This window comes from Chionomys nivalis, chromosome 15 (assembly GCF_950005125.1).
Source record: "Chionomys nivalis chromosome 15, mChiNiv1.1, whole genome shotgun sequence".
Classification (NCBI taxonomy): domain Eukaryota; kingdom Metazoa; phylum Chordata; class Mammalia; order Rodentia; family Cricetidae; genus Chionomys; species Chionomys nivalis.
The window spans coordinates 43,917,869-44,062,047 of record NC_080100.1 but is presented as its reverse complement, the minus strand read 5'-3'; the positions used below and the strand labels follow the sequence as shown (position 1 = coordinate 44,062,047).

Below are 144,179 nucleotides of genomic sequence, written 5' to 3'. Positions count from 1 at the left end.
TGCCGTCTTTGGTCTGCTGGTGTTCAGACGCCAGGACTTGCCATATTTTGATGGATGTGTGTTATTCTTTAGTTCGTCTATCTTCCTAGTGTTCATGCTTTACCAAAAGATGAATTATATCGTAGGCTTTGGGCTGGAGAGAACAGCCTCCAACTTTAGGAGTTAATGACTATGGTACAGCACAAGCAAGTATTCCCATAGCTGCAATCTTTGGTGCAAATCCTGTGAGGACATTTTAATCCCAAGTAATTATTTAATTAGCGACTATAAGCTAGACTCCTTTCCTTTCCTGTCTGACCCTTTCTATTCCTGGATGTGCTTATACTGTAGTTTATACGCTACAGATGTGGTCGCTGCTGAGCCTTAGCGCAACTTTCATCTGAAAGCCTGCAGCTGCTGGTTGGATCCCAGAAAGGATCCTGGGAACGCGTCAGCGATGAAGGCCTACAGATAGATGCTAGGAAGGATACCCGGAAAAGATAGCAGCATCTTTTGATTTTTTTTTCTATTTTCCTCCGTTGTGAATTCTTCCCATCACACGTCACTACCTCAGCTTTGTTTTCTGCGGCGCGCAACTCTGCCAGCAGAGAAGACGACCACAACAGGATTCTTCTTGGAACGTACTTTATTGGAGCGCAGAAGACTGAAGTTAAGATGGAGGCGAAAAGACCCCGAGCCCGACCGCGCGGGGAATATATACAGTGCCTGGTCCGCCTATGATGTGTCATTGCTTGATTGGCTCGGCCCACACTGATGCAATTGCGTGAGCAAGACGTGTGAGCAATTGATAGGTGGATTCAAACCACTCTTGGGCCGGTAGCGAGCGTGCGCAGAAGTTGTTTACTACTAGGGACACTAGCAAATGGCGGTAACGGGCTTAGTGCCAGACCCTGTGAACATGACAGCTGACAGCTCCGAGGTGCGCAAAGCGCCTGGCGCACAGAGCGCCGTGGCGCGCTACAGTTTTCGAACAGGAATGTTTTGTTTAACGGCTCTGAAAGTGTCCTTGTCAGCTGAACCTTTGGGTTGAAGGGGAGTTTAATACATGGCATCATCATTCTATCCAACCCTACTGGGTTCTCTGTTTTAGGATTCCACTTCTCGGGGTTTGGGTTGTACTTTCAGCTGGATTCTGCGTTATTTGTTTTTAACGATTTTATTATCTACCCCCTGATAACAGGTCAGCAAGCTGCCCTGCTTTTCGGCTTTCCCCCTAAATAGAGTTCAGATACATCCCCGGGCCCCCAAACTTCAAACTGGAACTCATAGTGCTCTTCAGAAAGATCAATTGTTGTATGCAGGGCAGTTTCCCCTGAGAGCTTCATTTGAATGAGGTCTGAATATTTATTTTCTCAGGGTGAAATAGTGGCAGCCTCAATAGCCTTAGCACGTTGCCTTGGCAGGAGTCTGTACCCAACACTTTTGACCTGTTACTCCTGGGAGACTTCTCCATAATAGAAGCTGTCACTATGAGGCCAGGGGAGCGTCTGTAACCAGTTCCTGTTTGGAGAGGCCGCATATCACTTAGCATCAAATTCACTTTCTAATTTTTCAGTATAATTTTTAGACTTCATGTTGCCTCTGTGCAGATTTTCTAACTTGATGCTAAGAATACTTTCAACATGCCACTGATGAAGAATCAAGAAATATGTTATATATGATTGCTAAACAGTGATCCTCCGCTAACAGGTAACCATCCGCTCGCTATACAATCAACACTGGGCTGGGAACTGGGGCCAGAACCAGCTGCAGCACCTTCAGGGCAGAGCACCAAGTGGAGAATTCTGGCCTCTTTAATAAACAGATTAAGAAATTCAAGTCAGGAACAGTAGAACATTAACAGAAGCGTTAGGCCATTCCGAGTACAGGGCTTCCCTGGTTCCACGCCACTCTGGAGTTTCGTTTGTAAAGTCCCTGGCCATGAGAGACGGAGCGTGAACTATAGCCATCTGTTTGCGAGGCTTAGAGACCCTTCTAGCACCCGTGTATGCGGAGTCATTGCAGCCACCATGGCTGGAGTTATGATAAAGTAAATCTAAGTGCTGGCAAATATGTTCCGAGTTCTGTGATCTTTCTATCTTTTTAAGTTGTCCAAAGGCTACAGATGTAAAAATGCCTGTCTCCTACAAATCAAACTAGAGAGTTTCCCTTTCAGGCAATTCTCTACACAGAATGGATGCTATCAGAAAACTCTTCCTTGCAAGCCTCCAGGGCATCTTTATCTCTTTTCCTCAATCACCTGACCTAGGAAAGCTATCTTGTCTCCAGAAGCCCAGATCAGGCCTGAGCTGCCATTCTTAAAGTTTAAGCAGGCCAGCTGCTTGAGCCCTGTGTTGGGTTATTGAGGGGGTTATTACTATGGGCCAAGACATATTAAATGAAAGGGCCTCTCCCGTGCCCACTCAAGCCCTTGTTCTCTGATGGGGACTGGACCATGGGCTTCCTGGTCCTGCAGTTCCCAGGTTTGTCCAGAACTGATCTGTTGTATTCTCTGACTCTGCCACTTGTGGCTACCTATCATCGAGCTTCCGGGCCTCCATGATCCTGCAAACCTACTTCTTTAGTGGATTCCCCATCATATGGCACATTGGTCTGTTTCTTCGGGCTACCTTGACTAACAGGATTGGTGATAATGAATAATAATAGAAAAGTAGACAAGTGACATGTACGGCCCAGTCTGTGGTAGTGAGGGTTCAACCCAGAATTTTCTATAGGGAAAGCAGAGATGTTGGCAGGAGAAAGGCATGAGTATCTCTGAAGGTCCCAGGAACGGGCTTCCTTATAAACCTGAGCTCCCACCTGTCACACGCTTGCTTTGAAGCCCTGTTGTGCCCTCTCACACCCACAATACCCGTTTTCATGAGGTTCGCTGAGAGTCTGGCAGGCGAAGCAGTCAGGATGGAAACCCATATTCGGGCCTCTAATTCCTGGACTCCACACCTCCACGCGGTTCTCAGCTTCTGCTGGAGGAGGATCAAGGCTGGCAGGGTCAATACCTTCCTACTGTGCCTGAGGCCTCATTTCATAACCCAACAGAACCCATTCTGTTTTGTTTCTCCAGTGCAGAACATATTCTGGTTTCTCTGTCTCGGCAGAAGTCTAACAGCTCTCAGTATAAGAAGAGATGAGGCCCAGTGGCAGAGTCTGCTGAGGGGTTGCTGAAGGACTTCTCCCAGAGCTGGAGAGATGCCATGGCAGAGGGTGCTAGGTGGCATTCCTTAGATGCCCTCTAGGCAGCGGAGGCCATGTTGGAGACACTGACATGCCAGACTAAAGGTAGCTGAGGAACTCATGCCAAAGTCAGGAGACCCAAAATGGATTCACTTCAGTTAAGCATAGCTAGTGTTGGTTTTCGTTTGCTTGTTCTTTAATGGGTTTTATTACTTTTTTTGTTTCAGAAAAGACCCACACTGGTCTTGAACTTACAGTGCTACTTCTTCCAACTTCCACGTGCTAGGATTGTAGGTGCATACCACCATACTTGATAACTGCTTGTTTCCTTGTCTTATACATAGCTTATTCTGAATGATACAGTATGGGGAATATCAAAATCTTTTTAGTCCTTGAAATCCCTGACAGTCTCAGTCTGACCAGAACGCCCAGTGGTTCTCTGAGCTGTTTCACCATCCAGCTCACACAGCACCCTACTGTGGAGAGTCGTTCTGCCAAATACTCGAGATGCCTTTTAGGAAAGGCGAGAGTTTTGTTGATTCTTCTGTGGTGATGGGTGATCATACCTCTCAGGTATGGAGATCAGCGATCAGGGGCTGAGATCCACAGGAGCTTAGACTGACACAGCAAGGCCCTAAGCTGTGGCAGGAAATAGCACAAACCGCCCCCATGCTACAGCTGGTGTCTGGGTATTCCCAGTCCATTCAATCCTCTAGTTTTTCTTAATTCCTAGACTTCACCTGAGCTTTCTTCCTTTGTTGCGGGCCTACAAGGAAAGTGGATCAGATTCTACATTGGCCTACATTTCTTCCCACACGCTGCAGCCCTTCCATATGGGCCACGGCACATGCTGATAGTTTCTTTATGGAGGACACAGAGAACTCCCCTACGTGACAAAGGCATGCTGAACCGACGACAGCATACTCTGTACTAATGTGTTCATTAAGAACTAGATACTCGAGCCGGGCGGTGGTGGCTCACGCCTTTAATCCCAGCACTTGGGAGGCAGAGGCAGGCGGATCTCTGTGAGTTCGAGACCAGCCTGGTCTACAAGAGCTAGTTCCAGGACAGGCTCCAAAACCACAGAGAAACCCTGTCTCGAAAAACCAAAAAAAAAAAAAAAAAAAAAAAAGAACTAGATACTCTTCTACCTACATTTACCAACAGGGAAGTCTATGACCATAAAGGTTTATAAGACCTGCCAGAATCATGCTGCAATTGGTAATGCTAGAGTCCCATGTAGCTCACTCTGTCCCTGCCTTGAAGACTCTGTTACCTTAAAACATGTTTTCATCTTTGTTATTGTATCAATTATTTTTATAACCCCATGGTGGATGAATTATTAATCCCATTCTACAGATAAGGACACTGAGATTCACAGGTTGAAGGCTTGGGCTTTTTTTTTTCTTTTTTTGCAAGGTACATTTTAATGAGTGCTCCTCTGTAGAACATCTTGCAGAGACACGGAGGTTGGCTCATGAATATGGAGGAAGACAACGTGAGAAACCAGTTCAGAGGGATAGTTCCTCCTTCCTCACCTCCACCCCAGCAGCAAGGGGGAATAAAACCTACTCATCTGTTGGGAAGTGCTGTTTTAAGTCAAGTGAGACAGGCTAGACCCCTGGGAGCAGAGAATTCTCTGGTGGATTTCACGGAATTAATGAAGAGGTATTTAAATGGGGGAAGTGGGAGGGAGAGAGAGAAAGTAGCCCTCATTCCTGTGACCTTCAGCCCTATACCTTGCCTCCCTGAAAACCCACATACACATTCTTTTAATTGAATTGAATCCAGTTCTTTGGAACGTACTTTCCTCTTGAGCGAACTAATGCTAATTCGCAAGTGAAACCGGCTGCTTTCTAACACATCTAGGCTTCTGCAAGACATAAAGTCCTTCCGACTCCTATAATTACCCTCCTATTATTGCTACACACCAATTTAGTGTCCAAATTGAAAAATGTAACAAATGCTTACCAGAAACCCATTCACTTGTCAACTTCAAGAGCAAGTCTTGGATGAGAAGCAATATTCTCTGGGTTGAAGGATGTCATTTTACCGCCTAGAGTTGATGGTACTTCATCAATTGAAAATCAATAAACTTCAATCAGTGCTCGAGAACCCATGGCCTTAACCTTTGGATGGCAAAAGGGACCCTTTCTCTCCCTGACAGCTTTAAGTCTAGTACAGTTTTGCCTTTTCCATACAATCAGCCAAGCTCAAACTGTTTCCTGATGGAGGAAAATTGCTCTGCAGCTCCCGGCAAATGATTGGAAATTGTTTTCCAGTTTCTAACAATGGCCACGGGAAGCGAACTCAACTGGGAGGGGTTGGGGGCTCAGGCTCTCAGCATCTCTGCAGACTTTGCTGCTCTTTTCTTCTTGCTTCATGACTTTTCTTTTCCCTGTGTTTACTGTGGTAACAAGATTATGGAGGCTACCATCTCCTCCTCCCAGGGGTAGGATAACCCACCTAGGAATCAGCTTCAACAAAGACTGCCTTGTAGACACCAAAGACTCCACTGCCCTACCCCCTGGTGTGCTAGACTTCATGATCTTATTCAATCTACTCAAGCTTAAGTAGGGTTCTCCTTGTACTAGCTAACTCTAGTCTACTAATCTTAGAATAGTCAGTGCTTCCCTGTGTCCGTTTCTATCACAGATGACCACAGTGGGTTCTCATGTTAGTGAGTGGAAGCCAAAGAAGTAGAACCAAGAGATAAGGGAGATAAGGGAGTGAAGAAAGATTCATTGCTACAGCAGGTAAGGCAGGCAAGCACTGGTATCATTATTATTATTATTAGCAGTACAGTGCCTACACAGAACAAAGGAAGCATGAGGAATATTTTTTTTTCATAAGGGAGCCTCTATGTGTTCATTGGAAAGCACTTTAGGATGGACACATTCCTGAGCATGCTTAGTTTAACTAATACATTCCCAAGCACGCTTAGTTTGAATGGAATAAAAAATGGTGGACACAATTCTGGATGTGCGTACCATAAAAGTTATGGAGCACGTGTTCAAAATGTTAAAACGATAAATCCAAATGCTTCTGGGAATGCTCAGCCACGCCCCCAAAGAAGTTTTAGCTGAAATCTCAAAGGAAAGCCACTTTGAGGTGGGTTAATATAGAAGTGTGCCCCTAAAGATGCATGCTTCACTATGCAGCTAGGAATGTTTGTTTTTGCTAAGTTCCCCCAGGTACACTCTCATGAGAAGAATTCTTTGCTATTTCTCAGAATAACTTTTCATCATATTCACATGTTCTGTGCCATTTCAATAGGAACTTTGTCAGGGGGGGGGAGGGGAACAGCTAATGTGCAGGCTTAAATCTCCATTTTAGAGCGGAAGTCTTGACGTCCTTTTCAAAAACAATTGCTAACACAATTTATAGTCCTGTTTATGGTGTAAGAGTTAAAAAGCCCGTGAAAGTGTTCAGCGCTGTAGGATATGAATAGTTTATTAAACTGGGGACTGCGCGCTAATCCTGGCTTCAGAATGATTAACTAATGAATCCATCATCTAGAGGGAAGCTGGCCTGGCAGAGATTAACTCTTAAACTATTCTTATTGGGGGGCATTGTTTACCTTGAATTGGCGAGAACTTCCAGAATTGTTAAAGGGCATTGTGTGTGTGTGCCTGTTTTTAAATTAAAATAGAAATAAATGGCCTTTTATGCATGGCTGTAGTCACAGCCCTTGCTTTTTAACCCGTGTTGGTTGTTTTAATAGTTAAAAGCATAGCAGTCCCAATGAGTGTTTCTCAAAGTATTTCATTTGGCTGACAGTTAGGGTTTGACTGGTAGTGGGTACCAGGAACCCACATGATAACATAAGGTCAAAGAGGTAATTTATTATAAGGCTCTGTGTGTGTGTGTGTGTGTGTGTGTGTGTGTGCAGAATTTGCAAATACAAGTGCCAGTATTGGAGGAGATAATGTATTCATCTGCCAACTGCGGAAAGCTACATCTAAAGAACCTCCACTTGACTCAATTAAATTAGAGTCCAGAGGGAAGAAGGCCTTCCATGTCAGTTTGATGTCCTTTAGTGTCTTCTAGTATCTGCTTAATTTTCACAAAATCGCCTCGTCTTTGCGCTGCTTCCATGGCCGTAAGAGATGAACTAATGATTCATGAGATCGTCCCCGCCTGTCTATCTTTGCCCTCGTTCTCAGAATCTAAAGCAAAGCCTCATATAAAACTTTATCAGAGCCCAGAATATGACTTGGAATACAAAAGGAAACAGGACAGCGAGGGGCTGAGTCCATATGTGAGTTGGTCTAGTGCTGTCCCACGAGTTTGAGGGCCTGGATTCAAATCCCAGAACCCATGGAAACATATGTGGTGGCATGTATCTGTATTATCAGGACTGGAGAGGTGGGTCCCTGGAGCATGCTAGTCAATCTGATCGTGTCTGTGAGCCATGGGACCCACACAGAACAAAGTGGACCATGGCTATGTACCATACCTATGTACACATGTTCAGAGGGGGGAAGGGGTAGGAAGGGAGAAGGAGAGGAAGAAGTAAGGACAGGAGAGAGAACATAGAACCAGGAGGCTTCAGAATGTTGCATGAGCTGCTGTGTTGGGACTGTCTAGGAGGGTGTAGCAATAGAGAAGAGTTTATTTATCAGAACTTCCTGTCCCTAGAGTTCCAAATCATCAGTCATTCCCATGAGATCTAAACTCTCTCAGTGTCTGATTATATCCCAGAGCTCTCTAGCTAGCTGCTAGAAGCCAGATACTGTAGCAATAGGGCCAGCCCATAGGTGTTGTCTTAGTTAGGGTTGCTATTGCTATAATGAAACCATGACCAAAGATATTTGGTGAGGAAAGGGTTTATTTGGTTCACACTTCCACAATGTAGCCCACCATTGAAAGAAGCCAGGGCAGGAACTAAAACAGGACAGGAACTTAGAGGCAAGAGCTGATGCGGAGGCCATGGAGGGGTAACTGCTTATTAGCTTGCTCCTGATTTGCTCAGCCTGCTTTCTTATAGAACCCAGGACCTCTAGCCCAGGGCCCAGGGATGCACCACCCACAATGTACTTGGCCCTCCCCCCTCAATCTAATTAAGAAAATGCCTATAGGCCTGTTTACAGCCCCATTTTATTGGGGTGATTTCTTAATTGAGATTCCTTCCTTTCAGATGACTTTGGTGTGTGTCAAGATGACATAAAACTGTCCATCACAGGTACAATGATATCTTTGCTATGTTCTTTGACTTTGGCAACAGTAATGGCAGCAACAAAATGGATCTCTCATTTTGGAAACCATGTAGCTATTGCTGGAATCTTGTTGGTCCATAAACGGAGAATATCATAGATTTGTGTTAGCTCATAAACTGAGTCCATTTCTTCATCCTTATCTGGGATTTTGCTTCTTCCAGAAGCTTCTCCTGAGAAGCAAGGAAGCCTTTTTTCCTTGACTCATGTGTTCATTGTCCTGGACTCTGAAAAATCCGGAGAGTAATGGTGTGTGAAATTTACACTCTGATCATCTGTCTAACTCCAAGGACTTCTGGGATAACTATGGCTATCAGAGTGAAGGCCACAACAGCTTTGAAAAAAAGTAAGAAAATGTGATAGTCGTAGATAATTGTGATAGGGTTTTGGTTTTGGTTCTGGTTTTTGAGACAGGATCTTAGGCTATAGCCTTGGTTGTCCTGGAACTCACTGTGTAGACAAGGCTGTCCTCAAACTCAGAGATCCCCTGCCTCTGCCTCCCAAGGGCGTGAGGCATCATGCAGGGCTGATGTGGTAATTTAATCCTAGCACGTGGGAGACTGGGGGAGGAGAAATCCTATGAATTTGAGGCCAGGCTAGGTTACATTTGGAAATGGATTCAGAAAAGATGAAACTCTGTTTCCCCGCACATTTCTCCCACTGTAAAGATAAATGTTCTTTCATAGTCAGGGTACAAACTGTCTGTGGTCTGGAATAACATAGAAGTTTAATTGCTACAGATCAAGGAGACCAAATCTTTTCTTTGAACCTTACTCACTCAGCTCAATCCATGTCTCCTCCTAGACCAATCCAATTGCAGGTATAGTGTGCGCTCACTTAGAATGCCTGGTAGAAGCTCACTCCCACAAAAGAACCATGGGTTGGGTAAAGTGTAATTATAAACAAGAATAATACAACATACTTTGAGAGGGCCCTTTTTTATAAGTTTTAAAGATCAATGCATTCAACCACGCATGGCCTGCAACACAGCCTGAACATGTCTGACTCTGTTTAATATTCGCTGGTGCTGACCCCATGTGATCAAGACCATTAGCTTGCAGCTTAGAATTGCCCCCTAGGGTGTTATTGCATCTTCTGTTTCCATTTTCTGGATCATGGCAAACGCCCACCTATACATACCTGAAGGTATTTAACTTCAAATTCAGACTGTGCATGTCTCACCATTTCTTGAAACACAAGAAAAACCACTCTTTACTCTGAGTGGTCGATACATTGTGAAAATCTAGGCACGGTATCATAGAAATGCAGACAACCGGTTTTGGAGGCCAGGGCAGCAGGTGCGTTCATTAGCGCAGCAGATACACAGCCAGTGCTGCCCAAACACATTCTGGACTCTGTCCTTTTCATGATGGAAAAGCAGTTGCTTATGCTACCATAAAAAGGACTACTGTTATGGCTGTCCTTTAAAGACACTAGGTGGAAGTCAAAAATAGTTCTGAGGGGCTGGAGAGATGGCTCAGTGGTTAAGAGCATTGCCTGCTCTTCCAAAGGTCCTGAGTTCAATTCCCAGCAACCACATGGTGGCTCACAACCATCTGTAATGAGGTCTGGCGCCCTCGTCTGGCCTTCAGGCATACAAGCAGACAGAATATTGTATAATAAATAAATAAAATATAAAATATATATATATATTAAAAAAAATAGTTCTGAGGACAAATCTAGGAGCAGAACGTCCTTCGGTGTGCTAGCGGATAGTACTGCAGTCTGTTTTGTCCCACTGGAACAGAAGACCACAGACTGGGAAATTTATGAAGGATTTTGTTTCTCTGGGAGATAGGAAATCAGAAGATCAAGGGCTTTCTTCTTACTGTGTCGTCTTATGATGCAAAGTGGGTAGTCAAGACAGCCTGAGGCCGGGGCACGGAGGGGGCGTGTCACACTCATCTGTTTATAAGTCACCCCCTTCCATAGGAACAGCGTCATCCATCCATGAGGACAGAGCTTCCAGGATTTAATCACAGTTCAGAGTTTCTAACCCCAGAGCTGCTGTCAAGGCGATCCAGTGTCCAACACATGAACTTTGGAGGATTCACTCCAACAAGTACAGGTTGTGTAGATAAACTATATCTACACAACATAATATTTGGCAATAAAAAGAAGTGAGCTATAAAGATATAAAAACAGAAAAAAAAATTAATTGCATTCTGCCTAATGAGAAGGCTATCTGAAAATCACACATGCTATCTGCTTCCATCTTTGCCGCTCTAGAAAAGTTTGTAGTTTCTAGGGATTTGAGGGAAGAGAGAAATGAGTGAGCAGAATACAAAATTTTAAGATGACTAAGTTATTCCGTATCATGTGACAATGGAGATGTGACAATATGTATTTGCCAAGACCTATAGGTCTGTCCATCACAAAGGGCGGACCCTAATATAACCTATGAACGTCAATGACTAGGTTTTCTATATTGGCTCATCAATTATGACGAGCATATCATGCGCTAATGTAAGATGTAAATAACAAGGAAATTTTAGACTAAATGTCATACAGGAACTTTCTACTTTCTGCTCCAAATTTTTCGTAAGCATTAAACTTATAAAAACTATAAGCAAGTGAGGAAGGAGGGAGAAGGAAAGGAAGAGGACTGGAGCAGCCATTCTCTGCCAGGCATCACTGTCCGTCACAGTTGCCTTTGTCTCAGGCCCAAAGCATTGGGGTCACTGAGACCATGCACCTCCCCCGAAACCACGGTTCAAAGGAAGTATATAAGTCTTTCCTCTTTTAATTTGTTTTTTCCTCAGGCATTTTGTCACAGCAAAGAAAAAATTGACTAACAACTGTATTCCCAGTCATCCTTTCCGCGTCTCCAGGCTTTGTGTGAGCTGGCCAGCAACAATGCCTCTGTAGAGGCCTCCATCCCCTCGGCTGCTGTTTGGTTGGTGGAGGTGATGGGTGGCGCAAAACTAATTAGACTCCGGAATTTCATCTCTTGATTATAGGTGGACTTGAAATGAAAACGGGCCCTCTGCAAGAATTGGGCTGTCGGGAAGTCGATTGTGCTACCCTTTAAAGACCATACCGTGTTTCCCTTTGGTGGTTTGCCAACCTGGTTTAATAGTAAAGGGAACCCAGTTCTCCAAAATATAAGCTCCTAGGTAATGATAATTCCACCCGCAGAGTCGATCCTCAAAAAAATGTCCATGATAGCCACGCAGTCTATGGTGATGATATAGGGGAAAGCTATTCAGCCACTTTAATTTTTAACAATCCAGTCACTTATAGAAGACCATTTTCAACCTTCATCTTCTCATAGATGTCAAAGGGATGAAGCTGGGATTTCTCTCCATCCCTTCCTACTGCTACTCAAATTTAAGCTGGAGTTAGAGGTCAAAAGTCAAAGTTCACTTTTGTTTGGCATGGCATTGCCCCCAATCTCAGGTCACTGCAGCCAGCAACAGGCACATCCTTAGGAAGGAGAACACACAAACCTGCTTCCTTACAATATCACCATTGGGCTGAGTATGTCACTTACTTTCAAATGGCTGAGAATGCTGCTCAGCATATAGTGTCTCTTCCAGGTCTTCCTGCAAGATAGGAAGAGAGCTAACATTTGGAAGCCTTGCTCATCTGAACAAGAGCAAGGCCTTCTTTCTGCTGTTACCTGCAGAGAACGTGAAAGCATCAGTGGCCAGCTCAATGCCCACCACCCCTAGCCCCACCCTCGCCCCCAGCGATGCTTGCTGAGCTCTGGGAACGAACAAGAAAGCATCTCATAAACCGAATGAGGGTAGGAAGACAATCGAGAAAATGAGAATAACGCCCTACAAATGGAAATGCAACTGAAATGGGAAAAGCAATGAAATCCTCATTGTTTAGAAAGGAGAGGCAGCCTTCCATGGCGACGTCCCCGCCCCTTCCAATTCGGGCTCCCATGCTTACATCCTTTTACTTTTTCTTGCACCCTCCTTCACCTTTTCTGAACAAGAGTTGGTACCACTTTAAGCACCCATCCGTAGGCGTGCCATTTAAATAAGGATGTGACTTCTAAGATCTGTGATGACTCAGTAAGTCCAAATTGTGTTCTCGCCCAGAGCCTGCTGGAAGTCCAGGGCACCTGGTAGGAAGTCAGGCATACAATGGAATGTCAGGCAAGCATCTCAGACCAAATTGTTTGAATGAGTGGCAGGACAGGGGGAGGAGCTGATGTAAGAGAGCCTTTCTTTTCTCTGGCCCAGGAGAGTGGGGGCATAGTGTCAGCGTTCAGCCACTTCGGCTCATGGGACTTCAACTGCTCCTTCTAAAGCTGTGTGGTTGGTGGTAGCTTAGCTTGGTGATTACTAAATTTCATCTCTCATGCACATCACCTTGGGTCCTGTTAAAATTTAAGCTCAGCAGGTCGGGTGAAGCTAAGGATCCTGCATCTCCAGCAGATGCTACTGTTTGATGTTTGTTCCATCCTTTGAATCACATGAGCCCACTGATATGGGAATGTCTTTATCTATCTGTTGCTTTCATTGGTTAATTAATAAAGAAACTGTTTGGCCTTTGATAGGACAGAAAATTAGGTAGGTGGAGTAAACAGAACAGAATGCTGGGAGGAAGAAGGCAGTGAGCCAGACGCTATGCCTCTCCTCTCCAGGCAGTCACCATAGCTCTCCTTGCCAAGATGGATGCAGGTTAGGATCCTTCCTGGTGGGCCACCACCTCGTGGTGCTACACAGATTGTTGGAGGTGGGTTAATCAAGATGTGAGAGTTGGCCAGTGAGAGGCTAGAGCTAATGGGCCAAGCAGTGTTTAAAAGAATACAGTTTCCGTGTAATTATTTCAGGTGAAAACTAGCCGGGAGGCCGGGTGCTGGAAACGCAGTCCTCAGCTCCTACTACAGCCCACCACTTTGCACCTGCCATTAGAAGGAAGGGAACATAAAAGCATGATCCTGTCCCCCGCAAGAGCAGAGAAAGCGAAACTACCATGGATGAAGCCTCTGTGGTGTTCAGGATGAAGCCTTGCTACCAGCATTTCATCCAAGTATCTGCTGCAGAGGGTTTTAGCAACTCAACTAAGAAAGGGATCAAGTAAAACCTGAGAAGTTCTAACCGCATTTCTAACACCATTGGTTGTTGGTGTTGTTGAGGTATTTTTGACAGGCCCAAGATATACCAACGCTGAGAAGAGTACATGTCAAGAAGGACTAAGAGCTCAAGGCACACGAGAGGAAACCCTGACACCAAACATGATCTGCCAAAAATAGAGGTGTGCTGATGCCACCGCTACTGTTCCCCAAGTTGAAGAACCCACTGGAAACCACGCTGGTGACTCACCCATCACTGCAGTTGCCAAAAGCTCTCTGCAGTCAGTGCCTGGTGGTGAAATATACCCTGTAAGCTTTTCTGCAAAGAACTTCTGAATTCAAGGAAGGCTCCAGCTAAAACGCATTAACCATGGCTAGGTAACACAAAGATTTATGCTTTGCTCCTCGAGCAAGAAACCCAACCCTGGTGGTCAGAGGTCCTGACTCCTCCCAACTCCATTCCAGAATTAAAGGTTTTCCATAGCCCTACTCTATGATTCCCCATTTATCCAAGCAAGTGAGGACTGATATTCCGAAATCTATACACTCTGAGGACAACAATGTCAGCCCTGTGTGCTGGAGGAGGGAAAGTGTTCTTTGTTAGAAGCAAATATTTGAAAATGCTTCTCAGCTGAGGGCCTCTCTCCTCTCCCTGGCACACCTGAGCTCCTCTCTTTCTCTGTCTCTCCTACTTATTTCTCCTGCTCCTCTTTCTTGCCCTCTCCTCTTGACCATTCATCCTACCTCATATAGCTGTATCTTCCAAGGCATAACTCCTGATGATTGCAGAAAGTGAGAGCAGATGAATAGGGATGGTTATTCATGCTGTCATGTCTTGTGAAATATTTGCTATATGGGAAAGTATTCCCAATTACAAAGATCTGGGCTGAAACTTACAATAGCAGAAAGAGTTCTTTGGGAAGATAAAGGGTGTCATACATGAGAAAATGAGCAGTGTTGGCTAGCACCAGTCTCGGAACCTTTCCTATGGGTGTGACATTGCATTACTGGTAAATTAGAAATAGCAAAAACTATGCCTCAAAGTCTTTATCATCTGTTGTGGAATAGGATCTGTGCATTAGGCTTATTAGATAGTGGACTTTTCCATATTAGGAACTGTGTCACATTGTGGCAAGGAATCAGGAAAAGTGTTTCTAGGTGACACTGGGACCATTCTACGTAGAGTCTAATAAGGCTTTAAGTCCGTTCAGAGCCATGGTGCTTGACCTGGGACACTGCAGGATTGCTCCAGTTAAAGGTGAAAATGTGTACATCTCCTTTTCCACCCGACCTCTCCATCTACCATCTTCTAATGGCAAAAATTAGTACACACTCGATAGGTCAGTCAGTGTGTTGAGCCTTTCACCTGGGCCAGATAATATTACTAATAACCCTTTGAGATTATCCTCTGTTAGAGATGATGAGTGAAGTCAGGAAAGTTAAGTAATTCATTTAGATATAAAGTGAATATGGCAGAGTCGGGGTACACGCCCACCTGCTCTGTTCTGGCATCCGCCCTCTTCCCAACCTGCTATGTTCTTTCTCATCCAAACCCCACAGGTCTGGTGTAGAGAAGCAGGGTGACTCAACAAGATTCTTACCTGGAGACAGGCTGTCCCTCCCCAACACAGTTTCCATCCTGTATCCAGCTGGCATCTTTGCCTTGTTGGACATTTGTTCAAAGGACTTAAATAAAGATTAAGCAGGAAGTCTGGTAGGAGGGTGGCAGGCAGAGGGTTTAGTAACAGGGCCAAATGTGTCCCTTTCTGCCACGAAGTCTGCCCTTTGCTCTGCACTCTGTCCTAACCTCAGTGGAGGACGGGTAGCCCCTTGTCAAAGGTGAGTGGGACAAGGGTCAGTGGAAACACAAGCTCAGACCATCTCATGGATATGTTGATTTTGGCAGGATCTGATAATGTCATTCTGTATGTGACATTTATCTCTTTATTTGTGTCTTTTTCCCCCCTTAAGGGGCAAAGTAGAAATGTAGACTCAACGCTTAATACAAGCGTAATTAAGGTGCAAAATTTGGGGTTAGACTTATAGGCTAGTTTTTTTTTCTCTCTCTCTCTAAAAATTAATGAGTTTTCAAGCAGATCAACATAATTCTTAGTATTTTTATTTAGCATGTTGTTCCTACCAAATTCAAGCCTCTGGACAGACTTCAAATTTGCTATCCTGGTTTGTCATCTTTCTGTCGCCTACTTAAGCAAGATACTCAACACCTCGGCCTCAGTCTCTCAAGATTTATGTGTGCACAATGATATGTGCTTTGAAGAGAGAGCTATGAGGATTAGAAATAATGCGTGTGGTGGAGGCTCTCAACAAATGGGTGGCTGATATTAAAATCCTGGGACTCATTCCCAAGACTGATGACTCTCTGAAGACGAACTAAGATTCTACGAAAGGCCTAGACTTCTGGCCTTTATAACTTCAAAACTGATACAGAATGCATATAGGCCTCTGCTTATTTCTGTGAGCACACAAATTACTAGGGCATAACAATTTTGCACCTGTTAGTCCATTTGATCCTGATAACATTTTCAAGGCATGAGACAGGCATTATTTTCTCCACTTAAAAGTGATGGTTTTAAGAATTTTGAATTTAGGTGGTTTTCTTTTATAATTTTATAAAGAAGAACAAATTCTACCCTTCTGAAGCTAAACTCAGAGCTTGTATTACCCAACAACATTAGAATTTTCCATTCATGTCTATATTACCCTATGAAAACGCATATCGAGGGATTAGCGATATAGGATGGACATCACAGCTTCTAACCTGCCTAACTTGCATGCAAGGCCTTAGGTTCAATTCCCAGCAGAAGAGGAAAGAAAGTATATATCAATTATTAGAATTGAATTAATCTTTCATTGTATTTAGAAGTATAGAAACTACATGCCGGAGAAGGAAAGATTATTTATTTGGATGATAAAATCGGCAGGTTGGGTGGGACCTTTTGAAAAGGATGCTTTGAAATACCACATATAAGATGTGCAAAGACATCATGAGAATACCCAGTCTCTGCTAGGAAATAGCAGCTCAAGTGGACGAGCTAACCTTCCCAGGATGGTTAGAGTTTAGGTCTTTGAGTTTAGAACTAAGAATAACAGTCTAAGCCCCATAGCGTTACCATGGTGACGAAGCTAGATAACAGATGTGCACCAGGCATGTGTTTTTCAATGCTCCATAGGTGGTAGGCCTCCTTTACTTCATGCATTAACTTAACGAACCGTTTGCAAGTCTGGTAACCAATGCCTGGGTGTCATGAAGCCTTCTCATACCCACAAACCAGAAGCTGTGGGTACTTGGCATTGGGGGGCAGAGTGTGTCAGTAGTTCCTGCCTCAGCTGTCCTACAGCAGAGCTGTTCCTAGAAGGGGTACTGAGACTCTTTTGGCCTCCGTGAGGAGGTTGAGTCCCTCTGTAAGGAGCTGCCAGCAAGCGGTGCTAATGTGATCCAAATGTTGGAGTGGTTTGTCTGCTCCAGATGACACGGATGACGATTACTAGTAGATGTGCTGCCACTAAGGTTCAAGCTTAATGTGAACACATGCTCGCCTAAGAACAAGCCTGGGACCATTAGCTCCCAGCAGGAAACCTCTGAGTCTCTGCAAAATGGTCACAGTGCTTCGCTTCTGATGCCGGTAGGAGCTGCGATGAATTCAGAGGCCCATTACCAACCGTGGAAGCCTCGTTCCTCGGGACCAATTAGTATTCCACCTGCACGCTGGGACCAACCAACTCCTCCGAGTGGGAAGGGGGCATCCATTTGAGTCCAAGAAGTAAGGCTTTTCCCTGTAGTGTTTCTTCTTGGCAGGCAAGGTGATTGAAGAGGTTAAAAAAAACTCAGCTTACACTGTGTGCAAGCTTCTGAGTTACCCATGAGGGAACACTGTTTCATAACCATCTCCTGTGTGACTACGCTATAGGGCACACCCAGGGTCAACTCATTAGCAAAATTACCTTTCTCAAGTCCGGGCTGTATCTATGCTGCCCCTTAACTAGGTCTGTGGGTTTGGCCTTGACTTCTTGGCTTGCAGAGTTCCAGTTCTTTTAGTGCCCCACCCAACTTGTGCCCTGCTGAGAAAATACCTGGTTGTTTGTTTTTGTTTGGCTTGCATGTATTATGTTCTAATTCAATGTCTATATTTAAATTCATAAGGGTAGTTAGATAAGGGACCACCTTGATCCCAAGAAGAGCACAGTAGGCCAAAGAAACACTGAGTTTTCTAGAACCTCTTTGTTCTCGGCCAACTTAGCCATCATCGGAATCACAGCATCTGATGCCCTTTTCTGTCTAGTGGCCCTTCCATCTCCAGAGGACAGCCTAGAACTTCTACAGCCTAAAGGATTTGCTCTTCCTAAAGGACTTTGTCCTGTCTAAATCCCCTTTTCCTAGGATGTGTGAATTTCAAAAGTTAGTTCCTTATTGTTGCTACGATAAAGTGAATAGATGAAAACACAATTTTACCATATTACAGTTTTAGGGGTGAGAAGTATCCCTGGGCTAATATCAAGGAGCCACTTTGGTTTGGAACCTTCTAGAAACTCTAAGGGAAAAAATACTCCCTTATCCTCTCTGGCTTCATACTTTCTCTCTCAGCCTCTACTCCCCATCTTCAAAGCCAGCAAGGTCAGAATCCATTTCTCACTGTTGTGTCTCTGACTCTTCTTTTTGTGGGGTGGGGGTTTGAGATGGGGTTTCTCTGTAGCTTTGGAGCCTGTCCTGGAATTAGCTCTTGTAGACCAGGCTGGCCTTGAACTCACAAAAATCGGCCTACCTCTGCCTCCCAAGTGCTGGGATTAAAGGCATGTGCCACGGCCACCCAGTTTTTCTAACTCTTCTTTATCACTTCCAAAGAACCATAAGATTATATGGAAGCCTTCCTAACTTCAGTTCAAACTCTGCCCTTGGAGCCTTCATGTCACCCGTCATAGAAATTCTTCTTTATTGTGCATGTAACTTGGAATGGTCACAGGTTCTGGTATTAGATTGTTGATACCGTCAGGGAGTCCTTACTTTGCCTCTTGTCCACATTACCACTTTTCCATGAGAAAGACTTTGCATAGGACCCTTGCTGAAGCAGGCCTGGTCACATGCTATACAGCGGTAGACTTACCCATTGAACTGTCTCCCGGTTGTTGATGGATGCTCGTGTTCATCCTCCCTTGGCAACCTTCCCAGGCATGTGGTGTGAGCTGAATTTCAGGAATGCCAATGTCCTTTCCCTTTCAGATGACATATACTGTGTGTCTACCTTGGATATACATTTCACTCTGAGAAAAGCTTGGCTGAACAGTTGGTTCTGAGGCTTTAAATTTCGGATTGCTTAACATGATCCAGGAAAAAATATCAACTGTAGGCTTGGTTTTGGGGATGTTAGTATCTCTGGAGTGTGTAAGTAGAGCTCTGTCGACAGGGATGGTATAGAACCTAGAACCAAAACCTAAAATATCTATCTTTCTTTGGCCACAGTGTTGACTTAAAGATAGATATATGACCTCAGCCAGGTTGGCAAAGACAGTGATGCTCATCAAACATTCTAGTACTTGTCTACATTCCTAACCACATTACAGTTAGGAAGGATCATGTGGCCAGCCCTGGCCAGTACAACATGAAGCAGGTGGAGTGGGGTGGCAGAGAATGCCTGTGGAAGTGCGAGTGTATTGTTGGTCACTTCTAACGCCAGCTGAATTCCTGTGCTGGAGCAGTAAAGACAGTGTTCTGTCCTAAATGTCATGACTAAAGAATGGTAGCATGCCCACCATTCTAAGTCACAGATACCCAATGGCATCCACTGGTCATTTTCTCTGTGCAAGAATTTCACCGGAGCCGGGCGGTGGTGGCACATGCCTTTAATCCCAGCACTCAGGAGGCAGAGACAGGCGGATCTCTGTGAGTTCGAGGCCAGCCTGGACTACAAGAGCTAGTGCCAGGACAGGAACAAAAAGCTACGGAGAAACCCTGTCTCAAAAATCAAAAAAAAAAAAAAAAAAAAAAAAAAGAATTTCACCGGAGTGTGGAGTCTTGGGTCTGAGCTTAGTGGTTAAGAGCACTAACCAACTGATACCAACATGTTCTCCCCAAGGGAGTCCTGCTGGAACTTCACAGGGATCTCTGGAAAGTTCTTTTTTGGCACTGCATATGATAAAGTCATTTCAAGGTTGGAAATTCAACTGTCACCTTCCCACATACATGACAAGGACCAGGCAGACATGAAGCTTTCCAGAAATATTGCCAAGAAATAAAGATGAAGAATCCTGCTGGCCACCTTGAAGTCCTTGGATACATCAAGGCACAGAGACTGCTTGACCCTTCTGTTCTCTTGATGTTGGGAGGACATCTCTGCCTTTGCTAAGCTTATTTGAAGGGTGTCCTCTGGAATAGTGAAGGTCTTCACACTCATGGCTCTTCCTTCTAACTGACTCATGTCACAGTCTAGAAATATCCCTTTTATTCTCATAAACTCTTTCCCAAGCTCCTCTATGTCAGAGCTCTCGATCCAGTTCGTTGCCCTGAGAGACGCTAAGTCCTCCATATCCTATACGCCAGTTCCCTGTTGAAGTGTAATGTCACTCCTCTTTGTCATTTCCCTGCAGGCAAGGGTTTACTAATGGCCAAAGACTCTGAAATGCCCCTCTTTGATTGTGACCACCAAGTTACCAAAAGGCAAAAATTAGCCAGTGACCACAAATTAAACAAAGACAGTGAATATTGATGGCTATCACAACTGGCAGTAATAAATAATACAGAGAAGTGGTACTGCCTCCATCTTACTATGAAACTCTTTCTAGACATTTATTTGCTTTCTTGTATTCCCCCTAAAAATAAGTTTTGACCTCTTGGAAGAAAAAGATTTTGTGGGTTTCCCCATACAGACATGATGACTGTGTATAAATTCATCTACAGCCTCTCATTTGTTCCCTGTGGTAGCCAGAGAGGTGGCCCATAGGAGGCCACCTTTTGGAAAGAGGTCAGTGTCTGTGGCCATGGAATTATACCAGCACAGAGGTCCACCGACAGTAAACCGTGAACACTGACCTCAGTTCCATGCTTCAACCAATGGTGCCAGATTCTGGCCAGCACCCATGGATAGTTGAATCGCATTTAGATCTGACCAGAGTTGACCCATTGACCCCTACAAATGCTCACACATGATTACCTAGAGATCCCTGAACTGACCAGATTTAACCTCCAAATTTAGAAACGGTCACTGGTCTGCAAGGGCACACCTCAGAGGGTTTTTTTTTTTTTTCAACTTAGATCATAACTGTGAGTTGGTGGGTTTAATTGAATCTCTCCCCCAAGTGTCCTTCTGGGTACTAGCTTGGGAATTCAATAAGCTCTATAGGAAAGACTTCCGAGAATGAAGAATGTCTTAGCTGATATGAACTTCCCTGTGTAAATGTGAAGTAGTGGCTGGAGCTCTTTTGCTAATTTCCTTACTCAACAGGGCCAAACTGAGATATGTTCCAAAGGATTAGTTAACCCAATTAAGTGTTACTAACTAGGGGTTGCGTTTACATAATACCTGATAAGGCACTATTGAAAGAGAATTTTTCTCCCTCTGCCTCTCCTGTCCTTTCTCTTTTGTGGGGGAGGGGAAGAGGAGGGTGGGTCCCTCTATGTAGATTGTGATGGTCTAGAATTTAACATTCTCCACCCAGTCTCCTGAGTGCTGGGACTATAGTGTGCACCATCATACTGGCTTTCAATCTTTGTCGTTATTCTTGATGAACACAATAACACAATGTTAACATAACACACTTATTAGTTAGCAAATTATGATAGCCTCTGTGAACATCTATATAGAGAATTACAGAATTTCATGTGAAGGAACTGTTCAGCCTATATATTCAATTATTTTCCTGCAATGCTTGCCACTCAGAGTCTTCACCCAAGCTAAGAAACAATCTACTCACCTGGGCAATGATGACAGATGCCTTTAATCCCAGCACACAGGGAGGCAGAGGTTGGAGGATCTCTGTGAGTTCAAGGCCAGCCTGGTCTACAGCCTGGGTTCCAGGATAGCCAGAGATACACAGAGAAAACCTGTTTCAAAAAACGAGAGAGAGAGAGAGAGAGAGAGAGAGAGAGAGAGAGAGAGAGAGAGGGAGGGAGGGAGGGAGGGAGGGAGGGAGGGAGGGAGAGAGAGAGAGAGAGAGAGAGAGAGAGAGAGAGAGAGAGAGAGAGAGAGAGCCCCTTAACTACATGGGTATCAGCCCCGCAGGCCAGGCCAGCATCATTTAGAACCAATGCTGTCTCATAGCAGCTGCTGGATACCTTGCATTCCTCTGCTCAATCCTGGGAATGGCCCACATAAACTGCTTCTTTTCCCTTTCTAACTTCCCTCTCTGTCCCCTCAGTGACCTGCAACCCCCTCTCAAACAATTGCTTGTATATTCAAGCTCCAGCATCTAGCTTTGGGAGAATTCGAACTGAACTAGCTTTTTGTTTGTTTGGTTGGTTGGTTGATTGATTTTTTTTATTTTTTTATTTTATTTTTTTGTAGTGAAAAAGATGTGGCCTTGAAATACATTGTATGACACGAATTCTGTGATCTTGGGCACACCGCTCTTAACCATCTTTGTCCCATAGCTTTTTCATGTGTAAAGCAGAGAGAATGGAATCAGCTACATTCTGGGAGTATAGCAGTTGTAGTGATGAGGTGGAACCTGTCCCACTATGTTTTATCTTTGGGAGGAAAAATGACCAAGAGCTTCAGCCCACAGCATGGTTAGGTTAGGGATGAGACAGAAGAGAAATCCAGTCAGTGTTTCCTGGGGGGGGGGGGGGTCATGAGTCAGCTGTGAAGTTCCTTCTCTGGGCCTGCTCTGTTTTAGGTTTTGAGGCCATTCAAAATCAACAGTTCTCCTCTTAGTGCTTCATGGCAAAGAACAGGAGTTATCAAAGAAAGACATATTATTTTAATAATTCCTATAACGAAGAGCATTTAATTGTTACATAAATGTTAATAAAAATGGTATCTAATACAATATGTTTTATCTTTTCCATTCTTTTCTGACAGCCTGGGTTTACTATTCTGAATGCATTGCTGATGGCAGCTGTCTCCCTGGGTAGAGTCCAGCCCCACGTTTCTATTCATTTGTGAGTATATAATGTAAGTTTCAAGGAAGTGATTAAAAAACAGAGGTCGAGAGTCACCGTGGGTATTTACTGGGGCTGGTGGGTGGCTGACTAAGGGTGATGAGGGGTTCACGCAACTCCAGGCTTCCCCTAGCCTCTCCCTTTACACTGCTACCCGGCTGTACACCTAGCCAGCATTCCTTCTGGACGATATCTAGGCAAGGTATGGATGGTGCACCACGGTGCCAGCAATATTAGGAAGCTCAATAGACCAAGAGAATACCAGGTTCTTCCCCAGGCCTCTCAAGTCTACTTTTACCCGTATTTCCTTGTATTTCTAACATGCACTGCAATCTGAAAAACTCTAAGGAATAAAGATCTCTTCCTTGCTGGTCCCTACTCCACTCCAGAGGGGCTGAAGGTGGAAACTGAGAGCAGCCCCTCCTCCACTGCTTTCCCATTAGGCAAATGAAGAAAGAAAACAATTGAGGGACAATGAGATAGGGAAGAAGGGAGAGAAGAGACAAGCAGCGATAGGCATTAGCAGGTGAGAGATGAACAATACGTTAAGTCATTGATAATCGAATTGTAATCCACAGGATCATAGAGGTATAGAGGAAGGGACTAGCAGGAGACAGACAGGTCTTGTTAGGAAAGGGAAATAGAATGGATAGTTATGGTGGAATTTGGGGGGCATGGCTCGAATGGGAGGATCAAATGAGGAGAAGGAGGAGAGGCATGAGGCAGGGAATACTGGGAAAGACAGACAGCTAAAATTAAGGGCCACCTGAGAGGTAGTATGGTAACCTAACACAGTAGAAGCTTCCTAAAATATATACATAAATGAACACATTATAAATGAAATTGCTAAATAATGGAGTAACAGAATCTAACTGGTCATCTCTTATCACCAAATGAAGCTCCCAGTGCCACGACTCGGTTCCATCTCATTGAAATGCTGGTCAAAGGGGTCCCATGGGAATCCCCAAAATACCCAGGCCATTACCAAAACTCTAGGTCATTCTCCACAAACTGACAGCAAAGCCCCATTGCTAAAGACGGCACCTACACATTACTCACTGAACATGGAGAAGTCGATCGGGTTCCCACATAGAGCCTGAACCCCTTTTCTGTTTTTTTTTTCTGCCAGCCTCAGGCTATTGGCATGTCTTGGTCCCCACCTCCATTGTCAAAGCCAACAGCTCGGTGCCATGCCGGCTCTGCTTCCATTCCATCCCTTCTCTAGCTCTCGCATTTTGCTCCCCTTGTTTGCTTTTGGCAGCTCTGTGATTTTACTGGGCATTCTCAGATGGTCTTCCTATGCTGGAGTCACCTGACAGGAACCTCTATTCCATCTGTAGGTATATTTCTCTTTTGCTATATGGTAACTTACTCAAAGTCTAGGATCAGGATGTGGGCATCTTCAGAGGAGCCCTTATTTTCCCAGTTGATTACTCAAACAATCCTACAACCGAAGCGCACCTTTCTCTTCCTGCTCACGTTTCTGCATTCTCTGGGCAGTACCTCTGCCCTGGAACTTCCTGTCCCTCCTTTGCTTTTGACGGACTTTTTAGAGTCAGATCTGTCTTTATTTTGGGAACAATGACTATTGAGATGGAGCCCAGAGAGCCCAGCTTTATTCCTATTGCGAATGGATGGAGGGGGTGACTCGGGCCATCGGGTCAGGCTCTGTGTGTTCACTCCCTTCCATGTTTATACTTGGGAAGTTTTATGGCCCTGATAGCTAAGAGGGAGGTTAGATGGTTCCGCAGCAGTCCAGGGAGGAATTTAAAGTCCTGTGCTAAAAGAAGAACTGACTCTGACCCAAGGAAAATCTGCAACCTCTGCTCACGGAGGAAGTCTGGCTAGGGGTGAAGAGATGGTCTTGTAGTTAAGGGGGTGTCACGTGTACCAGATGTTCTGCCAGACACAGCCCCCTATAAAACTGACTCTTGTAATTTCCTTAAGACCCAAAATGCATTCTTCGACAATTGTGAGAGCGTAGAAATATCCATCTTTTGGAAAAAAAAATGTTTATTTTGACATCACAAAAGGTGAGCACAGTCAAGTCATACAAAAAGTGGAAATATTAGCTTAATAATATTTGCGACAGTGAAAAAAAAATAAATTCTTTGACTGATTTGTTTGTATATCCTTGGGACAAAGTGACCAACTGTTTTAGTTGACTGTGATGATTGGGCTTTGCCTGGTTATAGAAATTTAATTGCTTGTAGTCATGAGGGTTAAAAATGAAGAATATTAAATAAATATTCCTCACAGGTTCCACAGCTATGGTGAGACAAATTTCAGGTGAAATTCAGATGAAAATCCTTTAGAGGCACAGCCAGCCGCTTACTCAGGGGAAACTTGGGTAGGAAATAGAACACTCCTCAGAACAAAGGAAATTCTTTACTCTTATAGACTTTAGTGGGAGAGGTCTCTAGTTTACAAGGTCTCTGAGTGTTGGTGGAGACTGTTCATTTGTTACCCGACTGCCCAGACCGGTAAGGGTCTGTCCAGTGTCCAGCGTCTGTCTCCTACTATGCTATATGGCTTCTTCTCTGACTCTGCCTACTCTCTCCTCCTCTGTCTGCTTGGAATTCCCACCTTGCCCTATCTGTGCTGCAATAGGCCCAAAACAGCTTCTTTATTAACCAATAGTATTCACAGCATACAGAGGGGAAGCCCATATCATCTGAATTTAATGAAAAAATTAGGTCAAGATATCAGATGGTCACTCTGCAAGTCAATCCTTTGCCCCACTCTGTCTTGGGTTTTAACAGCTTAAGGGTGGTACTAGATAGGCTATAAGATGTGATTGATCCCCTTCCAGGGACAGTACCTGTCATCTAACAAGGGTCTCTCTCAAAGGGCCTCAGTTGCTTTGTTTGACTTCTTCCATAATCATAGTATCCTGTTCCAAAGTGCAGTTCCAAAAGGAAGTAAAATCATACACAAGCAATGTCAGGATGGAGCACCAGCTTTCAAATGTCCTTACTTTTAAGAGCCCATTATTGTAAATGTATTAGTTTTAATGCGTTTTCTTCTTTTAAAAGTGCTCAAACATAGATCAGAAAGATGGCTCAGTGGGTTAAGGCACTTGCCACCGAACCTGAGAACCTGGTTTTGATCCTCAGGACCTATATGGTAGAAGAAGAGAACCCACTCCACAAGTTATTCTTTGACCTCCGCATGAAATGGCCCACACCCACCCATACCACCCACACACATTCGTACGTAAAACAAATTAAGTGTAACAAAAAAAATTAATGGTCAAGCAAATGATTCATACTCTTTATACTTTTCTTGGCTTCATGGTAATTCACAAACATAGGATAGTGGGTGTTGGAGCTGGGGGATGACAGTGACTGGGGCTGAAAGACCTTCTCGTTTCTCACTGCCAAGATGAATTTTTGTGACTTATTCCTGCTGCAGATTGTCCTTGGTATTATTTACGGAGTGACCAGGCTTTATCACAATAATAGCTTTGGGGGAGGGATAAAGGACAGAGTGTAATGTAGTGTGCCCTGGGTCCTGCAGGCCCGCAGGAATGGCCTTGACCAGGGACATGGTTTTCTTCTGGGGGCCAGGATAAAAGCAGAAAGGGTGTGCTGAATTATGATATTGTAATGAGAGTGTTTTGAGAACATAGTGTGAGAACGATTGCTTTTAGGAGGGCAGGTCATCCCAGGGTGTCAATGCCAACCTCATTCCATACACATCTCCTTTTTCCTGTTGGTGGACGATATCACTTCATAAATGCGACCTTAGTCATTACCATAATATATTTTCCCAAAGTCTGGAAAGGGCCAAAATACTTCAAAGGGACTTGTGGCTATTGATGTAACATCATTAAATTCTACTAGAAACATGAAGACATAATACTGACACTTCAGACTATTTTGGGCTAAAGAATGTAAATAGACAATGTTTCAAACAGAAACATCCCCAACCCTGTGATATCAAAAATAACAAGTTTGCAACAGTCGGGATATCTGGGTGTTCTGGCCACAAAGAAGATCTCCAGTGGAATCGCAAACCATAGTGATAAAACACAGGCTTAAAATAACAGTTTCAACTATTTTTAGAATCCTTTTTCTCCGAAGGAGGTCAAAGTAATGGAGACGTTTGATCATTTTTCCCCCTGTCTTGCTTCTCCTAGAGGGGGAAGTATAGGCAGGACTGGGCCAGAGCAAGGCGGAGAAATTAGCCACTGTGTGAGTAGTGTGTCTCGCCCGACTGCTGTGTGCAGGGGCTGTAACAGTGGGTTAAGCACACAGACACTGCATCAACAGCCCCACCACTCTCAGGCTCAGGTGACTAACCTTTCTCTGTGATACCTCCCCAATATCATGCCAGACTTATTACAGGGACTGCCTCGTAGGTTTGCTGTGAGGATTGTCTATCTAAAGCATTTCATAGTACCTGTGTCCCTCAATATCCAACGGGGGTTGATTGGTTCCAGGACCCCCTTGGATAATACAAGTCACAGATGCCCAAGCCCCTTATATAAAATAGCACAGAGTTGTGGATAACATTTTCATTCTTTCTGTTATCTCTGAACCCTCTCCAAATCACTAATAAGCTCAAATATGTTATATGAGTCAGAAGTTGTAATGCTCTATTATTTCGACAAAAATCAGTGTCCTTTTTTCAGTATAGATGCATTTTTCCTAAATACTTTCAATCTTTGAGTGTCTGAATCTTCATTCAGGTACCCACAAATGTGGTGGGCCCAGGAAGAGAGGCACAGAAGAAGCACACAAATGTCACAGTTACAAAACAAGTGTTTAGGTAAAAGTACAACTGCCAACATGAGCGGCACACCATCAAGAGGAAGCGATTGCTCTAGCAAATGAAGGAAGGGAAGATTTCAGACTTCAAGAGGAGGAATCCCTCTAGGAAGTGGCAGGGTATGACCAAAACTTTGCTATGACACAGGGGGACAATTGCAGGGACCCACTTAGCAGAGCACGAATTTCAGCCAAAAATCAGCCAATCCCCTTTCCTTTCTTTCTTTCTTCCTTTCTTTTCTTTTCTTCTCTTTTTTTCTCTCTCTTTTCCTCTCTCTCCCCTCTCTCTTTCTTTTCTTCCTTTCTTTTCTTCACAAGCTCACTTTTTGTACAAGTGGGCCAGCTGGAAAGTTCATTGGATAGGTACTAGGGGATGCCTGAAAAAAAAAAAAAAAAGACTTGTACTATAAGCATCAGTTTTTTTCCCCCCTTAGCAGGAGTCAAATGTCTGGAGTATGATAAGGGGAAGGGAGCTGAAAAGAAACTCTGCTGTGGAGTCAGCTGAATGTAAGAGGGCTCCTTAAATGATGCTAGATGACCCAAGGAGTTTCTGGTGCTCAATGTAAGACAAAGACCCAAGACTTAACCTAGAATGCTAGAAAGGTCTCAATAAAAACATCTTAGGGGCTAGGGAGAAGGCTCAGTTCATGTAGTACTTGTAATAAAAGCATGAAAGCATGAGTTTCGATGCCCATCACCCATATAAAAAGTTTGAGATGGCCCTGTAATCCCAGTGTTGAGACAGAGACAGGAGGATTCCCTGAGGCCTGCTGGCCAGCCAGTCTAATGGAATTGGTAAGCATCAAGTGCAACAAGAGAGCCTGTCATGAAAAATGAGGTGGAGAGGACTAGGGGATAAGATCTTGAATGTAATTAGGGCTTCCACATGGATAGGCATATATGTATACATGCACCCACACACATGTGCCCATACACATACAAATAGAAATACATGAACACCCCTTCACACACACTGGCATATTGTTAATAAAGAATCGTCTCGCAGAGACACTACTCTGGAAGAATAGTGAGTATGTGGCCTCTGATTGCTCAGGAAATATTAAGTGAGCGGTGTAGATACAGTGAACTGCTGAAGGTCAGGAGGGTCCCTTGGACCACAGAGGTGATATTACAGTAGGCTGACTTGATTCTTTGTTTTATTATAAATCAGGTAGTTTTATTTTTGGAGAATAAGAAGCAACCAGCAGTTGGTTAAAACAAAGAACAAACAAAAAATAAAATTTGAGACTTGAGACTGTTGTCCGTATTTTTGCTTGCATACAAAAATCTCATGACCCCAAAACGTAAATTCTAGGAAAGATAGTTCTAATAATGACAACTAGCATTTGCTAAATACTTAGAGACAGGTACTATTACATATCAGCCCACTTCATTCTTAATTAAGTAGGTATATCATTATTATCTGCAAACCATTATTGGCTTGCAGGTGGGCAAGAAGAGGAATAAAAAGATTATTTTATAGCCTCAGAAGCATAGTCTTCCTGTTAGCAATATCATAATTAGCATTGCTCTATTAGCTTAGATTCCATGAGTAGATTCTGAGCTGCTATGATGCCGATGTCATCACTATTTCTACTAACGTCTAGGGACTCACAGCCTTGTGCCTGAGAGGCTCCCCTCATTAGTCTCCTCCGACTGGAGTTAACATGGATCTCAGAGGTATTGGTATTGGGAGTGTTGCGCCGTACCCAGCCCAGTTTCATATGCTGCTCCGGCATTCAAAACAGTCGCTGCAGCTAACACCTGTGGAACTGGTTCAAGTGCTGGCCCTTACCTCACCCAGGAGGGCCTCCCCGGTGGTCAGTAAGCCAAGCAGGGGAAAGAGTGAAAAATGTGAGTCTCACTGGGTCTGTGCTTTTCAGGCATTTGGTCACCATCAAAAGGGCCACCGAGAAACCCTGTCTCGAAAAACAATAAAACAAACAACAACAACAAAAAAGGACTGTCGGCCCTTCATAACAGAATCACATCCAGATCTACAATTACTAGAGCTGAGTAAGTTTTCTACCAATGAGTTCCCCTATCTATAAATTAGTATTACCATAGCATCCGCCTTTTGCATTCAGTATCTGTTAGTCATTGTTTCTGGGAATTCTCAAGCCTTCATAGGGATATTAGGGACTAGAGTCCAACCACATCTTAGAAATGATAATAATGATATCTAAGAACCAGTTATGACATGAGTACAGAACAAGACCAACACATAGTGTTTCGCAAGTATACTGCAATGCTCCTGAATTGTAACGTGAGCTTCTCCATCAATTAGGAGGCAGAGCAAAAGGAAAAAATGGCAGAATCGAAAGGGAAGGACCCTAGCAGCCTTGATTTGAGGAAATAGAATTGTCAAGTTTGCTGATCAGTTATGTCTGAGGAACACTTTCCTGAGCACTTTTAAAGCTATGAACTTTGAGATACTCTTAATCTAGAAGCCCTGGGAGTCTTCATCTCTTCCTAGTTTCCCTGCTATCCCTATTCTTCTTCCTCTTTTCCTCCTCCTGCCCTTCCTATTCTTCCTCCTACTTTTCCTCTTCTTCCTGCTCTTCCCCTTCTTCCTCCTGCTCTTCCTCTTCTCCTTCCTCTCTTCCTCCTCCTGCTCTTCCTCTTCTTTCTCCTCCTGTTCTTCCCCTTTTCCTTCTCCTGCTCTTCCTCTTCTTCCTCCTTCTCCTCTTCCAACTTCTTTCCAAGATCTTCTTTTAAAATAAAAGTTCCCTAGATAATTGCTGGGTGCTTGGAAGCTTGGTCACCATCCACCCAAGGACTGACAAAAGCATCCCACCAGGATCCAAATGGACTTGCAGCCGTACAACAGCTGCACACTGAGGTTTCAGGAAATGGCGTCAATGCCAGGCTTCTCAGTTATTAATCAGCCAGAAAAATAAGAATGAACTAGTTTTGTGGAATATTAACCTTGAGTCAAGAATATGTAACTTCTAGAGATCTAAACTAGTCTAATTCCAAAACTGGATACCTAGTAAAAAGATGCACAGGACTTAGTTGCTGCAGGGTAATAACAGTGAAATCTATCCCATCCCAAAAATCCATCCTTTAATAACAACAATCGCTAAAAGCATCGACAATGTCTTCCATGAAACTAGAGGCCAAGGAAAACCCTGACATACCACACACGCAGAAAAGCAATGAGAAGAGACTAGAAAAGATGAGAGAAGGTATGATTGACAGCCACACAAAACTTACTGAGTTTCTCTGGATCCACTCCCATCCTTCATGGTGGGAGATGGTACCTTTCCATCTTTTTTTCTTTTTCAGGAAACTACTGGAGGATGTACTGACCAAAATAGGAGATAAACCAGGGAAGAGGAAGGCAGATTTTTAGGAAACCAGAGCCCACACAGGAAGGAGGTGAAGGGAAATCCCAGGATGATGACGCAGGGAAGTCCCCAACAACAGCTGTGCAGCAAGCATGAACAAGCGGCCCAGAGCGGAGTCATACAGAGGATTCCAGGGGAAAAATATATATGAATATATATTGAAATATATATTCAATTGAATTCAATATATATATTGAAATTCAAAGAATGAGTTTGAAGGTATGAAAGGTTTAATGTTGATTCTATACAGCCATAGGAAGGCTTGGTATAGTTTTTTTAAAAACTTGATCAAACAAAACATCAGGTAATAATTAAAAAAAAAAAACAAAAAGTTTATACAAAATAAGAAAACCACATATCACTTGCCTTTGAAATGAGTTGTCATCAGGGAAACACTAGGCAGGGATTCAACCAAAATTAGGGTACATGTAGTGAGCTAAAATGAGAGTCAAAGTGCTCATACACCATAATAAACAGTATTATATAAACAGGGGTCAAGAGATGTAAGTATTGGAAATGCGTTAGAATTCTATAGTAACTACACAACGACACAGGTGCACAAAGACACACACTCAAGAACTAAAAGTCAGTGCCTCTAGAGAATGGGACAGTGAAGGTGTGTGTGTGTGTGTGTGTGTGTGTGTGTGTGTGTGTGTGTGTGTGAGCACGAGCACATGGGCATGCCAGAGTTTGCTTTCTTGGAACATGTTAGTTTTATTTTTCCAGAGTCTAAACTCTAATGTTTTATTATAAACTTTCTTGAGGCAGAGTGCTGTGATGTTAAGTGTGTTGATTCTAAATAAAACGAAACCAGAGTTCAATGTGAATGCCACAGTGGAGAAGTTCTGTGAGGTGGGAGGAGTTTCTTCTGCTCTGCATTAACTCAACTCAGAAGAGCGACAGAAACAGGGCTCGGCTCACGGGTGTGCACAGTTAAAGGGTCATGCTCTTGTAAACTCTTTGTTATAAGTCTGGCACATAGCAAACACCCAGTAAATCTTATTTCACTTTTATAATTAAGTTTATATAGTCTTGGTAAGAAAACAACCATTTAAAAGAAAGCAGGTAGGACGAGCAGAGATGCGTGGCAAGGGCATATTAGAGAGGGGTCCTCTCACCTTGCCCAATCTGATGCTGCATCCTGGATTACTGTGGTCAATAAAGGGCACCAAGTGAGGAGTGATGCTTGTGAGCCGACAGAAAATGAGGAATGTTAGGTGTCTGTGCCTTTAAGAGAGGGGGCTGAAGCTTCCACTTAGGTCCTTTTTAAAAACAGATTTGTTGCACCATTGTTTTTTTTAAAAAGTGTTCTTCCCAGTGGGTCTCTGACAAAATGAATCCACCTTCTTGCCCTGTGTCTGTGCAGAAGGAAGGGCAGTGGGATTTTGCTCCTGATATCTCAGGCCTCAATGTGGGCCTCTTCCTGTCTTTGAGTGAGGGGCCCTGTGGTTGGGGATGGTAGAGTTTCCTGCAGCTCTCTCCCTGCCTCAGCCAGATGAGGAACATGACTAGTCCAGACTGAAGACAGGCTGCAGCCATGCAGTTGTTCACCTGACTGCGGCTCAATCAAACCAGTTTTATTGGTACTGTTTCCAGCTCATGGTTGATACAATTGGCTAAAAATCGGCCTGGCTGATACAGCTGGAACTTGGTTCCCTTTCTCCGGGAGAGCAATGCCTGCAGGGCTCCTATTAGGAGACATTGGCATCTGCTGACTCACCCTGCCTGGAAGCTCTCCAGGCCTGCACCCCACCACCCTCCTGGAATCCACTGAGCACCAGCTATCTGGAGCCCAGGTTCTCACACTCACTGCCTTTTGGGAAAAGTTCACTGATGTCACTGAAATGCCACCATCTTCAGGAAACTACATCGTAAACTGAACGCGGGAGTGTAGCTCTGCTGTCTCCTTCATCCTGCCTGGACTCAGAGCCTTCATATCTGTCCCCCTTCCTAACCAGATATTCACTTAGCCTGGATCACCATTTTTTTTGTGTGTTCACTTAGCCTGGCTCACCACTTTCTGAATACTTACCTCTGACCTAAGTGGATATAGCCTAAACATTTAGACTCTAAACGCAAACTGAATTGTATCCTCACTGTGGCGTATCACAAGGTGAGGTCTATTAAAAAGCAATTAGGTCCTGAGAGGCCACACTTGTGAGTGGGGTGGGATTTATAAAAGAAGTTTGCGGAAGCGTGCGTTCCAGTTCTAGCTCATGAGGACTGATAGCAGGCATCGTGCAGGAGGGAGAGAAGGTTTCTCAGACACCAGACCTTCCGGTGCTTTGATCTTGGCCTTGGAGCTCCCAGAATTGTGAGTAAACCTTTTGCTTTCCGGGGGGCTCATTCTGCGGTGTTTTGTCACAACGGTCCAAACGGACCAACGCCAGGGAGTTGGTGACGCCATAGCCCTTCTGTAAGTGAGGACGGTGACGGGATTCTTTAAGCTTAACAAATGTTTGGAAAAGTTAGAGGAATATTTGGATTCGGACAGGAGAACCAAGTGGCAGGCTCAGAGATGAAGCAACTTTTGGCTGCATGAGGTGTGTGGAGAGCGCATGGCATCCAGGGCAGCTGAAGTCCTTGGACGAACCACTAAGGCTTGACTCCCTCGGTGGCCTCAGTGAGTCACTTGTGTTTGGTCTTTTGGTTTCCTTGTTTTTAAGTGATGATAATGATGCTTCAGCAGTTTGAGGTGAGTTTTCAGATTGCTTCCGAGACCCTCCAAGAAATGAGGGCTTACCACTGTGATGTCGTTTTGGGTGTTTAGGTAAAGGAGAGAGAGAGAGGCGGGGGTGGGGGGGGGGTGATGGGCTCTGAGGTGAAGAGGCATTAAGTGGTTCAGCCTGGAATCTAGAACCCAAGGCAGGAAGAAGGTGAGAAGCTATATTGTTGGTCAAAGCTTGTCAGTCATGAAGAGCCAGAGCCAGGGGCAGGACTGTGAACATCATTACGCGTCAAAGGCTACACCCTGCTTACTCACTTTATGGGCACAGGAAGCAGCCTGCTGCTCACCACCGTATGAGCTTCCTGTTTCTGCTGCAGCAAATGAAAACAATACAAATCTGTCATCTGGTGCTACGGGCTAAAATCTGGTTGTTGGGAGAGCTGCACTCACTGCCTCAGGAGGCTGTGGGGGGAAATCTGCTTTGCTTTTCCCGTCGCCTAGGGACGGTGCATCCTTGGTTTGTGGAACACTTTGCATAACTCCAGCCTCTGCTTTTGTGACTGAATCCTTGCCTTGACTCCCCATGGACTGGCTCTTGTCATTGCGTGGTCAGCCTTCCCAAATCAGCACGTACACCATGATGCACAGGCCTTCTCAAGCATGTGACTCACGGGTCTGTGAACAAAACTGAATTGTTATTAGCAGAACTCTACAGATGGTAGTGCTCGGGAATTCACTGAAAAACAGATAATACAGACACCAGTATCCCCACCATTTTATCTTTGATGTGTTTGTCCATTTCACTATTCAAAATGTTCTTGACACTTCCTCCAAGTGAAAATTTTCCTGTAGTCCTCAACCAACCTCCTATTTTTCAGTCCTTTTCCACTTCCACATAATTTGTCCACCTTTGCTAAATGAATGCCTCAAGCTCTTCCTCAGATTCCTATCACCTGGTCACCAAATCCACTGATAGTCATGATTGGAAAGAGAAGGCACAAAAAAGAATATATTCCTAGATGGGTGTAAATTCTCACAGGAAAACAACAACAAAAACAATGAACAAGCAAACAAAAGATGTAGTTGGAAGCTGAAAGGGCAGGTAGCAATCGTTTTCTGTAAAAATCCTAATGCTGAGGGGGGACCCTAGTTCTCAAAATTGCTCCAAAGAAATCTCCATGAACTGGTGCCACTTGGAATGATCTCAAGCACAGAACATGAGAAAGGTGTGGGGGCTTGAGAGTTAGGCCAAGCTCAGCCCCCCTGCACTTCCTGAATCAAATCACTAACACTACCAAGGCCTTGGGTACTTCACATGCATGTGCCAGTTTGACAAGCGTGAGCCCGGCAGGTGCAACAGTATTAGAACCTCCTGGCCAACTCACGTCACAGACTGCCAGGTCCCAGCTCAGAGGTCTTCAAGAGAGTCCAGGACTCTCATCTAGCATGTTACCTGGGGACCATGTTTTGAGAATCACTGGTATAGAGCCGTAGGGGATGGGAAAGATTTGGAGGAAGTCCTGGGGTCTCTCAGGGCAAGTCAGCCACCATCTTGGTTTCTCCACCAAAGTGAGCTGAGTAGTTATCTGGCTTACCTACACAGGACAGTTTAAGAACCCTAAAATAATTACTTCTAGTCAAGCAAGGAGACTGTCTTTAGAACGTCTGAGACACCATTAGTTGAACACCCATCTACAGTCTGTCAGGGTCCCTCATTCTGTGGAAACCTTTCTTGGGAACAAAAGCCCAAGTTTCTCTCGAGAGTGGGGATGAGACCAACCTTGTAGAGTTGTCACAGTTTCTAGGTAACTTTCTTTCTCCTTCCTCCTTCATTTCTCCCCCTTGACAGAGTCCTGAATTAAATCACAATGACTTCCACTTAACTAGTCTGTAATCTCCAGGCAAGTTATTTTATAATCTATATACCCACAATACTTCCCTAGGACAACATCAAAGAAGGTTTTATTAGTTTCATTTTGTGGATGGCTAACTTACCTGCCCCAAATTACTTGGCATGAAGACCTGGTCACTACCCACAGATGTGTGTGGTCATTCAGGTTTGTTGGCTTCAGCAGTTCTCCTGAGAGGAAGGTCACTGCGATAAGTGAACAGGAGCTATGGTATGGCTCACTATGGACAAAAAAAAAAAAAAAAAAAAGATGGGAAAAGTCAGATTCTTCCCTTCAGAGCCCTTTGCTTTGCTTTCTTTCTCCTCCAACTTCTTTCTCAGATCTTGTTTTTTGTTTGTTTGCTTTGCTTTGTTTTTGATGTTCTCTAGATGATCAGTGGGTATGTAAGAGCATGGCTACCATCCGTCCAAACACTGAGAAAGAGCATCCTACCAACATCCAAGTGGACTTGTAGCCACACAACAGCCAGTCCAAGTATTGAGATTTCAGTCAAGAATAAGCCTAGTGGCCCTGCAAAGAGTGTAGTTAATGCAATGGCTTAGGGACAGTAAGTGGGAAAATCTGAGGGCCATGGGCGTCTAAGGACCTGAAGGATTGCCCCAACCCTGTGTGTGCTTGGGAAGGAGCCCTCATAATAGGTGAGCAAATGAGTAGACAAAGATCTCATTGAACTAGCAATGAGTGTGCACGTCTTTCATCCCTTGGCTCTCACTGAGCAGATCTGTAGTAACTTTGCCAGGACGGAGGTAAGGTTAAAGCCTTTGCCTACTGCATAAGAGAATTAAATGCATCATGTCAGTCTGGTTTGAGGGTTTTTTTTTTCTGTCTTTTTTATTTTGTCTACCTGCTATCTCTTTACTCTTGTCATCCTCTGGTATGTCTCATTTTCTCTCCTTAGCCTAATCTCTCACTTATATATGGCCAATGCATATATGATCCTGCTGAACACTCTGTTGCCAAAGGGATGGGAAGCCATGGGAATCTTCTCACTTGCATATGGCCAATGCACATACAATACTGCTGAACACTCCACTTCCGAGGGATGGGAAGCCATGGGCATGTTCCTTCCTGCGAGTGCTACCTACTCTCTAGATGTGGTTTTTTTGTGTGTGTGATTAGTTTTTTTTTACAACAAAAAAAATATGTCTCACATTTATTAGGCATTTTCTGTGCGTCTGTTTCTGTGCTGATATCTAAAATATAGACACCCTCCTTTATTCTTATATAGCAAGTAATATTACCATTTTATAGAAGAAACAAACACAGAGAAGTTAAGTAAGAATTTGCTGTAAAATGCATTGCCTCCCAGATTTCTAAAGCTGATTCTCTTTAAGAGGATCTCAAGGAGAAGGTTTCTCCAATCCCTGACACAGAAAACTGTGAGATTTTAGTGCATACATGGGGAAGTCTGGAGAGAGTGCTTTCTGAGTTATCTTTTAGCAAGATGCTGGGCTTCAGGTGAGGCTGTGTGATGAGTAATAAGAGGACCCTAGGCAGAGCACCATCTTCCCTTCGCTTCAGAATCTTTGCTTCTTGTTGAAGAGCATGAACATTTACAAAGGGAGGAAGAAAACAATACCTAGAGAAAACAAGTATCTTCTCTCCCTCGTGCCAGGAAGTATGCCTCCTGCCCTTGGCATACCCCTGGCAATGAGACAGCTGGCATTAATATGGCTGTAAATCAACCTAGCATTTAGGCAGTGATCCATTAATCCGGTCAGGGAATAAAGTGAGTAAGGACTCTGGTCCATGTCCTTATGCCCCACTACTGCAGTAGATAATCACAGTAGAACACATCCCAAACTCGAAATCAGATGGCCAGGGAACTTGCTTGGTCCTGACTAGTGTTAGCAATGTGATTGTGACTGTGTGACTTTGTCTCTAGGCTTGTTTGTTAGTTCTCATCTGTGGATGGAGGTTTGTGTTTGTTCTCACTTAGGGAGGACAGATCCCAGAATCAACTGAGATTATATGGAATGGAGACTTAAAAAATCAGCAGCTTTATAATTTCCTAGTGGTATCATTATGTCCCATAGTCTCAGAAGGCCTGGGATTAGGGGATGTTGGGAAGTTCAAGTTCTAGGTCAGTTGGGAAGCAGCACTCATCAGGGGGCTCAGGATCTGCTTTTAAGGCAGTGGGCAGGTTGATGCTGGCTTTTGGCTGGAGGCCCTGGTCCATCACCACATGGATCTCTAGAGGACTGTTTTAGTGATTTTACACCTTCCAGCTGACTGCCATCCCAGCAGGCCTTCCCTTAGAAACACAGATCAGCTCCACACTGTATGGAGCATGAATAGCAGAAGTCAAGGATCATTAGGGACCGCTGAGAGGCCATTCTGTAGGTGGTTACTGCGGATGTCGTCAGATTTATTGTTCTAGCTGACAGTGTTGCTCTAAGCTGGAACTACCGCTAGCTTCCATGATGACTTTGGCTAAAATTCAGGCTGTCCCTCAGCTCGATAAGTCTTTCTGTATTCTGAACTTATGACTCTAGAATGTGTGTTCCAAAGGCTATTTGGACGAGGAGGGTGGGTAGGAGAGAGTGCAGATAACAGCCAAGGTCAGGGCAGGAAGTGCTGTGGATATTTTAAAGAGCATGGGGAAGCGCTGCTGAAAGACTCGGGATAGCTTCCGGACCTGAAGCCAGCAGTGCCCTTGCTCAGACCTCATTGTTCCCGCAGCTATAAGAGGCAGAGGGAGAATCTGACTAAGGCGGTGGTTTCACAAGTCTGCTCTAACCGATCTTCTGTCCATCTTGCTCGCAAAATATGAAGCGTAAGCTTCACTTCCTGTGCCTTTTCCTGTTCGTTTTGTGTGTGTGTGTGTGTGTGTGTGTGTGTGTGTGTGTGTGTTGGGGTCAGCCATCCCCCACGGAAACGGTTAGAAAAGCTGTTCAAGAGCCAAGTAGAAGGCTCAGTCAACTCCCTCTGGCTTGCAGTGTTGCTTTTCACCGGAATGAAATATGATCAAATCTGAATGTAGTTCTGTTTCAATCAAGATTTTATCAACTGGTGTCAGAGAAGAGCCCTGCTTGTAGGTCGGCAGTGGGGATTTCATACTTAATGCGTGGGATACTACAGGGGTTTGTATAGTGCCAGCAAGGCACTGAGAACATGTGATCACCATGGTCCCCTCTGTTCTTACTACTGTGCTTCTATTTGGGGATGCCAAGGAGCCTACAAGATGCTCCAATGATGGAATGGCATGGATTCAACAGCCATCCTAAGGGTAACTTCTTCCTGACTACCTCTAACTATAGTTTGTTTGTTTTTCCTTAAAGGGAAAGAGTTGTCTTTCCTGGCAACTCCTGGCCACACTGTCTATCTTACGTGATCCCGGACACTGCATGCTATAAGTCATTGGCGGGAGGAGGTGACATGAGAAATTCCCCTTTTCCACAGAAAAGGGGTGTGTGCAGGGAAGGCTCATTGCCATCGCTGCTCTTCCCTCTTCCTTCCTTTGATGTGAACGTGCTGGCTTCGGTGGAGCAGGCTCATCTTGTGGGCATGAGCCAACCAAAAATGTAGCTAAAAGTCCCACATGGGAAGCAAAGGAGAAAAAGAGCCTGAGTCTTGGATGACATTGTGTTTCCATCAAGATATTGAGTATGGAAGTCCCTTGCAGGCAGGCTTTCTCTTACCAACTGATATTGAAGCTACATTATAGACTGAAAGCAGAATTTTACAAAGGCAATGCAGTCAGAGGATCAATTGAACCGACTTTGAGAGCTGGAGAGGCAAGGATAGAAACAGAATGGAAAGGAACGGGGTCAGAGGACTGCTTAAGAGAGAGGGTGTACCAGCACAGTACACAGCTTGTCCTGAGTTCATGTCTTTAGAGGCAAGGTTTTTGCAGGTCCCCACTCCCTAACAGGTGGCAATAGCTGGGGCAACTTGTACAGTGAGGGACAGCTCAGGGTCTAGAAGTTGAGCTATGACTTTAGTATTAAACAGCCTGAGTCCTTGGCCCATCATAGACTAACTCTGTGTCCTTGAGCCCTTCCTTGCCCAATCTCCTTGGTGCTCAGATTCCTTATTTGCAAGTTGGCAATAAAATTCAACAATATAACAATACAAACACCGTGTTTGATCTATAGTAAGTGTTTGACAATGTGAACAAGGGGTGACTACCACTATTTTTATTGCCATCTTTACCTGTCATAGAAATGTCTGCTTAACCTGAGAATCAGTTGCTCCGTCTCTCAAATGGAACCATCCTTTCTCAAAGTATATCACAACAGGATCCTTCAGAAATTTTTCCTTTGAAGCAAAATTGTTTCATGTGTAAATAACATAGTTTGATTTTTTTTAAAATCCCTTTACATGGATTTTTGAATAAAAAATCATTATGGGATTTTTTTTTCTCTCCGAGCAGAAATGAAAGAATCCCATGAGACAAGAAGGTCAAAACTTTATAAACCATGACTTTTAGCTAGAGAGGCGATTTCAACATTGCCCCCGTCTGAACCAAACCTCTTAAACTGTGGCAAGTTCCAAAGTACTTGTGTTTTGTTAAAGACCTCTGAGAATTGCACTCTCACAGAGGAATGAGGAGAAGCTGAGGCAGGACAGAGTTGCAGAGTCAGGAAGTAACCTGGTGGCTAAATGTGTTATGCACTCTTGAAAACTTACCCTCCAGTTGCCCAGAGGGCTGTGGAAGCAGCTGCCCCACACGTGAGCGTGAAGAAAAGCACACATGTCATGCTTCAGTCTTTGCATAATGCTATTAAACAGGGAGCCTTGTAAAAGTTTTTGCATAGAAAGCTGCATTTCATGAATATGTTTTTGTAGGAAAATAGATGTGTGCCTACTTGTTTAGCAAAATGGAATCAGGTAGTTTCTGTGTAAAGCAAATCAGGGCTGAGCAACGGCTCAGGTAGAATAGTGCTTGTCATACAAGCAGGAGGACCCAACTTCCATCCTCAGAACCCATATAAAAAAGCCAAAGAGCACAACTACAGCCTTGGGGAGGTAAAACAAATTGATCCTTGGGCCTCCCTAGTCTTGCCAGACTAACCTAACCAGAGATTCCAGGCCATGTAAGAGACCTTATCTCACAAAACAAGGTAGATGACTCCTCAAGAATTCAGACACACATTCACACATATACGTATCCCCTCATATGCACCCAATGTATGCATACCCTATGTATCTGTTTCCATACAAACAGAAAATCAAATTATGAAAATATGAATATTATGATCATATTTATATATCAATAAACAGGTATTTGTGCAGATCTCTGTATGTATTTTATTGTTAATATTCTGTAATATGTATGTATTTCCATGTGGAGGCATGTATGTATGTATAAATGAATAGCTGCCAGCAGAGTTCAGAAGAGGGCATAGGAACCCATGGAGCTGGAGTTACAGGCAGTTGTCAGCCCCCTCCCCCGACATGGGTGCTGGGTATGTAACTTGGTTCACCTGGAAGAGAAGTACATGTTTTTTAAATAGTGAGCCATCTCTCCAGCCGCAAAGGGTAAAAATAGCTTTCTAATTTTTATTGATATTTTCTGATTTACTTTAGAGGATTATTCATGAAATTTAAGAAATGGTCCAATATTACTAAAGGCACGTTCTGTAAGCACACTTGCTCATACTTATTAACACAGACTCACAGCTATTCATTATCCTCCCTAACCTTCAGAATTAGGAGAATGATTAGGACCTTTAAATTTACCTGGCTATTACATATACTCTCAAGCAATCAACTGTCACTTTTCATTATCAGAAATGTAAACAATTATTCGGATATTAACTCCACTGCCTTTTAGCCACTAGTTTTTAATTAAAATTTCTTTCAGAAGTTGGTGAGTTCTATATTTGTATCATTTACAGCCCTTCCCTCCCCCTCCCCAACTACTTTCTTGTCTACCCACTATCAAGTTTATAACCTCTTTCTAAATTATGGCTGCATGTACATAAATAGAGTCTGTTGGGTTCACTTAGTGTTGCTCATGCGTGCTCAAGGCTGACTGCTTGGTTCTGGGTATCCCATCAGAATTTCCTCACACTCTTGATTTTCCCTTGATTTGGCTGGAGGATTATTTATCTTGAGTAAGTTTTTTTCAGAGAGGGTAAAGAGTTATCATTTGTAGGCAGTATATGTCTTGAGTGATTTGTGAGCATCATATATCTTACATTTTTCTTGCCTTCAGATGTGACTTAGCTTTTGGTGTGTCATATAGTTGTTGTCACAGTCCCTAACCTATGCTATGATGGAAACCTAAGCTATAATGGAAAGTTTTTACCAGATTCATTTTTAAAATATTTTCAATACTTAAAATATTAAATCACATTAAGCGCCTAAGTACTCAGTAGTGTTAACATTTTATTCAAAACATTTTGTTTCACTATTGTTATTTTCTGGTTACATATGAAATGCATGCTTATTTGAACCCTAGAAAAGGAATCAAACATATTAAAGCTCTTCTGCTGTCTCCCTTGTCTTCCTTCTACTGGACCCACAGCCTTGTAAAAGCTAAACACACATTGTACTCTCACGCTGAGACTCTGGCTTTGGACTTTATTCTTCTTGTGGCCCTTGGTGTATGACAGCTCAGTCCTTTCTCACTGCAAAGTTGCTTCATTAGTGCCTCTTTGTCTGCTCTGCTCTGTTCTGGAACTTAGGGTGTGCATGCACACAGTCTCTCCAATCTGTACCCAAGGTCTTCCATTTATCTACTTATCTTGGATATCTTTTTTTCTCGTTTTTTTTTTATTTTAGCTTTCTAAGTGTTTTGTTAACGCATATTAATTCTACATATTAATGGGGTTCAGTACGATATTTTCAGAGATGAATATAGCATATACTGATCAAATTCCATATCCCCTTTCTACTTTGCTTTCCCCTTTCCATTCTCTGGTAAACATTTTTTTCAGCTTTCGCATAAGACAGAACATGTGGTCCTTGTCTTTCTGTGTCTGGCTTATTTCATTTAACATAACAGTTACCAATTCTATCCATTTTGGTTTAAATGACAGCATTTAGTTGCCTTATGTATGGATAATATATATATATATATATATATATATATATATATATATAGTATTATACAAACACACAGAGCACATTTATTTGACTGGCTCATCTGTTGATAGGATCCTACGTTGAGTCCATGCCTTAGCAATTGTGAATATGCTGCACTAAGCATGAGTATTTCCTTGGTGTGTGCATGTGTGTGCTTGTACATACATATATAATCTCTAGAAATTGAATAAATACGTCATAATGGATCATGTTGAAGCTCTATTTTTAGTTTGATTAAATTACATTTTAAATTAGCTTGCAGTTATAACATTTTATTCATGTATGTCATTGTAATTTATTAATATTCATCCCTCATATCCTACCCCCTTTTCTTCTAATAGTGCCTTATTTCACATATTTTATATATATTTAAATATATGTACATATATTATAATCGAGATTTTAAAATTCAAGGTATTTGAGGCTGGCTTGTTTTGCTTAACACTATGACCTCCAAACTATCCATTTTTCTGTCAAGTGATGTAATTTCATTCTTTTATACAACCTAGTAAAACTTTTTTATCCATTCATCTGTCGATAGATGTGTAGGCTGATTCAAAATGTTGGCAATTGTGAACAGTGCCACAGTAAATACAGATGGGAAGGTGTATCTACCATATTCTGACTTAAGGCCTTCAGGTGCATACCCACAGGTGGTATATAGCTACATCATATGAGTTAATTTCTAGTTTCTTAAGCTCCCCCATACTGATTTCCATAGAGGCTGCATTCATTGCCTCCCCACTAGCAATGTATAAGTATCCATCTCCCCTGCATCTTTGGCAGCATTGTTGTCGTTTGCTATCTTAATGGTAACCGTTCTGCTGGGGTAAGCTGAAATCTCAGTCTTGTTTTCATTTGCATTTCCCTGTTGCTAGGGATTCTGAATATTTTTCATCTATTAACAAGCCATTTGTACCTTATTTAAAATGTTTCTATTCAATTCATTTGCTCTTATTTATTAACTAGACACGTTAAGTATGTTTAATATTTTTTCTTTATTCTGCGTGTGAAGCCTCTGTTTGATATATAGCTGGCCAAGATTTCCTCTTGTTCTGTAGGCTGCCGCTCCATTACTACTCCCTTTACTGTGTAGAAGGCTTTGAATTTGACGTTATTTGTTGATTCTTTCTATGATTTCCTAGGCTATTAGAGACCATTTCAAAAAGTCCGTGCTCTGTCTGAAAGTATTTTCTCTGATTTCCTCTATCAATTTCAAGGTTCTAGGTCTATATTAAGACCTTGATCCATTTTAAACTGCCTTTTGTCCAGAGTGAAGGGGAATCTATTCTCATTTCCCATGTGTCCCCAATTTCGTTTGTTGAAGATGTCATTGTTTCTCTAATGTATGACTCTGGCTTCTTAGCTGAAAGTCAAGTGGTTCTATCTGTGTGATTTATATCTTTGTTCTCTATCCCATTCCACTGGTTATGTGTCGTTTTCTATGCCAGTGCCATGCTGGTTTCATGACTATGGCTCTGCAGTATAATTTGAAATTCAGTGTTGTGATCATCTCCAGCCTTGATCTTTCTATTCAGGATTCCTTTAGCTGTTCGGGGCCTTTGCACTCCCACCAGGGTTGGGGGAGAATTTGTCTAGCTCTGTGAAGAGTATCATTGAAATCTTGATGGAGAATAACTGAATCTGTAGATTGTTTTCGGTTGTGTAGCTTTTTTCACAGTGTTGGTTCATCTGATTCATGAGTGTGGAGGGGTCTTTTTACCTCTTAATGTCTCCAATTCCTTTCTGCAGTGTTTTAAAGTTGCCATTGTATAGAGTCTTCCACCTTTAGTGAGGTTCATCCCTAGGTATTTTTGGATAGGTGTTGGCTTCTTTTTTTAACCTCCATATGGTCCTCTTTAGTAGCTATGATGATTTGCATTCCCACCATAAGTATAGACTTCCTTTTCCCTACATTCTCACTAACAAGGTGTGGTGTGTGTGTGTATTTGTGTGTATGTGTGTGTGTGTGCTTGCACATATGTGTGCATGTACCAGAGATTGAACCAGAACTTCACACATATGAGATAAACACTCTGCCACTCATTTGTATCTTCAACCAGTTTGTTTGGATGATAGTTGGTCTACCTGGAGCTAGACGGTATTTCACTGGAGTTTCAATTTGCATTTCCCTTCCAACTAAAGATGCTGAAAATTTTTTCACATACTTCCAGGTGACAAATTATATTCTTTGTTTTGAGTAAGGGATCATTTTCCTTTTTTTTTTTTTTTTTTTTTTTTTTTTTTTTTTTTTGGTTTTTCGAGACAGGGTTTCTCTGTGGTTTTGGAGCCTGTCCTGGAACTAGCTCTTGTAGACCAGGCTGGTCTCGAACTCACAGAGATCCGCCTGCCTCTGCTTCCCAAGTGCTGGGATTAAAGGCGTGCTCCACCACCGCCCGGCTCATTTTCCCATTTTTTTTTTTGAGGGCTTTTAAAATTTTATTTACAGAATTGACTCTTATAGTAGATATTTTTTTTTAATTAAAATTTCCACCTGCTCCCCGTTTCCCATTTCCCTCCCCTCCTCCCAAATATTGCCCCCTCCCCCCACTTCCCTCCCCCTATCCCCACTCCTCTTCTCCTCCCCCCACTCCATTCCCCCTCCCTCTCGATACTGAAGAGCAGTCCAAATTCCCTGCCCTGCGGGAAGACCAAGGTCCTTCTATCTACGTCCAGAAAGGTGAGCGTCCAAACAGGCTAAGCTCCCACAAAGCCAGTTCATGTATTAGGATCGAAACCTAGTGCCATTGTCCTTGGCTTCTCATCAGCCTTCATTGACCGCCATGCTCAGAGAGTCCGGAATCAACCCATGCTTATTCAGTCCCAGACCAGCTGGCCTTGGTGGGCTCCCAATAGATCAGTTCCACTGTCACAGTGGGTGGGTGCATCCCTCGTGGTCCTGATTCATTTTCCCATTTTTAAATTGGATTTAGATTTTTGGTGGAATTCTTTTAAGTAGTTTAAGTTTTTTTTTTTCATATTCATTACTTTTTTTTTAAAGGGAGTGTACTGGATGTCAAATGACTGCAGAACCTGGAAAATCTGTTGCTGCTATTGATGCATAACATACTGCTATTATTGGTCTTTTTATATAAATAGAAATATATATATAATTTGAATTTTTGGAAAAGTTTATTAAATATTATGGCTATTAACCCTCTGCCAGATGAATAGTTGGTAAATATTTTCTACAGATTTTGTAGAGTATCTCTTGGTATTTCTTTTTTGTTCCATTTTCTATATAGAAACATTTTAGTTTGATGCAAATTTTTCTTGTCAGTTGTTGCTTGTAACTAATCTTATGGGGCTCTATGCAGAGAATCATTGGACTTTTTCTTCAGCTCATTTCAGTTCCAGCTCTCATAGTTAGGTCTTTGATCTTGCTTGAGTTCATTCCTCTACTGAGTGACAGACACGAGATCAAGTTTCAGTCCTGTGCATGAAGATATTAGGTTTTCTTAACACCATTTATTAAAGTGGTCGTTCTTTCTGAGACATATGTTCTTGATGCCTTTGTTGAAAACCAATTGTCTGTAGAGTGTAAGTTTATTTCTGGGACCCTTGCCAGCTGATCATATGATTATTTTATCCTTCATTATCTTGATGTGATATATTATCTTTAATAATTTTAGTACATGAAACCATCCTTGAGATGGATTCAACCTGATCACAGTAAGAGATCTTCTCGAGGTACTGAATTCCATTTGCTCGTAAGTTGGTGAGAATGTTTGTATCTATATGCATTAGGAATAAGTCTGTGATTTTTCTCTGCTGTTGTCTGTTTTGACAATAGAGCAATGCTGGTATTGTAGATAGCTCCTTGCCTTTCTGTCCTTTGGAATGATTTGGAAGGGTGAAGCCGGCAGTGGAACCATCATGAAGTCCTGGGCTTCTATTGGGAGATATTCTACTACTGATTTTGTCTCATTGCCTGTTACTGGCTATTGGTCCATTCAGTTGTTTTAAGTGCCCTCAGGTTTTGATATTTTGCTCGAGCATATGTATCCAGAAACTGATACCTTCCCAACATTTTCCAATCTGTTAACATAGAGATTTTTCATAATCCTAATGCTTCTTTGTGTTTGCATGACACTAATGAAGACCTTTCCTTTTTCCATCTCTGATTTCATTTTTTGGGGTGTCTGTTCCCCTCCTTTGTTAGTCTAACTGAACTTTTGTTGATCTTTACTTTTTATACAAGAACCTAATTTATCTTTTGTGTCTATTTCATTTATTTCTTTCAAATTTTTTCCAAAATTATTTTATGTGTGCATACAGGGTGGATGATCTGTGTGTGGCAGGGAGGGGCACATGCATGCCACAGTGTGTGTGGAGGGCAGAGGACAGCTCTGTGGTATCCGTTCTCTCGTACCTTTACCTAGGTCTCAGGGATTGAATTTAGGTCATCAGACTTGCACTATAAAGTACTTTTAGCCACCGAGACATTGATCTATCCCTAGTTCACTTATTTTTGCTTTGATTGTTATTTCTAGTTTTGAGATCAGTCTATCCCTGCTTTGTAAAAATTCTTAATGTGCACTGTTAGATCATTTACTTCAATTCTGCTTATTTATTTTAACCCAGGTACTTATTGATCTAACCGTGCCTCCCAATGCTGATTTTGCTATATCCCACGTTATACTGGAACACGTTATATTTACCATTTAAAACATTTTTTTTAATTGAATTTCTTTTTTGGTTGTTTTTATGACTCACTGTTTACAGGAAAACATCTTATTTAATCTTTACATATCCGTGTAATTGCTCTAACATTTTTCTCTCATTGGTGACCTCTAGTTTTTGTTCCATTCTGATCAGAGAAGATGCAGAAAAAGAAAAGTGAAATTTGCAGGAAAATGGATGAAACTGGAAAACATTATATTAAGTGAGGTGACCCAGGTTCAGAGAAATAACCCAGGCTCTTTGAATTGGAGAATTTGTTCATTTGTGTTCACGTTCATCACTGATAACTAAAGATGTCATTTTGCCCATTCTCATTTGGCTGTTTCAGATATTTTTATTCTTTCTCTCTTGCTTATCTCCTTGGTTTAATAGTTATGCTCGGCTTTTCTACTTCTTAGGTACGCACTGTCCTAGTGGGGATTTGTACTTTCGTGTGCTTTCCTGGCGACTGGGGTTTTTATTTTACTCTTGAATGTAGGGCTCTCTTAAGCATCTTTTGTGTTTGCTTGTCTCAGAAGGATTTTATTCACCATCACTCTGAAGGACAGCCTTTCTTGCTGGGTATAGCATTCTCGACTGGCAGTCACTTTGCTTCAGAACTTGGAATATATAATTCCATTTCCTCTGGGCCTTTAAGGTTTCTTCTAAGAAGCCTGCTATTAGTATAATGGGGTTAGCCTTAAAATGGGTCTTGGTAAATTGTAAGATTCTAGAATCTTTCTTTTTACCTTAGCAGTCTGACTATAATATGCTGAAGTGAGGATCTTTTCTGATCATGTCTATTTGTAGTTCTATAAGCCCCCAGCATATGATTATATATTTCCCAAGGCTGAAGAAGTTTTCTACTACCCTGACTAGGTTTTCTGTGCTTATTAACTTTTATTTTCTAGTTATCTTTGGGTATTTAAATGCAGGTAGTCATTCATTAAGTGTCTTTTGAAAGCTTTGAAAGCTCCCATTTTTAACTCCTCTTTGTTTCCTTTCTTTATTTCATTTATTTATTATTTATTTACTTATTTATTTGTTTGTTTCTTTTTTCAATCTGATTGGGTTATAATAAAAAGGCCTAGATTTGAGTTCAAAATCTTCTCCATTTAATCTAGTCCATTGTTGAAGATTTTGATTAATTGATTTATTGAGTTAGTTTTCAAATGCTTATTTTCTGTAAGGTTCTTCTCAAAAACTCTACTTGGTTTATTCTGTATCAGCACTATTTCAGTGAACTGTTTGTATGTTCTCAGATCTTATTGAACTTTTTAATAATCATTCTTTTGAACTGTATGTCATATATCTCCCCCACATTAATTTCTTTGGGACCCATTTCTAGAGAACTACTGTGTTCTTTTAGTAGAATTATACTACCTTATTTTTTCATTCTCTTTTTTTTATTGAAATTTGTGCATTTGATAAACTGGGTTTCTCTGCCACTGTTTTTGGGTGGCTCTAGAGGTGGTTTTCTTTTGAAGATGCATCTAGGGTATTAATTTATTATAGCATTTGTTTTGTTTCTCCACAGTAGCTCACCTGTAGCCTCTTTGACTATCACTAATGGTTTGGGCAAAGTCTATACTGTGGAAAAAAAAATCAAACTCATTGTGCTTGTGGTCCCTGAAAGAGCTGTGATAGAGACAACCATTAATGGGGGCCATTCACTGTTTACCTACTCCTACAATGAAAATGGTGTACCCCCAATTAAATTGATGGTCATCGATGCTAATTAGCATGCTGCTAACAAGGGCCCCTGGCACTGGCAGCACCAGCAGTGATGAGGTTACCTGAGACACGTGCCTCCTGACCAGACAGTGGTAGAAGTTCACAGGCAACGTGGGGAGAAGTAGGGTAGGAATTCCAGGGTTCCCTCTGTGGTCCTCACACCCTGTGATGGTTAGTTTTAACCATCAAATTAACAGTCTAGAATCATCTGCATAGCAAGCCTCTATAAAGATTTGTCTAGACATGGTTGCCTTGTGGGCATGTCAATGGGTTATTGTCTTGATTATTGGGAAAGCCCTTCTACTGTGGGTGCAACATCCCATGAATAGGGGAATCCTGGATTATGCAGGGGTAGAGAAAGTAAGCTAATCTCAGGTATGGATTCATTAATCCATTTCACTCTGCCCTTTCTTGTGACTGAAGTACGAAAGGACTCTCAAGTCCCCGCCACTATACCTCCCCCATGATGGACTTTAACCTGGAACTGTGAGCCAATTAAACCCTTTCTCCTGAAGTGCCACAGCATAAACTCATGTTGGTCAGACAATGTGTGAAAACAGGACCAAGGAAGGGATGAGGTGGCCATAGAACCTTAGGTTTCTATTACCTTCCTCAATGGTAGCCCAGCCAAGAATAGGACGTTTGCCAGAGCTAGGTGAAACTATACTTATTTCTCCATGTCATGTGTACCCATGGATTGGTGACAGCCAGAAACAAAGTTGATCCAGGCTCCTCAAAAGAGTACTGTGGATAGGGTTTCAATGGGCACTCTTTAGGCAAGGTTCTCTAGCTTAACAGAACTTACAAAACGATCTTTTCTTTCTCGACCCTGGGTTTGATCACTAGTACTGTCATCCTTCAAAGGAAGTATAAATAATTCAACCCAAAAACGTGTGGTAGGGGAGAACAATGAACTATAGTGCCACATGAGGTTGGGCACCAGGCCGAGTTGATGTTTAGTGGGGGAGTCCAGTCTAGACTTCACAGCATCAAGGAAAGTAGCACCACCCGTTCTTTATGTACGCCACGAAGCTACTATCAAGCGGCCATGCCACTTCCCACTGAGCCTTTGGCCCGTGAGAGCACAGCATTCAAGCAGCTGGCCCTAATTTCGTTGCCCTTTCTTTCTGTATACTCTGTAGAATGGCTTTCTCAGGCAGGGTGAGGCCTGAGAAATGTGGCCCAGAGAGCCCGGGGAAAGGGACAGGACGGCTGTCACGCAGGTTTCTGAGCCTAGCCCTCAATGCTTTCTAGAACCGTACTTGGTTTTCATCTACAGGGTTGGATAAGAAAGCATCATACGGGGAATTTTTCTGAAAAAAATTGAAACAAAGAATATTATGCAAGGATCACTATCATTGACAGAGACTTGTGACAGACTCCTCAGCATGGGAAATGTTTATCTCCTGATGTGCTAACAAGGTCCTTCTATGGGAGCATTAAGCTATGACGCTATTGCGTGGTCTTATTTTTTTTCTTTTTCTTGGCTGATAGAAGGCTGCCATTCCCTTCAGTTATTGGAATTTTCCCAATATAAAATTTGTGTTGTTATCAATAACTTTCCCCCATCCCTTTATTTATTTGTTTTGTGTCTATTGTATGTTATGCTTTTTTTTAAAAAAAAAAGTTTCTGGTATACTTGTATTTAATAATTAAATATATTTTTCAGAATAATTAATAGACAATCACCCATGCACAGATCAGTGATTTTTAATGTGTTGCTTATGAGAAATACAAGAGAGCATGCCCAAGAGCCAGTAAAAACAAAATAATATTTTAAATATAGGTATAAGGAATCATAAATATTTTATATAATGTATACAGTTTAAAAGTCAAGCAAGTACATTTTTCATCATCTACCACATATTCATCCCTATGCTAAGAGTAACAGTAAGTGGAAAGTGGGAGATATATTCCTGGGGAATACAACTCTATTAGACAGGCAAATGTGACCAGGGAGTATATTTATTGGCAAATGTTATTGAGATGCCATTCATGAGCTTGGTGCATTCTGTGTGGCATCTTGGCCCAGATACTGAGAAGTCAGATGTGTTCTGTAAAAGCGGTACTTGGGTGAGTCTATTGCACAGCAAGGGTGAGGAGTTCTCATCCGGAATAAAAGGACCATGTGCCATCGAATGCAGCTCGTTTCTATTATGCCAAGGCAAAAGAGCCAAGCAAGGCCTGGTCAATGTCCCTGGGCAGGGAGGACAGTAGCCAGCCTGGAGTTGAACTATGTGATGTCAGCCATCTGAACTCCCTGCAACATGGGAACCACAGATGCAGACATTTGTTTCTAGGACTGAGTTCACTGTCTTAGCTGGGTTTCTTGTTTCAGTGACCAAATAATTGACAAGAGGAGGCTGAAGGAGAAGAGCTTTAGCGTTTGATGGGATGCAGTAGGTCATGGCATGAAGTCACGGCAGCAGGACCATGAGGCAGCTGGTCACATTACATCTGTAATCATGAGGCAGAGTGGGCTGGAAATGGGACCTGGTTATAAAAATCTCAGGGTCCACTCCCCAGGGCCCCAACTTCCTCCAAAGGGCTCATCCTCCTAAGGGTTCCACAGCCTTCTAAAAGAGTCCCACCAGTTAGGGTATTGCTCATATGTGAAGACACTCATGGTGGAGAAGGGAATCTTCGGGACTGGAACCCCTTGGCATTACCTGAAGGGTAATGGGAGAAATAGAACACCAGTGTCTCAACAGTACAGGCTGGAAGAAACCGCCATGAGGAGTCTGTGTATGGGCCCAGTCCTCTACTAGGTGACAATTGAAGTGTGCCCTGCTCTGTAAAGCTTAACTCTCCCTTGGTCACCTGGAAGCAAATTGTTCATTACTATTATCAGTCTCAAACAACAGAGGATAGGCGTTGTAGTTTGCCTCCAGTAGACAACGGACCTCTTTGAAGGCAGCCATTTTCCTTCGTCATCGTTGGATGGAGACCTCTCAGTGAAGTTCTGTTGAATGAATAACAAGCACTGTCAGACTCTTAAAGTCGTGCTCCCAGGGGAGGAAGGGGGATCCACAGCCCTTAGCAACTCAGTGCAAGGCATGCGGCACAGGGCCTCTCTGTAGATGACAGCAAACACGAGATAAAATGACCAGTACCTCTTCTCCATGGTGATAAAGTTCTCCATATTTTTTGGTTGGTGAAATCCCGGACAGTAAATCAGTGCGCTCCGAGATGAAAGCTCTATAAATAAATTGGTTCCCGTGGGCTAGTCAGACAACGGATGGTGTATTTTCCAGTCACCGCGACAATTTTAATGAGCCGTCCTGGTGATGGATGGAGCTCTTGTGGCACTCTGTCTTTAACGTGGTGAGTGGCGGTCCTGGAGGTTCAGTGTCCTGTCCTTATGTTACGGGCCAGATCTGGACATGTGTCAAGGCCGGTAGAGCTTGGAATTTTTTTATTTAACAGCAAGTTGAGCCTGCGGCCACGTTCAGGCCATTGTGATTGAGTGCTGGAGAGAGAAGAGAATCTCTCCCTTTCCTTCTGGAGAGCCAAATGCAGATAAGCAAGCGTGTGTTGGTGGCTACTCATTTATCCTCTTGTCCCCCTTTTGAAAGCAACTCAGCGGTTTTCTGTTGAGCTGATTTATGACAGTGAAACCCAACTACAGGCTACAAAGTGGGACCTTTGGAGAAGATAACCTGAACTTTGGATAGGAAATAATCTATTATATCTATTTATGCTAAATGTATCACAAAGATTCTTATTTCTAGAGATGGTTTCAGAAACTGGTTAAGAAAAGTCTTTTTTTGTTTGTTTAAAAAAAATGGGCTCAGCAATCACGTCTTAAAAGACTTGTTAGCCACTGAGAACCTAGAGCAGTGGCGCTCCAACTGTGGGTCGCAACCCTTTAGGAGTCAAGCAACCCTTTCCCAGTGGTCTCCTAATATATCAGAAAACACAGATGTTTACATTAGGATTCACAACAGTAGCAAAATTACAGATATGAAGTAGCAATGAAAATAATTTTATGCTTGGGGATCACTACAGCATGAGGAACTGATTTAAAGGGCCACAGCATTAGGAAGGTTGAGAACCAGTGGCCTAGAGGATTTGGTAGGCCTCTTGTCATCAGGAGGTGGTCAAAAGTCATTTTGAAATATTCTTCCATACACGCTGTGTAGAAAGATCTCAGTTGCCAGTTTGGGTTCACTTAAAGGACAGCTTTTAAGATGTCAGCAAGACTCCCAGGCTCCAGGTCTGCAACGCTGTCCCTCAGCCATCTTGCCGACGCTGCAAAGGGCTGGCAGCCATGCAGACTGACCACAGCCCTGTAGTCACCGGCCATGCTTGTGGGCTCTCACTGTAGTCAGATTGTCACTGGAGTGTTGGGGGATGGAGATGCTTCTCTCAGTTCACCAAATTCTCTCTCTATATCCTAAAAAGAGTCCCAGATTCAGACTTGGTTTCACAGGGAAGGAGCTAGAGGCCTGGATGGGTACATGAGTTGGCTAGGTTTCCATAGCTGGTCAGAGGCAACAGTAAGACCAAGTGGGCCTCTCCCACTGCAAATTAGACCAGTTCCCTTTCCCTGTGGAGTCCATACCACAAACACCCACTGTATCATGAAGTCACATTTCTAGTACTCATTAATGTCTATGTTTGAGCAAAGTACCAGGAGTGCTCTGAAGAGGTGACATAAAGTAGCCTTTGTTTCCATGGAGAGAGTCTGCAGAGTTTGCTGGAGTAGAGTGACAGCTCTCCTCTGGAGTCACCAAGTGAGGGATGAAGTCTGGGAGCTGGGATTTCAGCCAAGTACCAGCTGATGTTGATGTGCTCTGAGCAGCATCATGTTATTCCAGGCCATTCATTGTTGGCCACCGTGTTCTCTCTGCTGATGCTGATGTGTTCTGAGCAATATCACCATTCATCATTGGCCACCACCACATTCTCTCTACTGATGCCGCTGTGTTCTTAGCAACATCATGCTATTCCAGGCCATTCATCATTGGGCACCATGTCCTTGCTACCACTCGCCACATTGTTCACTCCCTAGCAGGAAGAGTTCCTGGTGACCCTTCTTTGAACTGTTCCATGCATGTTTTTCATGGGAAGTCTTTAGATTCTATCCTGAGGGGGGAGGGTGCCTTAGCTTTGAGTGAGGTGACCTTGACACTGTGTTCTAATGTGCTACAAGATCTTGAGTAAGTCATGTCACACCAGGCTTTTCCAATCTGTAGAATGGGGGTAATATCTTCTAACTCGTATATACATATTGGTGGATTGGCTTATGTAGTTGACGTATTTCAGAGCACACTCCCAAGTATAAAGTGTTTTCTGTGGAAACTTGCTATGTTACACCAGCAGTAGTCCCAGAGAGCTCAAATTCAAGTGTCTTGATTGTACCATTTGCTCTTGTGCTACATCTTCTCTCACATCCTTGTAGCCTGTTTGGGCCCTAGGAGCCCCATAGGTTCATGCCATACAGCCCTGGTGTAGTATGACAGGCTATGCTAGCTAGGTGCATGCAAACACGCTCTATGCCATTCACACAGTGACAAAACTATACAGGCATTCCATCCAGAATGTATCCCTGCCACTAGGTAATACAGGTCAGTGCTCCTTACAGGCAGAATTAAGTAAGGAGACTCACTCAGCAGACGAAAGGGTTCAGAAACCAAAATGGGGCTATATTGGGAAAACAGGGTTAAAAGCAGCACGAGACGGCAGATATTTGGACAACTTGACCAGAGCCTTATTGAAGAGCAAATACGCAGGCTATCATTGGCACCTGTAGGAGATAACCAATACAGCAGAAACTGCAGCCATGGAGGAGACTCGCTCATGGAAACCAGAGGGTATAAGATCCAGGAAATGAGATCTATGATGCGCCAGAGCTAGAAATAGATAGGACATTAACCTCAGAGCCACCTCCATGCTTAGCATGCAGTGGCCATTGTTGGCATGACAGTGGCTTACTCTCACACTTTCTCCTAGATCAAGTCTTATCCAGCAGCCTCACTGTGCTCAACACATAAAATGTGGGACCCACGTATGTACACACACAGCGGTGCGGCCATAGCTTCAGCAAGCAGGAAATGTCAGTGGGGAAGTTGTTTCATAGGAAGAGCTGCTTCTTGGCCAGGCATTGCGATGCTAACTGGTTTTAGGGGAGTAATTTGGCCCCATTTATAACCTCAGGTCTCACCACCGCATTCTGTTCTTGTACCAGTTTAAATTACCCAGTGTACAAAGACAACACCAGAAGCTGATGTAGGTGGGTCTTCTTTCTATGTGTTGCTTTCATTGGTTAATTTTATAAAGAAACTGCTTGACCTGATAGGTCAGAACATAGATGGGTGGAGTAGACAGAACAGAATGCTGGGAGGAAGGCAGTGGGGCAGGCGCCATAGCTCTCCTCTCTGAGAAGGACGCAGGTTAGAATCTTCCCGGTAAGCCACCACCTCGTGGTGCTACACACGTTAATAGAAATGGGTTAATCAAGATTTGAGAATTAGCCAGTAAGAGGCTAGAGCTAATGGGCCAGGCAGTGTTTAAGTGAATACAATTTGTGTGTTGTTATTTCGTGTGTAAAGTTAGCCATGCGGGAGCCGGGCAGACGAAAAGCAGGCCTGCTGGCCTCGTCACTACAAGAAGCCATCCAAAGCCATAGGTACTAGTAGCTAATGGTTAAGATTAGGTGGAGGACAGGAAGGATGGAGGAAAAAGAGACTTTTTTTTAAGAACAAGCCTTGAAATGCTACCACCTAGACATATGTAATTTTACCATAAAAGCATTAAGATGCCACAGAAATAATATTGAGCACTCCCAAGCGACCAATCTGTACCTTTTGTTGATAAAGCTGAGTTAGGAGAGAGGAACAAATGGGTGTGTAGAGGTTTAGAAATGTCTCTGGTGAAAACTAGAATTCCAGATGGAAACTTAAGTTTCAAAACAACCTTTATTCTGTTTGAGGACCTAATACAATGCATTAAGCAACTTAAAACAATACATAGCTTCACTGAATCTATAGCTTGAACAAAATGTCAAGGAGGCACACTCCCTCCCTCCCCCTCCCCCCCGGTTGCCTTGTAAAGGCAAAATTACAACTCCCTCTCATCAAAATCACATCCTCCCTCTCGTCAAAAGACCAACTTTATTTTATCAATGTCATATAAACAGATCTGTAAAAACATTGAACAGAGTGTAGCTTTAAAAAATACACACATATAAATGAGGGGTATTTTTTTTGTTTTGTTTTGCTTTTTTTTTTTCTTAAATAGCAGCATCCTGGGCAGCCAATGCCATCTCATGGTGACAAGTTCAGTGTGAAGCTGGAGAGTCTGACCAGTTGAGCCACTTCCTCCCTACCCCCAGTACTAGTTATTTTATATAACTGTAGATTTTCGTAAAAAATAGGAGAATTTGGCATTTTGGAACTTTGTCCCATGTGAGGCATTGTGCTTTTAACTGCCCCTTTCTTAAATGACCCTAAATTCGAACAGACAGCAAAGCCCGCTTTCCAACTGACTTAGATATCATGCATCGCGAAAAGCACAGTTGGGAGAACCAGCAGGAACTGTCTCCCAATAAGGAACATCAGCAGGACTTCCCAAACAAGTTACTAGTTCAAGACCAGATCTACGACAAAGCGATTGGTTCCTCACAAGGACAGCGCACAGACACACACACTGACTTGACAACACTGAAAAACGAGGATGCGTCAGGAAAGTAAGTCATCCAGACCCGCTCCCTGAAAGAGCATAGCTTCTAAAAACAGAAAAAAGTCAAATGATTAACTTCTCACTTCATTTGCCAACAAATTTCACCTTTATAAGACAACACAAAGCAACACCAAAGGGAAAAAAGACCATACACATATACAAGAACTGCACTAGACATCTGCTTGGTATGTACTTGAACTCGACTGTGGATCTGCGTGGCTGAAAGGTGTACTGGAAACACACTCCATGCACATATACATATATACATATATCCAGGGCCGTGAAGTTGCCAAAAGTTGCAAACATATCCTTGCTGCCCTTACATGTGGTTGTGACCGCTTTGGTGTGGAACATGAGGTCCCAGCCCTCCCACTTCTATAGTCTAGCTCAGCCTGTCTGCAGCTTAGTGTCTGGCTGTCTTTAGGATGTGAGAAAAACTATGTAGGCACACATACAGATCAGGAATGCTGTATCCATCTACACTCACGGGCCACTCAATGAACGCTTCTGGATGCCTGCCCTGATGGAATCATGGAAACGTCACGACCAAACTTCTCTAAGGACAGAGTTGGTGGGTGTCAATGACTAACCTGTCATCAAAAAGGTATTCAGCAGGACAGGTGTGGCAGAGCTCCCTCTTGTAGAGGACAAATGACTTCTGCCTTCTGATGAATGGAAAATCTATTGTACCCAAGTTCATGAGATGAGATGGTTTTGAAAGTCATCTTGCCAAGAGTGTTGAAGAAAAAAAAAATGGTAACAGAACTTGTAATGAAAAATGGCCAATTTCAGATCCATTTTAAAATTAAAACAAAAGTTATTTGCATTTGGTAGCATACATGATGTGCTATTGAAAGAAAGAAAAGGAAAAGAAAAGAAAGCCCACCTGCAAACCTAGCTTACTAATTGACTGTCCAGTTGTATGTGGCATGGCAGAATGCTGCCACTGGAGGTTGCAAAGCCCAGAGTAAACCCAGGGAAATCAATTGTCTGGCAATAAGGGCGCAGTCAGCTTAGAAGAGTCAAGTTTGCAGGCTCACAGTCTAGCTGACCAACTTCTGCTTAAGAGGATGAGCAGTGGCTTCAGAGGAAGAAAAACAATACGTTCTACAGATCGTTTACCCAGCCACTAGGTTGCAAATTTCAAAAGGTGAAAACAGCGACATTCAAAAACACAGAAACCCTTCACCTCAGTCTCGAAAGGGGAAAGAAAGTCGTGGGTGCATCTGATATAGAAAGGGAACGTGAAACTGAAGATATGGCCCTTGAGTCCACCAGGGCTGTGACCGTGACTTTGGTTAGCCTCCCCTCTTCACAGCATGTGACAGTTCCCGACAAACATGCCAGCTTTCCCACACGTACATCAGGGTAGGGAAACTCGACTCTTATCCTAAAGATGCTACCACCTGCTCCCCTTCCTCACCGTGAAGTACAGCATGCACAAAGACGTGAGTGAGAAGAACTGCCATTTGTATCTCTTTTACCAATTTCCACAAAGCACAGCGACCATCTACTCAGGTCTGCTCGCTGTCCGTTCTAAAGTGAACGGAGAGCCAGGAAAATAACAAGCGTCCAACTAAAAGGATTGTTTATCAGACCATGCTTTTGCTGAAAGGAAGGATGGCCGGCTGCCGTGACTAGTCCAATATTAAAAAAGAGAAAGAACACATTTTCTAAATGCAGGGATTTAACCTTGAAAGCCAGTGTGTTCAACAACAACAACAACAACAAAGAGAGCACGTTCCAGGAACCCCAAAACAAACTCAGCACTTCCTTCATGAGAACGGAGATGCTGGCCAGCTGCACTGCATGGAGTTACAGTAGGTCTGGAGTTGCTGTTGATGGGTAATGCCTACCACATTCAGACGGGGAAAGATGGAGACAAGCAGCCTCCCTTCTTCAATAGTTCTCCCCTTCTCTGGAATCGAGAAAGTGCACACCACCTTACCCCCACCCCCACCCCGGTGACAACCCGTGGCTACCTTCCCCTCCAGATTCAAGAAGTTTACAATTCACTAGGAAATAAACATTGCCAGGTACCGTAGTTCAAGAGTCTTAAAACAACACTGTTGGACTCAGCAATACTTTGTCATATCATATATCATTTTCTTTTTCTTTTTTATTGAATAAAGCAGCTTTGAAGCTTATCAGGCCCTGCCCAACATTTAGTCAAAAAAAAAATCTGTTATGAACTTTTTAACCTTGGGCTAACAGCCAAGTACTCTGTACAAGAGAAACTGTAAAATATTTCATAGTTTTAATTCTTAAGCCATTTTCCTTTCTGGCATCCTGTACATTTCTTTTTTTTCTTTTTAAAAAAAGTAAGAATAACAAAACAAATATTAACAAAAACAAGAAACAATATTTTCAAGCAACAAAAAAATCGGGATGAAGGAAGCTTATTCTGAAGGTGTATTTGAAACTGGTAACAACATAACAAAAATGAAGAATTGCATAGCGCTGCACGCTTAGCCTTCGGCAAAACAAAACAGAAGCTATTTGGTATTGATACAAATCCATCTATTTGATAGTTAGTCACCCAATATTATATACATATTTTATATACTGAATGTCATTTTCAAGTCCCCTTGTCCACACTCATTTTTTTGTTGTTGCTTTCACAAGTTTTAAACAAGACATTTTCCGGTGTTTCTGTTTTTCCTCCGAACATACCATGTCGGTGTTCTCTCAAAGTGTCCCGTGGGAGCAGATGCGCCTCTCTGCTCCATATTGTTCGTTCATTACAAAGGAAAAAACCCACAGTGCAACGTGTCTGGGTTCACCACGCCCAGCGACACCCAGGCTAAACCAGGCTGGACCAAGCGGTCTCAGGCACAGGCTCTTCAGCCCTGTCTACCTTCTGGTCTCCAAAGTTCCAACTTGTAGCTGGTAAAGCTTCAGAAAGCATTGACAAGCACCATGGTTAAAGGCCTCTTTGTCCCTGCACGGAGAGATTTTTGCATTTCTTTTTCTCTGTGTGTTGGTTTGTGGCTTTAAATTAAAAAAAAGAAAGAAAAAGAACAAGGTTAGAAATGTCTAATCATCCAACAGCCCTAGGCTGCTGGGTCTTCCCCCGACTTCTTTTTGTCCAAGAAAGCTCGAGTCCCACGTGCAGACAGCCGGCTTCGTTTCTGCAGCTCAGTTCACAGGTCGGGCTGGAGAGAGAAGCCCTTGGCTTCCCAGAGGCCTTGGGTGGCTTGAAGGTGAGGAACTGGATCCGAGGGCAGCGCGTTTCATCGCCTCTGTTGTGCATATACCGGGTATGCTAGTGTGACGTTGAGGGAGTCATTGTGCTGCACGAGAGACGTGTGTTGGTAATGTAGCACCAGCTCCTTCAGCGAGCTGTACAGGTTGTAGGGCTCAGCAAAGCCGTAGCCGGTGGCAGTCTTGTTGATGACGCAATGCTTGACTTCGCCGTCTACCCTGGAGAGGGGAGAGGGAACCAGAAGAGTCTTTTGAGCTGGTCTCAGACAATCTGGAATGCTGCAGGATATATATATATATATTAACAAAGTCATCATCAGGGGTCTGTGTCCCTCCTGGGGAGCCAAAGCCACAGTGAACTATTAGCACCACTTTTACTGGTCAAGCAACACACACAGGGCTGATCATCTGGGCCTGCTTCACTGGACTGGTCAATGGTTAAATGGTTTAAAGAAGAAAGGGGCATCACATGTGTTAGGGTGCCTGTGAGATATGAGATGAGTGCTTGATAGATGCGTGGTTGCATGTTACATTTGGCAAGCATGTGACAAGTGCCAGTTTCCCACCTCCTGGGTACGGATAGCACTGTCTCTGTGAGACCACGTTCTAGCTCTCCTCCAGCTATGATCACCAGGTCTCATCCAGGCTCTCGGGGAAACGTCATCATGGCTCCCCATCTTGGCATTTATTCTAAATTCTGTTCTCTCATTCTCGTGTCCTAATTAGAGCTCTCCCTCTCTCTGTCTTATAGGAACAGCTCTTACGTAAAGCAGTGATTGGCCATAGAATATGAGGTACTTGTAGTGTCTTTCCACACAAGAGGACATTTATTTCTTTGTCCCAGTGATGCTTGTGACTCTTTTGATTGACTCAGGGTCTCCATACACAGCCTCTGCTGGTCTCAGTCACTCTGAGTGCTAGGATTACAGACATCAAGCTCAACCTTCAAATTTTACTTTTCAAAGTACTCCCTAAACTATTATGAAATAAAAAAAACTAGGTGACAAGACAGAACTATGCCTCCTTCCGGGTCTATCTCTGCATGACCGCAGTGGGGTCCTACCTCTTTTCTTGCTTTGGTCAGTCCCTGAAAGATTTCTTTATTTTTGGTGATGTTCTCATAAAACATAACCTTGAATTCTAACTCTACTGGCTTTTAGAGGGGTAAGGACAGTGGGAAGGCATGGCCACTTCTGTTTACAATTAAGATGAGGGGGGAAAAAGACCTCAAAACATCTAGAAATTAACTTGTCCCAATATTGGAACCCAAGTCCCAGCTGTCCTACTATATGGTGACAGGTGTCTCTCTGTTAGGGTCTTAATGGATTCATTTGTCTGGACCATAGTATGATCCTCCAAGGTTAACATGGTTTCAGATCCTGATCTTTCAAATGAATAGATGAAGGAAACGTAACAAGTAAGTTTTCTGGAGCTACTTACACCACAGAGCAGGCGTAGCAGCCCTGCTTACTGCTCTCCCGGACAAGAAAAGTGCCATCTCGCTTCCCTCGTAATAGATTCTCGGCTTTGTTGCGGTTGCTGCTTCCGACATTCCAAGTCTTCTCATCGTGGTGGGGCAGGTCCTCGTCGTCTTCTACCAGTGAGTATTGGCTGTCCAGGCAGAAGCAAAGATGAGAGAAGGCGGTGGGAATCCTGGCCTGCCCCAGGGTCCCCTTCCAAGCTGGATCGGAGGACTCCGCCTCCTTGCCACCCCTCCCCCAGGGTGAATCGCTAGCAGAAGTTATTACTATCTCCATCTTCAACTAGGCAATCACCCTTAGGTACCTGGGCAGACAGTACTCAAATAATTCAAACCAAACATATACTTCACCTTCAAATGAAACTAAACATAATTGTTTTTCTCTCATTGTTCCAAAAATATTTGGGGATTTTTCTGAAGCTCAGGGACATCATTATGGACACAGAGTCAATTTACACAATTATGGGGAAAACAAAGAACAAAATGAAACAAAAAACAGCCCCGTCTCCCTGGGCTCAACTTTCCCTTTGTAAATCACTGGCTAAGGCTACCGAGTTTACACATTTTCGCTTGCCAGATGTGCTAAGGTCGGGGGCCCTCATCCTCAGCAGCTACTTACTCTTCGTTGTTTTCATTGCCCAGCCACTCGTTCAGCTTCTTCTGCCGAACACCTTTCTGTGTTAGCCACCTGAAAGAGTTTTGCAAAAAAGAAAAGCCATTGAGGACTTGTCTTTGATTTGAGCCACTGTCAGTTCTTGGGGCTCCGTTTCAAACACTTACATCAAGTATTGGTCTCTTGTCTTTCTCAGCTGAATGAGGTCTGGCTTAATGCTGTTCATGCGCTTGTCAATCTCACGATACTCAGCTGCCTGCTTCTTCAAGTCTTCCTCCAGCCTCCTCCTACTGTCAATGATCTCACTGATGCGAGACTTTAGCTTATCATAATTATGCATAATCCTGTAGGCAGGAGAAAAACATATTGCTAAGTATCTGGGCACACCACGCAGGGTTCCCCCCAAATTTAGGAAGCTTTGGTTATTCCATCTTAAAATTGCTCAAATGCCAGGAACGGGGAGCATCGGTCTGACCAGTCTTAAACAATTTATGTTCCTTCTGTCACAAGGGTACGGGGGGTGCTCATGGTTCATCTACCTTTGAATTTCTTTCTCGTTGCCTTCACGTTTAAACTTTTCTATGTATTCTTTGCTGTACCGCTCCTGGGTTTGGCATTGTTCTTCAAATATTTTTATGGTTTCATTAAATGCTTCAATAGCTGTTCTTTTCATTTGAATTTCCTGCAACACAAGTTTCATAAGACAATGTCATCCCTTTCAGAACACGACTTCTCACGGTGAGAGACAAGCTAGCTAGTGATGCGATGCAGACGTGCCGTTGGTCGGTACAGGCTTCCGTGGGCACCATCAGCTTAGTTACAGAAGCCCTCTTGGCCCCTAACAGCCAGGATGCTTAAGTTCCTTATTGAAACGATGCCATGGCCACGCGGGGGCCGTGTGATTTTTCTCATCAACTCCAAATCAACTCTAAATTGCTTAAGCCTGATACAACATCAACGCTATGTAAACAGCTGTGCTGTGCTGCTTAGACAACAGTAGCAAGGGGGTGGGGAGAAATCTGTACTGTATATCCTCAATACAGGACCAGGAGATAGGGAAAGCCGGCGTGCGCTCTGTTGGCAGGGCTGAACGGGAATTCACAAACTCTAGTCAAAGGACATAGAAACAAACGTTTCTTGTGGAGAATTTTCTGTCTACCTTCACTTTTCAAAATTACTTCTTTTACTTATTTTTTTTTTGAGATTACAGTATAATATCATTTTCTCCTTTCCCCTCTCTAAACCCTCCCGCATACCCTTCCTTCTCTTTCAGTAACTATTACGTGTGCATTCCTAAATATGTAGGTACAACCTCGTCTGTCTTTTCAATGAATCTTATTTCTATCATCCATGCTATTTTCTCCTGGCAATCAACACAGTGGACACAGTCGCTTCTCCTCACAGCAGAGGGGATGGATATGAAATTTCCACCCAGAGTTTGGACAAACTGCCACTAGCAGTTATTATTGAAGTCTGGCCTAAACGGAAGCCTCGAGTCAGGACTCAGGTTGCATCGGCTGAAAGCTCCCAATGACCCTGCCAGTTAGAGCAAGCCTAATGTGGGATTCTTATACGCATGGGCTCTACGGAAATGGGTTAGACACAATTCTTCTTTTGAATCTGACTATAACATGTGTTAGTCCAAACTATCTTAAACTCACCTGGGACGTACGGGTGTATTCCTCGTATAATCTATCATATTCCCGACTTTTTTCTTGAAATTGAGTATTATATTCATGTAATTTTTTCCCTACAGCTTCAATATTATCTTCTTTGACAACTTGATCCTGGAAGGATATACAAGGGGGAAAAAAAACTCAGTTGATAAGGTATTTATTCCAGTAACAGTCCTTACTGAAACAGCCAACATGTTATCTGATTCAGCCATTGTGAAATTCCAGTCATGGTGTAAAGTTTGTCAAAAGCCAATTTCAAATCATTTTCCACGCTGGAGAGTGGCTTGGCCCTGTGCTCCTGCAGTGGGAGGAGTGCTGATTAAATTACCTGCTGGTATTTGGACACCGGGTAGAGTAACTTCACATCCAGCTTGGGGTTATACTGAGCGAGAGACTCATTCCGGTAGTGGGTTATTAGTTCAACCACGGAGTTGAAGGTTAATGGATCAGAGAAGCCATATTTTCCATCTCGGTGAAAGATTTTGATTAATTTGTTATTTCCTCCTTTCCTGTAAATACAATAGAAAACTAATGATTATTAAAGTTTTCTGATGTAGTGGGGGGGTCTTAGAAGAGGGGTCCAGGAGAAGAAGTCAGGTAGAGGGAAGAACAAGCATCTTTCAAAATTCTATAATGAAACCCATTACGTTATGTGCAGGTTTGAGGAGAAAGAACTCTAATGAAGAAATGTTTTCATGACATCCCCATCACAGCTGCCTCCCTGGCTCACCTTAGTGTAAGAGTATAATCGCCGTGCATCTTAGTAGACGCGTCTCGTACCAGAAAGGTCCCATCCGCTGTATCTCGGAGCTTTTCGTTCACTTCTTCCCTGGAATGAACACAACGAAGGACCATGCTTACTTTTCAACTTTGAAAGACCACACACTTACAGACAGACAGACAGACATGCACACCATTTCCCCTCCTGCACTCAGGATTGCTGTACCACTGAGCCATACCCTTAGCCTTCACAGTCACTGAGCAGAAAATCCAGAGGTCCCGCATCTTACATCCTCCTGTCCTTGTGGGGTCACATGTCGCTATTGCACATAAAACTAATGAACAATTTCTCTTTGCTTATACAGAAACGTCATAAATTCATCCCACTAAAAATAAGTGCATGACACCTACGCTTACGTATACATACACCCATTTACACTATCGGCATCTCTATAATACAAGGATTTCCCCCCCTTTTAAAGCAGTTTCTGATAAATCGGCCCAGAAAGTCACAGTCTATAAAGAGGCTCTTCCAGCCCACTCACGAACCACTCGAAAAGCTACAAGGGTTTATGAGGGAAGCAGTAACCTGAATTCCTAAAGTCCTGCTCACTAGAGAGAAAGCAGGCAGTGCTCTGTCACCCCGGGAGCTTCCCGACATCTCTGTCCACAGGGAAGCTTCCTGGGTGTTTAATTTCCTGTGTCACCCAGCACCCACACCGCTCTGGTGCTCGGTGACTTTTCTGGTCGTCTTTGGAAGAGAACCAACTATGCTTCATGCTTATGTTGGATGACATCCTAAAAATGGAACTCAGCAAGCTGGTGCTTTCTGTTCCCTTACTGGAAGCCTCCCTGCATCTGGTGGAAAGGCAGAGCCCCACGGCCTTACCTTGAGATGTCTCCCCAGTACCACTCAGCATCCTGTAGGGACATGTTGTTCATGCCGTTGTTGGCTACAGTCGTGGGCTTGGGTGGCTTCGGGGGCAGTGCTGCAGGCAAAGGGGGAAAAGAAAGTTGTTTGCAATCCTGACCCCAAGTGCACATTTCAAATTAGGATCGCATCTTTTCAGAGGAACAACTTTTCATTACAGCAGCGAAGAGTAAGGAGGAAGTGGTTTCATTTTATTTCAATTAAAAATACACAAATTCTATTTTCAGTTAAAAGACAGTTGAATTTACTAAGACATTTACAGTGGTAGAGGGGTCGGGGAGAGGACACCAGGGATTCACAATTCCATGGACCACAGCAGGTATTTATTTTCAAAAGAAATCTCAGAATATGGTTAAAAACAAAAACTGAAAAGGAAAAAAAAGAAGTGCAGGAGGGTTGGGGGAGGACGACACAGACAGACAGACAGACAGACAGGTCTAGAGGTTACGAAATAAATAGGACTGGCTATGGGAGAAAATGTCAATGCTAACCAAGAGTCGACATTTCTAGCTCTGGATTTTAGCTGTATTAAAGTTGTGTGCCTGGGCAGCTCCGTCTAAAGAAAGTAACTAGGAACATCTGAGCAGCAGAAATAACAGGAGTTGGCTTCCCTTTCTTCTCCTCCTTAATTATGAAAGACAAATTTGGTTGCTCTGTCCTGCAGGAGCGCGGTAATCACATTTTTTTAAAGCCCTCATTTTACAGCAGTGTGTTTTAAAAACTGGGTTTCTCTATGTTAGTTCTATGTTAGTTCATCAGGCACGGCTCTTGCCAAAGCCACTTCAGGAAACTCCTCTCTGAACTACGTCTCCTTAGTCTTCAGTTACCATTCTGCTGGGGGGGGGGGCGGGGGGGACTGTGCTCTACACGTTAGGTTAGAACCCCTGTCTTCTTCTTCAATGTCAAATCAATGTGCACGTCCACAAGGTGACAACATGCCCTAGGCATTTCTGAGTTCCCTCATTGAAGGGAGGGCTGACCCCAGAGGTGCCAACCGAAGGAGCCTAGGATTTTTACCTAAATCTGATCCCACTAACTTTGAAAGCACTGTGACTGTTTCAATTTGTGCCCCCAGAAGATTTCAGGTGTCTAGCAAGACTTTTTACAAAAGCAAGGAAAGCCCACTTTTTCCATTGTAGTCTCTCGGCAGGAGAGCAAGCAAGTCTCCAACATCTGATTCACAAGCCCTTCAGGTCAGCAGACCTGAGTTTAAGTCACTGCTACCTCTCACGAGCTTTCTCAAGCACCCGGCATTATCACAGCAAAGTACCACGCTGCCAGAGTCCACAGCCAGCAGAGAAAACAGCGCAAGGACACGTCCCCTTAATTAAAGGAACAATATACAACAATATAGCCCAGCTTGCCAAGGAACATAATTAACAAAGGACGCCAGCAGCGGAAAAAGTGGAATCCAATTCCCAGCCAGCCGTTCAGCAAGAACCAGCTTGTATCACATACAGCCCGAGCTTGCTGCTACAGTCAAACAGTCTGTTTAATTTTAAAGTTCTAATCAGACTAATTTTAAACCGTGAAACAAATTAGTAAAAATAGCAACCTCAAGAGGATCTGTTAACAGCAGCGTTCCAAAAAAAAAAAATAAAAATAAAGTCAGAAAATTAACTAGCTTCTCCATTAATACTGCAGTATTACCTGGTGGATCCATTTCTATATAAAACATCAAGTCCGTGCCACAGTTTATATCTGTCTTGGCACACTCTAAGTCCAGGTCTTCCATAGTCCAAACCGTGGTGTACATTTGTGCGAGAGTTTCCTCGGCTGTGCTCAGTTATAAGAAAAGAGTCCGGCTTTCTTTGTAATGGTGCCTTGGAATTCATTTTAAAACCTATACGGGGCTGCACTGTAACCTATTACATCACACGCCCCAGCCAATCAAGTCAGAAAAATGTCACCAGACCACTCCTGCTTCATCGGTTCTCCTGGATGCCAGCTTCACATGGCCCCAGCCTCTCTCCGAGCGCCTCCATGCCACACAGCTGCAATGTCTGCACGCTCATCGTTTCAAAAGGTGTTTAATTTGCCTGCTCTCTTCCAGCAGTGAGTTCTCTAATTCCCTTTTATTACTCCCTGCAGCATGGTACATTCCGCTGTTGGCAGATTGACAGCGGCTGATACACCAGCAGCTTCTAGCTCAGTGCATCTGGGCTTAGAGATAGCCTGGCTAGTCCGTGGTATAAAAATCTTACAGAGGCATCAAACTACTGCCCTTAAGCTCTGTTTTACAGCCCTTAGATATCGCTTCTCTATGTGAGAGGCAGAAAGGATCAAGAGCTCTGAATATTTAAGACAATCTCCCACAGTTCTTAAGCATGGCCATAAATGTACCACATTAAAAAGGGGAAGCTAAGAGACAGTACTCAGACAAAATGCCTCTACCAGAATATCCCAAGGTCAAAACAGGCTTTACAGAATAAATCATGCAAACTCAGCACAGGAATGAAGACGCCTATTATTTGCAGAAATGATAGCAGAAATGGTCCACACTGGTGAGTTTCAATGTTTCCTACCTAACAAGACTGGACAATGAGGTGCTTCTGCCAAAATAAGAGGCCATATATCAGAAGGCAGAGTTCAGGTGCTCTCTGCCAAGTGGCTCGCTCAGGAACCCATCTCACTGCTAGCTGCTTTTAAAAAAGGTGATGTAATCTCTCTCTCTCTCTCTCTCTCTCTCTCTCTCTCTCTCTCTCTCTCTCCATCTCTCCATGCCCTCCCCTCCTCTCTTTAGCTCAGTGCCTTACTTGGGGGACAATACTCCTTCTTAGCAGTGTTCAATATAAAGAAATCAATTTCTCTACAAATCTAAGGATTTAGTTTGGCTCTTTCAATCCTTCTGCATGTGATTCTGTCATCGCACACTGAAGACCAGAATCTCTTGACATTTACATTATTGTGGAGGGTACGGCTCCAATGTGAATGTGGCTTCATTTTTAAAAAACGAGAGTGGGCTCTGTGGGGGTGTGTGCTATGCACCCGTGGGAAGACTGACGGAACACAGAAGCCCCTTTAGATTTCTACCACGTTTGGAATCGCACAGTATGAAAAGTAGAGCAAAGCATTCTCTCCCCTGGCTGCTGTCCACTTGAGTCCCCTCCCTAGGGCATTTCTGCCTCATTGGAGACAGCAACAGACTCAATCCTGTTCCTTCCAATTCACACTTCTCTATCTGCCTATAAGTTGAAGTAAATCTAAACTAAAATTTAAATCTATCCTAAAATTCAAATAAAAATGGTAAAAGTCATGTCCTTAGAAAAGATGAAAAAAAATTAATAGTTAAATAAAAATGTTGAGTCTTCCCCAAAAGTAAAGGGACAAGTTCCCTTGGCAGTATAACCAACTCATGGATCACCCCTAATGGGCCAGTGTGCAGTACTCCTACAGAAAGCCTAGCTGCAGACTGCTGCCATGTGGCAAGGGGACCCAAGGGGCAGGTCAGAGAGACAGGTGATTTTCCATGTTCTCTGCAAGTTCTCGCTTGGTCCCAACTTCCTGACCCCCACTTTCTATACTCCAAACCTAAATGCCATCTCTTCCCCTACAGTGTTCCCCTGGAGGACAGAAGGGAGTGTCTCCCCTAATCGCCCATCTGCTCTCCCCAGGCGCACACACTCCCAGTGCACACACAGACACTCACATACACCCGCTCCAGTCAAACTAGAGAGGACGGCTTGCAGATAAAGAGCCCGGTGCAGATAAGTGCATAAATGAAAAGAGACTTACTTTGTAGGTTATGCATTTCAGCGGTTTCGCTTTGAACTGCCAGTATCCCACCGAGAAAAAAAAAATCCAAAGAAGCTGTTCTTCAACCAAGTGGGCCCAGCCCCCGAGGCTCCCCCGCCCTCCTGGCACCGGCAGTCGCAAGCCTAGGAGGAGGAGGAGAGCGCGCAAGGCGGGGGCGCGCGACTCTCCGCCGGCTCCCCCAGGCTAGGCTGTAGCCGGTCCCTCCGCCCCGAGCCCCGCCCCGGCAGTACGTCCCTGGCTCCGCGAGCAGAGCCCCCCTGGGTCGCGCTACTGCGCTGGGGAAGAAAGGAGCCCTGGCGGACGCTCGCCCCGTCTCGCTCAGATAAAGATCGCGGCTTCATGATTAACTTGGGCAGGTTCAAATATTTGCTGAGCTAGGGATTTGGGGAGGGGGAGGGGCACCCAAGTCAAAGTCAAAGTTGTCATCAGGCTGACAAGTGACCGAGGCAAAACTAACTTGCTCATTTTTGCCCTGGAAATGAGAAGAGCATTGTAAGGGAGCGCTGAAAATAGTCCTCCCTGGTGGCCATGGTGCCTGTATGTGCAGGCAGCCCCCGCTCCGGGGGCTCAAGTGGCCCGCAGTGAAGCGGCACAGGAAATGGCCCAGCTAGTTCAGCAAAAAATAGAATCAAAGCCGCGTTTGTGAAGTCCTGAACCTCTCGGAACAGCCCAGAACAGGGTGCCTCACTCTTGTGTCCACCTCCTCCCACACACTGGCACAGTTGGCCCCGCAGGTGTATCAGGAAAGCCCTTCCCAGAGAGCATCGCACAGGCACACGGGCTGGCAGCCCCAGGAGGGCATCCTCCTTGCAAGCCCAGATTTTCAAGAGGTCAACTTCAGCTCACCTTCAAGGTCCTAGGACTTTCTAAGAGGTGTGTCTGCTTTGGGTTAACTGCCGGCTGGGCGCGGCAAAGGATAGGGCAGAGGACACACCTTCCTTCCTGTGGATTCTAGTCCTTTATTTGAGAAAGTTGCAACTAACTAGGTTTAGGGTTATTGGCTGGCCAGAAAAGAATTCAAGTCTTTCCAGGGAACTTTTCCATTGCATCGACACAGAGGCCTCTCCACTTTAATCTTTTGAACCAGAAATAAAAAGCACAAAAGCCTACAAACCTAAAACATAACAGTAATTTAGATATTACCCCAGGCAATTCCTTCATACTATAGGGGAGGAAAAACCCCCAGAAAAAAGAACTCCAGATTTTTGGCACTAAACTCCATTCTCTGTTCTTAGCTTCCCGTGCTCGAGGAAAGTAAAAACTGATAAGAAATGGAATTTACTTTCTTTTCGGGCCACATGAAAAAAAAAGAAAAGAAAGAAATCATACCTATAACAAAACTCTGGTTTCCTGGTTTTCTCCTTTTAGCTTAAGAAAAGTAAATTTGCTTTCTTATATTCATGCATTGCCTTGCTTTTAAAAAGTGCCCCTCTGGAAGAAACAGACACCTTGGTTTCTTAAGCATACCTGTCTGGACCTACCTCAGAACCTCCTGGAGAGATTAAAATGTAACTCTGAGAGTCTCAAACGAAAGTATCTATAGTAAAGTAGTACACTCCCCAAAAGCCTGCAAAGAGCCATGAACACCTTGTTGCAAACAATTTCCTCACAATGTGCACAATCAATCGGCTACCAGGCACTCTCTACCAAGGAACTGCAACTATGAGAACAATCTGTCCCCACTGATAAGATTCATGATCTTTATAAGTTTAGGGAATAAGTTTAGGGAGGGAGCCCTCTGCTGGCGGAACCGAGCAACTCACTCCTGCTTCAGAGAAAACCAAACTTCCCATTTCATCTTCTCTAGAACCAAGACGCCCCACAAACTAATAGATATAATCACAAATATTCTGCTGGCTATACAATTCACTAATAAACCAAAGGCACAGATGTCATGACACCTAGGAAATAATTTCCATTTACCTGTTAAGCCCCTTTAAGAAAACCTGTGCTTTCTCAGTGTCCCATTTACCTGGGACTGCTGAGACCCAGGACACAGGACACCTTGTAAGTCTAACTGGAGGCTCACGTCACCTTCTGGATGTTTCAAGTTAGCATGCATCCCTTTCCTCGGGGGTTCTGTACAACTCCCTCCAGAGGCAAAGATGGGCCATGATTCTGCTTTCCAGCAGATTGCCCCGAGTCAGGAAACTTTCTGATCATTAACGTGCGTTTGAAACTTCTGGGACATGGTTTCTGCCCTAAACAAGTCCTCTCCAGGCATGGAGGGACCCATGGTCTGAGACCTGGAAAGCTTGCTTCTTCTCAAAGGACTCCAAGCGCCACTATTAAAGAGTAAAAGCCATGGAAAAGGAGGCAGCAGAAAAAAACTCAGTCACAACCATCGACAGCAAAAGGAATGAGTTCCTTCATAATTTTAACAGAACACAACTTAGAAAGTAGGGCCATCCAGTAGGAGGTAAATCTATAACTCCATGTCCTGGTCTCAAAGAACACACACTAACGAAGAACATATTTCAGTTAACAAACTCAGGTTTACATATGCAAAAAGTCAGAGGCAGGCTAAGGGCTTTCTGCAAAGGCACGCCCACTGTCTAGGGGAGAGGGGAACTCTTTCCCCAGTGATTAGGGCCACCTCCCCCCACCCATCCTGTCCCTTGAGAGACAGAGAAGGCTGTGCCCTGAAAACAAAAGTAAAACCATCCCCCAGCACGTGCCCAGAGCTCACAATGCTGGTGGAGAGTAAAACTGGCTGGTTTTAATGGGATGGAGCTGGGCTCTCCATTCACCTCTACCCTTTTCTCAGGCTATGCATCTTTCTCAAAGTTTCATTCCTTACCTTTGAAACAACTCAGGTCAGACCCCATTTGAAACCCAATGGGAGGGGGGGAATTGAAAGGTAAACCGTTTACCCCGTCTTAGCATTTGCTTGCGCCTCAGCTGAAAACCCAGCCCAGAGCATTTCAAACACAACACATGAATTACGCTCTTCAGGAGGGATGTTTTGCAATGCGGCAGTGGTTAAAAATTAACTCTGACAGGTGTAGGAGGACAGGGGGAGAAAGAGCCACTTGTTGCCTCCTCCAGGCTTGCGGGTGCAATGTTAGACTCCAATTATGCTATATTAGCATTTCTGAATACGTCCGTGAAATCCAAAATATGGGCGGTATTCAGAGGTACCCTGTGTTCACTGGACCTGTCCCTACTGTGGCTGCCCTGGCGAGATCAGTTTAGTTCTCCATGTCTGGGCAGCGTAAAAGAAATTCCAGAAAGCCTGCCACTCAGCTTTAAACATATTGAGGACTTCTTGCAACAGAGGGAATGGCAAGCTAACAACAGAACTCTGAAAACACACTCTCCGCATCACCTGGCCACACCTGTGCCTCCTTCCGTAAGAGCAAGAAATCTTTTACCTCAAAGGGCCGCTGGGTGCACAAAATGAGCTGGTTTCTACAATTTCTTTGAAAATCCAAGTTTATCAGTGTTATGAGTATATTTGGAGAATTATTAGTCTGTGCTCAGATCTGTAACTAGAAGGGATCAAAATGAGAGATAGCTTTTGTCTTTGCCTTTTAGAAACGTAGCCAAACCGATTAAACTAACAGTTTTGAAAAAAGCCCACGGGACAGTTGAAGAATAGGGAACAGGGAATCAAGAACACACGGTGAATGGGCCGTTCTAACCTGCACAGAAGGCACCCTGGGGGCCTACTGGGACACAGAAGTGGATGGCACAGGGGACGCTGTGCACAGTTGTACATGTTGTGCACCGTGCAAAGGCGCATTGGCAAGGTGACGGGGAGCGGCACTGACATCCAGGCCACTCCACCCACCAAGCCACATCGCTTATTTATGTCAGCTCATTTAATCCTAACAACCCTGGGAGAGAGCGACCCATTCTTCTTTCCAGGGCGCATCTGATGAAGCCTTGTTCCTGAAGCTACCCACCTGGCCCTGCGGCCCTTTGTTCCCTGTTGTCCATAGGCTCTTACTTCCCTCAGGTTTAGCTCATTATATTCTAGAAACTTTAGAAGGCTTTTTGACTGGACTCTGAACACAGCCCCATGGTTGGAGATGGTTCCAACAACTTAGGTATACAAAGGTTGCAGACAGGACAAGCTGGACCCAAAGGTAGCTCCTGGACAGATCTCCCTGCGGCATACACTGGTCAGGTAGCAGAGCAAGCCTCTCATCTCTGTATCTTTAGGGTCCCAGTGGTACCTTATAACCCTGTCACCTAAAACGTGGCCTTACGTCAGCGCCGGATGGGCCAGTTTGCAGAAACACATTCTTAAGGGACCGACCGCGGTGTACAAATGTCCTAGATGAGTGCACACAACCTAAAGATGAGCCTCAAACCCTCTGATTAGCTGGCTTGCTGTCTATCTGCAAGTCAAAATGCTATTTTCCTTTGCTCCACTTAGACTTGGACCCGGTTTTCAATTTCAGGGTGTATTCTTCCATGAACTTAGCTATTCAGTTACCCCCAAAAAGTCATTAACTGCACCTCCAAATCTCTGTCTTAAGAGAAGTGCACTCCCAGCTTGAATTTAGAGGCTATTTTTAACAGACCTTATTTAAGATGATATTTTGGCCTCAGGCATGGGCCTTATCTTTCTAACTACTACCTGGTAGAACCCAAAGAAGCCAGAGACATGTCTGCCACACAACAAACACCTCCTTGTACTCCTCATTTCCAGGTCCTTCAAAGACTCCCTTCTGTTCAGAGTGGCAGCTTAGATAAATGCCTGATTTATGAGCATGCACTGGAGATGAGTTTCCAAAGCCCTTGGGGACTCTTGCATGCTGGACTGGTGGGGAAGGCACTGGATTCCCACCGGGTTGAAGAGGTCATTTCTTTTTCTGGGATACCCTGCCAATCACGGCGCTGGAGCTAGCCTGGAGCCCAAAGGTGTTCAGGATGAAGGCACCTTCCCCTATCCTCTTGTGGGTGGAGCGTGACATGAGAACCTCTGAGGCATCCATTTAATCCCAAGGGACCTAGACAATGCTCAGGGTGGCTGAAAATTACCACATGAAGTGAAAAATGGCTCAGATCGGGCTTAAGAATTACTTGGGTTTAATCCGTTTTCTTTCTTTCCTTCCTTCTTTCTATTTTTTTTTTAAGTCTGCACAAATACTGGCACAATCCAGGATGTTCAATCTTTGTCATCCTCAGCAGCGGAGCTGACGGAATTAATCCTGCTTTGAAATTAGTATGCCAGTTCCTACGTGGGGGACTGCCATGCTCTTCTGTGTGTCAGGCCACATCATGAGAACGGCGGACGATGATACAGGCTTACTTTTAGAAATCAGTCTGATAAAAGACATTTAATCCATTTATATTAAACTCCCAGCGGTGAAACACCCCTCTCCGCCAAACAGACAAATAAGACCTTAGTAATCAATTCATTTATAAAAGTCCCATCTGGATTTCAGCATCCGTGTCACCTGCCTGATGAGGTCAGGGAGTGAGTGTTACGGAGAAGGCCACGAGGATCAACTCCTCAGCTCCCCTCACCCCACCCCAAGCCCTACAGGGCAGACAAAGCACAGCTGTGCTTCTCCAGGGTGCATCTCAATGTCAGTCAGGAGGAAGTGAACAGTTGCCGCTCTGCGCTTTGGCTGGGGCCTGCCTATTCTTGATGCCCCTCTTCCTTCCTAGCCTGTGTGGTTAGTCTCCGCGTAGGCAGTCTAATGGCTCACAGCCACGTCCATGCCCCGCTCTCATCCTTACCCACTGCAGCCAAAGGCAGTTCCTGAACATAACCCAGTGCTCCTGAATCCATTATCCAGTGCACTCTGTCTATAGCTCCAGGTATCCCCACTAAACGCTGTTTGCTGCGGTTTGGAACCTTTGGAAGATACCATGCTTGCCTCCTCTATGATCATGCTCACGCTAGGTACAGTATTTTGGGTCAGTCCCACAGAAGCCCTTTCAAAATCTTGCATCTTGAGCACTCATCTATGTACAGTCATTTCAGGGTGGAGTTTGAGCCCAAGCCCTTGCCTCTCTCAGTCTGCTGCATCCAGATGCAAAGAAGCGTAGCTGGCCATGACAAAAAAGCCCAGCCTGTCGCTCTGTCCCAGTGGCTACTCACCCAGCCGTGCTAATCTGCATGAGTTACCCATCGCAGAGAGCAGAAGCAGGGTGTTTGGGTTTAAAAGCCTAGGCATACGTGAAGAAGGCAAGCACAACCTCCTTCTGGCCCTGTAACTATACTTCACCTACTAAGGGCTGACTAGGAATCTAAAGGAGCAGCCCTGTGTGCTACTATCACAGGTTGTTTGGACTCTCTAAGCAACAGGCTGCTTTTCTAGGTGTGTCGACACCCTCCGCCCTGTTCAGTGAACAGTTAGAAGACCACCTGGCTCGCCCCAACTGCAGTCAACACTGCTTTCATGTTGCCTGTGTTGTTGAAAGTGTTTGCTTTGACAGACATTTCTCGGCATAGTCCCTTCCAAAACACACACTCCAAAATACTTTAAATTATATAGTAATTATCAATCTCCCCCCCCCACTTATAAGTATTGGAAAAACCCAAAAAGGAAAAAAAAAGTCAACAGCTAAAACGAACTCCATAAATATATTCAGCAGCCTGAAGCATAAGAGGTGTCGGGTCCAGAGAGCTTGCCCTATGCTCACATAAGACAGAAAGGTAAAGGGGGAGGCAGGAAGGAGGCTTGAGGTCAAGGCCAACCTCTGCTACAAAGTGAGTTCAAGGTCAGTCTGAACTATGCGATGAGACCTTGTATCGAGCTAGTAAATTTAAGGAAAAAAAAGTAAGACTAAAACCAAGATAGCTTAAATTTTGCAAGAACTGACATGTACTGCATAGCCCACCACTGTTATTTTTCTGTGAACCATAAATTAGCATATTATTAAACATTACAGTTATACCAGAAACCTGCATTGATTCAGAAGAAATAGAAACCACTGTTTCTATCTGTATAGGCCTCCTTTTGTAGCTAAGGAAGAGAGAACACAAGGGTTCAAGCACCTGCTTCATGGTACCTACACATAGCCTTACTCTGTTTCTTATATTTATTGTTTTTAAAACTTGTGTAAGTACAAAGCAAAGGCCCCCAAAAGCCAAGTGACTGTCAAATATTGCAAAGCCTTACCTGGTGCTGGCTGTCGTTCATTCCATTCAGTTGAGATTAAAATCTCTATCACTTTTATGAGGTGTTCAGTATTATCAGAGCTGCAAATAAGAAAGGTGGTTTATGAGAATCGTCCTTCCTAAAAACAATACTGTCTCCAACCATCATCCTACTGATGTGTGTGGACCAAGTCCCCATGAGATGTGCATCTGTGGCCAGGATCTTCAGACACCCTTAAATAGTCATTAGGGCCACCCACCACCCACCACCATACCCCCAAACCTTCTTCTCATCTTTCACTTACCTGGATGCTGGGAATCTAAAAAGCACGGGGCTGAAAATCTCAGAGAGGACTCTTGTGTTCAAAAGATTTTTGCTGGAGGCTTGAGAGAGCTTGAAGAAATGCTTAAGCAGATACTGAAGTGTAAGCCAATATTGATGAGGTATATTAGGCGACCTAATGAGCTTCTTCAACAGCTGGATGTAGTCTTCAGGGCTTTGTACTTCTACAAGTTACAGAGAGAAATACAGAAAACAGAGTAAGGCTATGTAGAGGTGCCGACGAGCCAATGCTTGAACCATTTTAAATCTCTGCTGTAGCTACCAAGGGAGGCCCAGACAGAAACCGTCAGGAGAGGCACCTAGGACCTTTGCCCTTCTTATTAAGAAATGCATTGTGAGAAAGTAAAGATCTCCAGTCAAATGAAATACAAGAAACTCTTCTTGTAAAAAAACCACAAAATGTTCAGGGTGTGCACTCAGAAGCCTGGCCTCCATCAAGCAGCTCCAAGCCTGATTGGCTGCCTCCTCAGAGCATCAGATAAGGAGCACAGGTTAAACTTTGAAGGTCACGAACCACAATTTCCTGTCCCCAAAGTACTGCACAGAGCTCCGGCTCCTTATGCTGAGTGCTCCACCCTCGATACATTTCATTCTGGGTGTGCAGGGCCATGGACAAGAAGATTCCTCGCCGTGCATTCTAGTCCTAGGTTTCTGAATCTGAGGCTAAGGCTTCGATAGTCATGACCTTCCCAACTGCAGCGATCTCGGCAGATCATGATCAGAAGCGAATTAGCCAGTTTAACACATGGGCAGACTTCTAAGCCAACACAAATCTAAGTCTCTTCTGTCAAATACTCAGATGCTGTGTGGAAAAGGAGGGAGTCTGGGGTGGTGGCGAGGCACTGGGAGGGCAGCTTAGAATTTTCTCAATGCCTTCTCCTTATACACAGCACTTCACAGAACAACAGACCTATCTACATCTCAGTCACCTGTGTGGGAGAGGTCTGGAGAGAGAAAACTCACCTTGGGCTAACGACATCATTTCATTGTAAACAACTGCTGGAATGACAGGATTTGGTAAGTCCAAGAGATAGCGTTTGAAAGCATCTGCTAAAACCTGGACATCAATCATCTCCAAGTCCACTGAGGCGGCATCTAGGAGAGAAGTCATTAAAGAAATATTTCAGGCGTTCATACTTCAGTTGGGCCAATTTTCCAAATGTGGGACTTTAAAAAAGACACAGGGAAGGAAGTAACATGAAGGAAACAGAAATTAGGGCTCAGGAAAGACTGTTTCTCATAGGGCAGGCTCCTGAATTTTGGACAGAACAGCTTTTCTTCATGTAGTTTTGTCCCACATAATAAGCAGTCAGCATGCTCAGACTGTAGCTATTCTGCTGGAACCACCTTCCTTAGCGCAACAAAAAATAACATTATTACCGATAAGTGAGTGTCCTCCCTAGTGGCTGTGTTGAAACTCAAAGTCCCAACGCTCCATCGCTATTTAGAGATGGATCCTAGCACAGGTGCTCGGGTTAAACAAGGTTTTAGAGTAGACCCTGAAACCAGTCTAACTAGCATCAGTGTAAGAAAAGACAAAGTCCCAGAGACACCAGAAATCCGTGAACGAAGGAAAGGCCATGTGAACAGACACTGAGGGGCAGTTGTTGGGGAGTCAAGAGAGAAGTCTCAAAGAAAGCAAGCCTTCATCGTCTTGGATCTCCATACACATGCACACACAGCCAATGTTCCCTCAAACCACATTAGGAAGATGAAAAATGAAAATTCCCAGGTTTTCTCAAATCTAAACTAATAAACGCTACATAAAATTCAGCCTTAACAGAATGCTCAGCTAAATATCAAGATACTTCAGCATTTGAGCAATCAGTTTCAAGATTACCTATATAGAATAATCCGAACTGTTCCGGAAAGCTTCTCCTGATGCTATTATCTATTCTGAGAGCATCCAACTAGCTCAGAGAAGAGGAACGAGTTTCTCCGAGAAATCCATCAGCTAGAAAGGAGGTCAAGTCATCCAGGACAGGGGTAGCAGTAATCCAAAGCACTTTTCGGCACAGCTCTTGGGAAGGAACTGAGGTCCACTAGAAAGCAGGGGCACCAAGAACAAGAGTGACTGAGGGCGTCCATAAAAGAGGGGCATTTGGCAAGGAGGAACCAAGAGGAGAGTTATCTGGGAAGCAGTGTGCTCAGAAGGTGGGCTGACACTACATTTTTTTTTAAACTGTCTTCAGTTCTGGCACTAAGGACTCTGCTGTGAAGGAGCTATAAGGAGATGAGAAAATACCAGAGTCATGCTAAGAAGGTTCTATGTGAAGAGAGGACAGTATTTGGGCTATCCCTGAAAGATGGTCGTGTAAAGCAGGGCCCCTTCAACTGTCCCCCTTTCAATTCAAAACAAAACCTTTGCCTATTCATGATCTCTTTGTAGCCAAGTAATTTTTATATGACCTGAAATATAGAGGTCTGTAAAGGCATGCAAAGCAGATAATTATTGAAATTATAAAGCAGTTTGTTTTAAAAGGATTCTTAGGTACACATATAATTTTACCATTGATTAAAGGTGAAGGCTAACTTGCATACTAATGAGAGATTTCCTTGTTTATGCTTATACAGAATTAAATCTTAGCTTAGTATTTGATACTGTAAGATACGGAGCGCCTTCAGTGCTTTTCAGAGCTAATCAACATTTTTATTTAAAAGTTATGAACAGGGGAATGCTGTTTTGCATAAATACGTGATCCAAAATGGCAGAATTGTGTCAAGGGCCGTTCCAAAACTTCCTGGAAATTTTGTTCTAACCCCAACCCCAAACCAAACTTTATTTTTTTTAAAATAAAAACTCAAATCAGAAACTCAAACAACCATTTTCACAAACATTTTTATGCAATCAAACCCCAAAATACACTAATGTGTGTATGAGAATATATTTAAGTGTGAGGGATACGTGTGTGTAAATGTATCCAACTATCCTAAAGATATACATGCTAAGGAAGGATAATAAGAAAATTCATATCAAAGCCTCCCATAATTCAATCACAGTGTTTCTATCGAGAACTTTGTGTGTATGGAGAACCATGACAACTCATACCCTACACCAGTGTTGAACCTGAACTGAGGTGTCCGTGGCCTGGCGGCACAGACAGCATGCACAGTACAAGGTGCGGAGGTTTCGGGTCCCAAACTAAAGATACGGTGGAAGCGAAGGACGGACGGCACGTGGGTAAACGCCGCCAAAAACATCTCCGACTATTACATGTTTGGTTTGCACTTAAACTTTGATTCGGAAACCTTCTATTGTCAAATTCTTCACAAGCACCACATGCGGTTACCCGACCCTTTATGAGAAATGACCCATGCATGGAGAGACCGCGGCAAATCTGGGCTGAAACTGAGGTAGAAAAGTTTTTCCGGACACATCATGACATTAAGCGGAACTTGTCCTACTAAATAGCGAGATGTAAGTGACCACACCTCATACTCTCAGAACATCAGGCTAGTGGACAATACACATGGGCCAGGCCAAAAGAACCCTGCAGAAGTTGAAGGATACGGAGATAAAACATATGTTGCTTAAATATTCTAAAGGGCTAACCAGACACACCCCAGTCTAACAAATATGCAAGGGCCATACTGGGCCTTTGTGTAAAGGAGGTAGCCTGAAACTAGGTCATTATTAGTGACATGATATAGTGTTAAGATTACGTGGGCATCACGTAAACCCCCAAAGAATATTTGGAGCTTCTGGCCCAGCTAGCTGCCGCCCTTGTGGGCCTCACTTCCTATCTCTTTGCCTTGAAAGTCAGTGGCACCGAATTTCTCATCCTGCAGAATATATGCTCCACCATTTGTCGATATATGTAGACTTCTAGGTGCTCGAGACACATGGCCGATGAGAAATCCTTTCACCAGGAGACATGGCAAGCAGTCTGGCAATTATGTATCTCACGTCACTTAGGGGGCCTCAAGGACAGAGTGTACCTCTCCCCTGCTTTTCCTGCCTTCCTAAGCAACCAACGCAAGAAGCAAGGCAAGTATTTTAGGTCTGGAGCTGTTAGGCTGACGCTCACTCCAGAGACCTTAAGAATGCAGAGAGTGTGGTCTACCTAGTCTTTATAGTGTTTGAATGAAGTTACATACGCAGGTCTCGGGATAAACTCACCACGTGTCAAAGGTCACAAGAGTTGATGACGGAGTATATTTGGTTTTATTATTATTTGTATGTGTGTGTGATGGGACTTCCCATGTGCCCCGGGGTTCCTGACTTGTGCAATACAAGCTACGTCTTCTGTATGAACGCCACCCTGGCAGCTCCTAGACACCCACAGCTGTCATTTCACTTTTCACCACACTACCAATGGGTAACCAGCTCCTTCCATACCAGGTCAGCTCTCTGGGAGGCCCCACCCCCAACCCCCAGCCAGTCAGCCACCAGCTGATCTCTATCTGGTGTAGTGGTTCCTAGGGCGTGGGGGTAGAACAGACTGCAAACTGGCACTATCTGGAGACATTCTAGACTGTCGTGACTCGGGGGTGGATGCTACTGGCACCTAGTGGGTAGAGGCTGGGGATGTGGCTGACTAACCCGCTGACACTCTTCATCAGCGCGGCATATCCAGAGGGCCAGGTTGAGACAGCCCCGGTGCACGTTTAGAGAAACGAAAATGTGTCAGGAGGAAGTGTTGACCATTAAAATTCAAGGAAGATTAAAAGAAGCGGGGAGGGCAATTTGTTTTAGGGTAAAATAAGGGAGGAGCGAGAAGGGCAGGGACAATCAAAATGATCTGGATATAAACCACGGCTTTGCCGCTCGCTCTCCCACCAAATCATGTTAAGTGAATTTGCTTAACTTGTGCTTTCTTTACTGGAGACTTAGCGTCACTAACACTTCAGAATTAGGCTACCATGAGCGGCTGCAAAAGAAGCATTAAGAGAAGTGGGCTGCTTGCCTCACCTCTGTCTGTCATTGCAAATTTACAGAATTGTTCAAAAGCCAGCAATTTTTTGTCAGGGGAAACGGAGTTTCCTCTGGGACATAATAGCTCCAGGTATTGAAAAGTCTACAACGTGGGGACACTTTTGGCAGATGCACTCCCAAGTTTGGATAGTGTTTGCTCTTTTGTGGCTATAAAAATGTGTCAAGTTTTCTACATGTGAGTTTTGGTGGCAATGAGGAAGGATGTTGCCCATCAAAATATATTATTGATGTGAGTGAATCTTGGTGGTTTGCGCCATCTCCTGAGTGGTGTGAAAAAAATAATAATAAAAATAAAACTTTTTCCAAAACTAATGTAGAGCGTTTTGTACTGGTCACATTAAAAACCTCAACCACAACTTTTCACAATTTCATCGGTTTCTGGTGTCTTCACATTTCCTGTGACTTTTAGCAAACATCCAATTTTACCTTTTATTTTGTTCTTGTAACCAATACATGTAACCCGACTTCAATTGGCAAAGCACAAAATTCAGTATTTCCTTAACGCCCTGGTAAGGTTGGTAGAAATACAGAAAAGGCTCTCACTCTGGACTTTTCCACCAGCCAGCGTCTAACGAGCAGATTGGCGGAACACACAAAAGCCCAGAGGTACGCTGCCCTGTGTGTGCTAGGCTGAGCTCAAGGGACACAGAAACTAGAGTTGAGACATTTGCTTGGGTTCATTTCAAGTGAAATCACTTGCTGATAAGCATCTAGTCGCACGCTTTTCTCTAAGAAATGTCTTTTGTAGAAATTCCCTAAAATGGCCTAAGCCTCAAGCTGCTTCCCACTTCAAACGGTTACTTGGTTACTTCATAAGGGTCAGATGGGCATTCCCATGCCAGCATCCTTCCAAAGGGGCCTTGCCCAGAACAACATAGGCAACTCTTTCATTTAAATATCCAAATTCAGGTAAATAATATGAGGTAGAAAACCACAAAAACAAGAAAGAAAGAATACTATAAATGAATGAAGGATTTAAGACATTCTAGAAGTTGGCACGAGAAGATAGCTTCCTGGGATGAGGGCAGTACTTTTCCCTGTATGGAAAAGGAAAGAGGAAGTCGCATAAAGCCACTATTTGGCAGAGTAAGTTAGTGTCTCCTAAGTAACGGTGTGCTGGAGCTGGCTGCTGGCTCAGGAGATCAAACGTCCTCAGTTTTTCCCAACTGCACAGTCAATGACATCATGTTAGCATGAAGTCAACCACAGTGGGGCTATTTACATCTCAGGAAGGGGTTAATACTCTCACCCCGTATTTCCCTCTGCAGAGAGTACGGTCACCATTACACTACTAGATAAACACCCAACGCCATGATGTTACTTGACAGACATATGGCATGAAAAAGTCAGCAGGTGAGCAAGGAAGAAAGCCAGCAGGCCAGGTGGGAGGGAAAGAGCCCGAGAAGGGGTAAGAGGACACCAGGAGACGCCTGTCAAATGACGCAGGCTTAGAATATTTTCAGGTGACCCATATGAGTAAGAGCTTACCAAAAGCAAGGCTGAGGAACATGGCAGAGATAGAGTCTGATAAATGTCAAGAAATTGTTTCTGAAATTCCTGCAGAACCCAGGGGCTCACGTGGATGGAAAAGGTTGAGAGCTCACAGCTTACACTCACACCTGTACTCAGGAGCCACACAGCCAAGGCGTGCACGGCTAACTTCACTGAGCAGAGGACACTGCGCAGGCTTTGAGGACTCCTTTGAGAGTTAAGGTGTTGTGTGGATGGGGGTGGGGGCGGGTCATCTGAAACAGAAAGGTGAGCTTATCCTTGTTTACAGCCCTGTGAAGTGACTCACCACAATCAAGAAGCTGTCGTAACTCTGCAGGGCTGCTGGGGCTCTGTGTTCTGTAGAGAGTCGGACATTCCAGTCCTGGAAGACAAAACAGACCGTGTGTGCACAACACAGTTCTCTGCAGACTTGGTGAGCCTGCTGCCGGAGGGCCATTCCCATTTCCACCCAGCATCTACTCTAGATGCGTGCTGAATATTCTTGGAAGCCAACCCCAGCAATTAGCTGTATCTAGTTTGTCACTGATTTTTGGCAACTCCAGTGGGCCATTAAAAAGCAGGTTAATCATATTTATTAAATGATGAAGAATTGAATAGCTCCCACATAGGAACTATGTAGTAGTCTAGAATAGTGGTCCTCGACCTGTGGGTTGTGACCCCTTTCACAGGGTTGCCTATGACCATCAGAAAACAGATATTTACATTATAATTCATAAAAACAGCAAGATACAGTTATGAAGTAGCAATGAAAATAATTGTATGGCTGGGGGGTCATCACAACATGAGGAACTGTATTCAAGGGTTGCAGCATTAGGAAGGTTGAGAACCACTTCTCTAGAGTTAGAAATTATTAGCCACGAGTCTTCCCTGTTACAGAGACCCACACAGCTAGTGTGGTTAGCACAGCCTCTGTTCACAGCAACCAGTAAGACATTCACATAATGAGTGCTCCAGGGATACATATAAAGTATAGCAGTCACGAAATAAAGGTCTAACACTAATTCCTTCTAGCAGTCTGGTTACCTTTCTTTTCGATGGCTTCTAGGAGCTTGATAAGAAGAGGTGGGGCGACATCAGGAGGGGCGAATTGCTCAGCCAGATCGGGAAGGGTAAAAGCTGAAAAAAAGAAATTCCCAACATTAGATTTCATGTGTGGCAGTCAAGTGCATTCAACCACAATACAGAATATTTAAGTATAAATAATTCAATTACTCCCCTCCATAGTAAACGCAGAATGGAGCTAAGGCGAGTCCTCTACTACATTACACACTGTTGGGGCCCCAAGGTCATACCTGGGTTTTGTTTTTTCCGTTTCAGAATGTTCACCAAATGCCCACCAAAAATCCCAGAATGCCCTGACAACAGAGCTTTGACGGTCTCTCCTCCGGGGCATCTTTCCTAGGACAGACTGCCCTGTCTTAGGGTACCTGGGTTACGTAGAAGAGCTCCAGGCTAGACTGGAGCTTGCATGTTCAGGGAGAATCGAGAGATGCTGCAGCATACAGCTCTCTTCACCCCCATGTCCTGGGCACACTGATATTTAAGAGCACAATCTGGGGAGCTCAGAAAATCTGAAATCAATCTGGCTTCTAGGTTATTACGAAAGAACTGCAGCTCAGGTAGGAGAGACTGGATAAAAATCTCATGAGATAGTATGTTATCACGATATATAACTGAATAGCTGATCATAGCAACTGGATATTCTTTTGGACCCTTGCACTGAGTCTAGCAATGCCCAGGCAACACAATGAACAGTAGTCACCTAACAACAAACTAAACCCCTGTGTAATTGTTGTCAAATCTTTTGCTTTAGTGTGTGTGAGCGCACACATGTGCATGTGTAGAACATAAGATACTTAAAAAAGCTCTCTAGGTTTATTTCATATTATGTATGAGTGTTTTGCTGGTATACATGTATATGATGTATATGTACCACTTGTGTGCCTGGCACTTGTAGAGGAAAGAAAATTGCACCAATTTCTCTGGACCTGGAATTATAGTTGTTTGTGAGTTCAGTGGATTCAGAAACTTAGCCCAAATCCTCTGTAAGAGCAGCAAGTGCTCTTAACCACTGAACTATCTCTCCAGTCCCAAGAATACGACACTTTGATAAACAGTACCTTCATAAGTTATGCATATGTTTTGCCAAATGTAACTATACAAAAATATCTAATACCACGACAATCACAAATTACTTCCCGACAATATATTGACCATATTTCTCACTCAAAAAAAAGGGGGGAAAATGAAATAAAAGTATTTTTCAAAACTGTGCCAGAAGAGGGAGCTAAATATTTCACCTCAAATTTCTCAAACTTCAAAATATAGGGTTGTGAATCTTAATGAAAACATCTTCAGGAGTAACTTGTCTTTCAATAATCCAGTAATTTCAGGGGTTTATGATTCGTTACTTGCATCTTATCTAGGACAATTTGTATATTTCACTAAATGGCCATAATTAGATTTCAGTGAGGTTTTAGTGGTATAATTATTATAAGATGTTTATGATATTAAAAAATTCTAATTAAACCATTGCAAGTACCAAGTATCAATGCAGAATAGTAACAGATTTATAATATAAAAGCAGTGTTATTAAATGCTGACCTCAAAGGACTAAGTACAACTCAGGAAGTCATTTTACAAACTCTAAAACCCCTTGTCTTGAGATCCCTGCAGATTTCAACATGCCCGGTATAGATGGACCCATGGGACTTGTCATTTAACTATACTGTCCACAACAGCCACCAGAATGACAGAAGAGCTAAATTTTGAAGGAAAACTATGACAACACTATACAATGACACTGTCTGTGATGAGAGAAACATTTGTACAGGCTTGCTCTATAATAAAATGTAGCCACTGCAAAATGCAGCAACTGATTTTTTTTTTTTTAGTTTAATTAACAGATGTAGCCTGAAGTAGCCAAATGCACTTGTGACTACAGTATTTAAGCCTGCAGTCTGAGAACCCCGGGTGAAGGCAAATTCTGTCAATGAAGAGTTAAGGAACCCGCGGACCTCAGAATGAAGACATCTTTGTTCAAAATAAGGTATCCATGGTTGTGCTAAGCAACCTACAAAGCCCTCCATCTGGCTTCCTGGGAGACTCTGCCTCACGACATCATTGCCCTAGCTTTTTGGCAAGATAAAGGTAGAGTAGATATGGCCTTAATTCTCTAGACAGCTACTGTGTACAAGGCTGTGGGAGGAGGACTTCATTCCTGGAACCAAGGTGTCTAAGAATAGGGTAGTAATTGTTTTGAGTTAGTAGTAAGTTTGACTTTGTAGGTGATTTCTATGAGAAACTGAGCAACGAGAGCAGTCAGTTTTAAATGTGAAATGTTTTTGAAAAGTGTTTATAATATAAATGTGTTGATTAAAAGTTTATAATCATTTTAACTAAAAGCACTGTAAAATTAAAAAAAAAATTAAGCTGTCTGGAAGGGTAAGTCTCTAATTCAGCACATGGGAGGCTACAGCAGGAAGATCACAAGTTAAAAGATAGCCCAGGCTACCCAGCAAGATGCTGGCTAGAAGAGAAATGCAAACACACACACACACACACACACACACACACACCAGTAGCAGCAGCAGCAAAGGCCACACCATTTCATTTCCTTCGATAAAATATAAACCACTTCCCTTGGCTCTCATGTTTGAGCTCACAACAGTATCCTCTCCCACAAAGACCTTCCCCGTTCTACACTGAACAAAATGAAGGTCATCCTGCCCCTGTACATATGCACTAGAAGGGAAACTGGCAGTAGAGAAATGATGTTAAGAAATGCTATCAATCAGGATTCAACACACTGTTTTCCTGCTAAGGAACCTCAGCACAGCCCCAAATCCAAAAGCCCACAGCTAAGTAGGAAATACGAATACCCACCCTGCACTCATGCGACTAACTTCATCAAATCCACTCCCATATATAACATAAGCATTTTTATGGAGGAAAAAAAAAAACAAAAGCTGGCACTGAGATCGGAATTGCTTAATAAAGTTTATCTCTTTCCAAAATCTTATCAACACGATCACTTAGGCAGGCAAATATGAAAACCAAATTAAATAATAATTAAAAATTTCATGTGATTGTGATTGAAATATGCACCCAACAGTTGCTGGTTCTGCAAATGCCGCAGAGGCACTTCCATCCGGCGCTCTACTCCAGCTGAGAAAAAAGAAAAGGAAAAAGCGCACTCTCTTGTCTTCCTTTGTCTTTCCTGCACTTCCTTGGCAAAGAGGTTTTTTTGTTTTGTTTGTCCAGAGCTACAAAGTATCCGACTTTTCTAAAAACCACCTTGGGGGTCCCCACATATCTACGAGTGTGAGTTCTCCGGCTTGTACTGTGTGAATGTCCAGCTGAATTTTTTTTTTTTTTTTTTTTTTTTTTGGATTTTCGAGACAGGGTTTCTCTGTAGCTTTTTGGTTCCTGTCCTGGAACTAGCTCTTGTAGACCAGGCTGGCCTCGAACTCGCAGAGATCCACCTGCCTCTGGCTCCCGAGTGCTGGGATTAAAGGCGTGCGCCACCACTGCCTGGTCCAGCTGAATTTTATTAAGACAAAAGCAGCTTTATTGGCCAAAGGAGTGAAGCACAACAGCTGATAGCACTTTGGCAAGAGGAACTTTAAAAGGCAACATTTACAAGGTGAGACAATGAATATGACAACAATTCCAGGATTTCCTATTCGTGAGTATAAGGTCTCTCACTCAACGTGCTTCCTCTCGGAACTATGTAGACCCAGGTAATAGAGCAAGTTCCTGTCACCTGCTATAGACAGTGGGATTATCACTAGAATTCTAAACTGTATTCCAAAACAAGTGTTACTTTCCTCGAGAATCCTAAACCCAACTATTTTCTAATTCCATTATATACACTACGTCTATATATCTGTCATTAGATTTCATCATAAGAGATTGCAGCAGGAAGCAGCAATTACTGGGAATGACTAAGCTTGGTAAGTTGTTGATTAGTTCACAATAAGAGGATCAAATCATAGTCTGAAAAAAGATAATGGCGCTAAATATTTGTTCTCAAAAAACTACAGAGCATACATACAGGTTGGGACTATCAAGCAAAACATAAATTAGCATCACAAACTTCTAAATTTTACACATAAATTCCATTTATGTGTAAAATTTCCAGGTATCTTTGGCCTGAAAAGGAACGCACTTTGATTTGGAAGCTCGCCGTAGTGCATTGTCTGAAGCATCTGGAAGCATCCGTGGATTTCCCGACATATCCAAGCCCAATGTCTCACTCAGCCAAATCATTTTTCATTGGAAGAAATCAACATTGTGCAAGGAAAAGGAAACCAAGCAAAAACAGTCGAAAGGTCTGAGAAGGGAGAAGCTAACCACGTATAACTTCTAAGGAAAGGCACACTTGTCTGGCCAGCCTTCCTTCCCACTCACAAGAACTCCACTGAACCAGAGAGTCCTAGGTCATAGAAGAAACCACTCATACTACAACGGAGGCTGCATTTTCTGTTTGCTCTTTCTGCAGGCCCCGGTGACAACCAATCACACATAACAGAAGAGACTCTCTCTCCCAACTGAAGCCCTTCCCAAACTAAGTCGGGCAAGCCTCAACACTCCTGGGCACCAGCGGTGCGTGGGAGATAGGAGCGATCTGTGCTCTCTGTGGTGCCAACACCGCTGCTAAGTGCAAGCTGAAACCAACACACAGCTGCACCTTTAATGCCTTCTCCATTAAAAAAAAAATTAAAAAGAAAAGAGAAAGACATTTTAAAGTTAGTGCCTGGCAAGACTGAGCGGAAAGTTTAAGCAGAAACATCAAAACGGCAGAGGCTGCCCAAGCCAACTATTGCATTCCTAATGGAAGCAGCTTGGAAGTGTGTAAAAAAAACCTCATTACCCCTCAAAATGTAACTCAAAATACACAGGAAAGAAAGGATATATGCAAATGGGGACCGATATTAAATCAAGATGTTAAACTGTCTACCAACTCGCTGAATCCAAGCTTTATTTCTGTCTGAGACAATCTTCTCTTGTGACTTCAAGAGAAAAAAAAAGTGGTGGACACGAATCAAAGCAACCCCAATTTTGTTCTTAACAAACTCTATAAGCACGTTCATACTGTCTACCTAGAACAGCTAATACCCTGGACTTCAAACTTGTTAAGCTCTGCGGGCTGCAAACCACATCAAAAGCTGGTGTGCTCTTTGGGCAAGACAGCACTAAAAAACAAAAATAAAATAAAAGAGAAGAAACCGTGGGTTCGTTAATGTTGGTACACACTGGTTTCATCGGCAGCGCTTCCATGATTAAAAGCACAAAGAGACAGGGGTACCATCCTCATAGTACCAGTTACTGATAGGAGTCTTGGACAAGTTAATTAACTTGGACCTGAGATTTTTCATTTGTAACATGGGAATAATCATGAGGTTAGTAAGGATTGCAGAATAACACACCCTCAGTCCGTGGACACAGTACCCGGAGTGGAGAAAGCAGAATTGTCATTAATATTGGAATTATTCAAGAAATCTTTACTATGATTAAAGATTTAAAACGTTTTGTTTTTATGCGCATCAATGTTTGTCTGCAAATCTGTGTTCCTGGTGTCACTTGTGTGACTGGTGCTCAAGGAGGAACTCGAGTTATTGTTGGTTGTAAGTCGCCATGTGAGTCCAGGAACTGAACCCTGGTCCTCTGCGAGAGCAGCCATTATTCTGATCTACTGAGCAATCTCTCTAGCCCCATTAATAGATTTTTAAATAGTCATTCATGATGACAAAATTTAAGATGAGAACTATCTATGATATTAAGACAGTTTTCTTAATATTTCTTTTTTTTTTTTTTTTTTTTTTTTGGTTTTTCGAGACAGGGTTTCTCTGTAGCTTTGGTGCCCATCCCGGAACTAGCTCTTGTAGACCAGACTGGCCTCGAACTCCCAGAGATCCGCCTGCCTCTGCCTCCTGAGTGCTGGGATTAAAGGCGTGCGCCACCACCGCCCGGCTTCTTAATATTTCTTAAAGGAGGGAAGCTTGAAGCATGTCTGACAGAGTAGACATTAACATTTTGCCTCTTGCTCTATAATACTCAGCATCTCTTTAGGAGTCAATTTAAATATTATATTTGACCATAATACTAATCTGTTTAAGTTATTTGACTTCAATTCTCTGAATGTGAAAGAAAAACTAAGTTGAAATGGTTGGGTAATAAATTATACTAATCTCCCAGAAACAAGATGGGTTTGATTTTGAAGGAGAAGGAAGATAAAATTACAGGCAATGAGAAATGGGAACTGCTAAGAAATAAATCTTCAGGCATGACCACATGGTTTTCAGAGGTAACTACTAACATGGAATTTTTCAAAACTGCTCACAGATTTAAACTCCGCAAGTCCTTGTAGATACCCTACGCTCCTTAGTTCTTCTGATTTCCACGTTCGCCTCCCCGTATCTCTTCTGCTCCACGGGTCTGAGGGCAAGGGAAGAGGGGAAGACTCCACCCACTTCGTTTTATTTCTACATAGGCTAGCATCAGCAACAAAGGTCTTCTGAAGCGCAAGCCGGCACACAGCGCTGTCTCTGATGGCCTCTGCTAAAGCCTTAAAGTGACTAGAATATTGAAGCACAAGGTTGCTCTTAATCTTCCACAGGCAGGCTAATTAATTGTGATCCTTATCACCTAAATTGGAATCTGATGGAAAGATGACAGCTTACAGTGCACAGCAAATTAAAATGCTGAGCAGGAGGTAAACAAGAAAGAGAGTGAGTGCACATATGTGCACGCACGCGCTCGCACACACACGCACACTTCCTACCTAGAAAATATTGAATCCAAGGAATCTCAGAGGCCAGTGATTTATACGGAAGTTGGCCTTTGGGTCTGTTGGCTTGGAGAGATTTCATCTGAAGCCTGACTCAGATGCCCCATAAAGGAAAGAATAGGGAGATGGGGATGGGGAGAAAAAAAAAATCACATTTCATGCACATGAACTTGGCTCTATTCTGAACGAGTGCATGAAGGACACCAGCTAGGGGCCGTGTCCCCACACTATTTTACACACGTGCTCTTGTATATTTTTCACAGCAGCTCAAAGGTGTCTTTATTATCCTTGACTTAATGGCGAGGAAACAGAGGTAGAGAAATTAAGTTATTTGGTCAATGTCATAAACTTGTAAGTTGTGCACATGTGTTCAGCTTGGGCCAATTGTCTCTCCGTCAGTTTCTGGCTAGGGAAAGAAACTATGATGTTTTCCCAAATTTCCTTTAAAGGTTCCCAAATTTCAGTAGTAACTGCTGTAAGAGTGCCCTGTAACACACAAGACACATGATACTCAATCCCATAAGGTGATGGCTGTAATATTTACTGGTGGGTTCAGCAGCATGAGTTTATGTGTATCCTCCCCAAGCTAGACAGCAAATGTATTCTCCTCCACTTTCACTGTTTTGATCAACAATATTATGCACACTGAAGCAACGAGAGACACCCTGTTCATAACAGTCGGAGATGGGGCAGTGATGTTTGTGTTTCTCCCACATCAATTCAATAATAAATTTCATAGTCAAACTTATAAAACACGTTACAAATGCTACAGGGAAGCCCGACCATAAGCTGTAATTTGAGAAGACCCAAAGGCAATTAGAGAAAATGGATGGGACAGTTAGTTATTACAGTGACACCGGAAGCCGGATCTAGGCTGGCAACCACTGACCAAGTAGAAGCAGATGCTGGCTGGCCTAGGGAGGGCAGAGCTTGAGAAGAAAAACTACCAAAAAGGCAAAGTGGTCCAGCTGAACAGTACTGAGATTTTTAAGAAAGCCGGGATGCAAATCAGAGGTACAAAGGAATCACCAACTCCCATCCTAGGAACCCCAGGGAGCCAGGGCTTTTCTCTGATATCTGAAAATATACTGAAAACTTGAACGAATTGGTTAGCAAATGCCTAGCTATGTTCCACCTAGACGCTACAATTAATATTTTGTCATAAATGTTATACATAAATATTTCAGTGCATCTCAATAAGGGGTACAAATTAGTTGCCACGGACTATATGTGTTCCCCATAATTCATAGTGTCAAGCCCTTTGAGGTACCAGCACACCCCCAAAGTGATGATACTCAGAGCTAGGCTCTGGAAGGTTATTGAGTTTAGATAAGGTCATGGGGGTAGGTTCTTCAGGATGAGAGTAGTGTTCTCATTGCTTCCAGGAGAGGATGAATGGAAGGAGGCCAAATACAAGCCAGGAGGAAGCTTCACCTAGTTCTCAGAATATACTAAAGTTCCATGGTAATCTGAGCTCATGTATCAGCAACCATATGTAAAACAAAACAAAAAGAATTCCTCTGTCTTGGAAAAGTCAGTAACAAATGCAAACTCTTCCTGAAGTATCTAGTAAACACCTCTGCGTGTCAGACTGTATCGGACAGTTATGTATGGGAGTGTTATCCAAGTCTTCATATCAATAATTCTTAAACATGTGTGGTGGCGGGCCTGGGATTCTGCATTCCCCACAGCTTGCAGGTGGTACCCATGCTGCAAGATCTCAGCCCACACTTTCAAAGAGCAAGACTTGAGGATGAATGTACCAACTGTAGAGAGAAGAGCACTCAAAGAGCCAGACTCTCTGGCTCCTGCTACTGAGAACCCTTGCTTCACTGGTAGGTTTTACAAGGGGCCTCAGTGGCAAAGCCCCTCAGTTGTGTTGGGCAGATGGCGTTGACTGTGTGGGTTAGATCTGATGTCCTACCTAACTCAACGTCCACAGATACTAGGAGCAGAGAGTCGGGCTGCTTGGCGCCTCTGTGTAGCCCTGTGTGAGGAAGGATGGCAGGAGTCACAGCTTGACTGAGGTCTCAAGGCAAGTTCCAGCCAAGGAAAAGGCTCCTTAGATTTGGTGCATGGTTTGGAGAGGAGGCAGAGAGAAATGGGGCATTGGAGAAGCCGTGGAGGCCATGACCACTGCTCCCAATGGCTTCAAAATATTAAAAAGTTAGAACCTGAAGAGCTCTGGGAGGGCTTATAGTTTTCCTCAATCTACAGATGAGGAAAGTAAGATTTAAAAAATAAAGCGATTGGCCCAAAGTTAGTACAACAGAAAATGGCAAACCGACTTGAATGACTCCAGCTTGCTGTCTTGGGAGGTCCGCCTGGTGCATTCTGGAGGTGACGTGGCCAAGAGCAGAGGCTGCAGAGAACTTTGCAGGCGACTGATGTAAATGACCCTGGCAACATTTGGAGGCCTTGGTGACAAGAAGCATGTTTGTTCAAACTGGGCTGGGGTTGGTGGGCCAGCTCTCACCACGGCTCCTGCTTTATCTGGTTTGAAATTTTGCCAACGCACTCAGCCAGGCTAAATATTTTCAGGACAGCATTTATTAAATATTTTTCTCATAAGGCTAAACTAAGCACATTCTTCCTTAAGAATGTCATTGGGTTTATTCAGCTAAAAATAACTGGCCAACTTATCATATTTGGCAAAATATGAAGGACTCTTTGTGAATCATCAGGTGGTGGAAAGAGCCAGTGAAAAACATAACGACCCGGGGACTAAATAGATGGCTCCATGGTTAAGAACACTGGTTGCTCTTCCAGGACTCGGGTTCAATTCCCAGCACCCGTATGACAGTGGACAATAGCTATAACTCCAGCCCCAGCAGATCCAATGTCTTCTTCTGGCCTTTGAAGGCAGATGTACTACACAGACATACACACAGGCAAAACACCCAACATGTAAAATAGATAATAAAAATGAATATATATATATATATATATATATATATATATATATATATAGTGACTAGAATTTCAGAAGGGGAAGGAAGAACAAGAGAAAAATGGGTTGCACATGGAATGGGGAAGCAAGATCAAAGACTCAAAAAACATCGAATGGAAAATTCTCTATTAAATGGGAGAAAATAAGTTTGTAAGTCGGAGTTCCTTCATTAACAAAACCTTTTTTAAAAAATCACAGGCAGATAAACTATGCTACCTCCATATAATAAAGGCAAATGGTCTTAAGATAAAAGTAAACCAACACAATTTTAATGGCATGAAGGGTCAAGCAATATGCCTTGACCACCTCTGTCACGGGCAATTAATTCTGGTGGGCTAATACATTTTCCTGCTTCAAAAGATGTCATGTTCATCAAATAAATGAACAAAAAATGTACCCACCTCTTCATTAACAAAGTGAACGGACTTAGCTTGGTTATGATTCTGAGACTGTTGGGTGAGTCCGTTGAAGCTGAAGATGCAGTGTACCAATGCATTCTCTTAAAAGCATTCCCATTTGCAACTAGTACTATGCTACGGGGAGTTATTTTTGTCAGGCTATCTTTTTTTTTTTTTCTTAACAGCAACACCAGGAAGCACTGCAGATAGAATTGTAGCAAAAATATTAAGTATATATTGATTACATCTGACCTCGTTCCACCAAGGAGTCTCAGAATAAGCTAACAAACAGGGAGGTAACAGGGAGGTGACATCTGAAGAGGGCGCATGTGCTAAAAACTGCTTGCAAGCCCGTGGGGGTGAAATGGTCAAGTCAATACCAAGGCGCTAACTGCCAAGCGAAGTGAAGTTAAAAGAAGCCGGACTCTGGGTAGGAGGCGACCATTCGGGCTTTTTAATCAACGCCTTCGCTCTTAGTGGAAATACGGTGCCCTGCCTACAGGACACAGCTGAAACTTCATGGCTGCAAGTGGGAAAGGTGGGGAAATGTCGATTTTCTATAAATGGAAATACCTGGGATGTTGTTAATGAAAAAGCACCGTGACTCAGTCGGGGGGGAGGGGGGGCGCGAGGGTAGTCGGGGGCGGGGGGGAGGGCACTGCTTGCACCGTGGCGAGCCCTTTCTGCCTTTAGCATCTCAGAGTTGGACCCTTTCTACGCTCCGCTCCCCCCGCCCCTCCCCCCCAGCCACCAGTTGGGCCGAACAGGAAGTGATAGTGCCTGCACCAGGGGAAGCAGTTTCGTACATTTTGTTCTATCAGATTAGCCTCGGTAACTTTATGAATTATGAGCTGTCAACTCCTTTTTCAACTGCTATAGAATAGGCTTCTTAGAAATTGTAGCTATAAATAAAACAACAGATGTTTTCAATTGGCTCCAAGAGCGAGCACTCCGGCAACTTTGTTGAAGGGGGAGCAGTTGAAAGGAATCACCCTACGGCTGCATTAGGGCTCCGCCTGTCGGTTGCTTCTGTAACAGCCTGCTACAGACGCATTTTCATCCACAGATTGTGTTTGAGGTCACTTACAAACTGTGGGCCTCTAACAAAGAAACCAGGAAGGGGTTTAAAACAAACAAACAGCTCTACGCGCGCTGCGACCTCTATTGATTTGTTTGCTTGTTTGCTTTTATAAGTATGCTTAGATCCTTTTCTGGGCACAACTGTCACTATATCCCAGAAAAAATAAAATAAAATTAATCCAAAAAGACAAGAGGTGAAGGATTTGTTCAATGGTTTCCTGATTTTTCGGTGGGCAGGGAGTCTGGCAACTTCGGACTAAACATTCAATGTTAGTATTCAGGCATCTGTACTGGCCTGGCCTTGGGGTCCTGACAGGATGCACGTCCTCAGTTACAGCCACTAAGCGCAGCTCCTGCGCACATTCGCTATGTTCCCTTTTAAAGGTGGGTTTTGCCCACTTCCCTCTCTCCCTTTCGTTCTCTTCTGCACTCTTGTTCCCAGGGAACCCTGCCTCTGCCACTTTTCTCTGCCCTTCTCTCTCCTCTTCCAATAAACCTCCTGTGTGAGCCTTGTTGCATGGCGTGACTTCTCTTCGTGGTGGTTTTAAATAAATTGCAGTATTCACTATCTCTGAGCCACATTTATGCAGCTGAGTGAAATGACCAAGGATTAATCTGATCGGCCATAATAACTGCTTAATCCTAGGGTCTGGAGAGGCAACAACATAGCTAAATACAAAGTCAATAAATATACATGTGCCCTGTACATGAATCATTTTAAAAAGTAACTCTGTGCTCTCAGCAGCCATGCAACTGCAACCCCGGGAACAATGTGAGGTGCCCGTGGGACAGCTGGTGTATGTGCTCATAACATAGAAAATGAGAGCGTTGTAGTGATGCCTGACACATCATCATACAATACCCTGTCATTCTGAGCCCAGGGTACCGGGCTTAACGGTGTATGTTTTCGCTTTGTCAGAAAGAGCAGTACATGCAAAGAGGTTAAGAGCACAGGCTGCTCTTCCAGAGGTCCTGAGTTCAATTCCCAGCAACCACATGGTGGCTCACAACCATCAGTAATGAGATCTGGTGCCCTCCATGCCAGAACACTATATATACAATAAATAAATAAATAAATCTTTTTTAAAAAAAAAGAATTCTGGTGACTTCCTAACATGGACCTCATGGAAGGTGACAGGCCACTGTGTAAACCATGACTGCTACAAACCAGACTGCGAAAGCAGTGGACTCGGTGGGGAGGGAAGAATGTGGATCTGAGACTATCAAAAAGCCAGCCAGTGAGGGAAGAATGGGGCCAGTCTCGGACCTGGAAATCACACTACACACTCAGGGTACTTCCTGGAGCCAGAACGGCAACCTGGAAAAGCTCATCAGTCTCATCTGGTGCTCAGGACCGAGTCTCGGAGAGATGGGTGTGGGCATCAAGGGCCCCTGATGAGTGCTTGGTACAGCGGAGGATACAGCACCAAGAGTGCCAAGAGTGTGTGTCTTTCCAAGTTACCTTTGGTTTCCTTCTCTTGCCCTCACTCTTCTATGCTTCCGAGTTGTTTATCAAAGAATCTCCTTTGATGGTTTTGGATTTCTGAGCAATGCATGCAGAGCACTGTTGGGCTCTGAGAGAAAGGGGGTGGGGAGGAAGAATCTGCCTGGGAACTATAGTCAGTGACAGAACAGGCAGAGGTGGTGACTCTGAGGAGTCTCCCGGCAGGGACTTGCTGTTCAGTTGTTTAATTCTTCAGAAAAATCATACATTCTGTAAAATGTCGTAATGGAAAATAACCCCACACCACACAAGAGCAGAAACAATACACTAAGCCCGGGGCAACTGAACTGTGGGCAGGAAGATGTCAACAGTCATGGCCGACACTGTGATGCGGTTAACATGTACTATGTTCTGCACTCCTGTACTTGAGCTGTTCTTACTGAAATTTCCAAATACAATCTCCCACCACACTGTGAGCAAGCTCTATAATCTCCATCTTTATGGAGGGCGGGCAGTGGAGACTCTCTGAGTGTGGTCAGTCTCACACAGCTGAACCTGTCAGAGCCAGCCTCCCATTCAATGAACTCCCCATGGGCCTTCAAAAACGGATAGCCCAGAGCCAGATGGCAAAGGTAGAAATGGTGCTGGGGAATCTGAGAACTGCCTGACTGGCTCGGCCCCCTACAGAACACATTCTTCTTTCCCTAAGAGTCCACACAACACATAGCAGATCGGATTGTTAGCTACCCACTGGCAACAGGCGCCAACATGGTGACAGTCACCTCTCCTCACACCTTAAAATCCACAATACAACAACAGCCTGTGGGCACAGTTCTGTCCCTTCCCCACTGGCCATTCACTTTGGAAGGGAAGAGACAGATCTGAAAAGAAATCAAACGGGCATGACACCGTCACCACGCAGACGTCTGACAAGCGCTCTAAGGAATCGGAGGGCCCTGCAACAGGGGCCCTGAATGGAGGCAGGTATGGAATTGAGTTTTGTAGCAGCTATGTTAATATTTCATTTATTCCTATAAATGTAAAATATGATCATGTCCACTGTAACAGATCAAAGAATTAAGCGGGAATTCTACAGGCTAACATTTCTACCCATGCCATACTCGGAACAAACTCAGGATAGAGCCAGCAGCTCAGTGAGGTGGTGACTTGAGGATGGGGGACCCTGGAGTGGGCAGCAGTGCTTTTTCAAAGAGTCGTCCAGTCTTCCTCAGTGTGGCTTTGGTTATCTGGGGGACGTATCTATTTAAAAACCAAAATTATTAAGACAAGCAAATGAGGAACTATACCGCAGTATTATGGGAGGGTCGAATAGGAAGGTGTACTTTGATAGCTCAGAACCACTCCAAATGAATCAGCCCTCATGGGGGAGCATTTGGGCTGAGCTGAGTGGGAGCTGGGAGCACCCACAGCATTTGACACAAGCAAAGAAGCTGCTGCAATATGAAGTCAGCTGTCCCAGAGTTTGTAGTGGCGCCCAGCGTGAGGTCGGGACATCAGCAGGGCTAGAGTGAAGTGGTGTGATTAATAAAGTTGTTGCATCTGATGTTTCTCCATCTGCTCCTGGCCTCCCCTAAAATGAGCAGGAAGTTTGACTGCGCGCCTCCTGTTTCAAGCCCCTCGTCCGCTGACTGCAGATGACAGAAGGTTCAATTAGCAAGGAGAGGCTGGCATCGCTGAGCCATTAAGTCAGAAAGCCCACGGTCTGCTTAGGTTCACATCTGGACAATATGAGCTGCAATAATTTCATTTATAAAATTAGGGGTCATTAACATGTCCCTTATTGGCTGAAAGACAAATGAACAAAAGTTACAATATAGAAGGGGCAGAGGTAGAAATATCTACCAATATTAGAGGCAGAAGCCAGCACCTCAGTGAGCTCTGTTTCTTCTTGATAAGATGGTCTAATGGTGTACATTTTTTTACAGCACAGTCGCCACCAATTCAGTCTTTTTAGAACATTCAGGTTAATGACCTCATTCTTAAAAAGACATGGAGCTATTTTTTAAGGGTGGTGGTTACAATCTACTACACACTGTCTTGAAAAATCAAGGAAGGAAGGAAGGAAGGAAGGAAGGAAGGAAGGAAGGAAGGAAGGAAGGAAGGAAGGAAGGAAGGAAGGAAGGAAGGAAGGGCTGTAGAGAACAGAGCCATGCAGCAGCTCCTTATGCTGTAACACTGTCTTCTTGCATGAGGTGGCTACGCTGCCTGCTGCTCTGTAAGTTCGTGACTTGTGGAGCTTCAACCAACCCCTAATTGGCACTTAGGAGAAGCAATGAGTTTCATAACTCTTATATCTATTAATAGTTTGGGCCCGGAAGAGAGTTTCTTTTAAAGAGGTGAGTGTCTTTTGTTCTCTCTGAGTGCAAGGTGTTTGTGGGAGGTGGTGGTGGGGGCAAGGGCAGCAGAAACCAGAATCGCAGACAATTCTCATCCTGGATCACATATTAATGAAAGACACCAAATTAAAAGAAAAAATGATTATTCAGGAAAAGCAGCAAGAAAAGAACAGAAAGTTATGTTTCCCACGAGGGAATCTCCCTCAGAAATGTCACTTCCTGGGTGACAGCTGCGGCATGAGCTGAATAGGCACAACCAACACAGAACAGGGAGCACATCTCAGCGGCGTGGAGTCTCCTTCGGAAATGACAGTAAGTGGTTGGTTAGAAATGTCACAGTACTCCGCCAAAATCATCTAATGAAGGAAGAATACAATTGCGCACCACATGTATAGAAGCAGCAGCAGGACATAATACAGCCCAAGCATTTCACACCCCGCACATGAAATATTCCGACTGGCTACCATGACTGCACTGAGCCACGTTTACTTCATGGTTACTCTGTAGCGTCAACCATCTTTCTGTTAGACAGAAAGGGTGATATTTGAGGGGACATCGGAGTTCCAGGTGTCATCCAGCAACTTGTGTTTCCCTAAGTTCTGAATTCTGTTACTCACTCTTCTGACCCAAGATGCTCAAGGAAGACTAGGGCAAGTCCAGATGTGGTGGTGAATGGGGCTGCTCCCACCTTGGACCAGTCAGCCCAGTATCCAGCTTTCTGTGGCACCTAGCACACCAGGAAGTCTCAATAAAGTACTTCTGACCGCTCCCTACAGTGACCATGCCTGAGGATGCTCTATACTGCAAGATAGGTCCAAGGTACCACCTCTCCCAAAACCTTGCAAGGTCACCAAGTCACAAATACCCAAGGGAATGCACTGCCAGTCAATACGGCCAGGCTAGAATACAGGGCTTATGTTCATTGAACAGCTGCCCTTCCTTTTCCAAACCCTTTTTTTTTTTAACTTGCCAATGTTTTCCTTACTCCATATTTACCCATTCATAGCCCCCCCCTCCTCTCTTTCATATTCATTTATATCCCCCTCTCCCTCCCATTGAGCATCTTCCCCAGTCTAAGAGCAAAGTTCAAGGTTGTGGGTAGCCTCTGGCCTTTGCTCACACAAAAGCCCACCTCTTCAGTTGACTAAAAAAGAAATCCATCATATTGATATAGAAACTAGGAAACAAAAATGATCCGGGGCGCAAGGACACGGTCAGTTTTCACAAAGCATTGAGCCCAATTCTCATTGCAAAGATGCGAGGAACAGTTTTCCCTGGAAATGACTGCTCACTGATAGGAACTACTGGAGAAGTCTAAGGTTATCAACACACCACACAACGATGGATTTAACAGTAGAGATCAAGATACCCAACACACTCACTTGACCAGAATCAACTTTACTACCACAAGAGTACAGGAAGCAAGTCATAAATAGATGTTGCATGTAAAACATCACAAAATGGTTTTTTATATATATATAAATATATATATATATATAAACATTTTATATATATATAAATATATATATATAATGTTTGGAGATTCTAAAAATAAAAACAAAAACAACTAACTGAAGAGAGTGGGGTAGAGAAAACACTGTTAATAAGTCCCTTCAAATCATTTCCAGTAAGAAACAGGAAACATCGTCTAGGTGGGGAAATCAATTGCTTTGAACTAGGCCATTTTGAATCAACAGATACTGTTTTTAAAGACTTCTCTACAAATTCAGGGTCTTGCTCCCTAAAACAGGGGCTTCAGAGAGATAATAAAACTATATCCCAAGTGCCCTGAGTTACCAGGTCTGCAAATCTCAGGCTCCTGTGGCTACTGGGGCTCAAAGTCCCAATCAGTCACCAGCGCAAGCCACAGAACTGGGAAGTCAAGGAAATAAAGACGGGGGAGCCATGAGGTGCCTCTAACTTCACCCTTTCTAATTTGCAAAGCCTAATACTCCAAAAGGTATTGGAAGAATATTCTGAGTCTCCGAGTTAGAGCCTTGCCGCTACCATAGCCGTGAAGACTAGAGGACCCAGGGCTGCGCGGAAGCAGATCCTTACTGCCACTGACACTTTCGCTCTGACTTCCTTCCTTTAGATGAAGCACAGTGGGGTCTGAGTAAGCCTGGAAAAGCTCAAACAGGGAGGCTGAGATGAAGATGCTGCCAGTTCCAACCCTTCCGCATTTCCCTCAGCCTCATCTCTAGTCAGGGCCTCATGTTCCCCGAGGATTATTTTGTAGGGCAGAGTTTCCACTAACTCCTGCTCCAAAAGAGGCACAAAGCAATAGCCAACAAGGAACGTTCTTGGCTCCATTGCTGAAGCAGACAATGAGGCTGCTTTGGAGGCTGACCCAGGTCATCAAATCATTCCAATATCGGTGGTCAAGAATGCCAACAACCAAGTCTTTGGGAAGGTCCTGACTTCAGAATTTGTTCCTGAACACATTAACTTCCCTATTTTTTTTTTCTTCTTCGTTTTTTATTTTGGTACAAGCGAGTTTTCCACAATGCGGAAAATCTTTGACCACATATTGAGGATGACTGGAGAAAGTGGCCTCGAAAACCAATCAAACAGTGCTAACTTTCATCATATATTTAGACATCTCAGAAGCTCGCAAAAACTCTGTAGCAACCCAATGGCAAAAATGTTCCAGGTCCTTCTAGGTCTGTTCCTCTCTAAGGCTCTCTCCCCAGAAATGCTGCCTCAGGCCCACATCGAATCCATCTTTGGAGTCAGGGCCTGACTCGAGTCAACTGGGGACACAGGCAAGAGGGCCTTGGAGGTGACCCAGTGGAAAATTTAGGAATAAGATTCCAGAACCTCAGGAAACTGTGATTTAATTTAAGATAATGTTTTGTTTGCCCCGTGGAAGAAAAAAAAATGTAAAAGGCAACTGAGGTAATCTGCACTTCTGCATTCCATAAAATTTAAGGCAGACAAAAAGATTGTGGGTCTAAAAAGTAGTTACATTCCTCCAAAGGTGTCATCTCTTGAACCACGTAAACCCTAATTGACAACTAAAAATCAGGACACTTCTTAATCCATTCAGACCAACCCAAGACTAACCATGATTTACATTTTAAACTGATATTTCTATAGGCCTAGTCTTAGGGTCTTGACGGCAACAAGTTTGAAAATTTCACTAAAACGAAGAAGTCTTTGTCAAGCACTCTACACAGAAAACACCTCGGTGGTGCCGTCCTGGCAAAAGGTCGCAGCACCTCGGTGCTATGTCACATCATCCCTCTTCCTGTGGGTTTATTTTTTTTTCTTTTAAGGAGAGTAGAGTGAGGGTCGATAACCCCTCCAGTCCTTTTGCAATCTGAAATCCTTTCCATCTTCTATTCTGATAGGAGAAGATAGAAAGAGAAAGCGATCACACAAAGCAACAAAACCCCTCCGGAGTTCACGTAGGCGAAAGATGACCGCTTTCTTGGGCATCTCTCCTGGCTGGGCTTTATTTCAGAAGCTGTACCAGATGAACAGAAACCTCACAGGAGTCCTAAAGTTTGCTCTGACACTGACTGATACCCATTCATCTTTTTCAAATGTGCAGAGTTCTATTTACTGGCCACGCTGAGGACCACATAGCCAACGTGTGAGCATCTCTTGGGATCCTGGAAATATGACAGAGAAGAGGGCTCAGTCAATGAAATGTTTGCTGCACAAGCAACAGGACCTGAGTTTGCATCCTCAGCACCCACATTAAAAACCTGGAAGAGCCTGCCTGGAACCCCGGCACCTGTACCGCAGAGGCAGGTGGATCTTTGGAGTTCCTTGACCTGCCAACCTAGCCACATCAGTGAACCCCAGGTAGAGAAAGTTTCTGCAACAAAAAAATAGGGTCAAAGGGCTGGAGAGATGGCCCAGTGGTTGATACTGCTGGGTGCTCCTGCAGAGGACCCAGGATCAATTCCCAGTACCCACCTATAACTCCAGTTCCAGGGAACAGAACACCCTTTCTGACCTTCACAGACACCAGGAACACACATGGTACATATACCATACACGCAGGCAAACACTCAGGCTCACAAATAAACATATATGTTTTTAAAGATAGAAAGTAACTGAAGAAGACGCTAGGCACTGACCTCTGACCTCAACACACATGGAGACCTACACGGATGTGAATACACACAAAAGGGAAACACATACAGAAAATCACATGCACACACACAAAAATCGAAGCCTAACGCTGACCCACGGGTTACAGAACGCCACTTTCTTAGCATGGGCACAGACAGGCTGAGATGTTTTTGTGTCAGCTGTGCTTCCCACGGAACAAATGTCCCACCTGCATCGTCAAGTGCCGAGTGACAATGTGAACGCGGCTCTGCTGCTGGAGGCAGGAAGCATGGGTTCCAGTTACCAGAAAGAGCGCCAGCAAGGCAAATGTGTGCACCAGATTCCGATAGCCCTGCTCAGGGAAGGGACTCACAAACGCCCCAAAAGGCCCCGGCTGCTTTAATTAATAGCACATGCTGGAGCACCTTGCCGAAGTTAGCAAAATATCACTTTATTTTAAATAGGATTCTGAACATTTTTTATAAAGCACTGGTTCCATTTATTTTTCAAGTCAAATAAATAACCCCAAAATAAATTTAAACTGGGCTCTTTTAAAAACAGTCATATTTCACATTGAATGTGCTCCTGAGGCCAGAGGAAATGGTCTTTCCTTTCCCAAACTTTGTAGCCAAGTACTCACAAACCACGTTTCTTCCCAAGAATATTTGCTTTTTTTTTTTTTTGTTAATTTCTCAGAGCCCAGTTTTAAAAGTCTGGAACTTTTCACAAGGCAAAATAATTCCATTTGCTAGTTGGCTCCTTCTCTGAGTCCAGCTTGGATCCTATGGGACACATAAACCCTTGACTGAAATGCAGGCTAAGTGTCGTGAACCATGCTAGGAGATTGGTCAACCACAGCTCAAAGCCCAAACTCAAAGAGATTCGGGAAGCTAGCTTTAAAGCAAGAGCGGCGAGCAGGAACACCACTGAGCATTAATCTTTAAGCCAAAGGAACAGAACCAAACAAGGAGAAAATACACACTTTATGACAAATTGGAGACGAGGACCCGTAGCCAGATAGCAACGACTGTTAGGAAGACGGGACCAGGTAAATAGATTCAAGTTTACCCAGAATGCCTGAAGCCTAACTTCGAGTCAAATTGTTTTGTCAAAGACCATCTGTAGGGCCTGGGATGCTATCTCGATGGCAGGGTGCTTGTCAAGCCTAGGTGAGGTCCTGGGTTCAATCCCCAGCATTGGGGGTGGAGGGTGCAAAATTGAGCTGCAGAGAAATAAAAACTGAACAGCAGAGGAAAAAAAAAAAAAACTACAAAAGTGAGTAGTTTTTGCTTTGGGAGAAAAAAGTGGGTCTAGTTTTCAGTGCCTGTGCTGTGTAGCCAATCACCACTGGATGGCAGTGGGGTTTCAGTGAACATGCTCATGGCTTACTCCAGCATGCCTGGCTCTGAGGTACCAAAGGATTTTTTTTTTTTTAAAAAGGGGGGGGCGGGCTCTTCTCTACAAAGAAAGGTTGGGGACTTCTGACCTAGAAATCACAAATCTCTGTCCGATTTTTTAATAAGTTTGTTGAAAATTACCATCAAAGTATGGAATTGAAGACTAAAACCAACTAGAATTTTTAGATAATTTCTAGGGGGTTGCAATTTGGGCAGCGCATGCCACGCACAGGCACACATCTGCACGCTGGCAAACAGGAACACACACACACACACACACACACACTTCTGCAGTCTGCTACTGAGATACTGTCATCCTGAGCCCAGGAAAGAAACCGAAACCGCACTTCACCCCTACTTTTTTCTGGTGAACTCAATGGCTTCACCACACTTTTCAATGCTACACATTTGCCTCCTTCCCTGGGGGGTGGGGGGTGGGAGGGGGTGAGTAACCTCACCAATGACAAGCTTTGCTTGCAGTGAGGACATCTGCCAACTTAAACAGCATCTCCCAGGGCAACAGGATAATCAAAGACACATGTAGGCCCTCGCTGTCACCAGATGCAAGCAAGCTCAACTCTGGCTGAAATTGAGCCTATAATCGGTTGATCCTTAGACTGAAAAAGGTGTGGACCCGAGGGTCTAAGATACAACCCTTAGCTAAATAGCAGAGAAGGGACCCAGGAGTAAATGTCCTCCTCTCTGCAGGGCTTCTAGCCAGCACTGCTCCTACAAAAGACAAGGCAGATGGACTGCTCTAACACTCGGCGGCTTACTTTAGGGCTCAAAGCATTGAAATCTCCCTCACTCCTGATCGTAAGGCCTGGGCGCTGCTAGCCAGGCTGGATCACAAGATGCCAGCAGAACCCATCCAGGTGGGCCACTCCTGCCCACAGCCAGGGCCCCACCCACCCCCAAACTAGGGTCAAAGCTCCAGAGATTCCCAATCTGGGGCTGCAGTTTCTTCTGCCTTTTCCACCGCTGCCTGCCTTGCTCTGGTCATCTAGAAAAACTTCAAAACCATGCAAAGTCTGAAAATGGGAGAGAACGAACCTAGAAGGCTAGAAAGAAAGAACAGAGTTGTAATTCTAGTCTACAAAGCTGCTCCCTACCCTCTGCGGCTGGGTCCATGGTCATGAGCAGCGTCTGATTCATCCGGTCCACAGGGAACTCAAGGCTGCTCCCACCCACAGGCGACTTGACCCATCGATGGCTTACCAGGACCCAGAGCCCTCAGGTTTTCTTGTTTTGTTTTTGTGGTACTGGGATTAAACCCAGAGCTTCCTGTGTGTTAGGCAAGTAGCCACCACTGTGCTGGCGAGTTTTATTTCAGCTAGCCCATTCTGGAAGAAGGGGCCTCAATTAAGAAAATGCCACCACCAGATTGGTCAGTCAGTCGTGCAGGGTTTTGTATGTTTGCTTTTTGGTTGGTTGGTTGTTTTGGGTTTTTTTTTTTTTTTTTGGATTGATTGTTCCTAAGAGAGGATCCAGTTCACTGTGGGCAGTACCTCCCTTGGGCTGGTGGTCTTGGGCGCTATAAGAAAGCAGGCCCAGGTCATAGGAAGGAAGAGAAAGCCCATGCTCTCCTCTATTGCCAATACATCAGTTCCTGCTTCCAGGTTTCAGCTTTGAGTTCCTGACCTGACTCCCCTGGAATAAACCCTTTCCTCACCAGGTTACTTTTGGTCATGGTGTTTCACTACATCAAGAGAAATCCTAAAACAACCACTAACCTGCATACGTCAGTTACCCCCCTTCCTTCCTTTATCCATTTCTCAACAGAATCTCAGACTTGCTCTGTAGTCCAGGGAGGCCTTAAACTTGTGATTCTCTGCCTCAGTCTCCCAAACAGCTGGGATTATAATGTGCCATAGCTCTGGTTCAGAAAGCTCAGTATAGCCTAACAAATGATGACTTAAAGGTCCATGGGCCATAGGGATTATAAGGATACACTCATTATAAAAATGACTCCCTAAATCTATCCAGAGATCCTAAACAACCAATGGGTTTCAGAAATGGTGCTTCTACATTTGAGCTGAGAACATGCGTGGACTTGGGTATAACAGGCTACCAGGGATGTTTCATAGATTTTTATCAAAAGCATAATATCACTCATACACTATGACATTACTATTTCAAAACCTATTCTAGAGTTTTGTTTTTTCTTCTTCTATCACTTTCTTTCAAAACATGGTCTCAATTTGTATCCCAGGCTATCCTTGAACTCTTGATTATCTTCCTTGCTTTGGCTTCCTGAGTGTTGAGCCTGTAAATCTGCACCATCATACCCAGCTTGAGAAATGATCTTATAGTCCAGGTTAGACCTAAGCTCATTATGTAGAGCAGGTTGGCCTCAAAAATCCTCTTGCTCCCGACTTCCAAGCGCTAGGAGTTCCACACTAGAATTTTACTTCCACGGTAACAAAAGCCAAATGTCAATCAGCACAATAATCACATTATCTATATCTATCTTATCGAATACAGTTGGAGGAAACAACAATAAATGGGCGAGGTCATAGAGCCCCAACACTCAGCACTCAGGAGGCACAAGCAGAAGGATCTCAAATCCAAGGTCAACCTGAGCTACACAGCAAAATCCTGTCAGGACAAAAATGAAACAAAAGTTCCTATTGGGTACTCTCCTTGTCAGATCCTGCTTAGGCAGCCATGCCGAAGAGACTTGATGGGTGTAGCTTCTGACATGTTTAGCAGACACTTTCTCATATGGAAGGGGGTAAGCTCACAAAGCCTCAACTATCGAGAAAAAAACTGCAGGTAACTAATGCTGAAAGTGAGAGGAATGCTTTCCCCAAGGAAGAGCACGCAAACTGGTTATCCAATACCAAATGGCTAGCCCGGAAAACATACATATAAGTAACATTATTCACACTGAGCAGGTTGTGCTTATGTATTTAGGAATATACATATACATATATGCAACAAGAATTAAAAAAAAGAAGACATAAACTTGAAAGAGGAGGAGGAGGTACAATAGGGAGGCTTTGAAGGGAGAAAGGAAAAGACAGAAATCACATAATCTTAAAAAAAAAAAGACACTTACAACAGTGGTAGCCAGAAGAGGTCATTGCTTTGGAAACTAACTGAGCCTTTAATATTGATCTTCCCCCTTCCCTTGGGGGTCACAAACTGATGTCTACGTGCAGTGTATTGAGCTAAGGACCTCTCCAAGGACACAGTTTTCTTTCAAAGGAGTCATGTCGCTAAGCCCATTTTGAAATCTCAGAATGAATATTAAAATTTCAAGGCAACTCATTCCCATTCCTGAGTACTGCTCTTAGGAACGGGAAGCAATGAACACAGTCGTGTTCCCACAATAGGCTCTCCTCGTAGGCTGCCTGTCGCCACAGGAAGTCTCCAGCCTACATATGGATACTATTTCTCAAGCTCATCTGTAAGCTGGCTATGTAAAACCTAAAACTCACTTTGCCCCTGGAAATGTTATATATCTGAAGGTTAGAGCTGCAGCTTAGGACACCAAAGTCCACTTCACCAACATGACTTTTAATGATTGCACTGAAGTCTGCCAATGGCCATATCAGCGATATTATGGGTGACCTAAACTTTAGCAAATGAATATAGAAACCCACCGCACTCTAGGGAAGTTTCCATTTGATATATAGGTGTGTCAAGTCCAACATAAATAGTCAAGACTTCTCCCTGCCACCTTCATAATAGGAAAGGAGTTGACAAAGTTGACCAAATCCAAGAGACAGAAGGAGGGGGTGACAACAGGCAGGCAACAATGCACGGGTCTCCCCTGCCTTCCTTCATGGGGCCTATTACTGAGGTCTAGATCCCCTGGGAGACCTTACCCCTTCCTGTCCCAACCATCTGAAGAGGGGTTATAATACCCCAGCTCTCCAGCCCCAGAAGGAAAAGTGCAGCCACTGGGAGAAACACATGCAGGACTAAGGAAGGCAGCTAAAAACCAGGTGCCCCAAATCCAGTTCCAACCCCAAGGGACACCACTTGCCTGACTGGGTGGTGTGCATTCTGCTCTCTGCCATTATGTTATGAGCTTCGTTCAAGGGATCCAAGCTAGCACTTGGCATAGAATCAACACAGAACACACAAGACCGTAAAGAGGACTCCTCGGGGAATTCTCCCCAGTTATCTTGGGAACAACTGGACGTCAGCAGTAGGAGATGGAGTGTTGCTATTTCGGTTATATGTTCCCTCACCAAACGGTCCGTTAACTCACTTTTGTGTGGGAATGTTCAAATGATTGTTACCTTTCCTTCCCCAGCAGTTTTTGTTCGAGGAGCCCTTGAAATGCGAGGTAAGTAATGCCTATAAACACCTACTAAAATGCAGCTCTCTGAGAGGTTAGATCATTATAATGGCAGTTCAGGGGACCAGTGGCAACAGAATTTCTAGAAGGGTTTGGGGGATTATCCTGTGCCATCTGGGGAAAACAGTGTAGTTATGAGGATGTCCAACGGTCCAGTTCAATATTGTTTAAAAGGGAAACTGAGTATAGGCTTCAATCCTGGCTTTTATAACAGGGCTGCTTAGTGCCAGGGTGGACAATATGTCCAGGCAGGGTTTGAAAGCCCATATCTGCACTTATGAATTCAAAAGAGAAACACCAAGAAGGGGTACCAAGATATGGATCTGATGGATGAGAGGGGATTGTTTTAAACGGGATATATATCAGATAATTAGGAAATGTCGACTTGAAAGAGGGACTGAAAGCTTTCTGTGTACCTAATTTGGTTCTTCTTAAACAGTAGGAACAAAAGCAACCCGAACAGGAAAATGGCTTTGAATTTTAAATAACGAGTAAGCATATATTCCTTTTCCTAAAGGAAGGGACAAAAATAGACAAGAAAGAAAGGTATCATTACTGGTAAATGGGCAGGCCTTTTCAGCAGGAAATTACGCAGCCCGACCGACTGCAACAATGCATTTCAGCTTGCCTACAGGAGACATTCATGCCTCGAGTTTCTCCACAGTTTCCACAACGCTGCCCCTTCTTCCTTGCTCCTCTTTTCAGTCACACTGAGCCACCGAGGGTAAGCCTCACGCTGGCATTCATCAGACTCTGCTGGAAAATAGAAATAGGTTCTACTTTCTTCAGGAAACATCGCTCTTTCTGCATGGCCTTCCTCCAACCATTCTTCTGCCTGCTTCTTGCTTGTATCATGCTCCGCTCGCTTTATCAATATGTTGCTTTGTAACAGTTTATATATTTGTTTCACACATATATAGGTGCACTGCGTCAAGGTGCAAGCAAATAACATATGGGTTCCCCGGTTCCGCTTGTTCCACCTCTTTCTTTAGCTGTCACTGTACTTAGTTCAGGGTGGAAGGAATGTGAATTAATTAGCTGAACATGGAATGCCCAAAACAAGGGCCTCAAATGATTATTTGGGTACTACACAGCATTTAAAAAATGCTCACAATTCCAAAGATGAGCAGGCACATGGGAAGGAAACAAAGCCACAAGTTAGAGTATGGGCCTTAACCATAGTTTGTTAGGATATTACCCAACATACACATGCCCCAACATACACATGCACACACCACACATACACACAAACACATACACACACAGAGCACACAAGTAAAGCAATTATGTGTATACATTTTAGCTTTCAAGATTTATAAGATTTTTTTTATAGACATTTGGGATAAGAAGTAGATTTTAAATGATAAATTATTAATAAAAATTGCTATACTAGTGCTTTCTATTGAAGTTCAAGCTGTCTTAATCATTGAACATATATAAAACCACCCATAACTCTTTTCCCTGTTTGCAATGGCTTGAGAATTTACCAAAATCCTTGTGTGTGTGTGTGTGTGTGTGTGTGTGTAATGCACCTTATGACATTAAGCAACTCTGGATAGATGCCATTACTTAGATCAACGGTCTTTAATTCGTACCCATGGTCAAGTTAACCAGATCCCAACACCAGAGTCATCAGCTGCCCATTCCAAGGGCCTGTCCCATGTCAGCTGGACAGGAAATACCAGATTCCAAAGGCTGGAATCTGAAATTTTGAAAGAAAGCCCAAACCAACCGCAGAGTTACAAAATCAGCCATCAGTTTGTCTAATTAAAACTTTATTTTCTATTCCACTAAAATAAAATTCTGATGGTCTCAAGAAATATGTACTTAAAAGAGCTATGTACGTTCTTCTCCTTAAATACTTATCATGACTTACAGAGACTGACTAGAGAAACCAGGTTTTAGGTTCCTAATGAAATTGTGCATTTCCAAACGTTTTTTCAAAAAAAAAAAAGCATCACGGAAAGACTCCCCTCCCACATCACACCACCTGAAGCATGGGTACGTCCTTTTCCTCTACTTCTCTCTTTCTACCAATAGATGGCAACCTCTATTGGGCTAATCAATAGAATTCAGAGCAGGTGTCCCCTCCCTCCAACCAAGGCCTTGCGCATCCTTCTTTTACTAATGAGATATTTCATAACGAATCAGTGATATGAAAACAAAATATTTTTAAATTACTTTGCTATTGTGAATTCCGACTTTGTAAAGGAAAACGAAGTTTTGAAAATAAAAGTTTTCCTCAAAAAAGAAACGCATTCAATGAATAAAGCAGAAGAGAGCTGCAGTTCTGGGTCTGATTTTGCCAGGACTATGCCTTCTGAATATAACATAAAGTCTACAAAACTCTACCCAGCAAACCAACAAGCCCTGGAATGGTTTGCACTTAGGTGGCACGAACCGTTGGACATGGCTGCATACACCTACAATCCTAGCACCAGAGAAACTGAGGCAGGAAGCTTGTCATGAGTTTAGGGTGAGCTTGGGCGCTCGTCTCCTAGGGCCATCTAGAAAGACCAGTCTTAGAAAAACAAAACAAAACAAAAAAGCCTAGGTACCAGTGAGGAAGACGAAGGAACGCATACAGGAAAGACTACCAGAAAGTATCTGCCTGAAAGTAACAAGACATATACACGCCAATAAAAACTGTGTTAGGAAACTCAACTGGCCCAGAGATGTCTGTGTCTGGGAAAGCACGGTCTACAGAGCACCACCGGCCCTGTCTACCTTCCACTGAGAATGAAGTGAACTCACAAACGGCTGAGTGTTTTTGAAGAGGCAGCTGCAGTAACCGTGGTAATTCTGCTGTCATTTTGCTTCATTTCTCCTTTGGACATCGGCAAAGCCGGGAACGAAGAGTTCACTCTTCTCCATGAACCATTGCTTCACGCATCCTCCACTGTTTAAACTGGCCCTTGGCCTTTATTTCCTGTGGCTAGGCAACTCCAATTCCTTTCGTCTCTCTCGGATTTAGGCCTATCACTTAAGTCTAAGACTGTGCGTGTCCAATGTGTAATTTCCATGTTGAACATCATCATCAAATAGTAAGCTTTAACCATTCCTATCCTCTGGGACTCGAGGGGTGACCGGGAGGGCTCCCTCATACCCAAGTCCCTTGCCATCAATTCTGTTCTACAGATGAGAAAGCCAAGGTTAAGTATGTGACCATCTTTGGGTCAGGCAGCAAACAATTCACAGTAACTAAGATGCACAGTTTGCCAAGGATGTCCCTGGAAGTTCTTGGTGCCTGGCTCACTCAGAAGTACGCCACGGGAACAACACCAAAGGGAGGGGACAGTGAGTGAAGAAAGGGCAGCGGTTCATCCGGGGACCCTACAACAGCAGAAACCACCCTGCACCCCATGTTCTCTTCCACCGACCCTACACGTAGCAAATAATGTAAAATCTAACCAATTGGTGTGTTTTTTTCTTGAAATTTATTTATACAAATTCCTGATTGTCCCAGAAAACTGTTACCACTGCTCACTGTGTTCATTTTTACTAGAATAAAGTACTATGAAAGACAGCTGGGATTTGGCAATGTACTCAATCGTCGGAATCGTTTTCTCTACAATCAGGAGGTTCTTTTGGGCTAGAGAGGGGACAAGTAACAAGGCCTGTTGCATGCTGTACACCGAGCCCTTTGGTGATACTGAGATACAGTATTCCATCCTACAGACAGCAGGCAAACGTAAGAATCAGTCTGAAGTGGGAGCCTTGGGTGCCTGGCTTAATCCCACAGTAACTGTGAGAAAGGTCACCCTTCTTCTCAGCCCCTTGTGCAGAGAACTCAAAGAGGCCGAGGACACTGCTGCCTCTCTGGGTTCCTCAGAAACTCTCTATAAAACCCATGGGAAATACAACGCAATAGAATCAGGCAGAATGTGAAAGACCACACAGTAAAAGCTACACTTTTTTACCTCTAGTCCTACTAATTCATATTGATCTGAAAAATTCAAATAAGTACATTTTTTCTTCCAGAACATACAGATTGCCTTGCCGCTATTACTGGAAAACTAAGGAAGCAAATGTCAGCAATCGGTCTAACCAGCTAACTCTCCAGAAGCAGTTAGTTCATCAGCACAACATTAATATGTTTAGCATGAGTTATGATTGTGGTCAAGGCTAAAAGTCTTTCTTGTACCCACAAAAATTTAATTTATTACTTGACGTAAAATAAAATCTGCAATTAGAAAAAAATTTTTCCGTAAAGCCCACTGAGTGAGCTTTACTATTTCTAATTAAAGTGAATAAGCCCCGATGTCTTTAATTACGACTCATTTAGATAAGAGACTTTCAACACATGCTTCTGCTAAGTCCTACTGAAAGAAGAGACATTTTCCATCACTCAGGCCCGTCTCCATGTAAATACACTCAACTGCTGCGTCTTTCTCATTTGTTTTCTTCTAGGTAGCCATAAAAAGGGAACCAAGTTAAATCATTTCAACTTTAAAAGGTTTTACTATAAACAGAAAACTAAAAACCCCACTAAGGACTGAGGTTAGCAGAACTTTTATTTCCCCTTGATGAGCATATATTGTCACTTTTATGTATCTGTCAAATCCACGGGAACTTAATCTCAACAGAGAATAGAATTAATGTAGCCACAGAACACGCCAAATTAATGGTTTAATGTAAACTACAGCTGGTTAATCTTTCCACAGTAAAAGACCAGCATACTTAAAGCTTGGTTCTAGAGGAGCAGGAAATGAACATGGGTACGGAAAGGAAAATGAAGGTACTCGACTGTCCGAGAAGCTTCAGGAACAATTTTCTATACTCTCAGTTAAGCAGGCCTTTGTCACGTGGGGCCACGTGATTGCACAATGACAGGCAGCCGGTCCACTCTGGGTGCCAAAGACGGCCTGCGTCAGATCCTAAGCCATCAAAATCAATTCAGCACCTGACATATACTGAAGACCCCGGCGGGGCCAGGCTTGCTGTGGCAGCAGCTTGCTGTAGCCAGCATGCTGAACTGCCTCTTCGATAACCTGCTGACCATGGCTGGCTTACACCTACTTTCACTAACAGTCATTCGAGAAAGGCACAAAGACTGGTGCACATGCCTAGTGGGCCACGCTACTACGGCCCTAGTGGGGAACTGAGGTCTGATTCTCAATATTTATTTAATATTTACATACATGCATATACATTGATCAGCCCTACCCCGCTTTTCCCTCTCCCCACTACTTTCCCTCCAACTTCATGTTGCTTTATTTTTAATTATTATTTTAAATGTCCCCCTGAGATTTCCACAACAGTCACCCACCGCAGAACTCAGGTCTTCCTAACCCCGCCCTCTTTTCATTCACTTCAACTTCCTTTGAAGATTTTTTTTAGGTTATGACCTCTATGGATGTCTCTTCCTGGAGCCGAATTTTCTCTGAAGAAAATCTCATCTTCTAGGAGTTCATAGGAGAGGGTGATTTTTAAGAAACAAAACAAACAAAAAAATCAGGAAATGAACGACAGAACCTGACAAAAAGTTTTATGTGTCTGGTCACAGCAGCAGAACAAATCTTGTCTTAATCAAAATTTTCCTTCAGCAGTTGGCATCCAGTGGGTGTTACGCGCCTGTCACCGAGGTCCAGAATACTTCTCCCCATCGTGAGGCAGAAGTGCAGGTTCCCCGTAAAGGGGTTCAAAACCAGTTTCCCTCCTTCATCTCAGCATTGTGTGGAAACCGTGACACTAGACCAGTGGGAATTCTGGCAGGAAGCAAGTCTCATCAAAGACTGACATTTTGTTTAGTTTATTTAAAAAGAAGCAGCGGCCGCTGCCGCTTTCTGCAGAAAACTTGCATTTTCCATTATGTGGTGTCTGGGGAGGGTGGGAAGAGGACGGGTTCCCTATCTGTAGGCACTGTAATTTATGATGAGTAATGGGAAACATAAATGAAAAATGTGACCCTCGGAGGCAGGGGTCAGCAAATTTTATTTCCACTTAGGTCCAGCTTCCTCTGCCAAAGCAGGGGCTTTCCCTGGATAGACACACTACAGTTTACCCAGACACCAAGGGTTTAATCCAAAGATGACAAAGAAAGGCGTTTCCACAGTGGGAAATCCTCAGCTCTTGCTTGGCTTTGTGGGCAAGCCTGGGCCCAGCATACTTCTATCTCACAGGAGTGAGGGTGACTCTGTTCACGGCACTGAGATACCCCAACTCCTGAGCAGGATGAAATGAGAGCCCTGAGGCTATGTGACCTCTCACAGACAACCACTCTGTCTCACGGGCCCAACGTGGGAGGACAACGTGGGAACGGCTCAGAAGAGCATGCTTTCCTGGCTCTGGTGTCCCCTGAAATCAGGACTCCAAAGATAAACATTGCATTCATCTGATGACCTCACAGAACCGCCCAACACCTAAAAGTTTTGCCCTCACAAATTATGCCCGAGATGTGAACCAAAGTCTGGCCACTATGTTCTCAGAGCAAGGCTCAACTTCAAGCCACATGAAAAACATTCACATCCTGACTCAAGAGCTCAGAACTGTTCTTTTTGTAAGCAAACAGTGAACTTTCCCCTAACCAATCAGATAAAGCAAAAATAGCCTTTTTGGACTGGGATTGCTATTAAGAATTCCAAATCTAGGTTCTAAAACTAATAATGAATTAATGGCACCTTTCACCTGTAAAATCTCACAAAGTGAACTTTGAAAGAAATGGCTATGTCTCATAAAAATAAGTACATGGGGAAGGTCGTGGGGGATGGTGAGGAATTTGTTCTGTGTACATTATATACTCGAATGAAAATAGCCTCGTGTAACCATGTACAATAAAAAGTTAATTAAAACAAATTTGAAAAGTAATGAGTAGACAAATTGCCTCCTACAGGTCTCTGGTTTACTACAAGCTTCAAGTACATGATTTTGACACAAACTGGGTATGAATCAATCTAGCATGTGAACATCCCTAGCTGTGGTGTTTGTAAGTTACCTTGAGAGAGTAAAAGGAACGTTAGCAAGAATTACAGAAATACGAAACGGTATTAAAGTAACAGTTTAGACACTGTTCTTTCTTAATGCGTCAAATACGACTGTCTAGAGGTCCCTTTCCTCTAGGCTGGCTGTGAAGGTTGTGTGCATGTTGTTAAGAAATACACATTCGGAAGCAAGTCTGTTGTGCAGACTGCCTCTCCAGCCGCTGTGCGTGACCCTGGTCTGGTTTCCTCTCTAAGCCTCAACCTGCAAACAGGACTAGGGAGTTACCCTAGAGTGCGGTGCACAATGCCCAGCATACCACACACACTTGCACGTGCATACCTGCACACTTAGGAACGGTCACGTGGAAGCTAAACTTTTTGCAGGTCAGAGCAGGACATTTCCTCTTACACGTATGTATATGAAAATGAGGGTGTGAAGTCTAGGACCATCAAGTCACAAATACAACCTTTCTAGCAAATTGAAAACCCATGTACTTATTCAGGTGCACGCCCACAGATGAGAGGGCCGGAGTCAGGTGACAACATTCCTTAGCACCTGCCTGGCCTTCAACGGTGTCACTAAACACGAACTCCCTTTTCCATCCTCTATAGGCAAAATACTCCCACGTTCGAGTCACTATTAACTAACCTTCCTACTTCCCGTGAGAGTAAACACGTTTCCAAACGTGAACTAACACAGCATCTGAGGCTGATAAAGGAGGTTCCCACTGAACCAAGGGGTGCATCAACTTCCAAGCAGAAACCACGGCTGGAGCTTCTGTGTGTGCTAGAAAACGGGCTGAGCCGGGCTGCCTGAGAGGCGAGGCTGGACGGCAGGTCTACATTTGGAAAGGCCGTTGCGAAACGGACCCCATCCCCTTGTGAAGTGTATGAAAGGCAAGTCTCTCACAGCTAGACAATACAAGGACAGGAAGGGTAGAAAAAAGGGAAGGAAGGAAGGAGCCCAGTGGGAAATATGAAAGAGAGGGAGGGAGAAAGGGAGAGGGAAAGATTGCTTTACCCTTAAAACAAAATTACTCAAAGTATTACCTGCCTAGGTTTTAGAATTAAGTTGGAAATGGTCAAAGGCAGTTATGTAACTGAAGACTATGAACTATGACAGTTCAGTTATTTGACCAAACTGTGATAGGCAACCAGTTCTCGGACCTGTTGCCCAGATCCGGGGTCTGGCAAAGGAAAGAAAGGTAAACATTCCTGAGCTCTGTGAAAGGTTTCCTTCGTGAGAGCCAAAGTTAGCCGATTCCAGCCGCAGAGGGGCTGCGGAGATGTGGGCTGACGGGAATGGGAGTTTAAGCTAAACAGTTGTGAAGTTTCTGCGCCAATGTGTTTAAACTTCCTCTACTCAAAAAAAAAAGCTGACAGTGTTTCTCAAGTTTCCCCTGAGGGGAAGATTAGACCACAAGCGACAGTTACAATGTAACTGTCCATAAAACTCCAAACAATGAAGGCCAGTAAAGTAGCAGCAAGTTACAGCCTGCTTGACAGAACAAGGAACACCATGAGAAAGGGACATTCATATAATTAACCCAGCAAAACCTTCCCTAGGACTTATAAGCTGCACTAGCGGATCTACTTATGTAAATATAATTTCATATATATTATGTGAGTATATAATAATGTGCATATGAACACTAATTTATGTTTTATATATAGACATGTAAAATGTATAGATGATATATGAATAAAATATGATATATAACATCAAGAAGCACTGGTTAAGTAAAGGCTAATTTGACAGCTCATATTTTCACCAATCTTAATAGACTCACAGGTTTGGACTGAGGAGGGGAGGGATGTCTCAGTCACTAGAGTGCTAGCCTCTTAAGGACAAAGACCCCTAGAATCCACATAAAAGTGCTGGCCATGGTAGTTCACATCTGCAATTCCAGTCCTAAGGAGGCAGAGACAGGACAGTCGCTGGGGCTTCACCAGTCAGCCTAGCCTAAACATTATGTTTCCGGATACTGAGAGACCCTGTCTCAACAGAAATAGTTTTCTTAGGATGGCATCTAAGGCTATTCCCTGGCTCCCAAATGACACACACACACACACACACGCACACGCACACACACAGCCCTTAAACAACAGGCTGCAGCATGCAGAGGGGAGAAACTACTGTCTTTAACATGAACCTTCCTTTCTCAGCTTGCTGACCTGGCATTCCTCTGCCGTCAGGAAGAATGACTCCAATGTCTGCTTCATACGTTAGTTTTTCTTGAGTCTATTTCCTGAGACAGGAAACATCCACTTTGTTTAGTTCCTTTTGTCTTGGCAGAGCACAGGTCACTGGAAAGCCAAGGGGTCGTTTGTCCTTGGCTCCAGGACACACCCCTGGCTGAACAGGAGTGCATGAGTCACGTGGTGTAAAATGATTCCCTTGTTAGCAGGGCACATCTGCCTGAGAGTATAGGGAGGTCACATCCCACCTTTTCTGCTAGCTGTGTGACGTAGGGGCATCATTTAACGACACTTTTACAACAGGTGTGTACATATAAGGCCACCATCATAAAGTTGTCACAGAAAGGAGAAAGCTAACATGTTAATAAGTGTTAAAAAGAGTACCCAAAACATGTGCAACATGCAAATTCGGGTATAAATCTAACTTTAGATTTATGTGTGTATACACATAGAGACATACATATATTTCTTTAAAGTTTTTATGCCGAGTCAGCATTTTCCAATCACATTTAGATACTTTGGTTTTATCATTATAATTCTAGGAATTTGGAAGATTTACCCTGTATATGTCTAACGATCCTCAAGTTAATCACAATCAATTTTAATGTATGCACTTTCTAGCTGTGAACTTAAGGTTGAAAATACAATTTTTAAGCCCTGCCCCTACATGACATGAAAGGTTTAATGTGTTATTTCAGAAGACTTGTGTGTTAAAACATCTCTGAAAGGAAGTAGATATAAAGTCTAAGGGGAGCAGCTCACGCCCTGGTTGCCATCACTTCTCAAAACTGTTGAAACTGAACAGCTCTGGGGCACCAATTGCTAGAGACGGAGGGTAAACTTGTTGCTTGATAACAAACACCTTGCACACATTTTGGCTAAGAACCTTAATATTACTCTTACAATCATTCTATTATCTAAAAAGTTTTCTACGACATATCTAAAGGTGGCTTTACAGGGACACCATGCGGAACAATGGAGAACATGTCGAGATTGCACACAGGCCTGATGCCTCAGCCATGTTGCCCCGTTCTACTTGAACGAGTTCCTGCTCACCAAGCCTTGGGCTTTCACCCCGCATCTCCCCCACCCTTCCACTCATTCTTCTTTGGGCTCTGCAAGATCTTCCCTTTGGCGTCCCTCTCAAGACACATCTACTTTTCAGCAATGTCACCCTGGTTTTTCGCTGACTATGACTGAAGTTTCTTTAATAATTCCCCTTCCAGGTCACCCCAGCCTACTGTCTCTTCAGCTCATAATCACCCGGCCGCTTTCTGTCCACTTCGAGCAGGCAAGCTTGAAACTTGCAACTCCTCTCACTTTGAGTGAGAAGTCTCTATTGCCTTCCAACCCACGGTATGTACAAAATGACAGTTCTCTGGAAGCTTGGGGGGGGGGGGCTTTTCCTGTTTAGGAATGAATAAGATCTCTCACTGATAATGCTGTTGGCCCATCCTCTCCATCTGCTTGGGTGCTGGCTTCAAGTCTAAAGTCAGGTGGCAGAGTGAAGCCAACAGTTCCCAGGCCATTTTCAAACAGATGTTCATTTCAGCGTAGTTTTGCTAGTCTGGAAGAACAATCCTTTCCGGTTGTTAGTCTGGTTGTCCGAGGTCCTGACTGGTCAAAAGCCTCGAATGCACAGCTCTTCAGTCAACTACGACTTTCTAAGTCCCTCAGCTCCTTACAGACCCTGCCCTACAGTCCCACCCCCTAGCTTACTGAGGGGAATTGGTTTTTTTGGACAGATCTCATTCTGTGATCTAGTTTGCCCTTGAAATCCTTGCCCCTTAGTTTCCTGAGCACTGGGATTACAGGTCTCAGGCACCATACCTCTCACTCTTGGTTATTTTTGAAATTATTACCTCCTACTGAACAGGTAGGTACAGTTGGTGAGGTGAGGAAGAGGAGAGAAACAAGAGACAGGGAGGTCGAGAGGCTGCCTGGATACCTGTAGGTGTCCAAACGTTACTCTACTGTATTTTTAAACCTGCGTCTACAACAGGCATGCTCCCCAAATAGTCCCGATTCCTGGAAGCACTGAGAATGAGTTTTGTTCTGGCCTCTTGGGACTGCAGTGAGACACGACAGCCTCTTTGAGGCTCTCAAAAAGTTACACCAGTGCTACCAGTTAGGGCCTTTTAAACTTAGGGAACATTTTACATAACTTTTTTTTTTTCCAGTTGAAGAGGGAAAAGCAAGCATTAAAGTATTCAAGATGTCTTCCTGGCACTGCTGGCTCCAGACACAGGAGAGTATCACATTGTCTTTTTAAATTCCTAGAAATAAAATTCACCTGCGCCCTACCCAGGCCCTCATCCACCCTTCTGTCCTTGGAGGACAGGTAACAGAACACAATGTTTACATTACAAACTTGGCAGCGGCAGACTCTGTTGAGAAATAAAGTTTGACATTCACGGGAATTTAGTAATTTACTCAGCCCCCTAACGCGGCATTGACATAATTCAGGGAACAAGCCTCCAGGTTCATTTGACTCAATGTGCGAGTTCTTGGATATAAAGACTCCAAGCAGCCGCTCTTCACATGCCAAAACACACAGCTCTCAGGCTGGAGAGTCTCAGGATCTTGGCTCTGAAGCAGGTCAGACCCAGCCTGTGCTCCATTCTCACCGAAAGGATATGAGCCCAAAATATGAAAACTAGAAACTCAGATGCATGTGAAGCAGCATTTAGCTTCTTGAAAATTAAGAGAGGCGGGGTATGTGTGTAGGGACAGCTATGTATGTTCATAAGACTATATAACTTGGGGCTGGAGAGATGGCTCAGTGGTTAAGAGCATTGCCTGCTCTTCCAAAGGTCCTGAGTTCAATTCCCAGCAACCACATGGTGGCTTACAACCATCTGTAATGAGGTCTGGTGCCCTCTTGTGGCCTTCAGGCATACAAGCAGAAAGAATATTGTATACATAATAAATAAATATTTTAAAAAAAAGACTATGTAACTTGTTAACTATCTAACCAAGGTACAGATCCCCTGAGTGGGAGTGGGGCATATGTAGGCATATACCCAAAATATGGTCTTCTGTCTGAAGCTTCATCCATCTCTTTCTAAGTCAACCCTTTGACATCTTTATCAGAAGTAAGAAAGCGCCATAAGTGGTATGTACTATGAAGGTAGCTGTTTCTGCAGTTGAGTGAATGGGACAACTGGTGTAACTTAGCAGATGAGGCAGACACACATGAAGCAAACTTCAGCGGCCCCTGATGTCAAGGATGATTCCAAGTCAAGACCCATGCTGTGGCTGCCACCTTCTTGGATGTGGCTCTTCACTCAGCAAAGGCTCCTTGGCTATGGAATCCCCTTTCTTTTCAAATACATACATACATACATACATACATACATACATACATACATACATATATACATATATATATATATTTTCATACACTAATCTGAGCTCATGCTTTATCTCAAAATTGTTATAAGAACCGAGCCTACCTTTGTAGGAGAAGCAAGTAGCAAATCAAAAACTATAAAATGCCTAGCAGAGGACTGGTAGACCCTTATGTCTACAGAATTTCAAGTTCAGCTTAAAATCAAAGATATTTTCAGTAAATCCACCTATGAGAAAGTGTGGGACAGTGACAGTGATGTTATACATACTTTGATATATTCTAAACACACTTGTTAATCTCATTCCTTGGAATTAGATGAAGTCAGTGTTCTGGTTTATTTAAATGTGTTTCTTTCAAAATTAAAAAATGCATTTTGGCTGCCTTTAAAAATAACCTAGTAGAGTTGGGTAGTGGTGGCACACGCCTTTAATCCCAGCACTAGGGAGGCAGAGGCACGTGGATCTCTGTGAGTTCGAGGCCAGCCTGGTTTACCAAGGAAGTTCTAGGACAGATAGGATGGTTACATTGAGAAACTCTGTCTTGGGAAAACAAAAAATAAAGCAAAACAAAACAAACAAACAAAAAACCCAACAAACCTAGTAGAGCTTGTTATTAGTAGAGAATGTTTTAAAATTTTACATAATATGTAATTAATATTTACATACATATGTAATTACATAATATTATGTAATTAAATATGTAAAGTTTTTAAATGTTATATATAAAAACTATAATTAATCATACACAACTCTTTGACAATGACACCAACATACCCAATATTGACAGAGAATGCTTTAAAATTATATATAATAAACAAATTAAATATGTAAAGTTAAAATGTTATATGTAAAAATTATAAACAATCATACACACCAAGTTTAACAATGACACCAACATAGCCAACTATGTGTCTATAGTTAGAATAGAAATAAGTGAGAAATAGCAAATAGTCAAATCAATTGTTTAGTGAAGAAACAACATTCTTAAGCTGAATTAAAATATACATCAAAAGACTAGGGTGTAGCACAGTGTTAGAGTGCTTGCTTAGCATCCACAAGGCTCTGAGTTCAAGTCCTAGCACCAGAAAACAAACAAAAAAATAATTTCTTAGAAATAAGGTAAAATTAAAGCCAATAGCATTCAACGCAGTCACAATAGTTTATAACATTGGAGGAAAATACCTAATATCACTAAACAGTGACTTCTCAGCACCTTTAAGTAATTTTGAAAATTGCATTTTATCAAAACAAGTAGAACAAGGTGGAAGCTAAGACAGCATCTTTTTGCTAGGCCACTGATCCTATGTGTTGAGACCAGTATTAGGTGTTTTCCTGTTGAAGAGAAAGCTGGACCAAGATGATGATCAGACAAGACTGTCACTAGTACCATGACAGGTCTTGCCTAATAATATGCAAATTCTTCTATAGATGTGAAGTCTACATAAGCAAACTTTTGTAATCTATACACAGCACTGTCCTTTACTGATCCTGGAGAATTTAGTTCAAATATCCTTTAGACAAATCCTGAAGGACAACATGAATCCAGAGGCGGCACAGGATTAGACAGCATTCCACAGACATTGTTTAATTTGCTCCCGTCCATAAACCTTGAAGAGTCATGAGTCAATAGGGAGGTCAGCCGCCAAGTGTTCACCAATAAAAGTACAGAAATTGCTATATACTGGTGATATATGTCTTAAGATCGTGGATCATAGATATTGGCAAGAAAGTACCAACTGGACACTTCATTAGCAATAATTCATATAACCCCCAGAGCAGCTTCTGAGCAGATCTTGGGATGAGGTCCTGTGGGCACTTCTTCTACCCAGCTACCCTACGTCACTCCTCCACATGAACTCTCTATTAGTCCCGCATCCAGGGGTTCAGGGTAGTATTACTGGGGTACTACTGGTGAAAGAACTTATCTTTGGGGTGTGCAGGAGTTAGTTCTCCAACAATTCTTAATAGTAGAAATTGAGAGGTTGAAACAAAAACATAGCCTCATCTCAGAAGAGTCAGTATGAACTTTTCATTTTACAGTTAGCGTGAGCTGGTCTTAAAGTGGTTAAGGAATATTTAGAAAGTGAAGCAGAGTCTCTGATCCAAAGAGCACATCAGAATTTATATTTCAAGTATGCCGATATCCTTTCCTGTTCTAGACATCAAATTTAATCAACAAATTACAGATAATCTTCTACACTAACTTCAAGATGCATCAAGCCGACAGTCAGAATAACCTAAGCCTGGTGTAATGCATGCCACTAGCTGAGAACAAATAAGATATATGCCAACAAATAGATTGCTAACCCCTCCATGAAAGAAACAGTCTGGAGAAGGTCTTCTCGAATGCCATCCAGGCAGTGAGAGTGGCTGAGGGCCACTGGGAGAAAGCTCAGCACACATCATTAAGTAGAAAGTCCTGCCACAGGTTTCCCTCTTAACACAGAGCTGTATTTAAACAATGTACACTGCATTTGGCTTTTAGTTCCAAGACTGTTAGTCAACAAAGTTTCTACTGCCACCGCACTAGAATAAAGGGGAAATAAGGATACTTTTGTATAAATAATGATAAAGAAAGGCACTTTAGAAAGTGGTCTGACACTATTTTGTAAAATTAAGAGCAACTGCATCCAAGTTACCGAAATAAAGCAATTTCTACCTTCATCTTGTCAGTCTCTATGTGGATTTATTAAAAACCTAAAGATTGTTATGGCGTTAAATGCTTTAAGTTAAACGAAGACATGGAAACATGAAGAGCAGTCTATCGAGCAATCCTGCTCCTTGTCTTGCCAGTGCTATCAAGTTATCTCCCCGATCCCCATCTCGGTCTTCGGCTCATTTCACATCCTTTCTTGTGGCAATCTGTTAGCAACAGGAATCCACATATAAGCAACAGCCAGCTGCACTGTAAACACTTACTTTCTGTTTGTTCGCTACGAACTCAACTATGAATATGCAAATGACGACACACTTGGCATGTGCATTTCCCACAGGTACAAATTTTTTTCCTTGTGGGATGCAACTTAGCAGATGTATGGTACCATTTGTTGTTGACTTTCAAATTTTTCTAATGTTTATTTTCTCAGATCCAACTGTACTGAAGACATGTTTACTAATCCCTTTTTGGACAAAGATACACACATCCGCCTAGAAACCACACTAGACATCAAACTTATCAAAAACCCTAGCGACAACTAAACAGAGAATACTTGTAGTCTATGGGGTTTTACCTTTATGACAGCAAAAGCTTGGGCCACTGACATTAATTCAGTCCTTAATGAAGAAAATAGACTCCTCTGGTTTAAAGAAATTGTTTGAAGCCGGGCGATGGTGGTGCACGCCTTTAATCCCAGCACTCGGGAGGCAGAGGCAGGCGGATCTCTGTGAGTTCGAGACCAGCCTGGTCTACAGAGCTAGTTCCAGGACAGACTCCAAAGTCACAGAGAAACCCTGTCTCGAAAAACCAAAAAAAAAAAAAAAAAAAAAAAAAGAAGAAGTTGTTTGAATCGGAAGTGGGAGGGCTTTATTCACACTGAACAGGTAAGGTCTGTGGCCCTTCTCACACTTTGCAAACACATACACATATACATACACACCAAACCAAAAAATGCTAAGTCCAGAAATTTAACATAGCACATGAAAAAATACAGTAGTTCCAAGACCCTCGATGGGCACCTAAATACACAAATGGTACCAACCTCTCTGTTTATACCATTTTCTTCCTAGACATACACACCTATAAGAGTAGAATGCATAAACAATAAAAAACTACAGTAATCCTAGCAATATACTGCATTAAAAAGTCAGATAAATATGGTCACTGCCCCTTTCTCACTCAAAACGTCTAGTTGTATAGTAATGTTTTCTGCTCAGGTAGCCAAGAGAAGCAAAACCAGGGCTTAGAGGAACCTACTGCATTTCACTTAAGGAAAAAAAAAATGTGGGGCCTGGAGAAATGACTCAGTGGTTAAGAGCAGGTGTGCTCTTTCAGAGGACAAGAGCTTGATCGCCAGGATCTATGCCAGGCAGTTCACAACAATCTGTAACTCTACCTCCAGGGAAATTCAAGGTCACCAACACTTGCCCACATAAATACATACATAAGGACCAAAACAGAGACAAGTCTGCTGAGAACGAACCTAAGCTGCCTGTCGCAGCTGTTGATTCTGAAGGGTACGGGTCCTGTTATCCAGGCATGTAACTTTACCGCTAGCACAGCTCTGCTCCAGCCTGACCCTGTGAGTAATACCCAGGGGAAGGAGGTGTGTCCTTCCTCTAGACTGGGAATGCCCAGGCCATCCTTGACTCAGCTGCTCTTTGCTCTGCCTGTCAGTTCCTAACTAGTGTGTCAGAGAGGGACTGAGGCCTCCTGGGAAAGAGGGGAAAGGGAGAGTACTTTTCTTCTGGTTTTCCTTTACAAAGGGGTATAAATATACCTCTCCTTCCTTGCAATCATTTCCGGGGGAGGAGGCAAGGGGAGAGGGTTGGCAGGGAGGGGTGATTACATTTTAAGTTAACAGGAAACATATTTTAACAAATCAAGAATTTATAGACAAGAATATTGTTAATTATGTGTTTATATTCTCAAGGAAGGAAGGGCTAGATCATAATATGTAATAATTTATAAGTAATAAATTCTGTGATCACCAAAGAAGTGGTTAGGGTCATCTCACTTTATCAAAATTAAGAATTACATTTGTAATCAGGAATGACGATAGATGTTTTAATCAGAGCACTCCAAAGACAGATGAAGGCAGATTTCTATGACTTCAAAGCCACCCTGGTCTATATAGTGAGTTCCAGGCAAGTCAGTTACATGGTGAGACTGTAACTCAAAAAGAAAAACAGAGAAGGCAAACATTTAAGTTTTTTTCTGGCTATTCAGAAGCAGAGAAGACGGGGGCGGGGGCTCAAGGGCCCTCTCATTAGAGGTTCTGGGCCTTGTCCTGCTTTCTCTGCAGAGTACTATGGATACAGAACGCAGAACAAGGGAGGGACCACTACCCAAAGTCGGATGCCCGAGACAGTCCTCCAGCTTCCTGGTACTTGAGAGGAGGAAAGAAGGTGGACAAAGTTAAAAAAAAGAAAAAAAGACCTATTCTGAAACGGGCCTTCCTGTGTGTTGTCACCGGCAGAGAATCATGCATTTAGGACAAGGCACCACACCAAGGTGTGTAATCTAGGATCAGGTCTCTCCTTTCTATGACCTCTGAGTGGTGCAGAGTTGACTTATGTGATTTATTGCAGCCTTGCTTTCGAACAAGGAGGAACAGGCATGGAGGGACACTCAGAGGCCCGGGTGTGAAAAACATAACGATAACATGCCCAGGGAACCAGGAAAACAGAACGCAGGCTCTGCTCTGCACTGCTCATATTTAGAAAGGGTTTTGATCAAAATGTCAAACAGGTCAAGCCCACGTCTGCTTTTTGTTTTATGTGTGAAGCCAGCTAGGACCTGCTGTCAGGAGACCTCGGGGTCATGGGTGCACGGGGCATGCCTGAGGTTTATGTAAACTCGGGTGCCCAAGGGGCCCCTCAAGTTGGCAGATTTTACAGATTTACACAAACTGTCTCAGCCAGAAGCTCACAAGATGAAGTATCCAGCCAATGCCTACCATCACCTGGAGGACTGCAAAGTATGTGTTCAAGTTGCTAAACAGTGCGGCAGACAATTTCCACATGAGAAGAATGTGCTTGTATTTCCCATCCCTAAATCCTCACCTACGATTGAGTCACTTCCTTGTACTGGAGAGGAAACATGAGTCCCCAACAACGTCAGCTTGCGTGTCAGACAGAATGCCTTTACCCAACAGCTCAGGCAAAGGGGCCAGATCGCTGCTGTGTGCCTCCATGTGAAGCATACAGGTTGCATACTCCAGCAAACCAGGACAAAGATCGTCCCTAAAGAACCTCAAGTGGGAAGCTAGGTTATAGGAAGGTGGAATAAAACATGAACCTCATAGTGATAAGTGCAACCCTCGTGCAAAGAAAGAATCATAAAGGGGGAGGGTGCTGCAAATAATACAAAATCTGTGCCCCAGGTCACTCGCTGATAAGACACACCTCTGCTCCCTATCAGCGTCACCCACTTTTCCCAAGGCAGAACGAACTGTCCCAAGGGCTGGGGCAGAAGATAAGCCTTCTGGAGGCACAACAGGCAGTGCTTTAGGTCAAAGTGACAGGGTACCTGGGAGGTGAGGCCAGAAGCAGGCTGAGCTATCCGGCTTGTGCGCCTACACATGACACACTGGTGGATCAGGCCCCAGCATGGGGTTTCATCACTGGACGAGACACGGGTGCACTGTGTTGCACAGTCGGATCACAGGAGACCAGGACCACTCCTCTTGGAGAGCTCCCGGTGAAAGAGCAGAGGGGCAGAAGACAGCAGGGCCAGCTTCAGTGAGGAGCGGAGGGGGTCAGCAGATGAGGGACCTAGGAAAGGACTGCTGGAGCTGAGAGGGCAGCACAGCCAGGAGGGAGGAATGCGGAAAACGTCTTCATTTCATCTGCTGCTTTGCTTTCTAGCACAAACTAGGAACCCCATCTGTGTTTACCGAATGAATGTGATGCCCTCAGTCCAAGACGGTTCGAGAAATAAACTCATTCATTGTACAGGCCAGGGTGTTCCAAACAACTGTGTGCAAAACGTATTGGCAAAAGGGACATGTTTCCTGAGAAGTGCTCCTGACTCAGATGTTCATCTAGGCTGGGTTTTCTTGTTGACGTTTACGGAGTATTTACTTTGTACCCGGCACTCAGTAGCTTAGCTACATACCTGGGCCTGCTTGTCCTCATGAAAATACCTGCTTCTTCAACCCCACTACTAAATGTCCCTCTTCTTTAGAAATTTATGCACTACAAGGCAAGAGAAAGGTGGATTCTACGCAGCATAGGGAGGAACAGCAAAGGAGTCTACTTTGGGCCAGAGTTAAACTCTTTGAAATGCAGACGGGAAATCCAGGAGCAGTGGGTAGCAACTATAGTCCCAGGTGCTTGGGAGGCAGAGGGGGAGGATAACTGGAGCCTAGGAGTTCAGGACCTCCTCTCAAACATGAGGAAGAGAAAAGGGGATGCCCAGTTGTGGAGAATCAACAGGCCAAAAGAAACAAGGATAAGATGCACACTGGTCCAAGCCTCCTCTGTAGACATCACCGCCCATCAACGGCATCTGGGGTCCAGGTGCCCAGAGGAGAGAACGACACCCAGTTCTTAGGCTTGAAGGGGGGGGGGCTTATAGGTGAGAGAAAGAAAGCAGAGGATTCAAAAGAAGCCACATTAGATGGAGAGAGTTCACGGGAGAACGACAAGACTGAGGACGTCTGTTACGTAAGAGGAAACGTGAAAACTTGCCGTCACACAAGTTTCTGCTATCAAAGCTTTGGAAATGAATATTTCTTGGGCAAAAGAAAGCTGCATCGGTACCAACCCGGGTGCTGCTGACCTCCCACGTCACATGACTCATATTTAAACGAGACTATGAGGCTAACGTTCCTAGAGTATCTGATGAATATTTAGTACAGTGCCCCCCTGGTGACCCCCTCCTTCCACTGTCTTCCCGACCTTCCAGTTATTCCGAATTTCTCACTTACGTTCAGGCCCGTTCTTCCTAATATTTCCACACATATCATGACGGGCCTCTTCTTGCATCCTACTATAATTTTTCATGTTTCTCTCTTTCCACATATCGGAAAGAAAAATGAAAAGGCTGTTAAAAATCTCCGTGCTCACCAGAGAACGAAAGTACGATGAATAGCTCCACGCCTTACAGAAAAGAGGGTCATTTTTCCTGTAGGTCTCATCCCTTGACTGCATATGACAGTCGAATAAACTTATACCGGGTACGTTATAGAATATGTGTTTGTCTAGAAGCTATTTTTCACAGAGTCTTCTCGTCAGTAATTATGACCTGGCACCCTCAACTCCACCTCATGAGTCATCTCAAACTCAGCTGAGCTTTTGTTTATGGTTCTGCAGCCCTTTGTATTTGGGGTGCAACGAGGTCATTTTTCTTCTTAAATGAACCTACTTAACTGTTTCTAACTTAAAAAAAAATAAGTCAGAGGAGCAGAGAGAGAGAGCTAAGCAACTAACAGTGCTGGCTGCTCTTCCAAAAGACTTGGGTGTGATTTCCCAACACCCACATGGTAGCTTGCGACATCATGTAACTCCGATTCCGGGGATCTGATGCCCTCTATTGACTTCTGTGAGCACCTGCATGCCTGTGGTGTGCATACATACACAGTCTGACACACACGCGCGGCATAAAATGAAAATAAGCAAATCTTCCAAACAACAATGGCAAAGAGAAGTCGGGTCAGAAAGCTGTTATTTGATGGAGAGAAAACCAATGACTTGTAAATCTTCAGTCTGCTAAACCAAAATATGGGAGAAACACAGCACTTAGAAAACTGTCTGTGCCCCGAACACATGCACAGTTCAAGACTTTCTGGTTTGATTGAAAATAAAAATACTTTTTTAACTTAGTATAGTTTTAAAACTATAATATAACATTCTCAGAACAAGTAACCCTTTGGAGTCCAATACAGGAGGCCAAAAGAGCAGCCAGCCCTTCGGGACTATCTCAAATCTGCCCTTTGGCACATTTTCCACCCTGTTGTCCAGTGTCTAAAGGCAGCTCTCACCCTGAAATCTGCCTCCTTCTTCTCCTGCGCTCCTTCACCTGATTCGAAACCCTTCCAGAAGCCTCCCGTGCAGGCCCCGGGCAGGTCTGCTCAGTATGGAACTACAGCTCAGCACTTCTTCTGTCTAACGAACATGGCTATTCCTTTCTGAGTCTCTGAGGGTGAGGAGAAAGACTACGCCATCCCTGCCACCTCCTCCACCCAAAAGGGGCCCAAGATTTACTAGTGAGAAACAGTATTTAACAAAACAGACAGCACCAAAGCTGAACGTGAAGCTCATCTCAGTGAGAAACTGAAAATAAAAAAAAAGAAAAGAAAAGAAAATCTACCCCGGAACAGCTCTGTGTTCAAGCCCAAGGCCAGGCTATCTCCAGCACATGGATTTTGAATGGAGGTAGCCTCCATTTAAGAGAAGTACCCAGTGACTCTGAGTTTCTCCTCGCTGGAGCCAAGCAGATTCACTGGCACTACTGCCGCAATGGCACGGCCCTTGTGGGAACAGAAGCCCCTTTCCTTTTATGCTAACCCCAAGCCTCGAGAGGAAACCCAGGGGCAGATTCTAGGTTAGAAAAACAATGGTTTCTTCTCTGCTGAGTTCTGTGGTCACTACAAGACTCGACATTTTTCTATGCAAACCACATTAATATTAAATATGCTTATACTAGACTTACCCTTCACTTTCCCAAAGCAATAACAGCCATAAGAATAGGAGGCCTGAGTTAAGTCAATGGCCACTATAATAGTGTTTAATGGTACTCACTAAACAGGCTCTCAGACACCATCTCCCAATTTATACAAGCTCCCAACCACACAAAAGCAAACTTCTAAGCCATGTCATGATAGCCCAAACTATTATATACTATATATCAGTTCATGTCAAATTGCCAAGATGACTTCTACTCGGAGCTTAATGTCCTAGCTCAAATCTAAGATTTTACCAATTAAAAAATGAGAAAAAAAAAAACCCTAAAACAAAAGGTTATTAAACAACCAAATACTCGTCATGCTGACCTGGTTGCTCGGTGTCTGCTTCAGTTTTTGAAGAACCCGGGGCGACAGGAAGAGGCCGAGGGGGGCGGGGCTTGGGAGTGGGTGGTGAAATCCTTTTCCTTCCAATATATTCAACGTAAGTTCCCGGAAAGTCTCCCCTTTCCCCGGTGGTTTCATTGTAGCCATTTAACCAGCCAATATCTTCAGGCCGAGCTTCCTGGCCATCACTGAATCCAAGAGCCAGTAAGGAGCCTTTATTCACGGTCAGTATGTCCCCCAAGTGCAGGTCGATGTCCTCTTCTCTCTCCTTCTTGTAGTCGTACAGCGCTCGGTACTGGTACCCTTCGGCGCTCATGTCTGCAGCTCTGTCAGCCGGCAACAGAGGAGTCGGCTTGTACACCACAGTCTTGAGTTTTACGTTTTGAGGGAAAGCGAGTTCACAGAATGGGCTAAAATCCCTAACGGGTGGCCAGCCGAGGACGAAGGACCGCTATCCAAAGGCTTAAGAGAGCTGACTGGCCGTCCGGCTGTCCATCTGTCCTCCATCAATGGTGTGACTGAAGACAAGGCTCTACTCCCTCGGCATGCCGCAGTCCGCCCTGGTGTCCTTCTCAGCGGCCTGTCAACACCTCGACTCCAGGCTGACTCTCGCAGCGAGGCCCGATCCTTTCTGACGTTCTTGTCACACTGTCCATCTGTCGTCTGATTTTACTGCCACACTCCCCTCTCAGCTTCACCTAGCAAAGCAGAAACCAGGCTTATGAATGAGCATCACACTTTGCCATCTGTGGGGATTTGAATTTCTACTTTCATTCAACAAGTACTTAATCACTCTGGCAGGCGACATACACGGGCCAGTGTGCAACTGCTTGACACAGTATACACCACCAAGATTAGCGAGACAGGCCCTGCCTTCTAAGAACACTGGGCGGGACAGGAGAAGGAGCCCTAGCGCGTGGCAATGTTCTGGAGATAAGACCAGTACACAAGGAACCAAAACATTAGGTAAATGTCATGATAGATGCTGACACGAAACGCCATGGGGTTCGAGTGAGAGAGACACCACACTGCAGGAATCTGCAGCCAGAATGGAATGTAAGGCATGCTCCTGGCTACAGACAGACCAAGCAAATGTCATAGTACAGAAAGACGCAAAGGCAGTCTCATCCATCAGAAGACAAAGCGGGAAGAGTGAACCTGGGTTGGAAAGGCAATCAGGTCATCTGAAATGCACATGGACAGCCAGCGTATGTCAGTCCTCGACAGTGCACACTGCACAGCCATGCGGGGAAGCAGTCACGGGAAAGCCTGTACTAAAGGAATCCCAGTCTGGTCTTGATGCCCGGATGGACCGGCACAGGGAAAGAATGGAAGCAAGGGCTGCTGAGAAAGGAAGGACAGAGACAGAGAGGCCGCAGAGGGCCTGTAAAGGCGCAGACTGAAGTGGTACACAGTATTCAGGGGGAAAACGTGTGGAAGGTGGACAAGGCTCACTGGCAGAAGCAAGGGGGGCAAGTGCTTGACCCAGTGCTGCTGAGAATTAATTCCATACCAATATTAGGCAAAGGAAAGCCGAGAGACCTGCTAGGCTCATGGGATAGAGATAGCCACTGCAGAAGTACTAGTGACCGGCAGAAAACTCCGGCTGAAATCAGGAGGACACCGGAGGCATTTTAAGAAGAGCTGATTTCAGTGGGGCAGGAACCATCACTGACTTTCTTGGATGCCAGATTGCAGGCCAGTAGTGAGGATACCGTTAGATCTTAAGGAGTTAAGATAGGAAAGGAAGTAGCCATGCTGCTGCTGCTGCCGCTGCGGAAGTACTATGTAAAACAGGCTTGGCAGAGGACAGGGTAATGACAAACATTGTCATATGGGGGCAGAGCAATCCGGGAGAGCTTTAGTCATCCTGGATGACTAGTAGGACTGCAGGCACCATAGATCCACGCTGCACCCCACGTACTGATCAAGGCCACCTTTACTGCAGAGACTAAATTCAAGCTAAAGGTTTCAGTTCAGCAACCTGTACAATAAAGCCACACAGGTCTGTGTCCCATCAAGGAGACTTTCCTAAGTTTAGGAGAGAGAAACACTTTAGCAGTTGAGTGTTACAGGCACTCTTCAGTGCCGGCGTCTTAAGAAGCAAAATCTAATCACAGATTAATTGTTGTGTTGGCATTCAGAAGTGTGAAGCATTCAACTTCACATGGCTAAAACCTCTTAGCTTTATACAATAACGCTCTAAGGAGGGCTGCATATTAAAAGGAAGCAAAAACAAACACTGGAAATCTTTGTGTAGCAAGAATATTAATTTGGGATAGTGCTCTACTTTGCATTTCAGACATCAGAGGGGGAAAAAAATTAATGCGGCCAGTGGAGCGTATGAGAAAAATAAGCTAGATTACGTTTGAAGAAAACCTCTCCTTCTGAAAGATCCAGAATCAAATTAAATATTCATTGCATAAATTCACACAAAAATGTAGAACTAGCAAATCTCATTTTTTTTGTACTAATGTGCTCTGTACAAAAGAGACATAGAACTCCAAAGAACATGAAAATTTACATATCCCTAAAAGCTTGGAAACCAGGCAATATGCCTAAGAATAATTTAATTCCTTCAAATCTGCCCTGAAATTTTTGTTAGCTTTTCCTGGCAATGTATGTCTTTGGGGGGGGGAGGGGAAAGTCCTAAGTCAGTAGCCAGGGCCGATCTTTCTGCCAGCTGGTGCCTTGCACTTCGTCAATTGCAACCACCCAGAGGACCAGCTTGGTGGGATTCTCAGTAGAACAGGAAATGCAATGCCTCCAGCCCCAGCCTCCATGAAACAAGCCCCTAACACACAGCACAATGATGCAGTTAGGCCTGTTCCACACCAGCGACTCAGAAACTGTTCCCAGCCCTTTCAGGGCTTTCTGACCCTGAGAGCCTCTTGATTGTGCCTGGGGCTAAGTCCACAGAAGGGGAGAGACTCTGGGAGGAGTCTGATAACAGTTGGAGGCTAGATTCTGGAGAAGCAATCCCCACCCTGTAAGCCTAGGCCTCTAAGCTTGGGCCAATGCTCTCTCCCTGCCACTGGCAAGAGAATCTTAAAAGCTCTGCAGAACCCCAGGTTTTACTCTGATCCAGAAACCCCAGATCTCTTACGGCTCGCGGATTGCAAGTTGAATGTGACTCAGGGATGGCAAGTAGAACAAGGCCAGGATGATCAATGCAGACGGTTAAGGTTGGGTGTCAAGGAAGCAGTCTAGAAGCAATGTTGTAAAAAGTGGGTGAGCACACAAGTCATTCACTTGGGTGGGGACCTGGTCCTGTGGTGACAAGGTTCAGAGAGACCTTGGCCCGGCAGAGAAGGCAAGCAGCCCTCTCTGACTGCACTGGGTACACTTCTCTGGCCTGCCATACCCATTTAAATGAGGCGATGTTATCACAATCAGCATCACGTGATATCTATACCTACTGCGAGCTGTGCCTCCATTAACCCCTTCCATCCCCACAGTAACCAAGGTACTCTAGATATTCTTACTTGACAAGTGGGGGAAGTTTAGCATCTCAGGCGTGATTGCATTCAGCACCAGATGCAGAACCTAAATATAGATCCAGTCAACGTGTGGAGCCCCCGCTTTGAAGACCACCATAACTTATTTCCACCTCAACTATGCCAATGTCCTCCAACACGACTCCATTAAAAGACATCTTTGCCTAGGAAGTCCATAAACTAGGGAATAAAAGAATCCTGAGCCCATCACTTCTGGACGACTGCCCACTTCTGGAAACCTGCCCTTCTCTGTCCTGCAAAGGCAAAGGAAGCTCCTGCCACTTGTGTTCCTCTTGGCCTGTCTGCCCTCTGCTACTCTCCTGGGCCCCTTACTGCACAGTTTCTAAAACCTTGGCTCCTCCCTGGGGAGATAAGCGAAGCCCCAACCCAGAGTCACAAGGACTGGCAAGCTCTCCCTTGCTTTGTCCCCAGGACTGCAGCACCCAGCGGCCTGAAGCATGGGGAGTGCCCGTGTCGCCCTCCTGAGATCAATTTGGAGTTTGGACATCACAGCTATTTCCCACTTTCACCGAATTCTGCCTCCCACTCTCTTGGACTACAAACACCTGCCCAGCGAGCTCTTCCCAGCCAGATTCACTTTATATGTGGACCACAGTCACTGTCAACAAAGTAGTACTTTCAGATACCCAGGCAAGTTTATGCTGTAAACTGTTAGCTAGGCTAGGATATTGTATCCCCCCAAAGGAGCATAAAGGAATTCTGTAAGAAATTGAAAAGTAACTTATTCTTATACAAGATCATATGCAACTGCCTTATGGGAATTATTATTATTATTATTTTGCTCCAGTCTCTCAACCCTTTCATGGCTGTGCCACTCACTAGAAGTAAATTTTCTTTCTCTGCTAACACACAGAGCAATTTTTATTTTATTTGCCCAAATAAAATTGTTTCTAAGGCTTGACAATTACAAATCCGTGACTGCTTAATGTACAATGGCTTAAATATAAATTTTTTTTTTACTTATTTATGTATTTTTAGTTTAACCTTCTAATCTGCAGGCACAATGAGAAAGAACCAAACAAACACTCTGAAAAGCCCTCTGGTTTTGTTGCGTTATTATATTCCCCTTTTACAAAGGACAGGATTTGGGAAACCGAGAGAGGAGGCAGAAATAATGGACCTCCTCAAACTGCATTTAAAATAAAAAACAAACAAAAAGACAAGACGATATCTATTTGTACATCGCCATCCTGTGATAAAATTAGCAGCGTGACCCTGGGTGGCAGCACCAAAAGGCTCTATAGCCAAGACAAGGTGGGGAGCCTACACCTCCATGTGTAACCTCCCCCCTTAGTGTGACAGAGCTCAGAGTCTACAGTAAATGTCCCACCTCAACTTACAGTCTTTTGAGCAACAAGAACTGTTACGTGAAAATATGTCTACCTTTCAAAATTCTTGAAGTTATTAACTATTAAACAGACCTAAGAGTCTAGTAAAGATATGCTCAGTGGCCAAGAGCACTGTCTGCTCTTCCAGAGGTCCTGAGTTCAATTCCCAGCAACCACATGGTGGCTCTAAACCATCAAAATGAGATCTGGCGCCCTCCTCTGGCGTGTGGGTATACATGAAGGCAGAAAGTTGTATACATAATAAATAAATCTTTAAAAAAAAAAAAAGACCATGAGTCTACATATAAAGTGATGGGATTGAATAGTCTCAATTAAAATAGAATGAAAAAGATGGGCTCAATGTAAGCCCAGTGTTACAGCATCTGATATCTTCATTCCTTTGGAAAGCAATGAGCTAGGCAGAATGCACTGCCTGCTGCCCCACTCCAGGCTGGGTAGCTAATGTGGGTAGGTAGGGTGTGGAGGCTGTAATTCCTGCCTGCAAGCCATTTAGGGGCAGAGAGTACACATCCAGGTGACACAGTAAAGAGACAGGGCTGCAAAGCGGTTACAGCACTGGGTGTCCCTGAGCACACCAAGAAGAGGAGAGGAGAGGGCTCCACTGGCCCATTCACAGCAGTCCTTCAAAGACTAAGAGGGTCAGGATGGAGAGAGGGGTAAGACGAAGGGCCATGTGACCAAGATGGGATCCTTCCACCAAGAAGAAGATATGAGGCAAATATGCCTGGTTCCTTGCATCACCACAGTAGAGAGGGATTGAAATGATGGCCCTGGGAGGAATGACCAAAGGGAGATGCCCTAAAGTACTCCTTCTTGTGAAACACACACGAGAGAAGAAAGAAAGAAAGAAAGAAAGAAAGAAAGAAAGAAAGAAAGAAAGGAAGGAAGGAAGGAAGGAAGGAAGGAAGGAAGGAAGGAAGGAAGGAAGGAAGGAAGGAAGAAAGAAAGGAAGGAAGGAAGGAAGAAAGGAAGAAAGGAAAGGAAAGGAAAGGAAGAAAGAAAAGGAAGGAAGAAAGAAAAGGAAGGAAGGAAGGAAGGAAGGAAGGAAGGAAGGAAGGAAGGAAGGAAGGAAGGAAGGAAGGGAAAGAGGAAAATAAAAAAGGAAGGAAGGAGGAAGGAAGAAGAGAGAGAGAGAGAGAGAGAGAGAGAGAGAGAGAGAGAGAGAGAGAGAGAGAACAATAAGAGTCCTTAAAATTCATGGCAGGAAGGGTGAATTCTGCCCTGCAGCTAACAGGGGCTGTCCTGATCCCTGCCAAGATAGGTAGCTATTGGCAAGTCCTTGAACCCTCCCTCCTTTACCATTTCATCACCTGTGAGGCCTTGGAAGAAGTAGGCCTCTCACTAGGTCATTACGAGGATTAAAGGCAATTACACTCACAAAGCACGTAGCACCATGCTTCTCGGTACAAGCTTAATATAATTATCCCTGACTCGGGGCTCGCTGTGTGCCAGGCACAGTGCTGGGAGCTCTGCGTGCACCCTTGCAAATGCCGTGGCTTAATTGTCAGCCCCATTTTGCAGATGGGAAAACAAACCGAGTGAAATAGCGTGCTGAAGTGACAGTCAACTGTAGTGGTGGCACTCTTGCAGACTGCTCTCAGGAATGACAGGACCGCTAGCAATATCAGCATTGAACGTCACTGCCTTTTACACAATGCAGATTTAAAACAGAAACAGACAGGTGCCAGGAATTTTCTCTTGCGTTGCCTTTCAATGCTGCAAGCAGTTCTAAAAGAAGCCCGAAGCTACCTAAAATAAAACCCTGCTGTAAATAGAGTCAGATAGAGCCTGCCTGTGGACTTAGCCCAAGTAATTCTCTCTCCAGACCCAAGGTGGAAAGCAGCTGGGTAGAGGTCAGAGGGGTGTTACGTGGGAGGGAGGGTGATGGGAGCCTGCTTGGTGACAGGGCACGAGGTGGGAGTCATGACACTGTCCTCTAATTGGGTTTCATGGCTGCTCCCTAGGCTGCCCTCAGAAAGGAAAATCTGAGCATGCTAACGCAATGCTCAGGAGAATGAGGGCAGCTGGGTCCTCATGGGATGAACCCAGTCCTCAGGGCCACAGAGGCATTCCAGGAGGAAGGCAAGGGGCAAAGGCTGAACCGCCCGGCAAGGCATCTGGCTTCTACCGACTCACAACAGCCATTGGCAGAGCCTCCTGACCCTCTGCCAGGTTCCTATGTCTTCAGTTCTCTCCCAGGTGATCATTAACCTGAGGACTATTTTGACTACAGGTGCTGATGGCTATACATTTGATTGACTTTAAGGAAAACAATGGTGGCAGAACAAAATCTCCAGCGATGTTTTTACGGGCCCTTTTTATTTCTGCAGTTGAGGTTGTAGTACACTCACCCCACATCTCACCAGAAGAAGGTATTGAGGTGGGGGGTGGAGAGCGTATAATCCAAACAGACTAGCTGTATGTAATTACAGTCTACTTTTCAGTTCATTTGGCCTTAGTGTACAAGAAATGGCCTTTAATTGCCACTACTTGAGGCACGTGATTTCAGTAAGAGTGCCTGCAAAACCATGACCAAAAAAAAAAAAAAAAAAAAAAAAAATCACATTAGGGAGGACACAAACGAGGCTTTAAAAAAAAAACACAATAAATAATGAGAACTTGAAAAGTCAATCACAACCGAGGTTTCAAGAAGGAAAAATGATACAATTTACATTGTCTAATTTTAAAGTAAAAACAAAATTGACAGTTGGGTTTGGTGGCACAAACCTATAACCAACCCTAGGGCTTGGGAGGTAGTGGTAAAAGGGTCAAGAGTTCTAAGTCAACTTCTGCTACAAGTAGAGAGAATTCAAGGCCAGTCTGGACTGCTGTTGCTAGCAAAACCCTGCACCATGCAAGGGGCTCTGGGCTTAGCCAACCCAATACGCATAATGGACTGACAGGGGCTAAGTTCTTATTCATGAGACATCAAAAGTAAAAGCTCACTCAAACGTTAGCTCAGCTGGCTATAGTTAACTAGACCATGAACCTCCTCCCTATCCCCTCCCGCCCCTCCCACCCCCCACCCCCCCACCCCCCCACCCCCCCACCCCGCCAGTTGGATCATTCACTAACTATCCAATAAAACACATTTTGCAAATCAAAAATGCAAACACAATAAAAGCTGAACCAGAATTGTTTCTGTTTTAACAAGTATGTGGACAATTTTTCAAAGTGAATGCTTTTTACAACACTCCTCTGAACTACTTAGGAGAAAGGGGGGCAGAAAGGAAATTTCAATCAACACTATAACCTTAAAGCTCATGGTGTTTGTGGCAAAAGTTTAAAGGAACAGCCAACACTTTTAAGGGTACAAAGTTTGTGAGTTGCATAGACTTGTACTTAAGATTCAAACCCTTCTGAGAAATTGAGGTGACAGGGGAAAGGGGACAAGAAAGGGTAATGGGGGAGTGAGTACGACCAAAATGTGTAACATGCATGTATAAAAATGTCCCAAAAAGTTGCCAGGCAGTGGTGGCGCACTGCCTTTAATCCCAGCACTTGGGAGGCAGAGGCAAGCGGATCTCTGTACATTCAAGACCAGCCTGGTCTACAGAGCTAGCTCCAAGACAGCTAGGGCTTTGCACAGAAAAACCATGTCCCAAAAAACCAAAAAGGAAAAAAAAAAGTTCCAAAAAATTAATATGCACTAACAAAAATTTTTTAAAAAAGCAATTCATCAGCTTAGGTGTAATTAACATAAACCCACCAACAGCAGTCAAAATCCATATTCCTGTAACATGTTCTATTGCTCTCTCCCCAAACCAACTTTATAAAAAAAAAAAAACTAAAGAAAAAGCACATTGGATCAGTGGGCAGTGAGACACTTTTTTACATGGCTACAGTGCAGCACAGATGTGAAAAAGCAGAGTGCTATCATAAAAAATGCAAATAAAACAGCAGATAACAATGTGCACATGGCAGAGTTCTGTTATGCAACTAGGAACAAGTCCCAGGGCAAGATGAAAGTTAAGAGCAAACTCTCCCACAGCAGTCTGAGAGCCAGGATCAGCTAAGTCCAACTTTCTTCAAATCATAAAAACGGACAGATTGCTAAGGAAGAGGAGTGTGGCCTGCAACAGGCGCACAGGGGAAGGCGGCCGGTGGTGGCATTGCAGGGAACTTCTGCAAAGCCAGGAGCTTCCCCCACTCGCCTTTTCTATTTCAACCTGACTTTGAATCAGGAGCGGTGCAAGAAGAATTAGGATCATTTTCTTTGTAATAGGCAAAAATAGTTATTTTCTAAATTTTAAACAACTTGTGTGCTTAAGAAAACGACCTGCTTACCATTGTTTTATCTCAAAAACAGTGAATGTAACTGGCAAAAAAAAAAAAAAAAATCTCCTGGGGTGCTGGTTCCTTGTTCAGTGACAAACGATACAGGGTCACCTCACCTGTGCAGAAGGCCCTGAAGTCCTAATGATTTGTACTTTAGAAACCATTAATCTGCTAATCCGTGGCAGAAATAACCCCGTCTGCCTACTACTCCAAGCTTTTTTTGCTCATAATTTACTATCCTTAAGGTGCCCAAAACACACTATGAGCTAACGAAATATTAAGAGTGGGCTCCACATGGAGTCTAGGTCAATCAGCTCTGTGAATGCTCCTACCACCTAAAACTTGAAACTCGATCTCACTAAAAATGACAATCTCATGCTACATTCAAAACCCGGAACTGCTTTATCCTACTTCGCACTGTCTGACAAAAGGGAAAGACAGGGAAAGAAAGGGGGGAAATTTTTAAGCCCTAAAACCATGAAACCCCTAAATAAAGCCTAAACTCACACCAGTACAGAACCAGAGCCTGCAGCTCCTTCGAGAATTAACGGTGGAAGAGAGACCTTTCCGGTATTAGCAGTGCCAGGAGCAGAATTCCCCTGAATCCAGTGCCGGCACACAGCATTCAACATGCCACAGCCACTCCGCTCACACCCTTGCATTATTGTGCGCGAAAGCTGGTAACCAAAATGCATTTCTGTACATGCGTGCCTGGTCAGAGCGTTTCTATTCTCTTTGTCTCGTGATCTGCCGGGCAGTTTCTGCCTTTGGGAAGGAAGTGGCTTGCAGACAATTCCCCCTGATATTTTAGCCTAGGCTTGTACGAGGGGCCGGCTCTCCCGGGTCGGCCGCATATTGCTGGGCAGGTCCCTCCAGGGTTGCCCCGCGTTGGGAAAAGCTGGATTTCCGGGCGGTGCCAGGATCCCACTCATTATGCCTCCAGCAACCTGTCCAAGCCCGGCGGGCGCCAGACGCCAAGCTAGAGCCCCAGCCACCGACCGCCCCGAGGCGCACTTCCCCCACCCCGGAAGAGGAGGGCGGCAAACTTCGGCGGGCGGGGGTTGGGGGCGAGCTCCGGGGACCACCGTGGCCCAGCTTGGCCGGCGACCCCGGCTGCAGCTGCCAGGCCTGGAGGGGACGTCACGCTATTGCAAAGACAGAGATCCAGGCGCTCTCCTCGCGCGCTCCCGGTTCCAGGAAGCTGCAGGGCAAAAGGGGACCCTCGGAAGCGTGAGGTGACGAAGGAGGAGGGGAGTCGGCGATAGCTGGCAACTCCGGGACCAAATGCGCCCGGTAGCGAGCAAAGCCGGGTAGCACCGAGGAAACGACAGCAGGAGGTGGTCGCGACCATGCAGGCTAGCCACTGGCCCGAGAAGGCTTTTCAGCGGCGGAGAGATGCTGGCGACTGGGGGCTGGCAGCTGGGTCGCTTCCCCTCGAGTGGCTCCACAGCAGAAGCGGCTGCCGGTGACAGGAAGAGCAGCGGCCGAGCGTGTTCGCACTGCCTCCCCCTCCCGGGCACACGGGGACCCACCGCTGCCGCCACCTACCTCCGGAGCGGCTCGCTTCCTTCCTCTGCCTGGCCTGGGCTCCAGCGGCCTCTCAAGCTCGCAGCTCACAGGCGCCTGCGATCCAACTGCGACCCGCCGGCGCTCCGCTGACCAGGTTCTTTGCTTGCACAGCCGTCCTCGCCGTGGCCGCTGCTTCCTCCAACTCGGCTCCAGCTGCTCGCTACTCCTTGCCGTGCACCCTCGGCTCCAGCGCCTGGCGCCAGCCCCGCCCCTGACCCGCCCCTCCGCCCCGCCCCCAGACACACACCAATCAGCTCCCGAGACCCCGCCCCCAGAGCCCGAGCCGCGCCCTCCGCCTCTACCAGTCTCCGGGCGGGCGACCAGGGTCCGGGCGCAGTTCTCGGTGCCTACCGCCCCTACCCCCAATCCCCTCCCCCGCCGCCCTCGCCTCCGCCCCCGGCACGGGGATGTCCCAGGCGACCGGACGGCGGGCGGTCACCGCTGCGGAGCTCTACGTCTGCGCGCTTGGGGCTGGTTCGTCTGCGGGGCGTCTCCCGGGCCCGACAGGGAATGGAGGTGGGGACCCAGGGGGAGGTAGAAGATAAGTTCTGGCCTCCTGGGAATCCCCGGCTTGCTACCTGCTCTCTTCAAGACCCTGCGTCTTTCCAACACACTAGAGTTTCAGAAGCAGTGGCTAGGGTCAGGAGGACGCAGATGCCAAGGCTCACCAAAGAAGGGAGGCCCTGTAATTCCTGGCCTCGCCAGCACAGCTTCCCTAGTGGTCAGAAAAACCGCGCCACCCGGCGTGGCACTTCTGGGGTGAAGGAGGGGTGAAAGGGTGAGCCAGAGCAAGGAGTGCCCGCAGCCTGAGCCGCCTGCAAAACCCTGGCACCGCTGCCTCCTGAGCCAGGCGGGACTGGAAGAAAAGAAGAGTTCTGTGAGGAGGGATCTCTGGTGGTCCTTGGTCCCGCAGGCCCTATGTAGGTCATTCAGATAGCCCACCGCCCTCTAATGCTTCTGACAGGCTGCAACTCAAATGAATGCTATGGTTTCTAAAATGTAAGAATGCAGATCCTTGGAGCATTAACCACACCTGAAGCTCCTAAAGAAAAAAGTGATGTTGGCTCAACCGTCCCAAGATACGAGAAGATGTCAGCCCGTGTTTTGTTCTCTGAAAATGTTCAGGAATTCTTGAACTTTTAAAAAATTTGCTCCCAGAATATGGCTTATTTTGCAGTTCAGGGATCCGCAGCCACCCACCCTTCTCTTCCTAAAGTTCCTTTTTGCGGCTCTTCTCCAATATTCTGGCAAGAATCCTACTTTTTCTTAACCAAGTACTTAGTCTTTTGTCAAATTCTAAATTTGGTATTGTATTACTGCGAGTGTTGGAAGCAGAAGGGAAAAGATGAAATTCACAGCTTATTCTTAGCAAGTGTAATCGCGTTTAAAGGTGACTCACATTCTAATAAATCGGAGATTTCCTTGGTACACTAATGTTTCTGTTACTCCTGGTGTCTGGTGAAGACAAAAGACAAAAAGCAGGCAGCTGCTCACATCATATTTAAGAATCCACCTACCATGTGGGATGTGGTAACCGACACCTGCAATCCCAGCACTTTGAAGTTGTGGCCATGAGAGTCTGAAGTTCAAGTCAGCCTAGGCTTTGTAGAATCTCTCTAAATATTGATTATGTTGATTTGTATAAGGAGATCCATCTTAATTATGAGTAGAGCAAGTACCCCCCTGGGCAGGAGATTCTGGACTGTCTAAAAAGAAAACTGAGAAAAGAAACAGCCCTATGCATGCACACATTAGTTTTTGCTCTTTTCTCATCAAGAACATAATTGTGACCTGCTAATTCAAGTTCCTGTGGCTTCCATGACTTACCCATGATGACAGACTATTTAGAACTGTGAGCTAAACCCTTTCTCCCTTAACTTGCTTTGGTCTGGATATTTTTATCACAGCAATAAGAATCTAAGAAAGCAGGGAACCTTCTTTGTACTATGCCAAATGCAGAGCCTTCTGGTGGATGGGAATGATGTGTTTCCTGTGGTAGAAGTCCTTGGATCTAATCCAAACTAAGATGACTAAAACAATAAACACTCACAAATGTTTTCCTTGGGTTCACCTCTGAGGAAACTAAAACTATGAACTCTTCCAGCTATCTCCTCCTTTTGCGCTCACTAGAGTCTTGTAAAGAGGAGTCTAGTCAGTCTGAAAACAGTATGTGATCCCTAACCACGTTTCTTCTTTTAGACAAGTCTTCAGCAATTTGTTGTACACGTATGCTTTCTTTGACTTTTTCCCATCATAGCTGAACACAGCACACAGTTTATGTCAGAGAGGGTCGCATGGGAGGAAAAAAAGTTATTTCTCCATGCACGGCACCAAATAACCTGTCTATTTCATTTGTGTCAAATTGGTAACTTCCCACACTTCACTAGTATGTGTTGACCAAGGTTTCTGTCCCACCAGGTCCCACAGTCGTTCAGTCCCAAAGATACACACAGAGGTCTACATTAATTATAAACTGATTGGCCCATTCACTCAGGCTTCTTACTTGCTCTTATAACTTATATTAGCCCATAATTCTTGTCTGTGTTAGCCACGAGGCTTGGTACCTTTTTCGGAATGGCAGTCACATCTTGCTTGCTCTGTGTCTGGCTTCTTCTGTGTCTGGGTGACAAGTGTAGGCTGCCTCTTTCCTGTTTCCAGGATTCTCCTGTTCTTCTTGCCCAACCTCTACTTCCTGCCTGGTAGTCTCTTCTATACTTCCTGCCTGGCTACTGGCCAATCAGCGTTTATTTAAAATATAAGTGACAGGGTTACAGACCATTGTCCCACAGCAAGTATGCTATTTTATTTTCATGCCCCATAGGTTCTATGAATTAAAAGCAATGACAATACAATATCACTATTCATTCTTGAAGTGTGTGTGTGTCTATACACAATCACATGTATATGTATGCTTGTGCGGGTGCATGTGTGTGGTTGACAATCACTCTCCACC

The 144,179-nt window shown here is 44.0% G+C and overlaps 1 protein-coding gene across 3 annotated transcripts; it reads right to left on the bottom strand.

Annotated features, from left to right (window-relative positions):
• Positions 1 to 58,424: 58,424 nt before the first annotated feature.
• Positions 58,425 to 141,405, bottom strand: Pik3r1 (phosphoinositide-3-kinase regulatory subunit 1). Of its 3 annotated transcripts, XM_057789476.1 has the most exons (16): positions 141,206 to 141,405; positions 130,495 to 131,210; positions 83,600 to 83,692; positions 82,863 to 82,937; positions 77,092 to 77,223; positions 76,091 to 76,292; positions 75,808 to 75,887; positions 64,925 to 65,024; positions 64,046 to 64,144; positions 63,644 to 63,824; positions 63,301 to 63,426; positions 62,179 to 62,321; positions 61,807 to 61,983; positions 61,646 to 61,714; positions 60,987 to 61,157; positions 58,425 to 59,765 (listed from the first exon to the last, which is right to left on the bottom strand). In XM_057789476.1, exons 2-16 carry the CDS (start codon positions 130,826 to 130,828, stop codon positions 59,576 to 59,578), a joined length of 2,172 nt encoding a protein of 723 aa, XP_057645459.1. In that variant the 5' UTR covers positions 130,829 to 131,210; positions 141,206 to 141,405; the 3' UTR covers positions 58,425 to 59,575. The 3 variants fall into 3 exon arrangements, with proteins under 3 accessions (XP_057645459.1, XP_057645461.1, XP_057645460.1); XM_057789478.1 differs by lacking the exons at positions 75,808 to 75,887; positions 76,091 to 76,292; positions 77,092 to 77,223; ... (2 more) ...; positions 130,495 to 131,210; positions 141,206 to 141,405 and adding an exon at positions 68,702 to 68,815; XM_057789477.1 differs by lacking the exons at positions 75,808 to 75,887; positions 76,091 to 76,292; positions 77,092 to 77,223; ... (2 more) ...; positions 130,495 to 131,210; positions 141,206 to 141,405 and adding an exon at positions 66,617 to 66,988.
• Between the last annotated feature and the right edge of the window lie 2,774 nt (positions 141,406 to 144,179).

What these genes read in the sequence shown, in the direction of transcription:
- Pik3r1 (XM_057789476.1), bottom strand. Translation starts at nt 130,828, where the DNA reads ATGAGCGCCGAAGGGTACCAGTACCGAGCGCTGTACGACTACAAGAAG. An exon ending in TACTGGGGAGACATCTCAAG is followed by an intron (nt 64,145 to 64,924) that starts GTAAGGCCGTGG and finishes TGTTCATTCCAG; the next exon opens with GGAAGAAGTGAACGAAAAGC. An exon ending in AATACACCCGTACGTCCCAG is followed by an intron (nt 62,322 to 63,300) that starts GTGAGTTTAAGA and finishes CTTGTGTTGCAG; the next exon opens with GAAATTCAAATGAAAAGAAC.